The sequence below is a fragment of the Cetorhinus maximus genome, chromosome 4 (genome assembly GCF_964194155.1).
Source record: "Cetorhinus maximus chromosome 4, sCetMax3.hap1.1, whole genome shotgun sequence".
Taxonomy (NCBI): domain Eukaryota; kingdom Metazoa; phylum Chordata; class Chondrichthyes; order Lamniformes; family Cetorhinidae; genus Cetorhinus; species Cetorhinus maximus.
In genome coordinates this window covers 90,491,372-90,635,550 of record NC_135882.1, presented here as the reverse complement: position 1 = coordinate 90,635,550, position 144,179 = coordinate 90,491,372, and the positions used below count along the sequence as shown (strand labels likewise).

The 144,179-nt window shown below is 43.4% G+C and overlaps 2 protein-coding genes and 1 long non-coding RNA gene across 3 annotated transcripts; all 3 read right to left on the bottom strand.

Moving 5' to 3' along the window:
* Window positions 1-11,895: 11,895 nt before the first annotated feature.
* LOC144679396 (proenkephalin-A-like) lies at window positions 11,896-18,743 on the bottom strand. Its single transcript, XM_078539755.1, is given in 3 exon segments — window positions 11,896-12,228; window positions 12,231-12,612; window positions 18,720-18,743. Coding segments are annotated over 3 exon segments (681 nt in total). The 3' UTR covers window positions 11,896-11,953.
* An 11,189-nt stretch (window positions 18,744-29,932) lies between these two features.
* LOC144679752 (uncharacterized) lies at window positions 29,933-32,336 on the bottom strand. The gene is made up of 2 exons (XR_013576416.1): window positions 30,808-32,336; window positions 29,933-30,673 (listed from the first exon to the last, which is right to left on the bottom strand). It is a non-coding gene; the product is annotated as an uncharacterized LOC144679752 (long non-coding RNA).
* Window positions 32,337-39,936: 7,600 nt separating this feature from the next.
* On the bottom strand, window positions 39,937-74,733 carry LOC144679756 (epidermal retinol dehydrogenase 2-like). The gene is made up of 6 exons (XM_078540463.1): window positions 74,190-74,733; window positions 65,954-66,085; window positions 59,197-59,296; window positions 57,232-57,376; window positions 53,063-53,188; window positions 39,937-42,095 (listed from the first exon to the last, which is right to left on the bottom strand). Exons 1-6 carry the CDS (start codon window positions 74,508-74,510, stop codon window positions 42,002-42,004), a joined length of 918 nt encoding a protein of 305 aa, XP_078396589.1. The 5' UTR covers window positions 74,511-74,733; the 3' UTR covers window positions 39,937-42,001.
* Window positions 74,734-144,179: the final 69,446 nt, after the last annotated feature.

The following is a 144,179-nucleotide window of genomic DNA, read 5'->3' as shown; positions in this document are numbered from 1 at the left end:
GTGAAAAAGTTTTTTCTCACCTCACATTTGCTTCTTTCACAAAACACTTTAAGACTGGGCCCTCTGGTTCTCAATCCGTTTATGAGCGGGAACAGTTTCTCCCTATCTACTCTGCCCAGACCCCTCATTATTTTGAAAACTTCTATCAAGTCTCCTCTCAGCCTTCTCCTCTCTAAGGAAAACAGTCTCAACTTCTCCAATCTTTCCTCATAACTGAAGTGTCTCATCCCTGGATTCATTCTCGTAAACCTCTTCTGTGCTCACAATTCCTTACTATAGTGTGGCACTGGAATTGCACACAATACTCCAGCTGAGGTCTAACCAGCGTCTTATATAAGTTCATCATAACCTCCCTGCTCTTGTACTCTATGCTCCTATTATTGAAGCCTAGAATACTGCGTGCTTCGAAGCAGTTCTCTCGATCTGTTCTGTCACCTTTAATGACTTATATACATATACACCCACGTCTCTCTGCTCCTGCATATCCTTTAGAAAAGTATCCGTTATTTTGTACTGTCTCTCCATGTTCTTTGTACCAACGTGTATCACTTCACACTTCTCTGCATTGAACTTCACCTGCCACTTATCTGCTCACTCCACCAATGTGTCAATGTCCTTTTGAAGTTCTACACTGTCCTCCTTACAGTTTACAATTCTCCCAAATTTTGAGTCATCCGCAAACTTTGAAATTGTCCCCTTCACTCCAAGATCTAGATCATTTTTATATATCAGGAAGAACATGGGTCTCAATACCGGCCCCTGGGGAACTCCACTACAAACGTTCTTCCAGCCCGAAAATTACCATTACTCCCTGTTTCCTATACCTCAGCTAGTTTTGTATCTATGTTGCTTCTGCCCCTTTTATTCCGTGACCTGTAACTTTCCTCACAAGTCTGTTGTGTGGCACTGTACCGAACACCTTTTGGAAGTCCATATACACCACATCAATGGCCTTGCCCTCATCAACCATCTCTGTTACTTCTTCAAAAAACTCCAGCAAGTCAGTTAGACACAATTTTCCTTTAACAAATCCATGCTGACTCTTCTGAATCAATCCAAATTTTTCCATGTGACTATTAATTCTTTTCCAAATAATTGTTTCTAGAAGTTTCCCCACCACTGAAGTTAAACTGACTGGTCTATAATTGCAGGACAGATCTTTACAACATTTTTTGAACAACCTTTTTATGAAATCCACAGAGATCACCTCATTCTGTGAGAATCTCAGGGAGTGTACTGGAGGACACAAGCTGACCAGTCAAGGCACTTGAACCTCTTTGTCAGGAGACTGATGGCCAGCTTCATAATGACCCTTGTGCTCTGGTGGCATCGGTTGTAGCCTCAGTGGCAAGGTTACGCATCATGGCACCAGCCATCTTTTCACGAGATAAGCATTATCCACTAACAGCTATCCACGGATTTCTGATGGCCTCATGAAGAGATGCAGCACCTGCAATTGCCAGAGGATGAAGGCATCATGGCAAATTCCAGGAAAGATGCATATACTTACATAAAGCATTTGCTGTGGTCACATATCAGTTGAACATTTAGGCAGTGGTCTCCCTCCATGTTCAGGAATCTCCGTGGCTACTCAATTGGTGTCTTTATGGCCACATAGGTACAATCAATGATCCCCTGACTTTCACCTCCCAGTTGCAAGGTTTTGGGTTCAAGTCCCACTCCAAGGCTTGAATACAAATTTCAAGGCTGACACTCCAGTGAAACATTGCAGGAGTGCTGCACTGTTGAAGGTGCAGTCTTTCGGATGAAATGTTAAACCAAGGCCCTATCCGCCTGCTTGATGTGTGTAAAAGATCCCATGGCACTATTTTGAAGAAGAGCACAGGGGAGTTATCCTTGGTGTCCTGGCCAATATTTATCCCCCAATCATCATCACAAAAATAGATTATCTGGTCATTATCACATTGCTGTTTGTAGGGGTTTGCTCTGTGTGTGTTGGCTGCCCTGTTTCCTACATTACAACAGTAACTACAGTCCAAAAAGTACTTCATTGTACATAAAACACTGACACATGTGGTGTTTGTGAAAAGTATTACATAAATGCAGGTCTTCCTTTCTGAGGGAATCCAGTGAAGGAAGGAAATCACACTGCCCCTTGTGTTTCAGTGCCGCAATACACCTTGAATTCAGTGTGACCCCCTGCTGTATTGAACAGAACATCCATTCCCTCCATGATGCAATGATGTGCTGCTGCCTGTGAGACAGCAATGTCTGCTGCAACTGCTTGGAAAGAACATTGCAAAAGAAGTGCAAGGCCAGTATGCCATTTACAGACATGGATGACCATGGTGAATGTTCCTGCAAACTCTTGGATAACTATCAACAAAGGCACCAAGTTAGCAACCATATGGCTGGACTGGCGCAGTCTTCTGCAGCATTGACATTCTGACATGTCCAGGTAGCTTGTCCATTGGCAGGAGACCCTCTGCTGAGGGTATCATTTTCCTTACCTTTCTGCCCCTCATTCCTCACCCCTGTGCCTCTGATGTCCAGGGGTCTGCCTCGGCCCTTGAAAATGCTGCCCCTCATTGCTAGTCAATCTAGTCTAGAATAGCTTAATCTCATTTCCTTCTTTCCTTTCAATTGGAATGTAGAATCTTTCTAAACCTAACACCCTCCCACCTTTCATGAACCTGGTATGTAGACCACATCCCCCACCCATAAAATGCCCTTGTCCAGATTGAAGAGATTTTATAGAAAATTCTCCTGGTACTGTACAACCGATTGCCTGTGAATGAAGGCCTCCCCTGAGCCTCCCTCTTTAATAGTGTCTTTTCATCCTGAGCCACCATCCTGACTCACCCACTGCTGTGTTACTGCCTCCTCCTCCTTGTCATGGTTGACACCCTCCATGCCTTAATAAGAAAATTTAAAACTGGCACTTAACCTGCATGTTAAGAGCCTTAACTAGCCATTTATACATTTCAGCGGGGTTGTCTCTTTCCTTTCTCCTTGGAGCCTTTAAAACTTTCAGCATTTTGGCGTCATGTCAGGAAAGCAACAAACTGAACCAGGTTTAAGTAACTGCCCACTTCTATTCCTACCAAGGCATTCAAATAGAAATTCTGGCCAACATAGTTGTTCCTTGTCTTTTGCTTCTTGCAAATCCAATGTACCTTTTTGAGTCTATAAAATACATTGTTGTTATTTGTATGATATTTTTATGGACTGTTTTATGTCTTGAGTCTATGCGTTCACTAGTCCAGTAAACTCAAATTGCATGCCTTCATGTACACTTGTTAGTTGATGCTTACTATCAATAAAGAAAGACTGACGTAAGAACAAACTGTGATTGTTTTTTGCAACAGAGCACTAAATCCTTGCATGCTCCCACAACCACCTCCAACTCTAGACTTACAGTTAACCAGTAGCCCATGCTGTACAGTCAAAGGTCAGTACTTTCACATGGTTAGTCCACTTGCATTCCCTTAAAGTTACATGGTACTCCACTTTACCACAAACTGCTGCTTAAACATTTCAGTTAATCATTAGCTCACTAATATCACCATTAATTGAAAGACTGTTGCTGTTATTTACATAGTATTTTTCTGAACCACTATTTAAAATCCTTTGTTAGACAAGACCGCTAATATCACTAATACTAATATCCAGCCTTTGGCCTCAAAATGAATCAGTGTAGGGCGTAATCCCACACAGACCCGTCCAACCTGTGCCTTTACTACCCAGTTGTCTCCAGTCATTCATAAATAATGGGACTTATATGCACTTCCAAAACTCCCCCATTTCTCCATGGTGATTGCAATTGAGTCCTACATTTAGCCCGTTAAACAGCCTTGCACCTGTTTTAAATGTGAGTGCTGGGCACCCATTTGGAGGCCTGTCTGAAAATTAATTCAAATAGACAAATGGTTGTATGACATCCTCACCAGATATTCTCTGCTGGTTGCCTCTTTCTCGGGCAACAAACGGGTGCAAGTCAGTTAAAGAAAGAAGAAATAACTTGCATTTATATAGCACCTTACACAACCTTAGGGTGTTCCAATTTGCAGCCAATGACATACCTTTGCAAAGTAGAATAAAGGAAATATGGAATATAGAAATGCAGCAGCCAATTGTTGCTCAAAGTCCCATGAACAGCCATGAGATAAATTACCATATAATGTGTTGAAAATCTTTCCTGTATATGTGGGGATTAAGATATAATATTTGATGTTGAATCATATGGCTACAAAAGTTAATTTTATTTGCCAAAAAAAATAGTAACAATAAGCAAAATAATGCCAATATATTTTTATTCTCCATTGTCTTGTGGATGTGTCTTGAATTACTACAACTCCTGTTGTAATATCTTTGAAACATTGCAACTTCTCACATTATTAATTTTACTGGGATGAAAGCAAAATACAGAGGATGCTGGAAATCTGAAATAAAAACTCAACAGGTCTGACAGCATCTGTGGAGAGCATCTGTGGAGAAACAGAGTCAAAGTTTCGAGTCTGCATGAGAGGTAGAAATGTGGCCTTCTATCCAGCTTCACCTACTCTACCCGCCCCACAAGCAGTATAAATTTCATCACATTTCTACTTCTCTTTAGCTCTGAAGAAGGGTCATATGGACACGAAATGTTAACTCTGTTTCTCTCTCCATAAATACTGTCAGACCTGCTGAGTATTTCCAGCATTTTCTGTTCTTCTTATTATTTTTACTGGGCTGTTTTAGGGAGGATTTGCATGCTGAGACTAATCTGATTTTGTTTGTTGCTGTTTTACAGCCAGAAAGAAGTTTATTTAAATTGCTTGCATTCTTCTTGGCAGGAACTTCAAGTGTTCTGTTTAGCAGAAAGCTCTGAACTCATGCATGCTCTATCATAAGGTTGGACATTTCATTGTTTAGAGAGCTGGGAGAGGAGAATTCCTTTTGTCTATGCATTTAAATTAATATTGAGTTAGTTTGCAATGTCTTGGGGTTTAATCCTACATTTAGATTTACACTCCACCAATTATCAAACCCAAATGATTTGAGTGTACTCTCCACAGGAAATATCACTTCATTCCACTCCAAAAATAATTTGGATCCTTGCTTCAGATTTATAGGTTTTCAAAAATCAGCAGATAATTTGCACTGAAATGGAACAATCTCACATCACCAGAAAACTCAACATGCATATATTGTAAGGAATATATCTTTTTATTTCTGTTGGACTGTTCTAAAGAACATATATTTTTATTTTCTGTTGGACTGTGAATTAGAATTACAATGGCTGCAGTTTAAAGGGCATGTCCACTGGAATAGGATGAGAGATATATACAATGTTACAGTCCTGGAACAGAGTGTGCCATGAAAGACAGGATGGTGCCAGAAAGGAGTCCTGGACCACGGGACCTGTCTGACAAAAGCATTTTAATTGGCTCTTGACCAGGTGACCAGGGTTTTGAGTGGTAGCAATGCAGCAGAAAGTTCCTGGCCTGCAAAGAGAAAACATCTAAAATCTCTTTTCCTCATAACTCTATAACCTGCTCTCTCTCCCTCTCTCTGAGGAAACCCCTGTAAAAAGTAAAAGGGGAAAACCACTGTTAGAGACATTGAAAAGCTAGTTCTCAACCAGTGAACCAAATATTGAAAGTGCTGGAAGACCACCTCTTGCCATCAACAAGAAGTGAAAGAAATTTGGAAGACATCAGTCAAACTCAACCCATAAAATCCTGTATTCTGGATTGGTGCTATTGAACTGATTATCCCACCCTTAAAAAACATGTTTTGTGTGCCTTATGTGTCGTGTGTGTGTGTGTATGTGCATGTGTGTGTGTTTAGGAATTTAAGAAGAAGGTAGAGTTTAAATTATAGTGTTAGAAGTTAGCAGTTCACATTTCTTTCTTTTGCCACTGCTTAACAATAGTTTGTTCAATTAACAGTTATTTTCTTATTATATTTACAAACCTAGTGTTCATACTCTATTAGCCTAAATTAAACAGTTAGGTAGAATTGGGGCAATCTGGTGGTTTGATCAAACCTTTCACATTTGTCATGGCTCAGGGAACAGTGGGGCTTGATATTACAGTGCACTATCCCCAGTGAGTGGTGACAAAGTTTGGGGCTCGTCCAAGATATTTTGGAACAAAAGACAATGACGATTTGGTCCTAGATTTAGTAAGTAATAAAAGCTAAAAGGAAACACCAGGTTTGTACTGTCAAGAATAAGATGGCACTGGAAACTACCAAAACTTCCCTGCAAGTGAAAGAGATGCCCCTGACAATTTTACATTGGGTCCCAAAAGCCAGTTTAAGCCATTAGAGCAGGATTTCCTTCCAAAGCTAGGAAGGCAGAGGTAATCGAAGAGATTGCACAGCCTTTAAAACTGGAAGGAAAAGCCGAGAGATCAAGTTCTCAAAGGGGTGGTTCATTTGAATGGGCTCAAATTCAGTTGCAAATTAAAAAATTGGAACTAGAGGCAGCAAAAAGAGGGAGGGCATTTCAAAGGGCACAGGCAGAAAGGCAAGCGAAAGAAAGAAAACAAGAAAGGGAATTGGAAAAGAAGGGATGAGAAAAAGAAGAGAATTTCAGCTTAGACTGCTGGCAGTTAATAAAAAGAAACTAGTAGGTGAGACAGGACTTATTTCCAGATCAAATCCCAGTGGGGAGATGTTTAAATTTGTGCAAGCTCTTCCAAAATTTGAAAGGATGTTGAAATATTCTTTATTTCATTTGAGTAGATGGCTAAACAGATAAACTGGCCAAAGGAAAACTGGACATTGCCCATGCAGAGGAATTGACAGGTAGAGCACAGGAAATTTATGCTTCACTGTCAGAGGAGGTTTCTGGAGATTATGATGTGGTGAAAAAGGCCATTTTGAGTGCGTATGAGTTGGTTCCTGAAGCATACAGACAAAAGTTTCAAAATTTAGGGAAACAGTCTGAGCAAACTTACATTGAATTTGAAAGGATTAAGCAATGTATCTATGAAGTTCTCAGAGAGACCATTCTCTTGGAAGATTTTAAAAACTCCCTACCTTCTGTAATAAGAACCCATGTTGAAGGCCAAAGGGTTGCAACTGCTAGACAGGAAGCAGTAATGGCTGCCGATTATGAGCTGATCCATAAAACTAAACCCTTCTTCCATCACCCCCATATATATGACAAGGATAGAAAGTGGGAGAGTGAAAGGAAGGCAAGTAGCCAGAATAAAGAATGGATAGCTAGGAATAACTTGAAATACCCTCCCCAGTTCAGGAAGGAAGGTACTGAGGGTGGAGGTGAAACTTGAAGGCCTAAGTGTTTCCATTGTAATAAAGTGGGACACATTCATTCAGAATGCTGAAAGTTGCGAGGGAAGCCCATAGGACTTATTGGAGTTCGTAAGAGTGAATCCAAGAAGGGAACTCAAAAAGAAAATGTCATGGATCAAATTGTAGCTTTAACTACAAATAAGGGTCTGGAGGTAAACACTGCTGAGAATGCAGGTGAAGTGAACAAGGTAAATAAGAGATATAAAGGGTTTTAGTTTAAAGTAAAGATAACCCCTTTTTCATCAAATGATGCAGCTAAACCCATAACTATATTAAGGGACACAGGAGCTGCTCAAACTCTTTGGCTGGAGAAGTACCTGGTTTTCCTTCCAGAGAGTTCAATGAAAATTAAAGTATTGGTAAATGGGATAAGTGGAGAGTATATCCTGGTTCCATTTAACAAAGTGCAATTGGAGTTTGATTTGTTGTCTGCATCGGTGGTTGTAGGAGTGGTTAAGAAATTACCCATGGATGGAGTTGATTTACTCCTGGGGAATGATTTGGGAGGAGTGAATGTTATAGCTTCACCCATAATTATGGAAATTCCAAGAGAGGCTAAAGAGACAGAGCAGTTACAAGAACAGGTTCCTGGTATTTTTCCATTGTGTGTGGAGACCAGAGCAATGGCTAAATAAAGTTCATCACCAGACGTCAAAGTAATACCACGAGCAAATGTTAGCGTAGCCAAAACTTTCTTTAAGGATGAGGACAATTCAAAGGAAGTGTTTGGCAAGTCTTCATTAATTGAGGCTCTGAAAGCAGATCCAGAGTTAAACAAGTTAGCACAGTCAGCTCACACTGAAGCTAAGGCGGAATGAGTTCTGGAGTGCTATTACATTAAAAATGGAGTACTGATGAGAAAGTGGAGATGCCCTCACAGACCTGCAGATGAGGAATGGATGGTTGTTCATCAGATAGTTGTTCCGCCCAAATATCGTAAGGAGATATTGTGAGTAGTGCATGAAATCCCTATGGCAGGACATGTAGGAAAACCCAAGCATCGATAAACAGACATTTTACCTCACCAAGACTTCATAAGGATGTAGTGCAATTTTATAAAATGTGCCATACATGTCAGGTAGTGGGTAAACCTCAATGTGTAATCAAACCAGGGCCTTTAATACCCATACCAGTCTTAAAGAACCATTCAGTCAGGTATTAGTAGATTGTGTAGGAACATTACCCAAAAGAAAGCAGGCCATTAGCATATCAGGATATGACAACCCAATTTCCAGAAGCTATTCCTTTAAGGACAAATACAGCTAAGGTGGTAGTGGAAAAGTTAACTCAGTTTTTCACTTGTTATGGCCTACCAATGAAATACAATCTGACCAAGGTTATAATTTCATGTCTAAAATTTCCCAGGTCATAATCAGCAATTTGGATATGAAACAACTAAAGTCTACCGGCTATCACCCACAGACACACGGAGCTTCAGAGAGATGCCATCAGACTCTCAAAACCACGATTAAGACCTATCGCCATGAATATCCAAAGGATTAGATTTCTTACTATTTGCTGCCAGAGATTCTCCGAATGAATCTGCTGGGTTTAGTCCATTCGAATTGATCTATGGTCATGAAATAAGAGGTCCATTAACAGTGATTAAATAGAAGTTCCTAAAGCAGAAAGATGAATCTTCCAAGTTGGATTATGTATCCACGTTTCTGGAAAGACTCTCAGGAACATGTGAAGTAGCACAAGAGCACTTAAAAATTTCCCAAGCCAAAATGAAAGAATGGGCAGACAAACATGCGACAACTAGAACGTTCCAAGCAGGAGATGAAATATTGGAATTATTACCTTTGCAGGGTGAACCCCTGGAAGCAAAATTCAGTGGCCCCTACAAGATAGTTAAGAGAGTTAGTGAATTGACTTATCTCATAGGTACACCTGAGCATAGGAAGTAGAAACGTTCATGTCACTTAGACATGGTTTAGCAATATCATCACGGAGAAGATGACAAGACAGAGCAATCGTGCCAGGTGGTAGGAGTAGTGAAGGATGACAGAGACAGTAAGGGCAAGGTAGAAGGAGAAGTAGACAGTGCACAAAATGAACCTCCTACAATTTGATTAGCCAATACGAAACTACTGGGACAGTTAAAAACTGCGTTCTCATATCAGAGGAAGTATTCTACAGTAGAAAAAGCATTGTTGTTGTCTCTTTAACACTTTTAAGCTTATGTCCAACACGATAACAAAGAAACATTAATCTACACTGACCATAATCCACTGGCATTCATTGAAAAGTTTAAAACTCGAAATGCAAGACTGTTTAGATGGAGTCTATTGTTTCAACCATTCAATGTAAAGATTGTTCACATTGCCGGTAAAGCTAATGTGATTGCGGATACATTGTCCCGGGTGTAAAATATTAAAATAAGTTAAAGGGGTAAGAAATGCTGAAGATTGTATAAGGGGGAGGAAGGATGAATGAAAGTGAATCTCATGTTTTGTTGTCCATGTGTCACATACCTTGTGATGAAATGCATTTTTGAAATGGTGTTTCATCTCTTTTAAGGGTAGAGGCAGGTAAGGAATATATCTTTTTATTTCTGTTGGACTGTTCTAAAGAACATATATTTTTATTTTCTGTTGGACTGTGGATTAGAAGTACAATGGCTGCAGTTTAAAGGACATGTCCACTGGACAGGATGAGAGATATACACAATGTTGCAGTCCTGGAACAGAGAATGCCATGAAAGACAGGATGGTACTGGAAAGGAGTCATGGACCAAGGGTGCTGCCTGATAACAGCATTTTAATTAGCTCCTGACCAGGGTTTTGTATAGTAGCAATGCAGCAGAAAGCTCCTGACCTGCAAAGAGAAAACATTTAAAATCTCTTTTCCTCATATCTCTATAGCCTGCTCTCTCTCTATGAGGAAACCCCTGTAAAAAGGAAAAGGGGTAAAACACTGTTAGAGACATTGAAAAGCAAGTTCTCAACCAGTGAACTAGATACTGAAAGTGCTATAAGACCACCTCGTGTCATCAACAAGAACTGAAGGGAATTTGGAAGACATCAATCAAAATCAACCCATTGAATCCTATACTCCGGATTGGTGCTTTGAACTGTTTTACCCCACCCTCAAAGCTCATGTTTTGTGTGTCTTATGTGTTTTGTGTGTGTGTGTGTGTGTGTGTGCACACATAGGGATTTAAGAAGAGGGTAGAGTTTAAGTTATAGTGTTAGAAGTTAGCAGTTCATATTTCTTTCTTTTGCCACTAGTTAATGACAATTTGTTCAATAAACAGTTTTTACTTATTAAGTTTACAAACCTGGTGCCTGTATTCTGTTAACCTAAATTAAACAGCTAGGTAGAATTGGGGCAATCTGGTGGTTTGATCAAATTTTTCACATTTGTCGTGTCTCGGTGAACAGTGGGGCTTGATATTACAGTGCACTATCCCCAGTGAGTTGTGACAATATATAGTTTCTTACTTGAAGATGGTAAGTTTAAGGAATTGTATACTAATTATGGATTGCATTGGCAGCCATTCATCAATTGGCAGTTTTTTATTGAGCAACAAAATATTTATATGAATGATGCCCAACTGTGGGAAAAAAAATTGAAAAGTGGAACTAATTATGAGGTTTCATTGTTAAAAATATAGGGCTGGACTTTACAGGGCAGGAAGGAAAGTTGATCGGTAGCTGAGGAGCCAGAAAGAAGCCCGCCCTGGAGGCATAACTTGCTGCTGGTGGGCTAAAGTAGGTGAGAGTGAGACTTCTGCCCCTTAGTAGGAAGAAGTCCCACCCTCGAGAGCTGTTGGCCAATCTGACAGTGCCAGTGATCAATAGTGGGCACTGCCAGGACTGCAAGGAGGAAAAAGAGCATTGCCTGCTGGAGACAGGCAAGCCCTGGACCTTTAGAGCGGAGAGGGATCTGAAAGCCTGGGGTGAGATGGTTGGGAAGCCGGGTTTTGGTGGGCAGGTGGTGAGGAATGAAGGGTGGTGGGATGTGACATCTTAGGGGGCTTGCCCAGATGCATACGGGGCACCCCCTGAATGATGTACCCCCTTACATCCCACTGTTGTTCAACCTGGCCTCAAATGATGCACTGCCTGTTCTTGCCCACCTGCTCATGTCAACCGTATTAAGGCATAGGCAGCGTAATATCCTGGTCAACTGACCTTTTAACAATCTCGATTGACCTTTATTTATTTTTAAAAATATGGTGGGCAGGCTGCCGAATTCAGCACCTGTCCATCTAACATATTGTGGGGGTCTGGTTGGGAGTGGGGGAAGATGGTGGGTTGGGTACCCCTATTATTTTATGTGCCTCCCTCGCCAAAAAACGCACGGCAGGGTGCTGTAAAATCCAGCCCATACTTGGTAACTTGAATAAAAGAGCAAATATAAATAAAAACACAAGAGTTTAAATATTATTTTGCGGTTATATTTATTTGAATATGTACAACTAGGCAGTTGAGATCATTCTTTGTTTTACATTTAATGAAAATTAGACAACAGTTAACAGTTCGAGAAGAAAGTGCACAAAGAAGGCATACAATTAATTTTGACAATCTCATCTCGACTAAAGGCAACATAGATCTGCATGTAAAATGTAGGTTGCAGGTCGCCTATTCTTGTTGGACTAAACAGTAAAAAACACCTGTACGTTCGAAGCAACACAGTACGCTTAAATACGAGAACAGAGACAGTCTTTCTGATTGTATGTCTAAATTCTCATAAATCCACCATATCTCTTTTCAAGTTCAGGGACTTCTTTGGAATAAATTTCACCATCTTCATCAGAAGGAATGAGAGCGTCATTCCAACGTTTCATAAATCCACCATACCTTTTCTGGTAATCTGGTTTACCAAATCTTCTCATGAAGCCCCCATATCTTTTTTGCAATTCTGGCAAATCTTCTAATTCAGGGCTTCTCTTGAATCCGTTCATGAATCCTCCGTAGCGTTTCATGACCTCACTACGGTTTTCAGAATCGCTGTATCCAAGTAATGCTTCCGTTCATTGAGCTCATTTAAGTTTAGCAGCTGTCTCAGAATGTCAGCAGAATCTACTGTAGAAGGGCTTTCAATGTCCTTCTTCATAAACCCTCCATATCTTTTATTTAGTATCTCTCTTCCTTTATTTTCATCGTCAGCTTCGGAAATATATGTATCACCGCTGTCTGCTTTTTTCATGAAGCCTCCATAACGCTTCATGAAGCCGCCATACTTTTTGCTCAAAAGCAAGTATTGCTCTTCCTTTTCCCTGTCACTCTCAGGAGAAATTTTACTGTCATCATGGGGTTTGTTGACTTCCTCCAGCTCCTTACACATCCCCCATGTCTTTCCTGGTGGCAGCTTATCTTCACACTCTAATGTGCAACTCTGAAAGAAAATAACATTTATGGATCAAAGGATGGGCAATTTATACTGAGAAGCAGCATCACAGTCAAACAGGTGAAGGAGACATCAATGGTCCAACAGGTTCCTATATTTTAGTTATAACAGAACAGCAGGCCTGGCAGCGTCTGAGGAGAGAGAAACAGAGATAATGGGTGGAATTTTATGGCCCATCGCGGTGAGGGCAGGGCCAGAAAATACTGCGAGCCGTTCAAAGGTCCATTGATTTTGGCGGAACTGGAAAATCCCGCCGGCAGGAGGGGCCGTAAAATTCCGCCCTATGTTTTGAGTCAAATATGACTCTTCAGAACTGAAGGGAGATTGAAATGTGATGGATTTTATGCCTTTGAAAATGGGGGAAGGGGAGGGGGAACAAAATGGAAGGTCTGGGATAGAGCAGAGGGCAGGAGGGATCAAATGATGAAGCATTTATCCAGGATGATTGTGAATGGCAGAATATTGAACTGCTCCGTCCAAAAGCAAAAACATGAAAAACAAGCTTCAGACCGGCACATGGCAAAAAACCGATCAAATTTGAGGACAGAGTTCATGTCTGAAATGATTAAACTCAATGTTGAGTTGAGAAAGATGTAAAGTGCCTAATTGGAAGAGGAATTCGAGGAACAGCACCTCATCTTCCGATTAGGCACTTTACAGCCTTCTAGGCTCAAAACTGAGTTCAACATTTTCAGACCATGAAATCTGTTCCCTATTTTGAATCTGCTTTTTTTTGCCATGTGCCTGTCTGAATCTTGTTTCTCATGTTTTTGCTTTTGGATGGAGCTGTTCATTATTCTACTATTCACATCACTCTCAACAAATGTTTTGTTTCCTTACTACACCCATTACCACTCCCTTTGCCTTTTGTTCCATGTCATTTTTGTCATTGATTGGGAGATGGTGGCATAGTGTTAATGTCACTGGAGTAGTAACCCAGCGATCCAGCCTAATGCTCTGCAAATATAGGCTCAAATCCCACCACAGCAGGTGGTGGAATTTAAATTCAGTTAATAGATCAGGAATATAAATCTAGTCTCAGTGATAGTGACCATGAAACTATCATTGATTGTGGTATGGTTCATTAATGTCCTTTAAGGAAGGAAATCTGCTGTCCTTACCTAGCCTGGCCTACATACGGCCCCAGACCAGCAGCAATGCATTTGACTCTTAACTGTGCTCTGAAAGGACAATTAGGGATGGGAAACAAAAGCTGACCAGTGACACTCAAATCCCATGAAAGAATAAAGAAAATATTTAATTTCTCCCCTCCCTCTTTCAATAGCATACCTTCCTTCAGTTCTGAAGAAGAGTCATTCATGACTTGAAATGTTAGTTCTATTTCTCTCTCCACAGATGGTACCAGATCTGCTGAGCATTTCCAGCACTTTATGTTTTTAATTCCAGGTTTCCAGCATCCAGTATTTTGCTTTTATCCTATATTTTAGTCCTGTAAAATCCATTACAACTCCCTTGCCATATGTGATGGTGTGAGGAGGAATGGAATTTAGTTGTATATAATACATGCAATAGCAATTTTATTACATCGTTTTGTGATATAATTTGGGTAGTAAATGCAATCTTGCCAGTGTCACCTGGGAACAAAAGAAATTGCCATCAGAGTTTCGCTGGGACATTTTAGGATCATGCATAACCTGTGAAAGTAGTTGTAACTCTGATCATTTCTCTTTTATATTCTGGGCTAATTGAAATTTTTGTTTTCCCCTGGATAAAGTTATGCAAGAAGACAAACTTATAAGCTGATCCTGTAAAAGCAGGGCATAGTTGCCACCATCCAGTGATTTTGTTTAGCTAATCCAAATAGACCTATTTCCTTCTAAAACCACATTAACTTTTTTTTCTAGGTATCTAACTGCAGATTATGGCTCGATAAAATTCCATTGGTTGGGTGATGGCTATAAATTCCTTAGTAACAACTTCACCATTGTTTAACTGTATCCTGTCAATGTCCAATGTGGTACTGGGTGTTTAATAAAAAACAGGTATATACATTGAACTGAATAAGAAGGCTCATATTAAGTACAGGAAATGTGATAAGAGAAAATGAATACCCGTGAGTAATTTCACACTCTGTTGCCCTGGGATTCAGATGACTGCTCTCATCTGATGCTATCTGAAACTATCCAAATAACTGTTGTCCTAGATTCCATTAAATATCTGTTATTTTCAAATAATTTTTACATACACCACATTTTTTTGATTTTCTTTTAACTGGCCATGCAGTTGGCTAAATGTCCTGGGTTGGAATCCAGCCTACACTAATGGGATGAAAGTTTGCTGACTGTAAAAGTCTTCTGTAAAATGAGATTTGATCATTTAAATCTGGTTCCTAAGAAAATGACACACATTGACTCTAAATGACAATCTGACTCAGGACTCTGATAAGGATGGGAATGAAGTATTGCACTGGTTCAGCAGGAATATTTTCCTGTGGTTGGGGTTAAGACATGCTGGGGCATTATCTAACCCGTATTACCATAAGTACTGCAAAGTGTTTAATTTCCTAATACTAAATCCCTTCGCCCAGAAATTCACAAAATCTATGTTTAGAACAGGAGAAAGATAGTGAATATACATTTCTGGAATCTAGTTGTCCAGAGGTGCGGATACAACCCAGTTTCAACTATCGGCATCACACAATCGTGGCGTGGCATATATAACTTCGTTATATTTTGGAAAACTGCTTTCAGTCCTGCATTAAATATTGTTATTTTTCTTAAGTAAGTAAACAATTGCCCTTTAGTTAAAACAGTTGTGTGTTCTGAAAATGGGACAGAATTTCTGCCGGTTTTTCCCCCCCCAAGAAATTGACCACAAGGAAAGGCATTAAGGCCCAGTATAGAACTGCGGGCTAATGTTTATCTAGAAAACTGAAACTGAAATTGTAAAATAGTTATGCACAATCAGCCGACGCTGCTCGGACACCATCAGGACGAACAAGGCTTTTCTTCAATGCTCAGCATAAATCCTGGCTCTTCAATTCGGTCTTTTATCCATACAGCGGCGCAGTCGAATCCTTTACACGAAAAGCTCGCTTGTCACTGAAGTTGCGTAAATGCAAACATCAAACAGGTTGGTTTACCAGTAAAGATTAAGATCGTTGCTTCAACCCTTGATTAATTGTAATTTCCCCTTTATTTTTTTCAACTTATTAAACAGAAACGACTTTTGGAAAACTGTTAATGACTTCGTCCGTTTCAGGCACATTAATGTATGGATATAAAGTAAACAACCCTTTTTATCTGGTGAGGAATGTTTCCGTGCAATAAACACAAAACAATCCCAGACTCTGTCCGCGCTAACTCCACATTGTACACCTTTTACCATCCCGCTTTACTCCTATTCCAGAAATTATCCCACATTTCTGAGCCTGAATGTCGAGTACAGTGCCTATGAACATTGCTGTCATTCTTGGGGGGTGGTGGACTTGCCCCCCCTGGTATTGCTGGCATTTATTGCCCATCCCTAGAAAGTGGCAGTAGGCCTTTTAATTCTCATCACGTTAATTTATATGCAGGGAATTTAGAACTTAAAATAACAGTTTTCAATTGAAAAGATACAAGTCAGATGTAGAAAAATACGATTTCCAGACACCATTCTTCCTATGTTATTTCAATGTTGTGACACTGATACAATTGTATATGTGCGCCGACCACTCCACCGGTTTCTGCTACATTTCCATAACTAAGAAAAGTGTCGCAAAGTCAGCGAACAACATATCAGCACTGCAATCATCTCCTGGCTAGCTATTTGAGTCATTACCCCAGAAAATGATGATTTCCACTTTGATAACTGCAGCCAGATTGCCTTCCAACCTCACTTCTTGAACAATGTTATCTTTCAAGTACACATGGCCAGCGGAATATTGCCACAATTCCCATACTTTACCACCTACTCATATTGTTTGCACCCTGCTAGTGGATTACTCCAGACAGACTGGAATGTGGTGGAACAATTTCGCATCTGGCACCATATTCACTCGAACAAACGTTTCTAACAAATAATGCATTTCTTTTAATTAAAAAAACTAAATGGATAAAATATCAAGATCTCTTGTTTGTGTGTGCCCTCCACAGACAAATACAAGTACAAGTACAATCTGTGTACGCGGTGTTCCGCGTCTGCTGCTGAGCGGAAAAATGTACAGCAGTGAATATGGTGAGTATCACTAATGGATGCTGATTATTGGAATCCCTCTTCAAGGCCGAAGCTGGCAAAGTCCAAGCTCTTGAAACATAACTCCGGCCCTTTCACGGTCTCTTGGACCCAGTGTGCCCCTTTATGTCTATTAATTGCTATTTATTAGAAACATCTAGGTTTCATATCCGTCTTGTTTTTGCTGCAGACATGATGATGACAAACTGAACCGACAAAACTGATGACAAACATGTTTGCCGGTAATTGAAACCTATTGATAACGATAGCTCGAACATTGAATTTCAGTAGCATTTCTGTGTTGTAAAAGGATTAGGGAAGCTTCATAAGTTGGCACAAAAACTCTACAAATGCTGGAAATCTGAAAGGAAGAAAAAATTCTGGAAACTCACTTGGTCAGTCAGCATCTGTGGAGAGAAGGCAATTCAACGTTTTGCTGAAAGGTTTTCCTGAACTGCTTCAGGAAATATTGAAGCATCTCTTTTCTCCAAAGCCGCTGACTGATCTGCTGCGTGTTTCCAGGGTTTCCTGTTTTCCAGGCGACATGTACAAATATTCTCATCTTTATGTTAATAAATTCTGTGCACAATGTATAATTTTTCTGCATTTGTGGAGAGAAAGATATACTCTTGAATTAATTGATTTGCTGGTCCACCTCATCTTTAGGTGCCACGCGTCAACCATTCGTTGAGGGCAACCTTGCAACACTGTGAGACCAAAACAAAAAACTACTGCGGATGCTGGAAATCCAAAACAAAAACAAAAACAGAATTACCTGGAAAAACTCAGCAGGTCTGGCAGCATCGGTGGAGAAGAAAAGAGTTGACGTTTCTGTTGAAGGGTCATTGGACTCGAAACGTCAACTCTTTTCTTCTCCACCGATGCTGCCAGACCTGCTGAGTTTTTCCAGGTAATTCTGTTTTTGTTTTTGACTGTGAGACCAATGGTTGGTTCTGCTGCCTGGTCTTCGCTGGGCACCCCTTGTAGGATAGCCTAGCAAAATCATTCTGAAACTATCTTAGGGACAGTCTGCGGATGAGCACTCGGCCAAGCATCGAGCCTTTGGAGCAAACTGCGGCTCAGCACTCGAAACACAAGGGGGCCAAACGGCCGAATGCATCATCAACGCTTTTCCCACGATGACAGTATTGAATTTAAACCCCTATGACTGTCTTATTTAAAAATGCCCATTGTATTCCAGACTGAATACTGCTTTTCTCAAAACTGAGCCTGAAGCTAGTCGATCCTAGAGAGTTTGTGGCGAGGAATACAATGAAATTCCGCCCACTCTTCGAAACAACAACCTGAATCTGGAATTACTGGGAGACTGGAGTGGGAGAAGCGATTTATCCAAGAATTTGTAATATTTACTCCCTAGTATCTATGTACATGTCCGGGGAATCTACCTAAATCGATTCTCATGGGCTAATTGCCAGGTCCACTGTCCATCTTTATTCACTTCTAACGTTTAAGTGTGTTTTTAAAAAATTCTTGCGAGACAAGACTAATGATAATTAGAATGAGAAAGCCGGACTGCTACACTTGCCCGGAGTGCCTGCGCGGATTGTTGAACTGCGCGGCATTTACCGGAGCATTTAGTGCAGTTAGTCCCAGCCCGCGGCAGTTGGCGCCAGTGGCATTTTCGGAAGGATCCAGTTTTGCCTCAAGTGTTACTGGAGGTTTTTCTTTCTTTTGTCTCTGGCTTTAGGAACATCAAGGAACCGGCGGGATGGCGTTTAACAGATAACCGTGGCGTTGCAAGAGCGGAGGAAAAGCTTTGACCAGTAATCGCTGATTGTAGAACTGCGCGATGCTGTCTGTCCGCCTCAGTCTTATCTTTCAGTCGTGTCCTCTCTGTTTCTTTCCCGTCTCTTTCTCACTCCCCGTCCCAAGTTTTCTGGACCCCGCGCTCACTTTACCCAAATGCCGTTCATTCTCCCCATCGATGCCCCCTCACCCCTAACCCATGAACACAGCTGCTATACAAACGCCTGCAGTGTTCAGATTGGCCACACGGCTTTGCTTAAAACAAATTACACTTAAAACAAGTTAATATGAAAGTCAGCCATTGAATGCTTGACTTCCTAAGAACTCCCAACTACTTTAGAAGCCGGCTCTTTAATAGAAGCAAAACCATAAATAAGCGTTTTATTGAAGGAAGATCTAAATCGGGAAAGGTCCAGTTCATCGGCTAAACCAGCAAGTACCAGTACAGACTGGATTCAAAACAATTTTCCGGGGTCAGCCAATTATGTGTGGCTTTCATGGAACAAGAGACCGAGACGGCCATTCAGCAGTGACCGAATCTGTCAAATGTAAACTACTGTGCAAGACAAGAGATTAGTCAAGGATGAAAATGGATGTTGTCATTTCATTGTTTATCATCACCATCTCTCTCCGGAAGAAGGATTTATATATGACTTGCTTTTCACTCCAAACGTAGTACATTGACCACTACAAAAGGATCAAAGCTTGCGTAAAGTTATTTTAGTTTAAAATAAGCCCCGCTCGATACAGTTACAGAGTATTACAGTTTCAGTGAATTTTGGAAGTTCTACCTAATGTTCCTGCTCACAAGGTAGCAGCAATGCCAGATGCTGACTGCGTCTCAAAAGACTCAAAAAGTCTTGCCTTACCTTAGGAGCAGCCTTTCTGAAAGTGAAACTCGTCTGAAGCTGGACATAGATTTTCTGCCCCTTGCAGACTTCGGCTGGTATTTATAGAGGAATGCGCCGATCTCTGGAGATGACCTGGGAAATAGACAAATGCCCCGCAGTTACAGCAAGCAGTTTGCCAGTCTACTGATACCTAACTGTCTCGCTGCACGCCTTTAAGAAAGGGCGGGTCACTGTGGGTAACTGTCAATCCTTGTCCAAACTCAGATTGTTAACATTTACAGCGCTTGAGATGGAAGCAACGCTATATAAAGATCTCAAGTTCACGGCGCATGACACTTTTCCACCTACGGGACAACACGCTTCAGGGTGCAGTTGAAGAAAAAGAGGTGTGGATTTGTAAATGAGGGATGATCGATTGCCCCCAGTATTTTTTTAAACAAGCTGGGTAAGGTGAGCTGCAGGGAGCATTCACATTCCAATACCAAACTCCCACAGCCGCTACCCCAAGACCAACTTGGACAATTACAGCAAAGCAACAAGTGAGACGTGTCTCCTGTGAAGTGTTTTCTGAGGTTTAGCTTTCACTGGTAATACATGCCAGAACTAGGTGCGACTGAATGGGATCTTGGGTTCCTGAGTTGCATTTAGCAAATCGCAAAGGACAAGTTATAAAGTTAGAAATATATGTGAAATCCGATTAGTCACTTTGTTACTGAGTGACCTGGTAATATTTGGTAAAATCACAAACCTAGATTGCACCTAGATGGGCAGGTAATAGGCTACATCCGAAATATCACACATTTAGCGTGATGATCTGTAGAATAATGGCAAATGGACACATGTTGGATTAAGCTGATTTCATTTTATCTATTTAGAAATATGTATTTTTACCAATTGGGAGTTCGTTGGAGCTGGGCTCCATTCTAAAGCGCCAAACCAAATTGGCCTTACTCGCATTTTGACTGAATCTACCTGCTAACCAGCGACAATAGTAATCGTGGAATAATCGTCAAAATCAGTCCTGACGAAAAGCTTAAGTTACTTACAGAAGTACGTTTTCTGATACCAACTAATCTGTAGGAACTGAGCATTGGTTGGAAGACTCTCACTGATAACGCGAACTTCTTCAGCTCCCAATACGTGAGCTCAAGTGTTCAAGAGTTCTCAGTTCAGCAGGATTTGATTCTGCGTTTTTGTGGTTAAAATCCAAAGGGAAGCCGTGTCACTTAGCCATCGGGCCAGCCAGGCGCTAGAACTGCGAATATTGCCAGACTTCAGTCTATTAATGAAGTGTAAAGTAAACACACACACACCTACATATCCTTGACAAAACGGATGCTGATTCCATCGGTGTTTTGAGGATGGGGGTCAAAGCTACTGCTTTGAGATTGAGGACACAAGGGGGCTACTTTTTCGACTTTCTACAATGAAGAGTTAATAGCCCTCACTTTGTAGCAGTGAATGATATTTTACCGCACAGGTTTCATCGCCTTCATAACAGATCTTGTCAGTTAGAAAGTGTACGGGCCAATCAAATACTTCCCCAGCCGTTTCCCGGGGAGACCCACCCCGCCACAGTGCGCTCCCTGAAATCCCTCTTTGCGGAAGCAGCAAGCACATTGACACATACAGATCGGAGAATTTACACCGCTGTTTCCCAATTTCTCAAGCAATTTCATGTTCACCAGAAAAAAACTGTTCGAACGGTGTACGGAGAAAGATTTTGCAAAGCTCTCGTATAGTTGGTCTATTGGGGAGAAAGGAGGCGTCAAAGTCCTGGAGAGTTTAATGAAATATCCAATCTAAAGGATTAATAGCCTTGTTCCCCTCAATTCCTCTAAATGTGGACCCGTGCCAATCCCTGTTGTTAGCCTGGCTCCAAGCCGCTTCATTTCCACTCGCACATTAAAGAAATTACAGCTAACTTGTGAGATAGCGGGTGTGAACACGGACAAGGTGGCTCTATGTGGCCTGTGAGGACAGTAGTGTTGGTTTTATAATTTTATTAGATGAATGAAAACAAACGCCTAAAATGCTATAGCAGATGTCATAGGAACAATTCCATTCTCGCCCATGTAAGAAGATGCACTGTACAGTTCTTCAATTTTATGCAGTTTTGCAACCCACACTGATACCTATTAATACCCGTAGCTTAACCTATCTATCACTCCTGAGAGGACAGCCTGGCGTTTAGCCAGCCCCCTTATCCCATTTATTTTAAACAGAAGAATGGGCAGAGGAACAGTAGAAGATTGGCGCCACAATCAAAACGCTAAAATTATATCGTAAACTGTGAAAACAAAATGTGCGCAGTTGATAAATGGCAACCTAAACTTGAGATTAATGCTACTTTTAATTCTTTCATTTTCCATTCTTAAGCATAATACTAATTTTATTTTAGGGGGGGGTTGTAATTTTTTGTGATTACTGAACAAGTCCTTTGCTGTCAATGGAGTATTATATGACTTTATTTTGATCTTTTATGGCCAGTCAACAATGATAGAGAGGAAGGAATGGTTCTGATCAGTGACGATCTATCAGTAAATAGACAGTTGATAGTGTTGAAGGGGGAGAACTCCTTTGTAACCTTTAGATAGATGTGCATTTGAAGTCTAGCTGATGTAGTGGAGGTGAATGGGAAGAGGGAAAGTCAAACTCGTAGTGGTGTGTGCCTCAGTCCCTGTCAGTCTGATGGGGAAAAGGACTGCATCAACATGTCAGAACATTTAACGGAAGAGGGCAATCTAATAGTTGGCACATGCCAGTGAATGATGGGATATGCCAGTCATGGCAATCTACTGGTTGGTATACTTCACTTTAGTGAAGACCTAGCCCAATTTGGAAGCTGGTAAGTTTCATTTCACCCCTTCAAGTTTGGATTTGGAAGATCCTATTTCTGGATCCTTAGAATGTATAGGTGAAGGTCTTGTGATGCAGTGGGTAGCCTCCCCACCTCTGAGCCAGAAGCTCAGGGTTCAAGTCCCACTCCAGGTCTTGGTGGCTGGAGAAAGTACATTCATAACACAGCCAAACAGGTATCAACTTGTAAATCCTTCCAATTATCTTTTAATCTCTTCCAGGCACACAACCCTCTGCAATATCTGCATTCCTCCTGCTTTCCATTGTCAGGCAGTAAGAGCAGGAAAGATCCTTGTCAGCCATGTGATGGAAAGAAATTGGAGCCTCGACCATCACTATCCATAGCTCCGAGCTACAACATGCAGGTAAAAGTGTAGGTTGCCATAGCAACTTGGACTCATTGGTGGGGGAGGGGGGAAGCGGGGTGGGTGGTGCGTGGTTGTCTCAGTTGGCTGGATGGCTGGTGTGGATTCAAATGGTGCCAACAGCATGGGGTTTGCTAACTGTTCTGGCTGGGGTGGATTTGGGACCTGCCTCCTTGCTCTACCTGTGATGGAGATTGTGATGCTGTGGGTTCGATCTGCCTTCGGGCAGAGATCTGAAGAAGAAGAAGAAAAATGCATAGCACAAGCAACAACAACAACTCCTGATTATATAGTACTTTTAACGTAACAAAGCATACCAAGACACTTCACAGGGGCATTCTAAAGCAAAAATATGGCAGTGAGCAACATAAGGGAGATATGATGTCAAATGACCAAAAGCTTGGTCAAAGAGGTAAGTTTTAAGAAGTGCTTTAAAGGAGCAAAACGACATGGAGAGATGTAGCGAGGGAATTACAGAGCTTGGGGCCTAGGCAACAGAAGGCATGGTCACCAATGGTGGAGCAATTATACTTGGAAATGCACAAGAGACTAGAATTGGAGGAATGCAGATATTGCATAGGGCTGTAGGCCTGGAAGAGATTGAAAGATAGAGAGTGGCAAAGCCAAGAAGAAACTTGAAAACAAGGATGAGATTTCTAAAGTCAAGACCAGGGGCCAATGTAGGTCAGGAGGGGTGTTAGGGGAACAGGACCTGTTGTGATTTAGTACACGGGTAATAGAGCTTTGGATGAGCTTAAGTTTACAGAGGGTAGAATGTGGGAGACCCGCCAGGAGTGCATTGGAATAGTTGAATCTAGAGCTAATGAATGCATGAATGAGGGTTTCAGCAGCATATCCACTGGAGCAGGGGTGAAGTTGTGAAATGCTACAGAGTTGGAAATATGTGCATAAATGATGGCACAAATATAAGGCTGGAAGCTCATCTCAGGATAAAAAGTGACACCAAGGTTGTGAACTAACCAGCTTAATCTCATGATAAAATTCATGAGAGGTAAAGACCAAGTCAATAGTTAGGAAATCAGTTTGGAGTGGGGACCAAAAACAATGGCTTCAATCAGAATACCTCTCAACTACAACAAGGAGTTGCATTTATATGGCATCTTTAACATAATAATACCACAGAGTGTAATCAGACAAAAATTGACCTACTGAATATTCCGGATCAGACAAATTACTATGCCATAGGGCATAATTTCTTTTTAATTTTCATTCATACCAATGCAATGTTATCAATTATAATCAATTTCAGTTTATAATTTTTGCAGCCCCCTCCATATTTAAATAACTCATGAGTCAAATGTAATTTCTATTCATTTGAGTGTGTGATTTGCCAGTGAGAGTAAGGTTAGGTTAGGCCAGCAGTGGGGATTGGGTTATTGAGTGAGATGTAAACTAGCATCTCTTTAAATTCACCGTTGTTTTCTGCTAGTACTTTGTTCAAATTCCAATAATTGGTCATCTTTCTGATTACTAAATCATGGGCCTGAATATTTAGCTAACCTTCCTTTGTAAGCCTGATTCTATGCAAATTTAACTGGGCCTTAACTGCTCTTCATGGACATGGACATGGGAGAATCCTATTGAGACCCTATGGTAGAAACATGAGGAACATCTGCTTATCACTTACTAATGATTTCATTCACAATGCCCATTTCTTTACCAGAAAGGACATGATAATTTTGTTATCAATTGGCATCAACTCATAATGCATTTTCTGCAATTTTAATACAGGTTATTGGTGCAATCAGATTTGGTCTGAAAAATGTTCTTGGACATATATGTCAGCATTATTAAATCTAAGCTATATTATATTTGGATTTTATTGAATAACAAAGAAAGACTGGATCAGGTCAAAGTAGAATAGTAATGGATAAATATTTTACTGTGTCATTTCTGGCATACACCCTGTTGATGAATAAAAAAAGTACTCCCAGTGCATGTTTTTCTTTGTGGTGAATTTTCACTTGCTTCTCTTGGCGTTAATGGGGTGGTAACAGCCTCTGCCTCCTTTAACCATGATGAGAGGACAAGTTACATTTTGAAAGAAGTTTGCCACCAGGTACCCAAGGCAATTGTTAGTTTTAGGTGGTAAACCTCATTTAATATGGAAATCGACATCCTATGATATAAATAGGACACCAGTGCCAGTTAAGTTGGAAATGTTCAGGATGTGCTTATTGCAAGTTCTGATCAGTTCCATGGCCAAGCGAGGTGGAAAAGCTCAACAGACATGATTTTGGAATTATTTTTATGGGGCCTGGAGGATCAAGAATTTCCACTGAACCATAGAGTCATTGAGTCATTTATGGCACAGAAGGAGGTCATTCAGCCCATTGAGTCCATACTAGCTCTCCATGGAGTAATCCAGTCAGTCCCCTTCTGCTCTATCCCTGCACCCCTACAAGTTTGTTTCCTTCAAGTGCCCACCCAATTTCCTTTTGAAATCATTGATTGTCTCTGCTTCTGCCAATCTTGTGGGCAGCAAGTTCCAAGTCATTACCACTCGCTACGTAAAAAGGTTCTTCCTCACATTCCCCATTCCGAAACCTTAAATCTGTGTGCCCTGCAAAATATTATGGGTTTCTGCAGCCATCACTGGTCGCAACTCATCTCAAACTTACTGGTGACTTAATACTGGTAGGCCTCATGCTGGTGAGCTGCATCTAGATAACCATTTGATGCTCTGGAGCTGGCTGGCTTGATGGAAATGAGGGCAAGGCTTCAGAATGAAGGCAATGTCTTCACTTTGAGTGTGAGTGACCTGGGCTGGGAGGATGCAGTTTGTAACTTACACTCCCAGTGCATGCCAGAATGGGCACAGAGGAATTTTATATATTTTTACATTTACTAGGCAATATTGAAAACATTGAAAGATGTTGTTTTAGTTATGAAGTCAGAAAAGGAAAGAAACAGATAAAATAGTGTCGGAGGAACTAACAGCACAATAGATAGAAGTACCACATGTTATGGTACTGGGTAATTAAGGCACAGGTTCAAATCGTGATCTCTGCTGAAATAGTAGGTCTCAGAAGTGCATGTGTTGAATTGTTTTACTCAAGGGGGTTTTGCTGCCGGATTTGGAACTTCCTAGACAGCAGTCAAGTTGCCTATGTTTGGTGGTAGTTAAATTCACAGAAACACAGAATTGTTACAGAGCAGAAGGAGGCCATTTGGCCCATCGGGTCAGCAATGGCTCTCTGAATAAGCCATTCTCTCGACTTCTCCCTGTAACCCTGCACATTCTTCCTTTTCAGATAACAGTCTAATTCCCTTTTGAATGCTTCAACCAAACCTGCCTCCATCACATGCGCTTAGTGGATTCAAATTTCCTGTACTTTGGGAAGTTGCCTTCTCAGTCTGTGCAACAGCTTGGAACTTAGGAAACTTGAACCTATTAGTTAACATATTGCAAACCTGAACAAACAGGCTGGTGGCCAACAAGTCATAGTACCAATTATCCTGCCAAATGGAGAGGCAAGCAGCTTTTTTGGTTAAAGCAATGTGCCTGCACCAATCCTACTGCTATCTGGTGGGTTGCAAATGAGAGCGATACCCACTGGAAGGCAGCAATTTCCTTCTTTAAGTGTGCAGATCGGGCTCCAGTTTTGCCAGGTTTTGCTAGTGGCTTCCTGCTTATAGATGCAGTTTACTTCAAATGTTCAGCTTTGACTAATTTCAGTGATTCTGACTGCGGAACATTTTAATCCACTGCTTTTAGTGTGCAAATGTGCTGCTGGTGAACTAGAGCTGCTTGTTCACAGAATTATGTTTTTTTGTCCTCAATGCTCTGTGCATGTTGCTGGAAGGTTACAATTATCTTCAGTTTTCCTAGACTAGGAAAAGGAAAAATTAGCCAACATTCTTGGATTTGTTGCTACTCATTAACTTGTGATTTATATCAGAAAGTGAGAATGATGTGTGAGAGCAGGATCAGCTGCAAGTGTTCATTTGATGGGGGAAGATGGATTTAACATAGAAAAAAGAATTAATTCCTCTGGTTGTTACATGTATGACATTGTAGTCATAAAGGTGACATTTCCTCTGGTCACTGTTTTTGGAGAAATTGAGCATATTTATGATTTCTGTAAAAATACTGCCCAGACAAAATCCTCATAGATGCACTTATAATATTGCTGCACATTGCAATCAGAACAATTCTTTCTACTATGACTAAGCATAGCAAAAACCTTCAAAAAAGGAAATGGATAGTACAATTCATGTTTTTTGGAAAAGTGGCATTGTGCTAAATTTTGAATTTGTTTTCAATAATCGATATACATGCTGATTACTTTTTAAAACAAAATACTTTTCCACCATTCTTGATAAAATCCATTTTAGTTCAGTTAAATAAAATGGCCACTGGCTACAATATGGATCAGGCATCATTTTAGTGTTCAATTCACAGAGGAAGGGGAAACAGCACCCAGCTGCAGATTTACCAAGCATGCAGTTTGTATAATGCTACTGTAATGCATATTTCAAATGTAACAAGAAGAAAATATGGGCCAGGATTTTCGGCTCAGTGTGCGGGCACGCACCCGAGCGTGAAATAGTGCGCGATGATGTCAGGCGAGCATCCCAAGGTCATTGCGCACTCCTGTGATATTTCGTTTGGCGGTGCACGTGAGAGTTGGCAGCGCACCCGCCGAGAATTAAGAGGCCTAATAAGGCCATTAATCAATTCATTAACCTGTATTTTCAACAACTTCAGACCATGAACTCTCTCCTCCATCCCCACCCCTTTTTGATTCCCCCCCTTTTGTCTTATTCATTTCTATTTTTAAATTTTTATTTATTTATTTTCCCCCACTTGTTTTCGTTATTATTATTTATTTCCATTTTATTCATTGTTCGATCCCCAGCTTTTAGCCTTTTCCATCTTTTTTTCCCACCCCCGTCCCCTACCCCCACCCCACCCCCGCTAGGGCCAACTGTCACTTTCCAGAGTGCTTACTCTGGTTCTGCCATTATCACATCCTGCTTTCCACTCTTAATGTCACCACTAGCAACTACTTTAGCCAGCATCACCACTATTAACAACCCTTTGACCTTTTGTTTATGACATCTTTCGCAATCTCTCCTTTGCCTCCACCTATCACCGGCCTACTATCCAGCTTCACCTGTTCCATCCCTTAAAAAGTATATATTTCCCTACAATTCTACTTCCCTTTAGTTCTGAAGAAGAGTCATATTGACTCGAAACATTAACTGTCTTTCTCTCCACAGATGCTGTCAGACCTGCTGAGTTTTTCCAGCATTTTTTGTTTTTGTTTCCGATTTCCAGCATATGCAGTTTTTTGTCTTTATCATGCTGTTATCTTTCAAGACTAATGTATACCCAATTTAAAAGAAAACTTCTTTGAAAGGAAACCATGAACGATGTATTTGACTGCTTGCATTTAATACTTTCTCTCTCTAATTCATGCATACGGACAGATTCCTGATAGTGGCATTATCTTACTAAAATAAATACATATTAAATAAAATTTCAAGCCGCACCTTATTTCTCCGCAGTATCTAACAGAAGCACTACCACATATAAAACCCAATTTATTCTTATCATTTCTGACAGTCTTGCACTTGAGCAAAGAATTACTAAAAAGCTGAAAGCAAATTTAATGCTGAATGTAAATTAACATACAGAATCTATGCAATTTTGCTCTAGTGTTTTTATGGGAATGTTGCGTGAACTCTACTATAAGTCCTAATAATTTAATGTCTGTTCTGAGCATTAGATACCCTGTTCTTGTTGCACGTAATTCACATAATTACTATTGAAGGGAACAACCAGTGGATTGTTGAATTGGATAAAAAACAAGCCAATACACTCAGAAGCAACTTGGTTGGCATCCTTCCATCTATGAGGAATGATGGGAATGCAGTCTCAGAACTTTGGTGAAGTCAGATGAGATCATCTACTCCACTTCTTTTGATGGCTGAACAAGCCAATTTTGGAAAGGCAAAGTCTGCCACAAATGCCATGCATGAAGTTGTCCCTTGCCAGTGGCACTGGTTGGTTTCTGCTGCCACCTTGTTTGCAGAGCTGGTGTCTGCTTTGGAGCTTCTGAAACCACTTGTTATGGTGATGGGGAATTCCTGCCCACAGCTGGGGTTGCCTTTTGCATCGATCATTAACTAATGTTTCTCACATCACAGAATCACAGAATTATTACAGTGCAGAAGGAGACCATTTGGTCCATTTTGCCTGCACCAACTCTCTGAATGATCAAATGCCTTAGTGCCATTCTCCTGCCTTCTCCCTGCAACCTTGCACATTCTTACTCTTTAACTAACAATCTAATTCCTTTTTGAATGCTTTGATTGAATCTGCCCCCACCACACTCTCAGGCTGTGCATTCCAGACCTTAACCACCCGCTGTGTCATATCACCTTTGCCTCTTTTGCCAATTACTTTAAATCTGTGCCCTGTTGTTCTCAATCCTTTTGTGAGATAGAATAGTTTTTCCCTATGTACTCTCTTCAGACCCCTCATGATTTTGAATACCTCTATCAAATCTGCTCTCAGCCTTTTTTTCTCCAAGGAAAACAGTCCTAACTTCTCAAATCTATCTTCATAATGGAAGTTTCTTCTTCCTGGAGCTAACCTCATGAATCTTTTCTGCACTCTCTCCAATGCCTTCACATCTTTCCTAAAGTGCAGCACCCAAAACTGGATACAATACTCCAGCTGAGGCCAAACTAGTGTCTTATACAAGTTCATCATAACCTCCTTGCTCTTGCACGATATGCTTCTTTTAATAAAGCCCAGGATACTGTATGCTTTAATAACCTCTCTCTCAAGCTGTCCTGCCACCTTCCATGAATTGTGCTCATATATACCCAGGTCCCTCAGCTCCTGCACCCCCTTTAGAATACTCTTTATTTCACATTGTCCCTCCATATTCTTCTTACTAAAATGAATCACTGCACATTTCTCAACATTGAACTTCATCTGCCAGCTGTCTGCCCATTCCACCGACTTGTCTATATCCTTTTGTAGTTCTACGCTATCCTCCTCACAGTTCACAATGCTTTCAAGTTTTGTACCATCTGCAGACTTTGAAATTGTTCCCTGTACACCAAGGTCTAGGTCATTAATATATATCAGGAAAATCAAGGGTCCCACCCCTGGGGAACTCCACTTCAAATCTTCCTCCAGTCCAAAAAACTTCCATTAACCATTACTCTCTATTTCCTGTCACTCAACCAATTTTGTATCCATGTTGCTACTATCCCTTTTATTCCACAGGCTATGGCTTTGTTCACAAGTCTGTTGTGCAGCACTGTATCAAATGCCTTTTGGAAGTCCATGTGCACACATCAACAGCATTACCCTCATCAACCTTCTCTGTTACCTCATCAAAAATCTACAGCAGTTAAACATGATTTTCCCTTAAGAAATCCATGCTGGCTTTCCGTAATTAACCCGCGTTTGTCCATGTGACTATTAATTTTGTCCTAAATTATTGTTTCCAGAATTCTCCCATCACTGAAGTTAAACTGGCCTGTAGTTGCTGGGCTTATTTTTACACCCTTTTTTGAAAAGGGGTTTTAACATTTGCAAATCTCCAGTCCTCCACCCCTGAGTCGAAGGAAGACTGAAAAATTGTCAGTCCCTCTGCAATTTCCCCTCCAACTCCCCTTCATATCATTGGATGCATCTTGTCAGGTCCTAGTGCCTTAACTTTAAGTAAAAACAGCCTATCCAATACCTCATCCTTATCAATTTTAAACCCTTCTAGTGTCTGAATTACCTCTTCTTTCACCATTTCCTGGGTACCATCTTCTTCCTTGGTAAAGATAAATGCAAAATATCCATTTAATACCTCAGCTATACTCTCTGCTTCCATGCGTAAATCCTCTTTTTGATCCCTTATCGGGCCTACTCCCCCTTTTACCACCTTTTTACTATTTATATGCCTATAGAAGACTTTGGGACCCCTTTTATGTTGGCTAACAGTCTCTTTTCACATTCCCTCTTTGCTTCTCTTATTTACTTTTTCACCTCCCCTCTGACCTTTTATATTCAGCCTGGTTCTCAATTGTAGTTGCTACCTGACACTTGTCATAAGCACACCCTTTCTTCTTTATCTTGATTCCTATCACTTTTGTCATCCAGGGAGCTCTGGCTTTGTTTGTCCTACTTTTGCCTTTTGAACCGGGCCCTAACTATCTCTACTTTGAAGGTAGCCCATTGTTCAGTTACCATTTTTCCTGCCAGCATTTGACTCCAATTAATTCGACCCAGATCCATTCTTACCCCGTTGAAGTTGGCTTTCCTCAAGTTAATTATTCTTACTCTGGACTGTTCTTTGTCTTTTTTCATAGTCAGCCTAAGCCCTGTGATACAATGATCAGTGTCTCCAAGATGTTCTGCTAATGACGTTTGATCTGCTTGGCCTACCTCATTTCCAAGAACGAGATGTAGCAATGCTTCCTTCCTTATTGGACTGGAAGCATACGACTTAAAAAAAAGTCTAGAAAATCTTGCCCCTCTCTGCATTTTACACTACTACTATCCTAGTCTATATTTAGATAATTAGAGTCCCCCATTATAACTACTTTATAAATTTTGCACCCCTCTGTAATTTCCTTGAAAATTTGTTCCTCTACATCCTTCCCACTAGTTGATGGCCTATAGACTACACCAAGCAATGTAACTGCATCTTTTTTGTTCCTTAGTTCTAGTCAAATTGATCCTGTCCTTAATCCCTCTGGGACATCCTCTTTCTCCAGCTCTGCAATTCACTCCTCAATCTATACAGCCACCCCTCTCTATAACTCTGACCCCACCTATTAACTTACCCTCCCCCATTCTCTGCCAGGGGAGATGGTGGCATGGTGGTAGTGGTGGACCTGTAATCCAGAGGCCCAGGCTAATGCCCTGGTGATATAGGTTCAAATCCCACCACATTCAAAAATCTGAAATTGAAATCTAGTCTTAGCGCTGGTGACCATGAAGCTACTGTTGATTGTCATAAAACCCTATCTGGTTCACTAATGTCCCTTTAGGGTAAGAAATCTGCTGTCCTTAACTGGTCTGGTCTACATATGACTCCAGACCCACAGCTCAACTACTATCTGAAATGGCTTAGCAAGCCACTCAGTTCAGGGGTAATAAATGCTGGCCTTGCTGGTGACCCTCACATCCCATGAATAAAATTTATTGCTGTTTACTCTGGTCTGTGCACCACGGTATTCTCTGAAATTATTGCTAGGTTCCCACACCCCTGCCAATTTACTTTAAACCCTCCAACAGCAGCAGCAAAACACACTGCAAGGAACACAGTCCTGGCTCCATTTAGGTGCAACCTGTCTGACCTGTACAGGTCCCATCTCCCCAGAGACAGTCCCAACGTCCCAAGAATCTAAAGCCCTCCCTCCTGCACCATCCCTTCAGCCATGCATTCTCTGCTTTATCTGCCTATTTCTATACTCTCTGTGTGGTACTGGGAGTAGTCTGGAGATTAATATTTTTGAAGTCCTGCTTGCTAATTTCCCAGCTAGCATCCTAAATTCTGACTGCAAGACCATATCACTCTCTCCATTTATGTAATTTTTACCTATGGCTGCTTACCTTCCACAAACATTTTGCTCTGCAGCCGCACAGAGACATCCTTGGCCTTGGCACAAGGGAGGCTACATACAATCCTGGATTCATGTCTGTGGCTGCAGAAACATCTATCTATCCGCCTAACTATAGAATCACCTATCACTATTGCTCTTCCAGTCTTCCTTGTACCTGTACCTCCCCCACCCGACCACCACCCCTGGAGAGCTGAGCCACCTTTGGTGCCATGGACTTGGCTCTGGCTGCCCTCCCCAAATGCACTGCCACTCTCATCAGTACATAAGAACATATGAACATATGAAATAGGAGCAGAAGGAGGTCATTCGGCCCCTTGGGCCTGCTCCACCATTCAAAAAGATCATGGCTGACCTGTTTGTGTTTTGAATTCCACCTTCCCATCTACCCCCGATAACCTTTGATTCCCTTTTCTAACAAGAATCTATCCTCCTCCACCTTAAAAATATTCAATGACCTGCCTCTACCACCTTTGAAAGCAGAGAGTTCCAAAGTCGCACAACCCCCTGAGAGAAAAACATTCTCCTCATCTCCTCAACCCCACCTATGGCACCTCCCCATGCCCACACAGAAGATGCAATACCTGCCCCTTCACTTCCTCTCTCCTCACCATCCAAGGGCCCAAACATTCCTTTCAAGTGAAGCAGCATTTCACTTGCATTTCCCCTAACTTAGTCTACTGCATTCGTTGCTCCCAATGCGGTCTCCTCTACACTGGAGAGACCAAACGCAAACTGGGCGACCGCTTTGCAGAACACCTGCGGTCTCCGTGTTGCTTGCCATTTTAACACTCCACCCTGCTCTCTTGCCCACATGTCTGTCCTTGGCTTGCTGCATTGTTCCAGTGAAGCCCAACGCAAACTGGAGGAACAGCACCTCATCTTCCAACTAGGCACTTTATAGCCTTCCAGGCTGAATATTGAATTCAACAACTTTAGATATTAAACTCCCCCTCCCCCCATCCCCACCCCGTTTCCTCCCCCTTCCTTTTGTTTTTTTTTGTTTTCAATAATTTATATAGATTTTTCTTTTCCCACCTATTTCCATTATTTTTAAATCTACAAATAATACCTTGTCAATCTTTCCACCCTACCCCCACTAGAGCTGTACCTTGAGTGTCCTGCCATCCATTCTTAATTAGCACTTTTCTTAGATAATATCACCACCTTCAACACCTCTTTGATCCTTTTGTCTGTGACATCTTTTGATTATCTGCTCCTATCACTGCTTGCTTGTCCCTACAACCACCCCACCCTCAACTTCTCTCCCCCCGCCCCCCACCTTAAACCAGCTTATATTTCACCCCTCTCCTAACTATACTTCAGTTCTGTTGAAGGGTCGTGTGGACCCGAAACGTCAACTCTTTTCTTCTCCACCGATGCTGCCAGACCTGCTGAGTTTTTACAGGTAATTCTGTTTTTGTTTTGGAAACAAGCCCAGCCTGTCTAACCTTTCCTCATAAGACAACCACCTCAGGTATCAATCTAGTAACCCCACTTTGAACCGCCTCCAATGCATTAATATCCTTCCTTAGATAAGGAGACCAAAACTGCACACAATATTTGAGATGTGATCTCACCAATGCCCTGTATAACTGAAGCATAACATCCTTACTTTATGTTCAATTCCTCTTGCAATAAAGGATAGCATTCCGATAGCCTTCTTAATTTCTTGCTGTACCTGCATACTAACTTTTTGTGACTCACGCACTAGAACACCTGGATCCCTCTGCACCTCGGAATTCTGCAGCCATTCTCCATTCAAATCATACTTTGTTCTTTTCTTCTTCCTGCCAAAGCGAACAACTTTACATTTTCCCACATTATACTCCATCTGCCAGACCCTTGCCCCACTCACTCAACCTATCTATATCCGTCTGCAACCTCCTTATGTCCTCTTCACAACATGCTTTCCTACCTATCTTTGTATCATCTGCAAATTTAGCAGCCATACTTTCTTTCCCCTCATCTGAGTCAGTGATATAAATTGAAAAAAGTTGAGGCCCCAGCACAGAGCCCTGTGAGACTCCACTTTTCACACTCTGCCAATCAGAAAAAGACCCATTTATGCATACTCTCTGTTTTCTGCCAGTCGGCAATCTTCTACCCATGCTAATATGTTACCCCCTTTTATTTTCCACAATAACCTTTGATGTAGCACATCATCAAATGCCTTCTCAAAATCCAAGTACAGCATGTCTATAGGCCCCCCCTTTATCCACAGCGCATATTACTCCTTCAAAGAATGCCACTAAATTTGTTAAACATGGGGCTGAATTTACCCCCCATTAGGGGGGAAGATGATGAGTGGGCACGTGCAGGCGCACTTCTGATCGGCGCCCCCGATCGGAGGCGTGGCGCCATTTTACATGGGCGGGCCAATTAAGGCCCGCCCAGTGTGACATCCGCACGGAAGTGCCATGCGCTTCCTGTACGGGCGGTGGGGGGATGCCTAAAATCGAGAGTGCGCTCTTTCACGCATGCGCATGAAAGAGCGCACTCATCTCCCTGAGGCTAAGTGCTGCCTCAGGGAGATCGCCTCTACTTTCAAAAATATTAAAAATAGAGAAAAAAAAATTCCCTTACATGTCCCCTCATGTGAGAATGTCACATGAGTTGGGACATGTTCATCATTTCCAAAAAAGCTTTATTAAAATTTTTAAAACCCGACATGAAACCTCATCCTGCCCATGGATGAGGTTTCATGTTTTTTCTAATTCCTGCCGGGGCTCCTGGCCTGCCCGCCAATCTTAAGGTTGGACGGGCAGGTCCACTAATTACTTTAATTGATCTGTCAATGGCCTCAATAGACCATTGACAGGTTGGAGGTTGTGCATCTGATTTTGCTGCGCCCCTGCCTTCCTGAAAATTTAAATGGGGCGCGGTGATGTTGGGAGTTTTGCCCAACATCACCGCGCATCATTTTATGTGTCGGCGAGCGGGCCCCGCCCCCGCTCACCGACGGTAAATTCCTGCCCATGATTTCCTTTTCACAAAACTATGCTGACTCTTCCCGATTGCCCTAAGTTTCTAAAAATGCCCAGCTATAACCTCCTTTATAATTGATTCAAACACCTTCCCCACAACGGATGAGAAGCTAACTGGCCTATTGTTTCCTGCTTTCTGCTTCCCTCCCTTCTTGAATAAAGGGGTTATATTTGCTACCTTCCAATCTGATGGAACCTTTCCAGAATCTAGTGAAATTTGGAAAATTAATACCAACGCACTTACTACCTCATTAAGGACCTATTTTAAGACCCTAGGATGAAGTCCATGAGGACTTGGAGAGTTGTCAGCCCGCATCTCCATCAGTTTGCTCAGTACCGCTTCCCAATGATTGTAATTTCATGAAGTTCCCCTCTCCCTTCCACCTCCTGCTTTACAGCTATTACTGGAATGTTTTTTGTATGCTCTAGAGTGAAGACAGAAGCAAAATGTTTGTTCATTTCATCTGCCATTTCATTATTATCTACTATTAACTGCCCATTCTCACTCTCTAGAAGACCAACACTTGCTTTACTTACTCTTGTCCTTTTAAAATAGCTGTAGAAACTCTTGCTATCAGTATTTAGATTTATAGCTAGCCTCCTCTCGTACTCCAATTTCCATTCCCTGATTAATCTTTTAGCAATTCTCTACCGTTCCTTATATTCTGACCAATCATCTGACCAGCCACTCATCTTTGCAGAGTTGTATGCTTTTTCCTTAAGTTGGATGCTTTCCTTAACTTCTATAGTTAACCACAGATGGTGGGTCCTCCCCTTTGAATTTTTCTTTATTGTAGGAATATACTTATTCTGAGAATTTTGAAAAAACCCCTTAAATCTCTGGCACTGCTTCTCTATTGATCTATCCCCTAGTCTATCAGTTCACTTCAGCTAGCTCAGATTTCAAAGCCACATAGTTGCCCTTATTTAAGTTTAAAATACTAGTCTTAGACCCACTCTTCTCTCTTTCAAACTGGATGTAAAATTCAATAATTTTGCGGTTGCCGCTACATAGGGGTGCTTTCACTCTGAGGTCATTAATTAATCCTCTCACGTTATACAATACCAAGTCTAATACAACCTGCTCTCTGTTTCCAGAACTTGCTGCTCTACAAAACTATCTCAAACGCATTATATGAATTCTTCATCCAGGCTACTACTGCCAATCTGATTTTTCTAGTTCATATGTAGATTAAAATCACCCATGACTATTGCTGCCCCTTTATCACAAGCACCTAATATTTCTTCTTGTAAACTTTGCCCTACATTGTGGTTACTGTTAGGAGGCCTGTAGGCCACTCCCACTAGTGACTTTTTTCCCCTACTATTTCCAATCTCCAAACCGATTCTATATCCTGATCTCCAATACCACCCTTTACCTTGTTGCATATTCTTCATGAATATCATATACCCCTCAATATTCAGGACCTAATCCTTGTCATCCTGTAGCCATGTCTCCGTAATGGCTATCAGATTATATTTATTTATTTCAATGCGTGATATCAATTTGTTTACTTTGTTATGAATGCTACGTTGATAGGAAATAGAGATAGTTTAAGTTAGTTATATTTGTATTTGGATGTGTTAGGAATATGGTATATCTTTAAGTTTAAATTCAATTTTTTTTTCTATCTGTGGGTTACAAAGTGATTCCAGTGAATATAATCCTAATCGACTCAATCTCTCCTCATACGTCAGTCCCACCATCCCAGGAATCAGGCAGGTAAACCTTCGCTGCACTCCCTCTATAGCGAGTACATCCTTCCTCAGATAAGGAGACCAAAACTGCACACAATATTCCAGGTGTGGTCTCACCAAGGCCCTGTACAACTGCAGCAAGACGTCCCTGTTCCTGTACTCGAATCCTCTGGCTATGAAGGCCAACATACCATTTGTCTTCTTTACCGCCTGCTGCACCTGCATGCTTACCTTCAGCGACTGGTGTACAGGGACACCCAGGTCTCGTTGCACATTCCCCTCTTTCAATTTACAGCCATTGAGAAAATAATCTGCCTTCCTGTTATTGCTACCAAAATGGATAAACTCACATTTATCCACATTATACTGCATCTGCCATGCATTTGCCCACTCACTCAGCTTGTCCAAATCACACTGAAGCATCTCTGCATCCTCCTCACAGCTCACCCTCCCACCCAGCTTTGTGTCATCTGCAAATCTGGAGATATTACATTTAATTCCCTCATCTAAATCATTAATATATATTATGAATAACTGGGGTCCCAGCACCAATCCCTGCGGTACCCCACTAGTCACTGTCTGCCATTCAAAAAAGACCCGTTTATTCCCACTCTTTGTTTCCTGTCTGCCAACCAGTTTTCTATCCACCTCAAAACACTACCCCCAGTCCCATGCGCTTTAATTTTACACGCCAATCTCTTATGTGGGACTTTGTCGAAAGCCTTCTGAAAGTTCAAATAAACCACATCCACTGGCTTCCCCATATCAACTCTACTAGTTACATCCTCAAAAAATTCCAGTAGATTTGTCAAGCATGATTTCCTTTTCATAAATCCATACGGACTCTGTCCAATTCTGCCACTGTTTTCCATGTGCTCAGCTATTAAATCTTTTATAATGGACTCTAGAATTTTCCCCACTACCGATGTCAGGCTGACTGATCTATAATTCCCTGTTTTCTTTCTGCCTCCCTTTTTAAATAGTGGGGTTACATTAGCTATCCTTCAATCTGTAGGAACTGTTCCAGAGTCTATAGAATCTCAGAAGATGACCACCAATGCATCCACTATTTCTAGGGCCACTTCCTTAAGTACTCTGGGATGTAGATTATCAGGCCCCGGGGATTTATCAGCATTCAATCCCAACAATTTCCCCATTTCCCTGCGAATACTGATTTCTTTCAGTTCCTCCCTCTCACTAAACCCTGTGTTTCCCAACATTTCTAGCATGTTACTAGTGTCCTCCTTTGTGAAGACAGAACCAAAGTATGTATTTAATTGGTCAGGCATTTCTTTGTTCTCCATTATAAATTGCCCTGTTTCTGGCTGTAAGGGACCTACATTTGTCTTCACCAATCTTCTTCTCTTCACATACCTATAGAAACTTTTACAGTCAGTTTTTATGTTCCCTGCAAGCTTATTCTCATACTCTATTTTCCCCTTCTTAATCAATCCCTTGGTCCTCCTTTGTTGAATTCTAAACTGCTCCCAATCCTCAGGTTTGTTGTTTTTTCTGGCCAATTTGTATGTCTCTATTCCTTGCATCTAATACTACCTCTAACTTCCCTTGAAAGTCATAGTTTGGCCACCTTTCCTGTTTTACTTTTGCGCCAGACAGGAATAAACAATTGTTGTAGTTCATCCATGCGCTCTTTGAATGTTTGCCATTGCCTATCCACTGTCATCACTTTAAGTAACGTTTCCCAATCCATCATAGCCAACTCACGCCTCATACCATCGTAGTTTCCTTTATTAAGATTCAGGACCCAAGTCTCAGAATCAACTACGTCACTCTCCATCCTGATGAAGAATTCTATCATATTATGTTTGCTCATCCCCAAGGGGCCTCGCACAACTAGATTGCCAATTATTCCTTTCACAATACCCAGTCAAGGATGGCCTGTTCTCTTGTTGGTTCCTCAATGTATTGGTCCAGAAAAACATCCCGTATACACTCCAGGAATTCCTCCTCTACGGTATTGTTACTGATTTGATTTGCCCAATCTATATGCATATTAAAGTCACTCATAATTACAGATGTTCCTTTATTACATGCGTCTCTAATTTCCTGTTTAATGTCATTCCCAACATCACCACTACAGTTTGGGGGTCTATATACAACCCCACTAACGTTTTTTGCCCCTTCGTGTTTCTCAGCTCTACCCATACAGATTCCACATCGTCGGAGTTAATATCTTTCCTCACTATTGCATTAATTTCCTCTTTAATCAGCAATGCAACTCCACCACCTTTTCCTTTTTGTCTGTCCTTCCTAAATACTGAATACCCCTGGATGTTAAAGTTCCCATCCCTGGTCACCTTGCAGCTATATCTCTGCAATCCCAACTATATCATACCTGTTTACATCTATTTGCGGGGTTAATTCATCCACTTTATTGCGAATGCTCCTCGCGTTAAGGCACAAAGCCGTAAGGCTTGTCTTTTTAACATTACTTGTCCCATCCTCACTATTTTTCACCGAGGCCCTCTTTGATTCTTGCCCTTGATTTCTCTATCACTTTTCTTATTCCACTTTCTGTCTTTTGTTCTTCTTTGATTCCCCTTCCTCTGACTCCTTGCATAGGTTCCCATCCCCCTCTGCTGGGGATGGGGTGGTAATTGGCCAGGTTGGATTGGTGTACGGACATACCTGGGCCATTTTCCACATTGCCAGGTAGATGTCAGTATTGTAGCTGTACTGGAACAGCTTGGCTAGGGGCGCAGCAAGTTCTGGAGCATAAGTCTTCAGTACTATTGCCGGAATATTAAATTAATTACGGCCAAGTTACAGTTGCAGCCAAGGGAAAATGGGACAAGCCTCAACAGCATTCAGGTAGGGGGGAGAATTTTTTAAATTCTGAATGCTATCAGTGAACTCTTGCATGAAACTGCAAATAAGTTTGCATACCTGGCAAAACAGGGTCAGGCTTGACTTAACATTCTGCTGAAAGCACTGTGCAAGCTCATAGCTAAATAATTGCCACTTAGGTGATGCATTAGAGGGGAGCTGACATCCCTGCCGAAATGTTCATTTATTTGCATGAGTTACAGCCTTCAAGAGAGGATGACAGTAAGAAAAAACCAAAACTGAATTATACTTAATACTGATTAGATAACGTTACATTTCTTAAAGTGAAGGCTTATTTTGATTTGCCTGAATGTAAACAGTCTTTTGGTATTTGAATCTTCAGCTATTATTCAATTCTACATGTGGCTACAGCAGTCAATTTAGCAATTAACATTTTTATTATTCTTTAACCAGTTCAATGCCAATCTGGATTCAGCAAACAATGTGGAGCTTCAGAAGTGAAAATAAATGTTGGAAATACTTAGCAGGTCAGGCAACATCTGTGCACAGAGAGAAAGAGTTAACATTTCAGGGTGATGACCTTTCATCAGTTCTGAAACGTTAACTGTTTCTCTCTCCCTATATGCTTCATGACTTGCTGAGTATTTGCAGCAATTTGTTTATATTTCAGATTTCCACTGTCCACAGTACTTTGCCTTTGAGGTGGAGTTTTTGATTGCTTTAGAGCAAGGATTAAATTATGTATGGTCATACTAAAAAAACTGATACTGGCATTAATTCAGAGTCTATTGTGTTGAGACATCTGAAATCATTTTTTGAATGCAATAGGTAAACATAGAATGGAGTCTTGGAGGCTGCATTCTGCTTTTATCTTTCAACAAGCTGTTCTTATGTAGCACTTTGAATGTAACAAAACACCCCCAAGGCACTTCACAGAAAGGTTATATAAAGTAACATTTGACACCAAGCTAAATAAGGCAATATTAAGGCATATGATCAAAAGCTTGGCCAAAGAGATAGGCTTTAAGAAGCATGTTAAAATGGGGAAAGAAAGGCAGAGAGGTGGTGATGTTTTAGGGAGGAATTGCAGCGCCTAGGACATTGGCCGCTGAAGGCACAGCCACCAATGGCTGAAAAGGCCAGAATTAGATTAGCGCAGATATCTCAGAGGGTTGTGGAGCTAGAAGAGGTGACAGAGATAGAGGGGAGCAAGGCCTTGAAGAGATTTGAAAACAAGGATGAAAATTTTCAAACTGAGACATTGCTTAACTGGGAGCCATCTAGATCTGCAAGCAGAGGGATGATAGGTGAACAGGACTTGGTGAGAGTAAGGACATGGATAGCAGAGTTTTAAATGACTTCAGGTTTACTGAAGGTAGAATGTGGGAGGCCAGTGAGGAATGTGCTGAAATAGTCCAGTTCAGAGGTAACAGAGATGGATAACAGTTTCTACAGCAGATGATCTCAGGCAGGGACGGTTCAGGTGCTGTTAAGGAGATGGACATAGGCGGCCTTCGTGATGGTACAAATATGTGGTCAGTATCTTATCCTGGGTCAAATGTAATGCACTACATTTACTAACGCTGACTTTGCCAGTCATTTTAATCCTCTCCAGTGGTAAACTGTTGTATCTTTTTTCTCTGAAAACTCATTAAGAACAACAGCTGATTTAAAAAAAACAATTCTCACCACCTGCACACCCTTTGTTGGGATGGGCACGGAAAACAAGGCAACGCAGGAAAGCTGCTCGCAGTTTCAGCTTATCTCTCACTTTTCTGCTAACTTTTAACGTGCATCTCTGCCATCATCATCATTGAACAATGGAAAACCTCTCCACAGCGGTCTACTATTTGGCAGACTAGCCAATGAGTTACAGTTACAGCTACTCAACAGTTTATAGTCAAATTGTGAATTTTAGAAATGGTTTTCTAAACATGTCACTTATTTAAAATTCCTCACATTTTTATTTCATCAGTTTCCAAGATACTTAAAATGAGCGTGTCACGCGTTTGCTGCTGAGTTTAACATGCATCTCTGGCATTGTCACACCTTTTATTGCCTGAAATAGAAGCATTACATTTTTTGCAAGCTTGAAATTATCAATAGAAAGTAACTTCAGCATGTAAATAATATTGCAACCTGATACCGATGTCTTGATCATAGCAAGATAAAGTGGCACTGCATAATGTATTACATTGCATGTTATTTTTGTAAGAAAGTACATTTAAAACAGTTGTTTTTATTAACGCTGTAGATCATGTTAATCCTTTTTAACTCGGCCCTTGAAGTTTTCCATGAGGTTGAAAACACCGAAATAGTTTCCAAGAAGAAATCCAAGTTTCGTAGGAAGCAAACTATTAAAAGAAAAAGAAGACTGGTGACCATAATCAGATTTTGTTAGAGCAACAACTGACAAAGAAAAAGTAAAAAGGTTCATGACTAGCTTGCTATATATATTTACCAAAACTGTAAATAAAGCAGTACATAAATGATTGGATAGATTAATTTAGCAACATCTGTCATAAAAACATAGAAAATAGGAGGAGTAGGTCATTTGGCCCTTCGAGCTTGCTCCACTATTCAATATGGCCATGGCTGATCCTCTATTTTCAACACCATACTCCCACTCTCTCCTCATACCCCTTGATGACTTTAGAGTCCAGAAATCTATTTCCTTCTTAAATATATTCAGTGAGTTGGCTTCCACAGCCTTCTGTGGTAGAGAATTCCATAGGTTCACCACCCTCGGAGTGAAAAAGCTTCTCCTCATCTCAGTCCTAAATGGTCTATCCCTTATCCTGAGACCCCTTGTTCTAGACCACCCAGCCAGAGGAAACGTCATTCCTGCATCTAGTCTGTCCATCCCTGTCAGAATTTTATACGTTTCAATGAGATTCCCTCTCGCTCATCCAAACTCCAGTGAATACAGGCCTAGTCGGCCCAATCTCTCATCATATGACCATCCTGCCATCCCAGGTATCAGTCTGGTGAACCTTTGCTGCACTCTCCCTATGGCAAGTATATCTTTTCTTAGGTAAGGAGGCCACAATTGCACACAATACTCCAGTTGTAGTCTCAACAAGGCCCTGTACAGCTGCAGTATCTGTAGCTGCAGGAGCATCCATGCTCCTGTACTCAACCCCTCTCGCAATGAAGGCCAACACACCGTTTGCCTTCTTAACTGCTTGCTGCACCTGCCATGCTTGCTTTCAGTGATTGGTGTACAAGGGCACCCAGGTCCCTTTGTACATCAACATTTCCCAATCTATCACTATTTAAATACTACTCTGCCATTCTGTTTTTCCTACGGGTGGATAACTTCACACTTTCCAACGTTTTACTGTATCTGCCATGTATTTGCCGTCTCACTCAATCTGTCTCAATCACCTTGAAACCTCTTACACTCCTCACATTCCCACCAAGTTTCATGTTGTCAGCAAACTTGGGAATATTACATTTGGTTCCCTCATCCAAATCATTGATATATATTGTGAATAGCTGGGGCTCAAGCACTGGACCCTGCGGTACCCCACTAGTCACCACGTATCACTCTGAAAAATATCCGTTTATTCCTACTCTGTTTCCTGTCTGTTAACCAATTCTCAAACCATGCCAATATATTACCCCCAATCCCATGTGCTTTAATTTTACACACTAACCTCTAACATGGAACTTTATCAGAAGTTTTCTGAGAATCCAAATACACCACATTCACCGGTTCTCCCTGACCGATTCTGCGAGTTACATCCTCACAAAACTCCAGTAGGTTTGTGAAACATGATTTTCCTTTCATAAATCCATGTTGACTTTGTCTAATCCCGTTGTTGTTTTCTAAGTGTCCTGTTATCACATCCTTTATAATAGATTCGAGCACTTTCCCTACTACTGATGCTTGGCTATCTGGTCTGAAATTCTTTGTTTTCTCCCTCCCTCCTTTTTTAAATAGCAGGGTTACATTTGATACCCTCCAATCTACCAGGACTGTTCCAGAACCCTCATGTTTTAATAGCAGTCAGTCTTTAATTTAATCTTGAATTTGATTACTAACTATTTTGGAGTTGGGGCCTAACGATATTGGATTCTACTAGCTCTGGCTAGAGAGACACGTTTTTAATGGTTTTGGCGAAATATCAATGTTAGTTTCATTCAGTATGTGGCACTCTTTACAATCAAAAGGTTGCAACTCCATTTTGAATCTCTCCAATCAGATTTCTGACCCTGTCACAGTGCCGGAAAGACACTAATCAAGGTCACAAATGGCATCTTCTGTGACCACAGTACATTATTGTTCCCTGTCCGCTCTGCAGCCTTTGACATGGTCAACCACATTATTATACTTCAACGTCTCTCCTTCCTTGTATAGCTTGGTCGGTTCCACTCTTACCTATTCATTCTGGAGCATCATGAATATCTATCTTTAAATCCCTCCTCCTCTCCCTCGGTGACCTCTCCACCACCATTCTCAATACCTCCATTGCCTCTGTTATCACACTGCTTGCTTCATATCCATTCCTTAATGAGCTGTAATTTCCTCTAGTTAAGGATTGGAAGATCCATGCCATCATCTTTAGACATTGCTGCAAACTCCATACACTTGCTAACAATTGTATTGCCCTTCCTAGTGAAACAGACCATTCACAACTGTGACGTTGGATTCAAACCAGAGCTGAACTTCTGACTCCGCACCCTCTCCATCATAAGGATTTTCTGCTTCCACCATATAATAACCAGTCTCTGCTCCAATGTCCACTTAACGGTTTGTGAAACCTCATTCATGCCTTATTCATCTCTAGATTCAACTTTGTGAACACTGTCCATCCTGACCTCTTGCTCTCCAGCCTCTGTAGATTTTAGCTGATCCAAAACTCTACCACCCGTATCTTCCCCACACCAAGGGCTGAATTTTATTTGAATGGTGCAGGTTGCGGTGGTGGCACTGGAAGCAGGTGGCACTTCCACATAAATGACGTGTGATGGGCTGGCCAATTAGCAGCCTGGAGGACAGGGCCCTTCCAATTGTTGAGTGGGGGTGGGCAACAAGGCACCTATGGCGGCATCACCTGACTAAAAGGCAGGTGCTGGTGGCATCTTTAAAGGGCTGCCAGCCCTGTATACAGTGCTGCCTTGTTGCCAAGAATTAACTGAGCAGTGCTAAAGGCCCCTGTAGCTGAACTGTGGAATCTTCCACTCCTATTGCTCAAATGAAGACCCACGAAGCAGACTAGGAGACTACTGCCACCAAGGCAGAGGGAAGACAATGAGTGACCCCAAGGTTTAGCGATGTCTCCCTGCAGTTTCTCCTCCAGGCTGCAATGGCAAGGCAGGAGTCCCTCTTACCAAGAGATGGCAAGAAGAGACCCTCCCACCTGAACAAGCAACCCTGGATGAGGATTGCAGAGGAGGTCAGCAGCTGTGGGGTCACTCCCTGAACCTGGGTGCAGTGCCACAAACAGGTAAATGACCTCCTTTATTCATGCCAGGGTGAGTCCTCCTTACCACTCTCCTCTTTGGGGCTTGCACATGGCAACATGGGAGAGTGTGCTACATGGGAAGGGAGTAACAACCCAGGCAGTGGCAAGTGGCTGTGGCAGCAGCAAACCTTTTCAGTTGCATGGCTGCATCTCAGAGACAGCCAGCAGTCTGTCTTTGCTGACCCCCACCACATCCCGTAAGGAGATGGCATTCATGAGCCCTCATCATAGGCCAAAGGGCTGTGACCTGCATAAAATATCTGTGCTAATCTTTATGGGAAAACTAACAATGTTCCTCCTTCTGCTTGCAAGAGAAATAGGCCCACAATTAAAAAAAAAGTGGGTGAGGGTGGAGGCATCCAGACATTTGTGCTTTGACCCCAACAGAGGTGTTAGCCCTGGAGCTGGCTCACAGTCAGGGGGGTGGCAGTGCAATTGCCAATAGCAAAACAGGAGTGTCATCACAGAAAAATGATTTGCTTGAGTGCAAGACAAAAGAGTGAATCTGGACAACATGTGATAGATACAAAAATAGGTGGGAGGGCATGTTGCGATGAGGACCTAAGGAATCTGCAGGGGGATATAGATAGGTTGAGTGAGTGGGCAAAAACTTGGCAGATGGAGTTTAATGTAGGAAAGTGTGAGGTCATGCACTTAGGTAGGAAAAATCAAAAGGTACACTATTATTTACATGGACAGAGGCTCCAAAAAAGTGCAGCAAGCAGGTGCAGCAAGTAATTAAGAAGGCAAATGGAATTTTGGCCCATGTTGCCAGGGGGTTGGAGTTTAAAAATAGGGAAGTCTTGTTACAACTGTACAGGGTGTTGGTGAGGCCGCACCTGGAGTACTGTGTACAGTTTTGGTCCCCGTATTTAAGAAAGGATATACTGGCATTGGAGGCAGTTCAAAAGAGATTCACTAGGGTGATTGCTGGGATGAAGGGGTTGACTTATCAAGAACGGCTAAACTGGATAGGCCTTTACTCATTAAAGTTTAGAAGAATGAGGGTGATCTTATTGAAACATACAAGATTCTGAGGGGGCTTGACAGGGTAGACACTGAGAAGATGTTTCCACTAGTGGGGGATTCTTGAACTAGGGGACATAGTTACAGAATAAGGGGGCACTCATTTAAAACTGAGATGCAAAGGAATTTCTTCTCAGAATGTCTGGAATTCTCTACTCCAGAGAGAGTTGTGGAGGCTAGATCACTGAAAGTATTTAAAGAGGTAGATAGATTTTTGAAATATCGGGGAGTTGAGGGTTATGAGGAGCTGGCACGAAAGAGGAGTTGAGGCCTGGGGCAGATCAGCCATGACCTTATTGAATGGCAGGGCAGGCTCCAGGGACCTAATGGCCTACTCCTGTTCCTATTTCTTATGTTCTTATGACACATGAACACTGCATCTATATTATTGGACACGTGGAGTTCTAAATCAAGCATGTTTGGAATGAGGAGATGTGAAACCCTTAACTCCTAAATGTTTGTATTCTCTCATGGTCTCAGTATTCCTGAAGGACACTCAGCTGCAGAGAGCAGGGGCCTGCAGTCCACCTCTGAGGTGGAGGAGGGATCCTCAGAGTCATTGCCCCATACCCTCTCAGTGCAGATACTCTTGCATCAATGGGTAATTCTTGTGATTAGATTCAGGGTCACGACCTGGTGAGCACAGTAGACACACCCAAGCAGCTGATGAACAGTGTGACAGTCAAGGTCACTGACAGTTGGAGAACTATAAGAGGTCAGGCCCAAACTGAGCCCCAGGATGATGAACTGCCTCTGGACTCAGGAACACAGCACTTTCTGGACAGGAAGTGAGGTGAGGGAACATCTGGCAAGCTTCCAGAGGCTACTCACACCAATGCACAAACAAAGAAGTCCATCCAGGCCATGTGTGTGGCCATGTCTCAGATGTGAGAGTGCATGGCTTCCTCCATTGTGGGGTTGGCAACCTTTACGAGAACTCGATCCAACAGACCAGTCAGTGGAAATGCGTACAAAACTACAAGCTATTGTCTCATCCATGAGTTCTCTGCAGCCATGGCATGGCGAGAGGTGGATGATCCACCTGGAGTTTACACCAAATTTCTGTCCTTCTCAAGTCAGCAGGGAGGTACAAAGAGGTCTTTCAAGGGTGGAGAAGCAGCTGCTCCATCTCAAGGCCCTCCAAATATGTGCAGCAGTTTCTCAGCCACTTCAGTCAGTGACCCCAGCTCCAGTAGCCATGACAACAGAGGAGGGTCCTGCACCTGCACAGGAGACCCTCAGCATGCCAGAGCACTCCAGGCATCAAGCAGCCAGAGGACGGCTAAAGTCATCCCAGGACATGGGCAACAGGATCCGCCTGCCTCCACCTCAGCTGTAAGTTCAGGGGTTGCACCTCGTAGAAGCACACGTAAGCACTTAGACACACATGGGGCTCAGAGGTGTTTAAATTTTGCATATGTTAAGCCTTCTTACACTAGTGCCACTCAATAAATGTCACACTTGCTATAGTTAGCTATTTATGTATTTCTTGTTGCCTTGTTAGATGTTAAAACAACCTTTCACCCTCAATAGCCTGCTTGTATTAGGGTAGGTGGTTTTTGATCAGCACCTCAGCTTTATCAGTGCAGGGTGAGCTCGAGCACTGGGCTACGGGGTGCAGGATGAATGAGGTGACAGCTGGTCTGCATTAAAGTAGGTCTATATTGCACTGATAGTAAAAGGTTGAAAGGATCACAAGAAACTGGGTATATGAGATTGTCTGAGCCTCCCATGCGCATCTCTCAATTCCCTACCCCTCTAATGCAAGGGCTTCCTCCTCATCCTTTACTGCACGTTCAGCAGCCTCCTCCTCATGGATGAGGAGAGGCAATTGATGATGTCCTAATTATTCAAGGCCCCCCCCAATAGTGGTGGTCCGCTGTGTTCTGCACAAGCTGAGACCCCCTCTCTGGGGCATTGTGAAGGGCTCAACCAGGTCAGTTGAGGCATTCGATTCACAACTTTAGCATCCTGATGGCCTGCTCGGTGATCAGGCCCCTGGCAGGTATTGTACCTCTTCCATGCGAGTGTTCTTCACAGGCCTGAGTAACCATGTCTTCAATAGGTAGACCTAGTCCCAGAGGATCTCTCTGTGAAAACATGTTGGGGGAGGAGCAGGAAAGCTGTGGCACCTGGGACTGCCTTACTTTGTAGGCTTTGTAGCTGCTTCCTGGGAATACAGCACACCCCTGAAGCATCTGCTTTCAGTGGTTGCAGATCAGTTTGACATCGATGGAGCGGCAGCCCTTCCTGCTGAAGGCCACTGGCTGGTCCATGGAAGCTTTGATCACCACAGGATCACAGTTGATGACACCCTGCACCTGAGGGAACCAAGCGATGGCCCTGAAGCCAATGGACCTTTCCACCTGGCTACCTGAATCGGTGCTATAACACACTTAGGATAAAATTTTTCGCATGGAAGGCGGGTGCATGCCCGACCTGACAAACGTTAAATGACGCGCAATGACGTCAGGCAAGCGTCCTGACATTATGGCGTACTCGCACAATATTTCAGTTGGTGGTGCGCCTGCCGACAATTAAAAGGCCTATTAAGGCCATTAAAAAGTTAATTAAAATAAAAAGTTCCACTGCCCGTCCAATCTTACAGTTGGCAGGCAGGTGAAAATGCCAAGTGGCCTTTGCACTTTTTTGGAAACCTCACTTATGGGCGGGATGAGGTTTCCAAAAGCAAATAAAAATTAAATGAAAACTTTAATTTTTCATTAATAACATGCCCCTGTTCATGTGACAGAGTCACATGAGGGGACATGTTTCATTACTTTTTTTTTTCATATATCTCCATCTCCATGAGGCAGCTCTCTGCCTCAGAGAGATTACGTAGCGTGCGCTCGCCCAGCTCGCCCTCCTTCCCCCACCAACACAGGCAGCACTGAGTGCTGCCGCTTGTGTTTCATGCTGGGGGGGCCTTAATTGGCTTGCCAGTGTGAAACTGCTTTCTGGCTTCCCAACTGCCCCCAGCGCAGCACTGATGAGCCCGCACGCCAAGGGCAAAATTCTGCCCATAGTCTCCAGCCCTCTTTAACATGGCATTGGTCACCTCCTTGATGGGCCACAGCCTTGCAGGTGTCACATATATTGCCAGAGGATCCCTGAAAAGATTTGGATGGGTAGAATTTGAGAGCCATGGTGATTTTCAGGGCCACTGGCACTGTCTTCCACCGAACACCATGGGTCTCAATTTGTCCTGAAGCATGGTGCATAGATCAATGGCCGCCTTCCTGTAAAGCCTCAGTCTGCACTGACACTGCAGCTCTGACATTTGCAGTTAGCTGAGCAGTGTACAATAGAATCTCTCCTGCTGACAGGCCCTTTTGCACGTGGCCAGCTGCTGCCACTCCCCTGCCATGCGCATCCAGAGGCTGACCTTCAGTTGCTGCTGTGGAGCCACCAGTGCCTGGCCCTCTCTCCGTCTTCACTGCTCCTTCTTCTTACAAAGTGGTCTGGAAGACTGAGTGGATCAGTTCTATGTCAGGTGGTCTCTTCCCTCTCTTGCACTATCTTTGCAGCCTATCTCCACCCAGAACCTTCCCCTTGCTCCTCCTTTGGGAATAAGTGTCACCGACCCTTTGTGTCCATTGTAGAACAACACCCACCTGCTCCTGCTGGCATGACCCTGATCCATTGGTAATAGCACTCTTAGAGGCCCTTCACTGTTGTCTGGCAAAAGCCTCCGGAGTTTAGGACTAAGCAGCTGATGGCATAGTCATCAGCAGTGGATGGTGTACAAGTGGCCAGAAGTGGTGGAGCACTGATATCTCGGAGGCTAGGACTGTAGAGCTAGAAGTTACAGAAATAAGGAGGGTAAGGCCACATAGGGATTTGAAAATAAGGATACGCATTTTAAATATCTCAGTCAGACCAGGATGGAGGTTAGCAAGCTTTAGAGTGATAGGTGAACAGTTTTGATGTGAGTTAGGTCAAAAAGAATAAATCAGGTAACTTCTGATCAGTTAGCCTAATATTGATAATTGGTAAGCTTCACAAAATTATAATACAAAATAACAGAACTTGAGTATTGCTGAAAAGAGAGACATGTCTAAGCTTTTCATCTTGCACTCATCAGGGCACTTGTAAGAATACCAATATAAGTGGAAGACAACAATTTATACTGTATGTGAGGAGAATTGGCTGACAAGTGGTGTTGTGATGGAGAATGCACCATTGATGGTGACTGACAGTTAACTGCCAAGCATTGTTTGAAATTTAAACCAGGCAGCTTAACCCCTGTTGGCCAAGGCATTGCCCTGAGGCATTGTTGAACATTAGAAACCATTTCTGACTGTGTCGAGCCAAGCTCCACAGTGATTCTCCTGCCCCCAGCATGGCTACTAGCACATTAGAACATATAATGACTGTTTGAGAGAAGTACATAACTAGAAGTTGTAGCAGGGGCTGAATAAAGAGGGTTGAAGGCTGGGAGCAACAAGATATGTCTAGTCTTTATACAAAGCACTGATGTCCTACTAAACTGGCTTCAGACAGGAATTAATGTAAAAGCAAAATATACTTTTCACATTTTTAAAATCTACTGCAAACAACCTGCAGCAGCTGGCGGAGAATGCACAATGATGCACCTCCTACATGCGCAATTCATGGGAATTCAAAGAAGCAGAGTGAGTGCAAACATCAGTCAACTGAAGAGTACAACAAAATGAAATAGGTGTTGAACAACTTGCTCAAGAAGTATGTGACTGACGTCACTGAGACTATGGGTTCTCACTTACATAAATGTCACTGGAGTATTTGACAGGCTGGATATCAGTTGGAAAGTGCGTTAGTGAGAAAAGCTATACTGACAGCTCCTTTACAGATCATTAGTCAGCCAGCTGGGGCGAGTAGTGCCAGCAGGCGTCTCAAAGGAGTTGCTGGAGATGGCTCCAGCTGCTGCAGGAACATCTCATATGCCTTCCAGCTAGATGTCCAAGCCGACCATTATCCCAACAGCATCACACCACCCAGCACAACTTGCCCCCCATCATAGTTGTTTCTCCCACTCAAGGGCACTTTGACACAGCCTTAGATTACAGAGTAAAACAGGCATTCTTCACCAGAGGAAACACTGGTGTAGAGCTGAGAGCACACAATTAGTGCAAGCAACCCAAAACAAATATTGTTAACATTTCCAGTCCGTGCGACCTTTCTTCAGAACTGAAGAGAAGTGGAAATGTGATGAAATTGATACTGTATAAGGGGGGTGGGGTAGGTGGAGCTGGATAGAAGGCCAGCAATAGGTGGGGTCAAATGAGGGATCGATGAAGATGCCATGAAGCAAAGGACAAAGGGAGTGTTAATGGTATTGGTTAGTGCCAAAAACGATGCTGACAGCGGCATATAGGTAAGAAAGCAGTTTGTGATAATAGCAGAACAAGAGTAGCATTGTGTGAGAGAACAACATGGAACAAGTAACAGATGGCCCTGTAGGGGATGGGGTGAGGGGAGGGGGCGGTGGTAGGAGGAAAAAAAAGATAGAAAATGGGATAGAAGGGGGGGATAAGAAGGGGATGAAACCACTGGCCAAATGAATAAAGATAAAAATAAGTGGATAAAAAATAAAATGAATGTAGAAAAAAGGAGATTAATCAAAGGGGGTGAGGATGGAGGAGAGTATTCATCGTCTGAAGTTGTTGAATTCAATGTTAAGTCTAGAAGGCTGTAAAGTGCCTAATTGGAAGATGAGGTGCTGTTCCTCCAGTTTGCGTTGGACTTCACTGGAACATTGCAGCAGACCAAGGACGGACGTGTGGGCATGAGAGCAGGATGGGGTGTTGAAATGGCAAGTGACAGGAAGGTCTGGGTCATGCTTGCAGATAGATCGGAGGCGTTCCCCAAAGCGGTCACCCAGTCTGCATTCAGTCTCCCTGGTGTAGAGGGGACCACATTGAGAGCAAAAGATGCAGTAGGCTAAATTGAAGGAGGTGCAAGTGAAGTGCTGCTTCACCTGAAAGGAGTGTTTGGGCCCTTGGATGGTGAGGAGAGCAGGTGTTGTATCTTCTGTGATTACATGGGAAGGTGCTGTGGGAAGGAGATGAGTTGTTGGGGGTGATGGAGGAGTGGGTGTCCTGGAGGGAACAGCCCCTATGCAACGCTGACAGTGTGGGTGGGTGTGTGTGTGTGAGGGAAGATGTGTTTGGTGATGGCATCATGCTGGAGTTGGTGGAAATGGTGGAGGGTGATCCTTTGAATGCGGAGGCTGGTGGGGTGAAAAGTGAGGACAAGGGGGACCCTATCATGGTCTGGGAGGAAAGGGAAGGGGTAGACAGAGGTAGAGGTGGTGACAGGTCAGAAGTGGGAAGGCTTGTGTAGAGTTGGACAGTGTTCTGTCCCATTCACAACTTCTCAGATAATGAAGCCGTCCATGCCCGCATAGAGCAGGATCTGGGCAACGTTCAGGCTTGGGCTGACAAATGACAAGTAACATGCGTCATGCCACAGAAATACCAGACAGTGTCTTTCTACAACAAGAGTGTAACCACCTCCTCTCAATAGTATTAACATCACTAAATTCCCCCACCATCAACATCCATTCCACTTCATTCCATTTTCATTACTGTGTGCATCATGTTAGCAACTACAACATGGAGCTGTATCATATAATTGGTCATGTTTTGATTGTATTCAGTGGTGCACAAAGACAACATTCAATCATTAGTTCTTTACCATACAGGAATTTTCATGCAGAAAAATAATGTCATAAAAGAAAGTTGTTGTAATAGACATTTCTCATATTGAAGAATCAAGACTGCTTAAAAGACAATATAAAAATGAATTGTAGAACATCGTAGACCAAGATAAATTGTACTTACTTTTTCATAGCAAACAGAAAATACAGGCTTCGTGGCATTATAAGAAGAATTTGTTCCCGTAAAATGGCATCCATAATCTTTTTGGCAACATAATTTGGATCTAAAATGGGAAGAAGATGCGGCCACCTGTATAGAAATTGAGTATAAATTATAGGGTAAAAGCCTTAGTTTCATTGTTCACAATTTGTCAACAAAAAATTATGCAGGTTTTCATGAGTAAAATAAAGGTGGTTAACCACCCAAAAAATATATTTGTGAAATCCTGCTTTAAAAAAAACACACTAAAAAAGACAGGTTTTCTCCTACATTGTTCATCAGGATCTCCCTACAGTTAGAAGGTTTTTTTTGCCATCAGTTTAGCTAAGGAATAGCAATAAATTGGTGACAATTGCTGATAGAAGAGTCTCATTCAATGTAATAAAGGCATCTGAGTATTTGATGGGGCTTGGTGTCGGACATGGCTCAGTTGGTAGCACACACCTCTGAATCACAACGTTTGGGTTCAAGTCACATTCCAGGACTTGAGCACAAAAAAAAAACAAGGCTGATATTCCACTGCAGCACTGCACTTTGATGGAAGGTGCCGGCTTTTGATGAGTACTTTAAACCAAGGCCCTATCTGCCTGCTTGGCTGATGTGAAAGATCACATGTTACTATTTTGAAGAAGGACAGGGGAGTTATCCCCAGTGTTCTGTCCATCCCTCAATCAACGTATATATGAAAAAAAAAATCTGGTTATTATCATGTTTGCGGGAGTTTGCTCGGTGGAAATTAGCTGCCACATTTCCTACATTACAACAGGGGTTTTTAAACAGAAGTGAGAAATTTGGCAATACTAGCATGCCACCAGCAGAGGGAAGGAAGGCTCTTCCTGCAAGTCTTCAAGGGGAAGCTGGACTGGTTCTTGACTGATGCATAGATTGAAACACGATAAAGGTAAGTGGATTTACAGTGAACAAATACATTGTTAGTGAGATCTCCTGGACCGCCTTGATCACTTGAGGGAGTAGAGGGGGAATTTTACAGATTTTCTTTCCCTTATCGCTCCTGAGTTTTTCTGCCTTTTTTGCCTCTTGAGGGGTTAAGTGGGATCTAGTCATGCTGCCTCAGGCATTATGAGTGAGAAACAGTCTTGATGGATCAGTTGATCTTTTCCTGTCTGTAATTTTCATATGTTAACCGTGCATTCACATTTTAAATTTTTGAATGCATTTAATGCTGAAAAGTTTTAGAATATACTTTGTCTACTGCCTTTAGAGTCTTAAATAACTTAAGCTCACCTCAATGCCACACCTCACCTACCACCACCCGCCCCAACTTAACCAAGCATCCTACTGACCTGAAGCCCATTCACCAACACAGCTGATTTTCTCTGTGTTCCCTCAGGCCAAAATGTCCTTTTGTGACACAGTATGCAGAACTGCACACTGAAGCTGGCAGAGGGTCAATACTTTGTACAGACCATCACTGTGTACTATATTTTTCAAGCTAGATAATTGAAGATCCTACTTTCACCACAAAACATGGGGCCACTTTGCGATGGTGGGTTAGGTGTGTTTACCAAAAAAACTTCCATATCCTTTCCTGTATTCCCACTGTTTCTTTTTATTCCCCAGCCTCATGATTTTTTATTTTTGTACATGAAAAGATATCTTCCACATTTTGGCTGAAAGGATCCAGGGGATTTTTAAAAATTCTTTCACAGGGTGTGGGCATTGCTGGCTAGGCAGGCATTTATTGCCCATTCTCAACTCCCCTTCAGGGGGCCTAATGGCCGACACCCCAGGGTTCTAAAAGAGATAGCTGCAGAGATAGTGGACATGCTAGCTATGATTTTCCAAAATGCCTTAGATTTGGGAATCCTTAGATTAGATTGGAAGTTGGCAAATGTTACACTGCCTTTTAAGAAAGGAGGGAGAGAGAAAACTGTGAACCACAGGCCAGCTAGCCTAACGTAGTTATTGGGAAAATACTGGAATCTATTAAGGAAGTCTTAAGGAAAATCCTGTTTGACAAATTTATTTGAGTTTTTTGAGGATGTAACCAGTGGGGTAGATAAAGGAGAAAGCAGTGGATATAGTATACCTGGATTTCCAAAAGGCATTCAGTAAGGTGCCACATAAAAAGTTGATAGGCAAGATAAAGGCTCATGGAGTTGGGGGTGAATATTGGCATGGATAGAGGATTGGTTAGTGGATAGATTAACAGATAGAAAGCAGAGAATGGGTATAAACAGAGCTTTTTCAAGTTGGCAGGCAGTGAACAGTGGAGTGCTGCATGGATCAGTGCTGCAGTTCAGCTATTTACAATCTATATTAATGACTTAGAGGAAGAGGCAGGGAATAATGTATCTAAGTTTGCTGATGATACCAAGCTAGGTGGTAAAGTAAGGTGTGGGGAGGATACAGAGAAGCTGCAAAGAAATAGAGACAGGTTAAGTGAATGGGCAACAAGATGGCAGATGGAGTATAATGTAGAGAAGTGTGAAGTTATTCACTTTGGTCGTAAGAATTGAAAAACAGAATTTAAAAAAAACTTCTAAGTATTGATGTTCAAAAGAGACTAGGTTGTGCTCATACAAGGAACAAAGTTAACATGCAGGTGCAGCAAGCAATTAGGAAGGCAAATGGCATGTTGGCCTTTATTGCAAGGGGATTAGAGTACAAGTATAAAGAAGTTTCACTGCAATTCAATACAATTGACCTGCACATTTTAGAAAGAATACACTTACATTGGAAACAGTACAGCGAAGGTTCACTAAATTGGTCCCTGGGGTGAGGGAGTTGTCCTATGATGAGAGGGTGAGTAAATTGAGCTTGTATTCTCTGAGTTTAGAAGAATGAGAGGCGAGCTCATTGAACAAATTCTGAATGGGCTCGATGGAGTAGATGCTGAGAGATTGTTTCCATTGGTCAGGGAATCTAAATCACAAGGGCACAGTCTCAGGATAAGGATCTGAGATGAGGAGACATTGCTTCACTCAAAGGGTTGTGAATTTTTGGAATTTTTCACTGCAGATGTTTGTGGATACTCCATTGTTGAATACATTTAAGGCTGAGGTAGGCATATTTTTGCCTCTCAAGGAATTAATAGATATGGGGAGCAGGCAGGAAAATGGAGTTGAAGCCCAAGATCAGCCATAGTCGTATTGAATGGTGGAGCAGGCTTGATGGGCTGTGTGGTCTACTCCTGCTCCTATTTCTTATGTTCACCTGAAAAGAAGATCCAACAGAAGTCTAACAGCTACCAGTATAGCTCTTTATTCATGGGTATATTTGTAGAACCCTCATTTTAAAAAAACAAACAATTACTGCCATCCTTATCTCATGATCTTCACCCTCATAATCTATTTATTTTCTTCATTTTTTGCTGTACTCATTTTAGTGTTTTAATCATATATGTAATTTTAAACAATGCAACCTTTTTTATCATCCTTTATCACCTGTTTACTCCTTTTATTGCTGGCATTGGTTTTCCTACCTCTGCCACACTTTCCACTTAATGGAATGTTTTTATTTTGTCAACCCCTGGTTATGCCTGTTGCCTTGAGCATTTAGAATTACCCCATACATTGCCTGCCAGTATACTTTCACTTAACACAATTCAGATTCATCAGTTGGACTCATAAATATTCTTTTTTTTTATTCATTCATAAAATGTGGGCATCGCTGGCTAGGCCAGCATTTATTGCCCATCCCTAACTGCCCTTGTTCAGAGGGCATTTAAGAGTCAACCACATTGCTGTGGGTCTGGAGTCACATGCAGGCCAGACGAGGTAAGGATGGCAGATTTCCTTCCCTAAAGGACATTATTGAACCAGATGGGTTTTTACGACAATCGACAATGGTTTCACGGTCATCAGGCTTTTAATTCCAGATTTTTATTGAATTCAAATTTCAGCACCTGCGTGTTGGCATTTGAACTCGGGTCCTCAGAGCATTACCCTGGGTCTCTGGAATACTAGTCCAGTGACGACACCACTATGCCACCGCCTCCCCCTAATTTTGTAATTCATTACAAAATTGCTAGAAATTAATCAGAATGCCACAATACTAACATTTCAAGATTGTAAGTTTTAAGTAACACATTCTAGCAATACATTTTAAGCTTGAGTCAATAAAGTTGAAAGTAAAGATGACAAATTTAATGAATCAACATGACTACCTACTTGGTTTTACAGCCATCGACCATGCCGGTGCGTACAAAGAATGGGCAAACGATGGTAGTCTTGATACCATTTTTCCCTGCAACAAGCAATTCTAGTGCAACAGAATCAGCAAAGCCAACTGCTGCAAACTTGCTTGAACAATAATCTGTAAAAGATGAAAGACACCCGTTGCTCACCAAAAACATGTGGGAATCAGATCTACTAGGACAGAAGTCAGTTGTATGAGAATAAAAAGACAGTTTAAAAAAAATTATCATAGTTCTAATTATTGATAGCACATATAGCGGTGATATTCAATATTAGAACTATTAGATGCCAGATTATAGGAAATCTCCATTGACAAGCCTAAAGATCAATGGGCAGCTATCAATGAGGGTTTTTTTATTAATTTAGGGGCTGTGGGTGTCACTGGCTAGGCCAGCATTTGTTGCTCATCCCCAATTGCCCTCGAGAAGGTGATGGTGAGCTGCCTTCTTGAACTGCTGCAGTCACTGTGGTGTAATATACCCATAATGCTCTTAGGAAGGGAGTTTCAGGATTTTGACACAGTGACAGTGAAGGAACTGCGATATATTTCCAAGTCATGATGGCAAGTGACTTGGAGGGGAACTTCCAGGTGGTGGTGTTCCCATGTTTCCCCTGCCCTTGTTCTTCCAGATGGTAGTGGCAGTAGGTTTGGAAGGTGTTGCCTAAGGAGCCTTGGTGAGTTTCTGCAGTACATCTTGTAGATGGCACACACTGCTGCCTCTGTTCGTTGGTGGTGGAGGAAGTGAATGTTTATGGAAGGGGTGCTAGTTAAGCGGGCTGCTTTGTCCTGGATGGTGTGAAGCTTCTTGAGTGTTGTTGGAGCTGTATTCATTCAGGCAAGTGGAGGGTATTCTCACTCCCAACTTGTGCCTTGTAGATGGTGGATAGATTTTGGGGAGTCAGGAGGTGAGTTACTCGCCGCAGGATTCCTAGCCTATTCTTGTAGCCATGGTACTTATACGGCTAGTCCAGTTCAGTTTCTGGTTAATGGTAAGCTCCAGAATGTTGATAGTGGGGGATTCAACGATGGTGATGCCATTGAATGTCAAGGGGTGATGGTTAGATTCTCCCTTGTCGGAGGTGGTCATTACCTGGTCCTTGTGTGGCGCGAATGCTACTTTCCACTTGTCAGCCCAAGCCTGGATATTGGTCTTGCTGCATTTGGACATGGACTGCTACAGTATCCAAGTCGTCATGAATGGTGCTGTACATTGTGCAATCATCAGCGAACATCCCCACTTCTGACATTACGATGAAAGGAAGGTCATAAATGAAGCAGCTGGAGATGGTCGCACCTAAGACACTGCCCTGAAGATCTCCTGCAGTGATGTCTTGGAACTGAGATGACTGACCTCCAACAACCGCAACCATCTTCCTTTATGCTAGGTATGACGCTAACCAGTGGGGAGTTTGTCCCGATTCCCATTGACTCCAGTTTTGCTATGGATCCTTGATGCCACACTTGGTCAAATGCTGCCTTGATGTCAAGGGCAGTCACTTTCACGTCACCTCTGGAGTTCAGCTCTTTTGTCCATGTTTGAACCAAGGTCAGCAGCTGAGTGGCCCTGGCAGAACCCAAACTGAACGTCAGTAAGCAGGTTATTGCTAAGCAAGTGCTGCTTGATAGCAGTGTTGATGACCCCTTCCACCAATTTGATGAATACTGAATATCGATCTTTCCCTGTTGAGAGCAAAATCTGTGCCTTGTAAATTATATGGTATAATGCTTCTATAATGGTAAAAGTGTAATACCCACACATCTTTCAAGAAAAGTAATAGTTTAACTCATTGATATTAAACACTTGAAATATATGCACAAACTGAAATGTAGAAAACAACAGCAATTTAAAGCTGCATATATTCTGCCATATTGTACAACATTCTCAGTCTAAATATTATGAGCATAAAATCTCCAGAAGCCACAGAAGCTATTCTTACCTGCCAATCCATTGACTGGAAACAGTCCTGCTGAACTGGCAATACTAACCAGGTGGCCATGGTTGCTGGCAATCATTGCAGGCAGGAACGCTTTATAGGTCTAAAAACAGTTAACCATCAGAATTACTAAGTGGACTGTAACCGATGGCTTATTGTTTTTACTTAAAACTACAAGGATTACTAAATGAGGAAGAGAACATAAAAACATATTTGAAAACTGCATTGACAATTCATTTTTCCCCTAGTATAGCAGACTTAGCCAGATTATTTACATTAATCGCCGTTAAATGAAATAAACCAAAATCAGTAAATAAGACAGGAGAAAAAACAGTGAGAAGTAGAAAGTACAGAAAGCCACTAAAAACATGTACAAAACTGAAAATCAGCAATTATAACCCAAGGGTATCTTGTCTGAGTTTTTAATCGAACAAAAGAAGTCTCCAAAATGTACATGATTTTATCCTTTAATGCACTGCGGGCAAAACAATTTAATATAAAATTATTCACGTGCTAGTTTTATTGCCATTTTTGCACTGTCGCAAAGCAATTTAAGATGCACAATATTGTAGAAGTAATAGCATTACTCAGAATTCAGTCAATAATCTGAATGTTCAGAAGGCATTCGATAAGGTGGTACAAAAGATGTTGTTGAACATGGTTAGGGCTCACAGGATTGCAGGTGATATATTAGCATGAATTGAGGATTGGTTAACAAACAGAAAACAGAGAATAGGAATAAATGCATCATTTTCGGGTGCACGTTATAACCTAGTGGGGTGTTGCAAGGACAAGTGCTTGGGGCTCAGCTGTTTAAACCTATGACCTAGATACGGGGATTGGGTAATTATTTCCAATCTAGTTTTGTCTAAACTTGGATATGAACTGTGAGGTAGACGCTAAGAGGCTGCAAAGGAATAGAGACAGGTTAAGTGATTGGGAAGATGGTAGCAGATGGAGTATAATATTGAGAAATGTAAAATTATCCACTTTGGTAAAAATAGAAAATCAGAATATTTTTAAAAAGGCGAGACTCAAAAATTTGTTGGTATTCAGAGGGAATTGGGTGTTCTTGTACACGTATCACAGAAAGTTATCGTACAGGTATAGCAAGTAATTAGGCGGGCAAATGGCTCGTTGGCTTTCATTGCAAGGGGTTTAGAATGTAGGAGCAATGAAGTCACAACAATTATATAGGCCTTTGGAGAAACCACATTTGGAGTACTTTTGGAGTATGGTTTTGGTTTCCTTTCCTAAGGAAGGAAATACTTGCTTTGCAGTGAGTGCAACAATGGTTCGCTAGGCTGCTTCTTGGGAAGAAAAGGCTGTCTTATGAGATTTTATAGAATAGAATGGGCCGATATCATCTGGAGTTCAGAAGAATGAGAGGTGATCTCATTGCAAGATGTAAAATTCTTAGAGGGATTGACAGAACAGATGTTGAGAGACTGTTTCCCCTGGCTGGAGTGTTTAGAACTGGGGATCATAATCTTGGCATAAAGTATTAGCCTTTTAAGACTGAGGTGACAAGAAATTTCTTCATTCAGAGGGTTGGAAACCTTTAGAATTCTCTACCCTAGAAGACTGCAGATTCTTTGTTTATAATATTTAAGGCTAAAATCAATAAATCTTTGGGAACTAACTGATCAAGGGATATGAGGACAAAATGGGAAAGTGGAATTAATGAATCAACTGTGATTTTATTGAATGGCAGAGCAGGCTGAAGGGGCCATATTGCCTTCTCTTGCTCCTATTTCTTATGTTCTTACTTGGAAGAACTTATGTTCTTACTTTGCTAAAAGCAAAGCCACCTCCACAATGCTTTGAGCATTGCATCTTCAGCACAAGCCTACACAGAACCATCTTCAGAAACAAGGATGGATTTTCCTCTTTATTGTGTCTGGGGGATATTCTGGAGGTGCAATCAGAAAGTCTACCAACAGCTGAAATTTGTGTGTCAGAAGGTCAGAGGTTTAAGCACCATTTTAGTACCTCTGCACATAATCTAGAGCGGGGCCAAAATATAGCATTGTTGTTGCTTGAGTCTGCCACTTGTATTAACAGAAACCTACTAATGCGTAATGGGGACTCCTACACAAATTCAGACTGCATCTAAAGCTATCAGCAATCGTTCTGAGCCAAAATATGAACCTCAAGCCCAGGCTACGGAGAGGCGGAAAACTTCAAGAAAAATATTACTGAAGTTACATGGATGCAAACAAAAAAATTAAAGGCAATCATTTTATTGTGAAATACGTAATTCTATATTGCTAAACTTATTTTACATATTAGAAATTGAGAAAATAGGAGCTGAAAGGGTTTTGAAAAAGTAGCCTTTAAAAAAAAGAGCCACTGAGTTTGTGCCTCAAGCAAGCAGCAAGCCAACCTAGATTCCCACCCACCAAAGCCCCTCATCGCTGGTACTTTCTCCACTGATTTCCCATATTCTTATGCACATGTTATCATCATCATTGTGGTGGGGGAGAAATAAGCAAGGTTGAGGTGACCATAAATAAAAATAATTGAAACCTGGCGATACATGCTCCATGCTCAGAAGCTTCTAAGAATTAATACAAAGAAGCCAGCAGTCTGTGGCTTGAAACATGAAAGTCTTACACAGGCTGCAGAAGTCACTGAGCTGTAAATGGCAGACTTTGATTTAATCCATCAGGGTGTTGTGGGGGAGGGGTGGGTAACTTCCTACAATTACTGCACATTGAAAAAAAATCAATTGCCAAAAAAGTTAGCATGTTAATTGAAGAATTTAACTCTGATTAATTCATTGCCATTAAAGTTATGAAAAGTTTAGACAAATTGGAACCAAGTATGCCTTTCTGCTGTGTATAGAATTTAAGCATGTGGAACAGATTACTGGTTGTGGAACAAAAAACCTTAATGGATTTTAAGGCAGCACTTGACAGGATTGTCAAAAAATAGAATTTGGTGTTGTTGGAAATGTAGCAAGGAAATAAGTCATTCGCTGTTCTAATTGTGCTATGGCACTTCCTTACATATTACTAATTCTTTATTTGCTATTTAAAAATACAAACAGGAACCGATTTAGATATATTTGTGGATATATTTATTCTGCTGAGTTTCTGCACTCAACCATTCTGTGTAAAGAGAACAGAATGAAAACCAGACACCTCTCATAAAAAGAGGTAGGAGGAAGAAAACTAAACAGAGCTTTTCCATGGAGTTATTTTAGGATAATACATTCTAAGAAAATACATTTAAACTAAAGGAACACAGAAACACAGAATTTCATTTTCATTAAAAGTTATTTCATATTAAAGAAGTGATCCAAGTTAATCACATTTCTGAATTTTAAACTTACTATCAATCGCATTCTAAGGTTAAATATATTTTTTATAATATGCTGTCTCTCCCCAGGCTGTTCTTTTATACTTTTCACAAGTTGAAGGTGGAATCAGCAACCAGCACAACCCACATGGAAGATTGAACAAGGTTCAACAGACACCGGTGTTGTTTTTAAATTCGGTTCCAGGACACAACCTATAAAACATGCTAGTAACATGAAAGACGAATACTGAGGATGCTGGAAATTGGAGATAAAAACAGAAAATGCTGGAAATACTCAACAGGTCTGGAAGCATCAGTGAAGAGAGAAACAGTTACCATTTCACAGATGCTACCAAATATGAGAATAAGGTGACTACATATGTTACAACATCTACATTTCTCAAGTAATGTTTTTGATGTATTATCCTGCTTGTGGCAAATTCTAAGGAAATCATAGGCCATTCGTGATAAATGTTTAACATTATAGAAATTACAGTAATTGAACAACCATGGGTCACATTTTATGATAACCGAAGTGCCTTTTGCCACATTTCTATACAAATATAAAGAGGCATTTGTATTGTGGATTATCTTGGTTCCCACAATTGGGCTGTTTTTGTAGAATCAAAGGGCTATGGAATTTACTAACAGCTACAGCATACAGACATTAACACATTGGAGAGGGTGTTTGCATTCTGTTGTGCAGTAGCTATTACACTGGGATCTTGGGAAGTGGGCTAAGAAGCTTTATGTTGTTGCTTTCCATCTTTGTGTGGGGTTTGAAGGCAACTTTGGGACACTCAGGCTCAGCAGTCCAACATGAGTTTAAAAGCAGTTTGAAATGAGGTCAGAGTCAGCAGCATGCAGGAGCCCAGTGGTACATACTCTTTAGAGAGTGGGCACACTGCTGAGGGAAAGGGCTATTGTAGGAAGTGTTGCTAATATCTAGTTCATAATTCATAAGTTTTAAAATATAACTTATAGTTTTAGGAGTGTTAAACGTAAGATAAATGGAAAATCCTGACTGAGAAGTGAATGCAATTCACACAAGCGGGGAATTAATTACAGTTAAAAGCTGCCAATGTTTATTTTCCAAGGTCAGAGGGACAGCTATATACTTGAACAATGAATGATACATTTCTTGACCTCTTGGCCAGGATGCCTATTGTTATCTCTGTAAAAAAAGCTAAAAGCTGGCAATTTTGGGAGAGAGGTCATAAAACTCTATTAGAGATATAAACTATTCATATGTTTTCCTAGAATCAAGGAAAACTTTGGAATTTAAAGATAGTTAATTTACATTTCTACCTGGGGAACAGGCCGGTCAAATTGCCATGCAGATAGTGGTTTCTGGAGCCATGGTTATAAGGTACTTTTGCTTGTGTGCATTTGCTAACAGAAGCAGGCAGCTTAGCTCGGGAACAGACAGAAGCAGTTGCAGCTGTGTTTTGGTGAAGACGGCATCTCATCAAGTGAGTCCAATAGGATGTGATAGGCCTGCATTTCAAGCAGAGAAAATACTAGCTTCATCATTCGCTGCATGGAAGGTGGGTAGGGCTCTAACGCAGTTTGGATTTTGTGAGGGAAAAGCTGCTGGAAAATTTACTAGCTTTAAGCTAGAGGAAGAAATCTATAGTGGCCCTCACAGAGCCTTGTGGCAGAAAGCAGCCAGCAGAGTTAGCTTAGAAAGCTGTGGGAAGGCACTGGATATCTGTCGGCAACCAGAACAAGGAGCTGAGGGATCCATCATGTAAAGGATCGTGTAGCTAAAAGGTTAAGGGAAGGACGCTCATCAAATTTAAACCCAGAAGTAGCTGGAATACGAAGTAGAATTAAAGTAAATTCTGGAGGGCTGTGGCATAAATTCTGGTAGTCCCAGGAAAAGTGAATGCACCTTCAAGGTTTCATAAGATAAGGGAATTCTTGGGGGCGGGTGCAGGGAGTAAGAAGTAAAACTGAGTTCATAATAACACTAGTTTGCAACCATGTATAAGGTAATAATGATTACTTTGTTTAATTGTTTTTGATATATAATGATGTTTGTTTTTTTTTGTTGAAAACCATGAAATCTTGTGGTATAATCCAGTCAGTTAATTGATGCATTTTCAGATTTCTTTAAAACTTTAACGGTCCCTAACAGGATCATAACAGAAATGGGAAATACATGCCAACAATGTCCATACCTACAGAGAATCAGAACTACATGTATTGTTTAATTATTTTCCAGCAGATAAACTGTTTTGGTTCGTAGTTTTTTTTTTGAGGCATTGAATTTAGATAGCCTTCAGCTCAGTCATCTGTGGTTCTGTGCTGGTACTGAAAGGGAAGGCTACTGTAGGATTTGGCAGATCCAGATCTGAAAGCAGAGTGTAGGGGGAAGGTGAAATAAAAGGACCTCAAACTCCTATGACAAAGGTAATGTCTTGGCTGTGCCTCATTTAAGGGAGACATAAGAGATACAAAAATTAACCTTTCATTCAAACAAACCTGCATATGCTTTGGTGCAGCTGCTGCTGTCTATTACTATAACAGTACCAGGGTGGCCTTGTTAATACTAACAGGGGTAAAGGCAAAGCTGTGTGTTATGGTCCTTTTGTCTGACAAAATGATAGGAGGTTCAGAGATGATGTTACCAGTACTGCATTTCTTCCTGAAAATTTATACACTGGTAGAAAAGGAGAATAAAATTAATTGGAAATGAGTGTTTAGTAGGAAAAAAATAAAATTGCCAGTAATAGTTACTAAGACATTTTTGTTTAACTGACATCTTTGAAGTTGATCAATGTTACTAAATATATCATTATGATTGTCAGGTCTGATGAAATGGGATTTTCTCATATTGCAAGATATTTAATGTCAGAGATTGATGACATAAATTCAGAAGCTTTTCAAAGGAGGCTAGAGAGCTGAATATGTAAAGAACGTAAAGAGAAAGTTCTGGAAGTTAGAATGAAGTTTTCAGAAAGATTAAAGTTGGTTTAGATCCAAGTAGAGATCCAATTGTTCCAACATGGTATCAAGTCAGATTTTAGTGCTTAGGGAGTGTGGTGGCAGTGGAAACATGGATTTTCATACATAAACAACTAGCAACATAACTCAGATTTGAAGTGCAATATAACCAGAGCCTCAGCTGACATGGTCAGATGTGAAAAGGGCTGGTGCAAACTCAGAGTTCTTTGCGGCTTTCAGTGATGTCCCCTCCAATTCAACATCAATAAACTGAAAATCATGTGCAGGTGGTGGTCATATCCTTCCTCTTTAAAATTTAAGTTAGATCATGTTAGAAAAATTAAAAAACATTTTTAAAATCTTTATTATCAGGCCAAAGGTAAAATAAAATGCAAAGAATGCTTGTTCTGTAGCTTACATTTTATTGAAACTCATTAATAACAGGCTACACAAGATTGTCAACTTCCGATTCAAATCATCAACTAATTAACAGTACTGAATTGCTTACCCAAAAATGTGCAAGACTGTTCACTTCCATGGTTTTCTCTAGCAAGGCATCTGGTGAATCAATAAAGTTCTTTCCTGTGACAATACCTGCGTTGTTTATCAGAATGCTGACATCTCCAACCTCTCTTTTCACCTGTCAAAAAAATTTGTATAAACAGCAACACATACACCACTAAATAGCAACACATAATCCAAACTCTTTGCCTAAAGTCCATTTTCCTATATTTACTAGAGTTATTCCATTGTTTCTTTAACTCGTTTGTACTCTAGTTTATGAAGTGTTAAGTGCATTAATCATACTTCTATTTACATTATGTTGTTTACTAGAAATCAGAAACATAACATATAAAATCAAAACAAAGAACCCTTCCTCAACAGCCTATCTTGGATCCAGGGTATTGAACATATCATTAGAAGTCAGCAATAAGCTAAGCATTTGAATTAGACAAAATGAAACCTTTGGTTGCTAAAGTATGATTTAGAAACAAAGTAACGTAGGAATAGGAGAAGGCCATTCAACTCAAGATTGTTCTGCTGTTTAATGAAATCATGGCTTATCAGAGACCTAATTCCATATTACTCCTTAATACTTTTGGATAATAAATATATAAATATCTTTCATAGATTTAAAGCTTCCAATTGACCTAGTATCAATTGCCATTTGCGGAAGAGAATTCTGAAGTTCTATTACTGCGTGTGTATGTGTTTCCTAATTGGATTCCTGTAAATTTTGGCTCTAATTTTTGGATTCTCTTAAATATTCGTTCATGGGGTATGCTGCTTCTGGAACGCCCTCCTGGACTCTTCATTGAACCAGGGTTGATCCCCTGGCTTGATAGTAAGGGTAGAGCGGGGAATATGCCAGGCCATGAGGTTACAGATTGTGATCGAGTACAATACTGCTGCTGCTGATGGCCCAGTGTCTCATGGGTGCCCAGTCTTGAATTGCTAGATCTGTTTGAAACCTATCCCACTTAGCATGGTGGTAGTGCCACACAGCACAATGGAGGGTATCCTCAATGTGAAGATGGGGCTTCATCTCCACAAAGACTGTGCAGTGATCACTGCTACTGATGATGTCATGGACAGATGTTTCTGGTGCCGAGTGGTCTGTCTGGTTTTATTCTTTACAGAGTTCGTAGTGGTTTGATACAACTGAAATTGCCTACTAAGCCACTCAGAGGGCATGTAAGATTGAACCACATTGCTGTGGATCTGGAGTCACATGTAGGCCCGACCAGGCAAGGACAGCACACTTCCCTCCCTAAAGGACATTAGTGGCAAGCTATATTCACGCCACTAAAGTGCCGGACAATGACCATCTCCAACAAGAGAAAATCATTCTACGGCATTACCATCACTGAATCCCCCACTATCAACATCCTGGGGGGTTACCATTGACTAGAAACTGAACTGGACCAACCATTTAAATGCTGTGGCTACAAGAGCAGGTCAGAGGCTGGGAATTTTGCAGCGAGTAACTCACCTGCTGACTCCCCAAAGCCTGTCCACCATCTACAAGGTAGAAGTCTGGAATGTGATGGAATACTCCCCAGTGGCCTGGATGAGTGCAGCTCTGACAATACAGGAACCTCAACATCATCCAGGACAAAGCAGCCCACTGATTGGCACCCCATCCACAAATATTCACTCCCTCCATCACTAATGCACAGTGGCAGCAGTGAGTGCCATCTACAAGATGTACTGAAGCAACTCGCCAAGGCTCCTTTGACAGCACCTTCCAAACCCAAAATCTTTACCATCAAGAAGGTTAAGGGCAACAGATTCACGGAAACACCACCACCTGCAAATTCTCCTCCAAGCCACACACCATACTGATTTGGAACTATATTGATCTTCCTTCACTGACCCTGGGTCAAATTCCTGGAACAGCGGTTCAAGGTGGCTCAACATCACCTTCTCAAGGGAAATTAGGGATGGGCAATAAACACTGGCCTAGCCAGTGACACCTGCATCCTGTGAAAAAACAAAAAATAAAACAAAACTACAATTTTAGTTAACAATCTCTTATGAGGGACTTCATCAAAGTCGATATAAATAACATTCATAGCCGTTCCCCTGTCCACTACTTTAATCACCTCTTCAAAAAGTTCAATCAGGTTCATCAGGCATGACCCACCCTTTACAAATCCCTGCTGGTTTCCTTTCAATGAAAACCTTGAAAGTTTTTAGCTGACCACTCACCTTATCCTTAATTATGGACTCTAGCAATTTCCCAGCAACAAATGTTAGGTTCACTGGTCAATAATTCCCTAGTTTCCCTCTGTCACTCTTTTTTAACTCCGCAGTGACATGAGCAATTTTCCAATCTAAAAGAACGACTCCCAAGTCAAGAGAACTTTGGAGTCTTATAGCTAGGGCATGTCCCGTCCATGCTGATCAAAATGGTGATAGGAGAGAGAGAAGGTTACAGCAAAGAGGCTCACAATATTTAAAGTTGCCATTAATTTACCAATCTATTAACCAAAAGCAATCTTTGAGACAATGTTTCTCTCCAATTGAATGAAGCTGCTCAGAATCAGAGGCTCTGACAGGAGTGAGAGGTCAGAAAAATGTATAGCAACATCTAATAAACCACCAATGGTTCAATTTGAAACTAAAAGCAGGATTTGGAAAGTTAGAACAGTGTGGCAGAAGTTTCACTATTCACACATAAAGATCCACCTAACATACAGAACATAATTACATATACCAGGATCTGATAACAAAAACATAAATTAATATGAATGCAGGCATAATTTGTGATTTGATGAAGGGTGCCAGATTTTAAGTATTCTTACTTTGTGGATAGAGTGAAACGTTTCTTCCTCAAAAGACAAACCTGGACTGCATCAAAAGTAATACAAACAACACATTTTGCACCATCAACAACAGATACCAACAACATAGACTGTGGTGGACCAGCATTTCTTTACTCCACTACAACACGAGTGCTCATCTATTATAAAATGGACAGGAAAGGGAATTATACTAACTTGCTTTCGCACAGAATTTACTGAAGCTCTGCCTATGGAGAAGTAGCTAGGTTAAGGTACAAGTGCTATAGCATCATTTACAGCACAGGAAACGGCCATTTGGACCGAGTCCATGCCAGCTCCCTGCAGAGAAATCCAGTAAATCCCACTCCCCTGCTCAATCCCCGTAAACCTGCAAGTTTGTTTTCTACAAGTGGTCATCCAGTTTCCTTTGAAATCATTGATTGTTTCCACTTCCACCACTCTCATATACAACGAGTTCGTAGTCATTACCATTCTCCGCATACAAAAGTTCATCTTCACTTTCCGTCTGCAACTCTTGCCCAAAATGTTAAATCAATCACCTAGTCCATATACCATTAGTTAATAGGAACAGTTTTTCCTTTTTTACCTTATCTAAGATCATCATAATCTTGTATACCTCCAATAAAATCTCCCCTCTATCTCCTTTGCTCCAAGGAGAGCAACCCCAGCCTTTTCAACCTAACCTTGTAACTAATACCCTCCGACTCCCCGGAACCATTCTAATAAATCTCCTCTGCACCCTCTCAAAGACCGTCACATCTTTCCTAAAGCGTGGTGATCAGAACTGGATGGAATACTCTCGTTGGGGCCTAATCAGAGCTTTATAAAGATTTAGCATTATAAAGGTCATAGAGAACCACTTAGCTACAACCAGGAGCATAGTAAAGGTCTTAGTTCAGGTTGTATCAACTTTATGAACTTTGATTTTGTAGGAATCTGAGCTAATAAGGACTTTTTTTTGGTTGATTATATCCCTAATTTGTTAATTCCTTTGCAATTTTATTTGTATGTAACATAAATTTCTCAAAAATAGTATTCATTATGTATCTAATACAGGGCAAACTAGAAAATTAGCAAAAGCTGACCAATAGCTTTAAATGAAACTGGCACAGCTCCAAAAACTGACAATTTAAGTTTGGGCCCGACATGTGAAAACAATAGTTAAATGTGATCTGGTGCACTATTCCTTCATTTGGAGAAATAAAAACCCTAAAAGAAACCAGAATCAAATATAGAAGGCAGAAAATTGCAGGTGCATTTTTGGAAAGGGTGGGGATGAGGGGGGGTGGCAGGGGAAAACATCTGGGAGTGTGCTCCTAGTAGGATTTGAATTGTTACATTGATAATTATGATTAATTTAAGCACTTTTATACATTTTGCTTAAAAACAAAATTTAAAATATAAAGTGAAATTTAGATTTACCTCAACTGTCCTTCCATCTCCCACCACTACACCTATTGCTCCAGGCCCATTCACCGAAGCAGTGCAACCCATCCAAATCATTACCCTTCCATAGAGCCTAGTTTTTCTTCAAGCTGCCCAGATACTGGAACTTTTCTTCCTCTCCAACCCAATTAAACTGGTACCTGCTCTGCTTGAGAGTTCAGACCTCAATTTTCTGATATTTGACCACTCATGCTAGTATCAAAGGTAGGCACTGTGGCAAATTTAAAATACCACCTCAATATAATAATTCAAAACTTTATTGTACAAATAACTGATTTTGTTTAGAAAACTCACCATTTTAAACTTTCAAGAGCAATTTACTATGTCCAGATTCTGCACCTGTGTGTACTGCTCATCTGCTTTCCACAAAAGCTGCTATTTTACACCTTGTTGTCTCACTTGACTCATCATAGCCTAAGGAGACAGCTAGCTGTCACATGGCAACTAGCTAAACTGTGGACTTTTCACTTAAAGCACCCGGGGCTAAAAGTCCATAGTACTTCTAGCACAGTTCTGTGTTAAGTTCACTCAGTGTGGTGGGATCCAGCATCTGGAACCATAGTGTCCCAAATTTTCCCACCAGTTTCTGTCCACTACAAATATGGTTCTCTGTATCAAAAGGGGTGTGGCCAAACAGGATACAGCCAGTGCAGGAGTTTCCTTGTCCTCAGTCTGGGAATAGAATTGTGGGCCAGAATGATGAATGAGAGCAAGTGACCAGCTGGCTGAAAACCATCTTAGGGCCTTTGAAAGCCTTAAGTATTTGAGCCCAATTTTTCTTTAGAACATGGGAAATAGGAGGTGCAGGCCATTTAACCCCTTGAGCCTGCTCTTCCATTCAAGTAGATCATGGCTGATCTTCTACCTCAATGCCATTTCCCCACACTTCCTCATATCCCTTGATATCTTTCAATATCTAAAAATCTGCTGATCTCTGTCTTGAACATAGTGAATGAGACTCCGAAAATTTACCACCATTTGGGGAAGAAATTCCTCATCTCAGTCCTTGACAGCCTACTCCTTTATCCTGAGACTGTGTCCCTGTTTCTAGATGCCCCCCAACCAGGAGAAACATCCTTCCTGTATCTACCCTGTTGAACCCTGTAAGAATTTTTCTAAACTCTAGAGAATACAGGCCCATCTCCTCAATCTCTTCTCATAGGATAATCGCACCATCCCAGGAATCAGTCTGGTGAAACTTCACTGCACTCCCTCCATGGCAAGTATATCCTTCCTTAGGTAAGGGGGCCAAATCTATACACTATACTCCCATGTGCAGTCTCACCAATGCTCTATACAACTTCAGCAAGACTTCTTTACTCCTGTACTCAAATCCTCTTGTAATAAAGGCCAACATACCATTTTCCTTCCTGATGGCTTGCTGCACCCACATGTTAACTTTCAGCAACTCATGAACACCACCTAGGTCCCTTACCATTACTCTTACCATTTAAGAAATACTCTGCATTTCTGTTTTTCCTACCAAAGTGGATAACTTCACATTTTTCCATATTTTAATCCATCTGGCATGCTCTTGCCCAATCACTAAACCCATTTAGATCCCTTGAAACCTCTTTACATCCTCCTCACAACTCAGATTCCCACCTAGTTTTGTCTCATCAGCAAACTTGGAAATATTACAATTGATCGCATATCCAAATTGTGAATCGCTCGGGCCCAAGAACTGCTCCTTGCAGTGCCCCACTAGTCACACGCTGTGGACCTGAGAAGGACCCGTTTATTCCTACTCCCTGTTTTTTGTCCGTTAACTAATTCACAATCCACGTTAGTATGTTAGCCCCTATCCCATGTGCTCTAATTTTGCTTACTAACCTCTTGTATGGGGCTTTACTGAAAGCATTCTGAAAATCTAAAGACAACACATCCACTGGTTCCCCCTTATCTATTCTACTAGTTACATCCTCAAAAAACTCCAACTGGTTTGTCAAACATGATTTCCTTTTCAGAAATCCAGGCCGACTCTGCCTAATCCTACCAGTATTTTCTAAGTGTTCAGCTATCACATCCTTTAGAATACTTTCTAGCATTTTCCCTACTACAGATGCAAAGCTAACAGGTCTATGGGTCCCAGTTTTCTCTCTCCTTTCTAAAATAGTGGGGTTATATTTGCTATCTTCTAATCTGCAGGAACCATTCCAGAATCTATAAAATTTTGATGACCACCAATTCATCCACTATCTCTATAGCTGCCACTTTCAACACTCTGGGATACAGATTATCAGTTCCAGGGAATTTATTAACTTTCAGTCCTAATAATTTCTCTAGTACAACTTGTTTACTAACCTCTTTCAAACAGTTGTTTAATAGTACAGAACTTGAGTATTGCTGATTAAAAGAGGCATGCTAGCTAACCTTTACGTTTTGCACTCATCAGGAAAGCTCGCAAGAAATTACCAAGAGTAACAGGAATTGTTTTGCAAGCTATTCTGATAGGTGCAAGACGAAAAGCTTAGTTAGCATGTCTCTATTTTCAGCAATAATCTCTTTTAGTTCCTCATGCTCACTAGTCCCTTGGCTCTAGTATTTTTGGGACAACTTCTATATGTTCCTCTATGAAGACAGTCAACATTTTTGTTTCGTTTCTCTGCCACTTCCTTATTCCCCTTTATATATTCTCCTGTCTCTGTCTGTAGTGAGCCCACATTTGTTTTTGCTAATCTATTCCTTTTTACATACCTATAGAAGCTTTTACAGTCATTTTTTATGTCTCTCACTAGTTTACTCTCATTCTATTTTCTATTTCTTTATTAGTTTCTTGATCCACCTTTGTTGAATTCTTAAAAAGCTCCTAATTCTCAGGCTTACTACATTTTTGACAACTTTATAAGCCTCTTCCTTTGATCTGATGCAATCATTAACTTCTCATTAGCCACTTCACTTTTCCTGTGGATTTTTGTTCCTTATTAAATGAATGTATATCTGTTATAAATCCTGTATTAATTCCTTAAATGCTAGCCATTGCCGTCAAACCTTTTATTGTGGTTTCCCAATCTAGCACAGCCAACATGCCACTCAAACCTTTATCGTTTCCTTTGTTTAGATTTAAGATTCCAGTTTCAGATTGAACATCATCTCTTTCAAACTTAATACCAATTTCTATCATATTGTGGTCAATCTTCCCTAAAGGCTCCTTTACAAAAAGGCTATTGATCAACCCTTTCTCATGGCACAATACTAGATCTAAGATAGCCTGTTCCCTACTTAGTTCCTCAACATACTGTTCTAGAAAACCATCTTGTATACATACTAGGAATTCATCCTCCACAGCATTAGTGGACTCATCCCACTTGTATGTGCCCATTGCCAGCATTTAGAGGTTCTTTTCCTCTGGCTATTGGGGCAGGAAACTCTTTCAAGTTACCAACAGTCACAGACTGCAACTTCTTTGGAGTACAATCACAGTTCTTGGTTTTCCGGGAGTGGGACATGAATCCACAACCCTCTGATTCAAAGGCGAGGGTGCTATGGACTGAGCCACAGCTGACACCTTGAACCCTTGCAGGTCCTGGAATTTAACAACTTAGCTTTGGTATCCTGGATTAAGGATTGGAAAATTGACGAGGGTTCCTGCCACATGAGTCAAGCAGGCCATGTTTGTGTACGGGGGCAGGGGTGGGTTGGTGGATTCTAAACACCAATTTACCAAACAGTTCACTTGCACTCAAGTGCAATGCCTCACATGACCAGGTATTTGGGTGTTGACCAAAATAATTGGTGAGGAAAGTTCAGATTTACCATTGCCTTTAAGATTTCCATATTTTTTTCCTGGGGCGAGGGGGTGTGATAGTGGGAAGATTTCCAAACTAAAATCATAGAATGACACAAAAAAACCTGTGCTAGTGGGATTTATTTACTTGACAAAGAGAAAGTGATGATACAGCCTCTGCGTGTATTGTATTTAACCCCTCCTCCCCCTCCGGGAAGTAATGCAAGTCTTCGCTCGCAGTTTTCAGAATGTATTTTCTTTACCTTGTCGGCTACTTCGTAGACAGAAGTCCTCTTGCTGCAATCACACGTGTAGGTGTAGACCCGGGAAGCTCCGCTCTCTCGGGCCTGCCGGGCAGACTCCTTGTTGCCTTCCTCATTGATGTCCCAGAGCACGAGCGTGGCATGTCGGCGGGTGAACTCGAGCGCCACGAGCCGCCCGATGCCGCTGCCAGCCCCGGTCACCAGCACTATCTCCCCGCTCACATTCTTCCTCCGCACCGGCACTACCAGCAGCACCAGAGCTTCCAGAATGTAATAGAGCGACAGGAACAGTGTGAGAAGCGACTCCAGAAGGAAATTCATTTCTTTTTCCTTGTTTGCTGCCAACCTGTTGCGTTTGTGCGCAACAGCCGCAGAAAACCGACGACCTTTGCTCCAAACCGCTTCAGTCCAAAGCGGACATTGCAAATCAGCCTCTCCTGTGTTGCAATTCTCCGATCTTGGGCGTATAAGCTAAAGTTCGCATTCTTGTTTTGCTTGTAATTTCATTGATTATCAGTGTCCCAATATTGCCATCTACTGGTTTAGGAGCACTGAAATCACACATGGCTGCTTCGTGCTGCTGTGGTGATAAGTGTAAACAGCTTAACAGCTCCATTGGTTGGTGATATTTGTAATAGAGCAGTCTGTCACATATAGGGTTAGTTTGGCTGAGTACAGTACCATCCACACAGTGATGTAAAAGAACACTTGACCTGCACGCAGAGTCGGTCTAGTGCTGAACAGAGCTGTGGAGACAGCCCTAGTTTATACCCTTTAGGTATATTTGTAAATAGTTCTGAGTCAATAAAGATTTTTAGTTCTGATGAAGAGTCATTCAGACTCAAAACGTTAACTTTGTCTTCCTCTCCACAGATGCTGACAGACTTGCTGAGTTTTTCCAGCAATTTTTGTTTTTGTTAAAGATTTATAGTTAACCTACATATGACTATGAAGACTTCTTCAGGCCTACTGAACTGTAACCAGCACCCTACAACATGGTGTCAACTTGTGTAAGATCCCCAAACAGCACAGAAAGTGAGACTAGGATGCTTTTGTAAAAACTGTTTACTGCTTGCTACAAAGCTCATTTCTCAATTCAAACACGGTCTCACCCAGTGCTGGCCGACTCTTTATATACACATCTGAGTACAATTAACTAACTAATACCCAACACCGGTTCCCCTTATTACCTTAAACTACTGGGTATTTAACATCCATCAACAGACACCAATATTTACCTCAGTACTAAATGGTTTGTCCCTTATTCTGAGACTTCATCCCCTGGTTCTAGACTCCGTAGTCAAGGGAAACATCATTCCTGTATCTACCCCGTCGAACCCTATACAAATTTTCTATGTTTGAATGACATCACCTCTCATTCTACTAAACTCCAGAGAATAATGGCCCAGCCTGTTTAATCTTTCCTCATAGGACAATCCCTCCACCCCGGGAATGAATTTAGTGAACTTTTGTTGCACTCCCTCTATGGCAAGTATATCTTTCGTTAAGTAAGGAGATCAGAACGGCACACAGGTATGGTCTCACCAAGGCTCTATATAATTGCAGTAAGATATCTTTACACCTATACTCAAATCCTCTTGTAATAAAGGCCAACATGCCATTTGCCTTCTCACTTGCTTGCTGCACCTGCATGTTAGCTTTCAGTGACTCATGAACAAAGATAGCCAAGTCCCTTCCTATCTGATGAAATCTAAAATAAACAAACCATGTAAAAAGAAAATGAAATAACGTTGAAAAATGTTTGCATCAAATCTGAAGTGGAAGATTTGAACCACAAAATTTAAGCTGAGTATTTAGCTTTGAAAATGCAGGACAAAATAAAGTTTTCAATGAACCAAACTGTTTGAGATTTGAACAAACAAGTTTCTGAAGTGTCACAAAGACACCAGGAGGAAATAACAAGTATGAATTCCATTGTTGGCAAATTGAAGCGGGAGTTGGGAAAACTTAACCTGCTGTACAGCCAGGCACAACAGCAGGCACAAAATGCACTCAAAGAAATTGTGGCCTTGAAAGACTCCTCGAGGAACCAATATATGCCCCTGGGAAAACATGAGGAGTTAAAAAAAAAAGTTGAATACTACTTCAGAAAAAGCTTAATTGGAAGCATCAGTAGTAACAAAGCAATGCACTGAAGTACAGAGTGAGAAGGCAAGGGTTGAATGGGAAAGTAAACAATTGAAAGAACAGCTAACACTCCTTCAAGATCAGATTCAAAAACCGTACATAACACTTCAGCAGCATGAAGGAGTAAAGACCACCTTGAACAGCAGAATGGAGGGCCAGTAGAACAAACTTGATGGAACTCTGTTAAATTACAAGAAAACTCAAGACAAAGTAATTGCACTTTGCAAAGAAAAGGAAAACCTGCTAAAGGACCTTCACATGCTACAAGGATCCCTCAGGTCAAAGTCTGTTCCTCTGGAAAATTATGAAGTGAAGCAAGGGACTTGGTAAGTGCAGCTCCCACAACACTCAAGAAGTTTGACACTGTCCAGGACAAAGCAGCCTGCTTGATTGGCACCATACCCACAAATGTTCACTCCCTCCACCACTGATGCACAGTGGCAGCAGTGTGTACCATTTGCAAGGTGCACTACAGGAATTCACCAAGGCTCCTAAGACACTACCTACCAAACCCATGACCACTACGATCTAGAAGGACAAGGGCAGCAGATAGATGGGAACATCACCACCTGGAAGTTTCCCTCCAAGTCACTCACCACCCTGACTTGGAAATATATCACCGTTTCTTCACTGTGACTGGGTCAAAATTCTGGAACTTCCTTCTTAACAGCACTGTGGATGTGCCTACACCACATGGACTGCAGCGGTTCAAGAAGGCAGCTCACCACCACCTTATCAAGGGCAACTAGGGATGGGCAATGAATGCTGGCCCAGCCAGCAAAGCTCACATCCTGTGAATGAATTAAAAAAATCTTCTATGTTCCAGAAGAAAGTGAAGAGGTACAAGAAAGGGACTACAGAGCTGAAGAAAATGGTTGAACATTTGGAGAAAACTTGGGAAAAAGTTACATTTCCAAAGATGTATATGCAGAGATGAAAATTAAGAACCTAGAAAGGCAAGAACAAGCAGAAATTCTCACAAAAGACAGATGCTCTGTTCAGGCGTGCATCGACTTTCATCCACTACCACTGGTACGAGGCCAGCCAGACACAGCGAGCTAGAGGCTTCGCGGCCATTGCTGGCTTCCCCTGCATCCAGGGTGCATTAGACTGCACACATGTGGCCATCAAGGCGCCCATCAGATGAGACCGGTGCCTTCATCAACAGGAAGGGCTTCCACTCCATGAACATGCAGATAGTGTGTGATCACAGGATGCTGATTCTGCAAGTCTGTGCAAGGTACCCAGGCAGCTCCCATGACGCTTACATACTCAGACACTCCCAGGTGCCGAGGCTCTTCAGTGCTCCAGCCCGGCTGGATGATTGGCTGCTGGGTGACAAGGGCTATCCCCTCAGAAGGTGGCTCATGACGCCTCTCCGCCATCCAAGAACAGAGGCTGAGCAGTGCTACAATAGGAGTAACGCCTCCACAAGGGCTGTGGTGGAGAGAGCCATCGGTCTTCTCAAGCTGCACTTCAGGTGCCCTGGACCGCTCAGGGGGCGCACTCCAGTACACCCCAGATCATGTGTCGCTGATAGTGGTTGCATGCTGCACTCTCCACAATCTTGTGCTGGAAAGCGGATACGCAGTGAGTGAAGAAGATGTAGACGCAGTTGCTCTGGCTGCACACGATGAGTCCAGCAGTGAGTCCGAGGATGAGCAAGCACAGGAGAACGCTGAGGGGGTTTACGCTGACCTGGGCTTACTCCAGGGAGGCAGGGACATCTGGGAGGCTTTAATCCAAAGAACCTTCAGTTAGCCCACCACAGATGGACCTCCATCGCACGCCAGGGCTGCAGGCTCCATACTCGATACCTGGGTGCAAAATCTGCCTGGATAGGAACATTAACTAAGGCCCTTGTCAATAAAGCTCAATGTCAAACAATCACTCATAACATCATGGATTCCCATCCACCTGCAGAAGTAAGGAATCACCCTGAGCCATCACATATCAAAATTTAATGATATAACAAAATGAAATTCAGAAACCAAAAAAAAAGGAATTGCACATCACACCAAGTTATTGAACTAATAGTGGGGCAACACAAAAGCACCAGTGAGAAACCCATGGTGTGCCTAAGGTGCCTTAAATTTACACTTATGGATGCTACGTCTAGGTTCTGTCCCCTCGCTGGCACTGGCATCTGAGACAGCTGCTCACTGTGCTGTCCAAGGCCTCGATGACCTTGGCGGATGTCCTCTGGCCCGTGGAGCCTTTGATGGCCCAGCCTAGGAGGGAGCGGCCAGTTCCACAGCCTGCATCCCCCCAGTCGCCGCAGCCTCATCGGATGCCACGGTCACTGGCAGAGGAGCAGAGGAGCTGCTGCCCTCATCCGGAGCGCCCTGAGAGGAGCCCGCAGAGATGACAGGCAGCTGCTGCACCGATGTGAGGTTGCTTCAGACCTACCTGCTCACTGTAGATGGATGGGCACTGAGCTGGGATACTTGGTGCCCAAACCATCTCCCACACTGGCACTGACCAGTTGAGGTCAATGCCGCTGTGAGGCCTTGCAGGTCCGAGTGCATCCCCAGGACGCCCTGATTGGTCCCCTGGAGAAGCATCTCCACAAGGGTCGCCAGTCTCTCCATGGAGGAAGCATGGCGCTCGGCCATGAAGCTCATTGCATCGGTGATGCTCCGCGTGGACTCCTCTAGCATGGACACCATGCCATGCATTGCCTCATGTATCTCTGCCAGATCCTCCCGCATATCCTGCTGCACTTCCAGTGTTTGCTTCCTCACAGACGACTCCAGAGGCACATCATCAGCCACCGACCGAGCAGGTGCCTGGTCCCCAGCAGTCCTCCGACTGCCGGCGCCCTGTGCACTCTCTGTCTCCACCTGCACCTCAAGCAAGTGTGAAGTGCCCTCAACGCTGTGCCTTGGGACACAAGCCAAAGATCTAATTCCCACCGAGGTGCTAGTATCTGTGCTGGTGCCTGCCTGACAGAGATGGTGTGATGCTGCTGAATCAATACGCTCAGGGCCCTCAGGTGTGAGAGGTGACCCCATTGCCTCCTCCTCCTGGCCCTGCTCCAGTGATGCTGAAAGGAAGAAGAAGGATATTTGATTAGTTAACATGGATACAATGTCAATGTGCATGCCTGTCCCCCAGATCATTATGTGCTCATCCTTCCATAATCAATGGTCAACCTATGTTGTAAACTTCAATCACTGAGCATTCAGCAGTGCCAGGGCTTTTGGGACACACATGGGGACCTCGTGCTCGGCAAACGTACCTCCCTGTGGCAGCCCAGCCTCACCGACACCGGTGGACCTGAGCACATGGTGCCTCTCCAGATCCATGTTCTGCTGCGCAAGAGGTGTCAGGATGGCCAACTGAGCCTGGCCTCCGCCAGTCCGTTTGGCAGAATTGTGCACAGTCTTTTCTTGAAAAGGAGAGAAGAGCATTGATTAGACAAGCCTGTACTTGGATTCCCATCGCGTCCCTGCCAACCCAGCCAGAGTGGGACATCGCAGGGCTCTAGTTCTTTGTCACCCCGCAGCCGCCGCACACTTACAGGGCAGACCCCCCACTTGCCCAAATGCTGCCTCCATCACATTTGGCAGCACATGGTCTAACCTTGCAAAGCAAGGAGGCACAAACACGTGGATTGCAAAGACAGCAGATGGATTGGTGCCCCGCCACCTGGAAGCTCCCCTTCCAGCATGTTAGCACCCTGACTATGACATGCTTCCCAGTTCCAGTACTCTGCCTAGGTGTAGATCCTTGAGTTGGCCTCCGAATCTATACTCTGGGTGTCAGTGTCACACATGCTGCGGGTGCAGAACCCCTCTCAGCACTACCCTCTCAGGGCCAACTAGGCATGGGCAATATCTGCTGGCCCACCTAGAGAGGGAAAGATGCCGTGAAGGATTCAATGCTGTAACTGCACTCAGAGTTGTTGGGGGGGTGGGAGGGGGGGCGCATTGTGGGGAAAGGCTGACGGCTGCATTAAGTGACCTCAACCAACGTGGTGCTCACCCTTCCTGAGCGCAGTAGGTCGTTGGATCTCTTGTGGCACTGAACCCATGTGCTTCGCACCACATCATGGGAGCTCACATTCTCAGCCATCTCCTCCAGGCACATTTGGTCAGATGGGGGGGGGTTCCGCCTCCTGTCCCTCGGAAGCAGGACCTCCCACTATGCTGCCACCTCCTCCAGGAGGGCAGCTAGGCACTCATCTGAAAAACGAGGGACGCACTGCCCTGCTGCCCTACCCCCCAGCCTGGCCTGTCCCGCTGCCCTACTCTCCGGCTAGGCCTGCTCTGCTGGTCTACGCTCCAGACTTGCCTGCTCACCAGAAACCCGCTGAAGAGCCCTTCTACCTACCATTGTGAGCAGCCTTGCAAAGGCTGCCAACACTTCATTTAAACAGGCTGCCGGGTCGTCATTGGACCCGGCGGTCAGTGCACTCCCGCTGCCGCCTGCCCACTCCCGCTATCCTCGGGAGTCGAGAAATATGCTGAGCGGCCCTTAATTGGCCCCCCGCATAAAATAGCAGCACTGATCTGATCGTGGGCAGTGATCAGGTCTGCGCCCACTCCCGCTCGGCCTGCCCAACATGGGGAAAATTCTCCCCAATGACTTGAAGGGGGAGATGTGGTAATGACAATGTAAAACTTTTTATTCTTTCATGGGATTTGGGTGTTGCTGGAAAAGCCAGTATTTGTTTGCTCATCCCTAATTGTCCTTGCTAGGTAATTTCAGAGGGCAGTTAAGAGTCAATGACATTGCTGTGGGTCTTGAGTGACATGTAGGCCACACCATGTAAGGATGGCAGATTTCGTTCCCTAAATGATATTAGTGAACCAGATGGATTTTTGTGACTATCCAAGATAGTTTCACGGTCACTATCACTGAGACTAGCTTTGTATTCCAGATTTATTAACTGAATTCAAATTCTACCAGCTGCCATGATGGGATTTGAATCCATGCCCCCAAAACATTAACCTGGGTCTCTGGATTACTAGTCCAGTGACATTATCACTATGTCACCGTCTCCCCTATGTATGATAGTAATAACAGTGTAAGACATAAGGTAACCTATAGTTACTTAAATAATTGGAGAAAGACTTGTGTGTGGTGTAGTATAAGGGTCTGTCACAAATAGGTTTAATGTACGACTGAGTATACTACTGCCCACACAGTGATGTAAGAGAGCACATGACCCTGCACCAAGAATCAGTTGAGGGTTGGACAGATCCATTGGTACCAACAAGCATGGCGACAGCTCTTAGCTTGTACCCTGTAGTGTATACTTGTAAATAGTCCTAAGAGTCAATAAAGACTTACAGTTAACCTATGTAAGACTATGAAGACTTCTTCAGACCTACTGAACTGTAACCAACACTCCACAACAATGTGGTTGCTTGATTTTAGTCTTCAGATCAGTAGATGTGACAGAAAGACTAAAACAATACATTGCCCATTTTTACATGGATAATAGTTGTTTTGGACCCAGTGCCTATTTGTCAGCATTTGCTACAAAAATTCAACACAGATTTCAGAGATGGAACCAATATGAAGAAGTGGTAGGGATGTACTAGATGGTGATAGATCAGGCGAGATGTTCCCAGAGATGTTGGCTGCTCCCAGAGATGTTGGCTGCCTGGATGACCTAATGTTACTAGGGAGGAAAGTGAGCACATCATCGAAAGGTACATAGGGTTGTAGAGATGGACGATCACTACATGGATCCCTTGTGATGGCCGTGTAAATCCATCATGAGGATCGACAGCTGTACCTGGCTTCCTTTCTCCTTAAAGATCTTGAGGAACTTCAAGAATACAGCAACGTTTATAAAAGGCTCATCTCAGTTCTCTGGGACTTCATCCCAGTTGACACCTGCAGCCTATTTTTTTTCCCATTTTTAAAGGGCTGGGGGTGTAAATAACTTCACATTATGACAGTTATACTGACCTTATCCACCCTTCAGGAGCGTTTACATCTACCCCGTAAATTCATGATTCCACACTGCAGGTTAAGGTCCTTGAACTCAGCACTGAGTTTAAATGGCTTGCTGGGTTCTGGATTCCCTTGTGTGAATTATGTGCTGCCCCCTTTCCCTGACTGGCAAAAATTGGATCTGTTGAAAATGGGGGCAGGCCTTCAGCATCTGGGTCCTGCCCACCAATTTGAAAGCTCCGTGGAGTCTCCACTACCCGTGAAAATTCGGGTGAAAATCTCCCCCGGTGACTGAAATACTAACTGTGTACTTAAGCTTAATTTTCACAGATAATCTTGATAGTGGTAATGAAAGGACACAGAGAACAAGATGGGACACATAGGAAGGATAACTATAGCTAAAGAAGTAAAATAATTTTTTAAAATGATACAACTCAATGGAAAAGGCATGGTTCTTTATGGCATTCATTTTAAAATGCTAAGGAAAGTCAGTACAAACAGTGATAATATTTTTTTCAAATATTCTTGGACATGAAATTTGTACCAGAGGGCTCAAGGATTGCAGATATAGTAACCATTTTCATTTGCATATGAACCTTTAATATAGTAAAATGTCCCAAGTTGCTTCATAGTAGTGTTAGCAAACAAAATTTAACACCAGGCTGCATTAGTAGATATTAGGACCGGTGACCAAAAGATTGATCGAAGAGTTAAGTCTTAAGAAGCATCTTAAAGAAGGGGAGAGCAGCCAAGAGGTAAGTGAATCCAATGTTTAGGACTTAAGCATCTTGTTATGGATGGGGAGAGATGTGGGATAATTACCCCCCTTTTCTCACCTCTAAACTGACTGGAACAAGATATATTTTTTGAGAAGGATTGTCTTTCCCTTTTTTAGTGCTATGATTTTAAAGAACGGGCACAAAACAAGATTTCCTGTAAGTTTAATCAAAAGAAAGAATAAACGCTTATTTCTCACAACACCTGACATTTAATTGCAACAACACTCACTCCTCACACATATTAGATGCACACACAAAAACGGATGTAACATACACTTAATTTACTTAAAGGTTTTAAAAAAAGGTCACTTTAAATCAGTCCCCAAGATTGTAGTTGAAACGTTGCAGGGCTAAAGGATTCCCTCTAGATGCAGTGAAGAAAAATGGAGGTCAGAGGTTTCTGGTGATGAATTCACACTGGTATGCTGTGAATAACAGAAAGCCCTATAATGTAGGTTCACTTGACTTCCAAAAAGTATTACATGACAAATTAATGGGGATGGATAAGAAATTTGTTGAAAAGTAAGAAACAATACTTTCTTTTAGACAAGTTATGTGGTTTGGGAAAGGCTTAGTGGGCCACCAAGGGCTCTCTGTTGAGACCCTAATTTGTATTAATCACTTGGATTCACGACTTTGATCAAATCTGCAACTAACATTAAGTTAAGGGAGACAATTGAGTGTGAAACAGCAGATTGAGAACTGCAAAATGATTTCAACAAATTAGCATCATGGGCACAATCATGGAAAATGAAATTTATAGGTGCCATAAGTAATCCAAAATTTGTGTTAAAATAGCTAACAATGAAGTGGAAAGAGATCTGGAGGGCAGCTACAAAAACAGGTGATTATGAATCAGCAGTTTATTTTAGTAAAACAGGCTGAGGATGAGCTATCATCCATTTTGCACTATCACCAAAGTCAAGTTTCACCCTCATAGGGTTTAACTACACTTGATACACAATTATTTTTTTATTCATTCATGGGATGTGGGCTTCACTGGCTGGGCCAGCATTTATTGCCCATCCCTAGTTGCCCTTGAGAAGTTGGGAGTGAGCTGCTTTCTTGAACTGCTGCAGTCCATGTGGTGTAGGTACACCCACAGTGCTGTTAGGAGGGGAGTTCCAGGATTTTGACCCAGCGACAAGTGAAGGATTGGCAATATATTTCCAAGTCAGGATGGTGAGTGACTTGGAGGGAAATTTCCAGGTGGTGGTGTTCCCATCTATCTGCTGCCCTTGTCCTTGTAGTTGAGAAATCAACAAAGCAAAGAGAATTTGAGCTATATAGTTGAAAGCGATGGTTCAAACTTTGTGGTCAGCAGCAAAGGAACAGCGCTCGTTCATGACACTGATAGCTACCCACAGAATTTATATAGGCTTTTGAGTGGATGTCTGATCCAGCATTCCCTGCGTGGAATCTGTGATGTTTGCGAGCAGAGCAAGAAACAGCGAGGCCTTTCATTTCACCAGATTGAAGAATCCTCATTGAGATGTGCAGAATATAAAACAGATTTAAAATATATACAGAGAATAGAATAAAAAATGAACAACAAAGATGGGATGAAGAGAGATAAAAGAGATAAAAAGTAAAAATAAATATTTTAAAATCATCAATACTAATGACATTGGGAAGCAATGAGGCTCCCCAACTGTAAATTTTAATTTTCAGTGCTAGCAAGGTTGTTTGGCAATAAATATCACTTATCATACCACTAAACTTTCACATACTCTTGGATGCACCATCCTAAACTTTTTCTTATTTGTTCAGTGGCAAGTACTGTAATTTCATTCTATGACATTGATTGGCAAGGACTATAAGCACTGTGATGGAATCTGTGCTTTCAAGGCTTGTATTTTTTTTGAGGCAGACCCTAACTGAAAATGGAAACTGAAAAAAGAAACAGAAAAGGGAAACCAAAAAAGGAAATAGAGAAAAGAAACTTATCCTTCCAGTTTCTGAGGGAATAAACTGAAACTGTGATTAGAAACAAAAACTTCCAGGCAGACTGAAACTGATTGAGGCTATATAAAGGATGTAGAGCCATCCAAGCTCAGTAGTTGTAGTTGATGACTCCAGTGGTTCAGTACAGGTAATCTGACAAAGAAAGAGGCTAGATCCAGAAATTGAGAATAAGTTGCTGCAGCTGTTTCTGTTACTTGAAGACAATATTGGTAGATCTACACATCCATACTGAGTTGAGGAGCTCCTGCAGGTGTGTGCCATTTCTGGTGAAGACTGTGCTCATAGACCTCAAGTTGATTGTGCACTGCTGTCAGCTGGAGGTCAGACTACCTCTTAAAAGAAGAGGAGCTGAAATTCTTCATGAAGAGATATAAGCCAGAATTTTTGACTCATCGGGGGGGCATGCGCCCAACCTGAATGAGCGTAAAATGACGCGCGATGACGTCAGGCGAGCACTGGCGCACTATTTCGATCGGCGAGCGCATGCAGGAGTTGGCAGCAGGCCCACCAACAATTAAAAGGCCTATTAAGGCCATTAAAGTACTAATTAAGTTCAATTTTTCACTGCCTTTCCAAACTTACGGTTGGCAGGCAGGCGATAAGGCCAAGTGGGCTTTGGATTTTTTAGGAAACCTCATCCACAGGTGGGATGAGGTTTCCAACAGCAAATAAAAATGTTTAAATTGAATTAATAACATGTCCCTGCTCATGACAGAGGCACATGAGGGGACATGTTTTTTTAACATTTTTAAATTCTTTATTTTTATTTTAAAAATTTTCGGCTCCCTAAGGCAGCTGTGTGTCTCAGGGAGCTTTTCCTGCGCACAACTGCGCCCATGTGCAGTTTTAGGAAATCACCCCCCCACCCCGCTTGCCTTCCTCCACCTGCCCCCCCCACACATGCAGTGCTGAGCACTGCAGCATGTGTTTCATGCTGGACGGGCCTTAATTGGCCTGCCAGTGTGAAATTGCAGTCATGGCCCAATTATGGGTGGCGGTTGGCTTTCTGACCACTCCCGCTCGCCCAGTCTGCCTGACGACAGCAAAGTTCTGCCATAGTTTTGAAGGACCCTTTGTGACTGAGTTTGATGACCTAAATGCTGTGTAGACTGATCAGCCAATTCATAAGATATGTCTAAATTGTATCTGGCATCTAATGTGTAATTTATGATTTATAATCAACTGCAATTTGCCTGTTTATTCATATTGAACTTGTATTGATTCTAGATGTTAGAGTATACGAAAGTATCTAAAATAGAATTTAGTGTTTGCTTTCTTTGACTCTTGGAAAGTGAAAATTCTTCAGTTTTATACCATGGAATCTTGTGGATTCATTCTTTTAGTAAATAACGGGGACTTTGGTTTCTTTTTTTAAAAAAAAAAACTAGTGGTCTCTCCCGAGATCATAACAGAGCATAGCCTGTGGAAGAACATTGTATCTCTGACAGCAACCTAGGAAGTATAGGAACTGTGATAGACCATTTAGCCTCTCAATCTTGTTTCATCATGCAGTGAGATTATGGCTAATCTGTGGCCTAACTCCAAATCGCCATTTTTGCCCTATTCATATCTTTAGTTAACATAAATCTATCAATCTCAGATTTAAAATTAACAATTGACCAAGCATCAACTGCTGTTTGCCGAAAGGCATTCCAAACTTCCATCCATTCAGCGTAGAAGTGCTTCCTAACTTCATTCCTGAAAGTCAGACTCTAATTTTTAGGCCATATTCTCTTGTTCTAGATTCCCTAACCAACATAAATAGTTTCGCTCTGTTCATCCCATTTATTCCCCTTAATATCTGGACAGCTTCAATCAAATCAGACCATAATATTCTAAATTTCCATGAATGCTTCCCAAATTTAATACCTTCTTGTAATTTACCCTTTGGAGTCCAGGTATCATTCTGGTAAATCTACACTGCACTCTCTCCAAGGCCAATATATCCTTCCTAAAATATGGTGTTGAAAATTAACCACATTACTCCAGGGTAGTGCTTTCTATAGCTGTAGCATGACACTTAATCCTTTGTATTCTAGCCTTCCGAATGTACAGGCCAGAATTCCATTAACTTTATTGATTATTTTTTGTATCAGTCCATGGTATTTTTATGATCTATGCACATGGACCCCAATTCTCTTTGGAGCGCCATTGTTTCTTCCATTAGTTTCTTCCTCTAATGTAAATACTGGCACAAAGTAACTATTGAACATATCTTCCATTTCCTTATTTTCATTTGTTATATAGGAACATAGGAATAGAATAGGTCATTTAGCCTATTTCACCATTTAATAAGGTCATGATTGATCTCCAACTGAACTCTATGGGAAGAATTTTCCCCCCATTGGGAGGGAAGTGCAGGAGCGGGCACGTGCAGCTGTGCCTCCGATTGGCACCCCCAATCAGGGGTGCACCGCCATTTTACTTGGGCGGGCCAATTAAGGCCTGCCCAGTATAACGTCCACCAGGAAGCGCTATGCGCTCCCTGTGCGGGCGGAGGGGGGGTGATTTCCTAAACCAGGAGTGCGCATGCACACGAAAGCACGCACTCATCTCCCTGGGGCTAAGTGCTGCCTCAGGGAGATCGGCACCAAATTTAAAAATGGTCACTGGACAAAAATAAAATTTCCCTGACATGTCCCCTCATGTGACACTGTCACATGAGCTGGGAAATGTCCATCACTTTTATTCAAACTTTCATTAAATTTTTAAAAACCTTCACAAAACCTCATCCTGCCCGTGGATGAGGTTTCATGCTTTTTCTGAAGTCCGGCAGGACTCCCGGCCTGCCCGCCAACCTTAAGGCTGGGTGGGCAGGTCCATTAACTACTTGAATTAGTTTTTAAATGGCCTCAATTGGCCGGTGACAGGTTGACGGGTGCACAGCTGGCTCGGCTGCGCCCCCACCGACCTGAAAATTGAAATGATGCGGGGCAATGTCGGGAGTTCCGCCCAACATCATCCCACATCATTTTATGCATTGGCGAGCGGGCCCCACCCCCTCCCCTGCTCGCTGACCTCAATATCCTGGCCTATATACCCGTCTTTTCCCCATATTCCTTAATACCTTTGGTTAACAATGATCTATTAATCTCAGTTTTTAAATTAACAATTAATCTAGCATCAATTACCATTTGCTTAAGTGCGTTCCAAACCTCTATCACCCCTTAAATAAAGGAGTGTTTTCTAATTTTTAAAAAATTCATTCCTGAAAGGTCTGGTTCTAATATTAAACTATGCTCCTTAGCTATAGACACCCCACCAGCAGACAGAATTTTTTAACATTATTTTTTCCATGGGATTTGAGCATCGCTGGCAAGGTCAATATTTATTGCCCATGCTTAATTGCCCTTGAGAATATGGTGGTGAACTTACTTCTTGATCCACTACAGTCCATGTGGTTGGAGTCCCGCCGTTTTAACCCAGTGGCAGTGAAGGAATGGCAATATAGATCCATGTCAAGATGGTGTAGTGCTTGGAGGTTAACTTGCAGGTGGTGGTATTCCCAAGCATCTGTCGCCATTGTCAGTGGTAGATTTTGCAGGTTTGGAAGGTTCTGTTGAAGGAGGCTTGGCAAGTTGCTGCAGTGCAACTGCATTGGAGATGGTACACACTGTTGTTACTGTGTTCCAATGGTGGAGGGGAGTGACGGGTAAGAATGGAAGATTTTCCTTCCCTAAAGGACATTTGTGAACCAGATGGGATTTTATAACTCTCCAGTATATTTTTATTTCAGATTTATTAATTCAATTTCAATTCTACCAGCTATCATGGTGGGATTTGAACTTGTGTCTCCAGATCATTAGTTGGCCCTCTGGCTGACTAGTCCATTAGCATTACAACTATGCTACCATTCCTGTAGTGAGAAATGATCTTGGTGTGGAGCATCAGAATGTAGAATTAGATTGGGTGGAGGTAAAGAAACAACAAAGGAAAGATGTCACTGCTGGGTGTGGTTTATGGGCCCCCTGACAGTAGTTATGATGTAGGACAGCGTATAAATCAATAAATAATGGGAGGTTGTAAGAAAGGTACTGCAAAAATCATGGGAGATTTTAATCTTCATGGAGATTGGATGAATCAAATTGGCAAAAGTAGCCTGGAGGATCACTTCACAGAGCATATTTGGGATAGTTTTTTAGAACGATACATTCTGGAACTAACCAGGGAACAGGCTTTTTTACAATTGGTAATGTGTAATGAGAGAGGATTAATTAATGGCCTCATAGTAAAGGATTGTCTAGGTAAGATTAACTAATTGGCCAATTAACGGCCAGCCAGTGTGAATTGTGCGCTGCAACACTGAGCGCTGCTGGGGTGGGGGCGGGAGGAGGGCGAGCGTGGAAGTTTGTTGGTTGGATGGGCAGAGAAAAATTGCATTTAATTATTGTGTTAATGGCGTTAATAGGCCTGTTTATTGTCGGCGGGCGTGCTGCCAACTCCAGCACGCACCTGCCGACCGAATTATGATGCTGACATTGGGACATTCGCCCAACCATAGTGGGAAGGTGGTGAGTTGGGTCCAATATTGACTCAGTGACAGGAAATAAAGGGTAATGATCAATGGATGTTTCTGTGAGTGGAAAGTGGTTTCCAGTGGCATCTCTCAGGGCTCAGTGTTGGGGCCCTTGCTGTTTGCTGTATATATTAATGATTTGGACTTAAATGTGGGAGGCCTGATTGGGAAATTTGCCGATGGCACAAAAGTTGGCCACGTAGTTGATAGTGAAGAAGATAACTGTCTCCAGAATGATATCAATGATTTGGTTGAGTGGGTGGAAAAGTAGCAAATGGAATTCAATCCAGAGAAGTGAGGTTATGCATTAAGGGAGGGCAAACAAAGCAAGGGAATACTCAATAAATGGGAGGATATTGAGAGGGGTTGAGGAAGTGAGAGACCATGGAGTGCATGTCCACGGGTCCCTGAAGGTGGCAGGACAAGTGGATAAGGTGATAAAGAAAGCATATAGAATGTTTTCCTTTATTGGATGAGGTATTGATTACAAAAGCAGGGATGTAATGTTGGAACTGTATAAAACGCTGGTTAGGCCACAGCTGGAATTTCGTGTACAGTTCTCATTACCACATTACAGGAAGGACATAATTGCTCTGGAGAGAGTACAGAGGAAATTTACAAGAATATTGCCAGAGCTTGAAAATTGCAGCTATAAGAAAAAACTGGCTAAGTTAGCGTCATTTTCCTTAGAACAGAGGAGGCTGAGGGGTGACCTAACTGATTTGTACAAAATTGAGGAGCCTAGATAGGGTTGACAGAAAAGACCTATTTCCCCTAGCTGAAGGGTCAATTACCAGGGGGCATAGATTTAAGGTGATTGGTAGAAGGATTAGAGGGGACACGAGGAAAACATTTTTCACCCAGACGGTGGTGGGTGTCTGGAATTCACTGTCTAAATCTGTGGTTGAGGCTGAAACGCTCAACTCATTTAAAAGGTACCTGGATCTGTACCTGCAGAGCTGTAACCTGCAAGGCTATGGACCTGGTGCTGGGAAGTGGGATTTATGGGTGTAGTCATGATGGGCTGAACGGTCTCTTTCAACCTTTCTATGGTTCTATCAACCTAGTTTGTAAAACAGTCTTTTTTTTTTGCTGAACACTCATCCGTTGAAGTGACAGGTGAATCCATGATCTCTTTGTAATATTATTTTTCCATCTACACTGTTTACAATGCCACCTATCTTTGCTACATCAGCAAATTTGAATACATGGCCTTCTATCCGACCACCTAAGTTTTTAATAAATATGGTGAACAGTTGAGTCCTCAACACAGATTGTTGTAGAACACTTATGGTGTATTCTGTCAATTGGAGTTCCTGCCCATTATCCCAACTGTCTCCTGTCATGCAGCCAATTTTTGTAACCAGGAGGAGAATTTTCTGATGTTGGGCGAGCCGGTCGGGAGCTGGCACGGAGCTGATCGCTGCCCACAATTGGCTCTGCGCCACCAATTCAGGCCCGCCCAGCGTGACGCATGGCCGGTAGCGCTCTACCTGTGCAGGCAGGGGAAAGGGGAAGAGTCGGAGCCTGCGCTCTTTCGCGCATGCATCGGGCCTGCCCCTGCACGCCAACGTCAAAATTCTGGCCCAGGTCAATAATTTGCCTTTAATTCCAATAATTCAGTCACCGCTTCAAAAGAGTCAACCAAAAGTATAGAATGCAAAATTAAAAAATTATCCATTTTTAAGCGGCCAACATTGCTCTTAATTACCTGCTTTATCCTAATATAATTGTAAAAGTTCTTTTTGTCTTGTTTTCAAATTCCATTTCAAGTTTATTTTCACAACTTCCTTTCTGTAGCTTTTACTAACTGTTTTGTGACCCTTTGCTGTCCTATGAATTAATTTATTGTCACAACAGTGGATTACAGCCCCAAATTACTTATGGACATGTTGAATTTTTAAGGAAGCCATGTGTTTTTAAAAAAAAGATATACAAGCAAAGACACTGAACAAAATATGGCTGAGAATGTAAAGTAACCACTTTCTGGAAAATTCCAAAATCGATTATACTTGATCGACTAATCCAGAGAGAGCATGGAAAGTCACACCTAAAAAGGTGCCAAGGCCTACTTCAGGCAGAGACAAGGAAGAGATGAAATGGAAAAGACTGAACTTTAATCTAGTGTGGTTGCAGAGGCAATGGAGACTGATTGATGCACCTCAGCAAAACATCCAAAACCATCTCCTGTTGAGTTATATCTCAGAATGTAGAAATGATCTGAGTTGCAAGAAAATGGATTGTGGGTGAAAGACATGTTTATTTGTTTCCCTTCCAGGAATACACAAGATAAGGGGTTAAAAAGCTAGCTGCAGACCTGATCTGTGTTATAGTTCTGGTGTGCTAATGAGAGTCACAGCAGAAGAAGATCGACTAGGCACCACTGTGTAGCATGTAGGCTAAGGCTCCCTCCTCCCTCTTTGTTGCTGGGGGCAAGTCAGCAAAGCCACAATCATAAAACTAAATCGGATAGATTCTTCAGCTAACCTGCAGAACCCAGTGTCTCCAAACCAATTGCTAAACTGCCAAAGTCAGCTGTACCGGAATCGCCCAACTTAATGGCCACAACATTTCACCATCTACACCTCACAGACAAGCCAATGACTGATTTTGTATATCTTTTTTAATTTTTGTTTTTGGACTCAACTTATCATTTCTGATCTGTGTGTATGTGTATTACATTTTATTTTTTTTCCTTGGGTTTTTAGTAACTAATAAACTTACACATTCTTTGACTCGAGAAAGCCTGGTTAAATTGGCTCCTTCTAAAACATAAATACATTTGGACTAGGAAAAAGTATCCACAAGGGAAGGAATCCCTTTTAAATTAAACCATATTGTTACCGACCAAGGGGATTGAATAACAAAGGGGAGCCAGCTAACTCCTCCTCACCCTGGAGCATATCAAAATTGGGGTCCCATTCAAGAAGTTAACAATTTGGGGTGTCTCGTCCGGAATCGTAACAAATTGGGGACCTTGCTCGGGGACCGATCGTAACATTAATGGTGCAATTGTCTCTGATTTTTCGTGGCCCATCCAACCTTACGGTTGGTGGACAAGTGAATTGGCCAGGCGGACTTTGGATTTTTCATGAAACCTCATCCAAGGACAGGATGAGATTTCCATTATGAAATAAAAATCTTTGGGCAGCATTTTTATCATCTGTATGTTCAGGTGCCTGATTGTGATGCTTGGACATTTTATTTTCCTGATTTTCAAAACTTTACTTCAATGGTTTTCAGGTCTGCAGCTCCCTGAGGCAGCTCTCTGCCTTCTGGGAGCTTTCTCTCAGCGCTCACCCACAGCTGTGGAAATGTCATCTCTCACTCCCACCCCAGCTTTTCAGTGCACATTTCACATTGACTGGCCATTAATCGGCCAGCCAGCGTGAAATCACGGTCGGGGGCCGACCGGGCCCGGGCTTGCCGATCACTCCCACTCGCCGAGCTGAAAATTGAGGCCATTATGTACATGTCAGCAATAGCTCAGCTGGAAATACTCTTGCCTCTAAGTCATAAGGCTTTGGGTACAAGTCCCACTCCAGGACCTGAGCACAGAAACCAAAGTTGATACTTCAGTGGAGTACTGAGGGTGTATTCTTTTCTGAGCATCTTCTGTCATCTTAAACAAAACCAGATTTGCCCAGTTTATTGTGGGGAGTTTTTGCCACATCCATTTGCAGTCCGTCTTACCTAAATCTAGAATCTTGGTAGCTGTTTTGTATTTCTCACGTTAGAAGACAACATTGAACTGGATAATATTATGGATGCTACTCGATAAATGGTCATTATCAGCACCTTAGGCTGTTAAATCAATATGACTCAATACTCATTATTAAATCTAATAGGGCCTGTTGGTTCTAGGACATAAAAGGGCTGCACTTTCCCAGCCCCATGGAAACACAGCTGGAGGCAAGGGAACCAGAAAAATGGGGAAGCCATGTCAGGACTGCTTGTTGACATATTCTCATGAGGCAGGCAGCCAAAGATGTCATTTAAGAGCCAAAATAGTGGCCATTTTCTGATGGAGATGGAAACTTCCCAACTAACAGCCCTGTCCATTGTGTACGGAGTCCGACAGCTCTCTGGATGTAGCTTCCTGACAACAAGCTGGGGGAGCCATCAACTCCTCCTTTAAATCTTCCTCAGTGATCATTGGGCTACGGCTGTGACCACAGGCCTTTCTGTGCAAGGCAGTCCCCTCTACAATGATGGGCTGGCAACTGTGGCCACACTTACTTTTAACAATTTTCGAAGTCTTCAGGAGCCCGTCTCTATCTTGAGGTACCCTTGCAATCCTCCACCCACATTGGAAGTGCCGACCTTTTTCAATGGGACTTCCAGCTGACCACAGCCTCGGGAACTCCAATTGGCTCCCCCACCACCAACCCCACCGCACCCCCCACACCAAACAGCCCCTGCTGCTGTCCCTGCCCGTACCTTTGCTCCCAGCTTCCTGTCGGTAATTGGACGAGGGTCCATGAGGCAGCCTGTTAATAGGCCATCTCCTGGATGATTGCACACTTGGGCGGGACTTCGACACCATTTAGATTGGGACTTGCGTATGGTCTCAATGTTGGGGTCCTGATGCCCGTCGGAAAATTCTGTCCAATGTCGCAGAAATCTATCCTGAAAACACTTGAGAAATTTTCTATTTTTCTGACATGAGCTTGTGTGCTTATTCCAATCTACATGGAAGTTAAAAACCCCCCATTAAAATCACTTTGCCTTTACGACATGTAACATCTGGATTTCCGTATTTAAATGTGCATGTGCAGACGGTGGAAGTTGCTATCTGACTTACTCCATATTAAGGGCGAGCACTGTTAGCCTCACTGTTATTATCATTCAAAATCCAGGCCAATAGAATAGAAGTCAAAGGAAGTCATATTCAAATTATATTATGCTCTGGTCAGACTGCATCTTGAGAACATAATGCAGATTGTGTTGTCAAAACACCTGGGCCAGAGTCTTTGGGTCGACGAATGGGGTCCGCTCACCAATGCGTAAAATGACGCGCCGTGACATCGGGCGTGCGTCCCGACGTCACTGCGCATCATTCAGACCTTGGGTTTGGCGGGCGCACACCGGAGTCGGCTGAATGCCCGCCAAACTGTCAAAGGCCTATTAAGGCCATTTAAATAGCAATTAAACTAATTAATTGAGCTGCCCGTTCAACCTTAAGGTTGGCAGGGAGGCGAAGAGCCCAGGCGGCCTTCGCATTTATCATGAAACCTTATCTACGGGTGGGATGAAGTTTCATGAAGGTTTTTGAAGCTTAGTAAAAATTTTTAATAAAATTCATTGACCTGTCCCAGTTCATGTCACACTGTCACATGAGGGGACATGTCTTAAAATTTTTTTCTTTTCTTTATTAAAATTTTCAAAAATCCAAATAATCCCCCTGAGGCAGCTCTGTGCCTCAGAGAGATTTCTGCGCTCTTTCATGCACATGCGTGCGAAAGAGCACAGGCCTTGACTCAGCATCCTCCCCTCGCTCGCACAGGGAGTGCACAGCGCTTCCAGGTGTGTGTCATGCTGGGCGGGCCTTAATTGACCCACCAACGTAAAATGGCAGCACACAGCCAATCGCGGGCGGTTATCGGCTACGCGCCTGCCTGCACCTGCTCCCGTCCAACCCTCCCGACGGGGAAAAAATTCTCCCCCTGGTGGTCACGGAGAGAAAGACAAGATGCTGATTCCTACCATCAGACAACTGAGCTATGCAAAGACAAAGAACTTGGGCTTTTCATCTTTGAAAGTAGGTAACTGAGAGGGGATTTTATAGAGGCATGTTAAATAGTGAATTGATTAGAAAAGGTAGATCAATAATACTACGCCCATATTTGGATATGCGGAAACAACAGTTGTATTTATATGGCACTTTGAGCATAGTAAAATGTCCCAAAAAGGTACTTCAAAGGGACATTCTCAAATAGAATGACACCTAGCCACATAAGGAAGTATTAGGACAGATAACAAAAACTTGGAAAAAGAGGTACATTTTATGGACCATGTTAAAGGAGCAGAGAGACGTGGAGGGAGCTAATTTCAGAATTTAGGGCCAAAGCAGATGGAAGCCGGACCACCAAGGGTGATACGATTAAAATGGGATCAAAAATGGAGGAGCACAGAGATCTGAGAGGATTGTAGGGCTGAATTAGTTACAGCGTTAGGAAGGGACAAGGCCTTGGAGGGATTTGAAAACAAGGACAGGAGATTTAAATTTGGAGCATTGCTGACCTGTGAATCAATGCAGGTCAGTGAGCACAGAGTGATGGGTAAATAGGAGTCAATGCCAGTTATGATAGCAGCAGCTGAGTTTTGGCTGAGCTCAAATTAATGGAGGGTGCACAATATAAGGCCCATTAAGAGAGCACTGGAATAGTCAAGCCTAGGTGTAACAAAGGCATTGATGAAGATTTCAGCAGCAGACGAACTGAGGCAGGGGCAGAGTTGGGTGTTGTTATGCAAATGGAAGCAGGCCTTCGTGATTGCGAAAATATGTGTTCGGAAACTTAGGGTCAAGGCAACACCAAGGTCAAACTATTTATTTTAGACTCAAACTAATTTTAGACTCTTTCATATAAAAGGTAACCAACAGATAGTCTGGATTTAAGGGTAAACTGCTAGAGACAAATCTGTGGAATAATTTAAGACATTGGTAGTTGCTGTAATGTTGGATTTAAGGTCTTTCTGGATAGATGGGCTAATAATGGTCTAAATCTACTGTATCTGGTGACACGGTTTATGAAAAAATATGAAAATTCAAAAGGTGAATATTTGTTTACATTTATAGTATTTGCAATTTATGTATTATCCATTTGCAGCTGACCCAACGAAAATGCAACCATCATTGAAAGAAAAGTTGCAAGGCACTGTTTTCTATTATATTCATGAGTTAAGCCACCGAGTTACAACTGCAGCTAAAAGAGCCCCAAAGTAGCAGCCACGGCACTAAACAAAATACTCGAGTGACTTGAGTTGCATATGTGCAAGGATATAGACATAAGGAAATCAATCAGCCAGCCACTGAATTATTTTTTTGCACCTTTGATCTAGCACGGACTACAATTCTTCAGATTATCCACAATTAAATCCATGATGCAACTCTCTGCTATAAGATACCACTGTGGTAAAAGCAAAAGAGAATACTGGCCAAACTGAATGAATATTAAATAAAGTTCACCATTAATATTCTTGAGTACACTAGCATAACAATTTCAGAAACATATTAAACTCTTTGTGTTCTTGTGAATACTTTTGATGTTGAATGAAACATTTTTAAATACGGAATTGAGGTGACTGACAATGATAGATGTACGCTATTCAACATTGCCCACATATATAATGAGTTGGCACAAAACAAGGTGTACGGATACAAAGGATAAGAAAGGGTTATTGTGATCCATCTGCCAATCCCAAAATTCAAAGTACAATACTACATAATATATGCCAAGGCATGCTGAACAATTGGAGCTAAACATAAATGTATTTGCAATTCCAACTTGCCTGCCAATTCCAGGTCTGATAAGGTCTTTGAGATTCTCAACATAATTTGTCTTAGTTTAAACTTTTGTTGGCTTGCTTAAATGTGTTTGAGTGTTTGGCTGTTAGAAATGTGTAGTTAACTTTGTTATTACTGCAGTATTACTACTTTTTGTGTACAGTGTGATGCTGAACTGTTTTTATTATGTTTTCAGAATTGCTTCAGAAGTAAATATTTTAAATATATAAATTTACTGTTGGAATTGTTCTTGAGACATATATATATATAAAATAAAAACTTTGAACTTGGTCAATTTCTGGCTCTTAATACATGTTTGACTTGTTAGAAATAGAGACAGTTTAAGTAAATTATATTTGTATTTGTGGGTGTTAGGAATGAGTTTTAGCTTTAAAGTTTAAGTTTGATTTGTATTTCTGTATTTGTGTGTTAAGAAAAGGTCAAGTTGAGTTTTTGTTTCACTTTGTAAGGTGAAACCTAGGATCCAGTTTCATCTTTGAGGGAGACAGCAGGTCTAAAGCTCTGTTTGTATACCTGCATTTCTAATGAGTTTTATGACTCCTGAAGAGAAGTTAAAGCAAACACAAGAGTAGAAAAACTGTGCTGTTGCCTAGCAACAAGGGTCCAGAGATGGAGACCCACCCACCCACGCAGAACAGAAGAAGCAGTTTACGTTCAGTTGGAAGCAGTTGCCAGCAGAAGCAGGTTTCCCCAAAGAAATTAAAGAATAACGTCCCCAATCCCAGGGGAGTGGAACAGGAGAAAGTCCCAAGAAGACCTTCTAGTCCAAGGAAGGACAGGAACCTGGAAAAGATCCTGTTAAGTGAAGTTAAGAGTAAGGAGCAGGGTTAGGCTCCAGGCTTCAAGCTTAAAGGGTAAAAGCTGCAGGAAGCAGATTTAAAGTGATATAAAGGCTTGTGAGAAGTCAGGAGGTCCAAAGAGAAGGTCTGTAACTCTTTGCTATGGACATGTGAAGCAGTAGTGTACTGTTGATGACTGAGTCATTGAGGGAGAGAGAGAGTGCTTGGAAGAAACCTTGAATGCACGTTGTGACCCAAGGGAGAGGAACATTGCAAGGAGAGTTCAAAACCCTGGAGGTGGAACCTGGCGGAGGCGTCTGAGAGAAAGCATTGGTTTGGGAGAATATTCCAAAGCGGCTTCTTGGAGAGTGGAAATTGGAAACCCTTGTGTGGAAAACAGAGTTTAATGAGACTGGTTGGCTCACAGTGTGACAAGTGTAAGGGGAGAACTCCATAGCATCTGTCTGGGGTAGCATCTGTCACTTGGTTCCAGAGTGTGGTGTGTCTGACCAAAGGTCACCTATTGGTTTACATGGACTGTGTACTTAATGTAAACATTAGAGTATAAGATAGCTATTCTAACTTCTGTTATCCTTACAAATCTGTATATATCTGTAAAGGTATAGTTGTGGGTGAAGGAGTAGTGTAATATAGCTTCATTTTTTCATGTTAAATAAATGTTTTATTATTTTAAGTTCTTAAAATTTCATCAGCTGACTCCTGTGACTCTGTTCAGTAGCTACTCTCCATGTATCTAAACAAACAAAGAAAAGTTAGGATCTATCAAGCCAGGTTCCACCCTGGGATCAGGCTTGACCAGTAGTAACATCAGCTGGGAGCATAACAAACTGAAGGTTTGTACCATTTCCCATTACTTTACATTGAACTAAGATTCCTTCTATGAATATTTGAGCATCAGATTCCTGTTTAAATCAGTTGTTTATCTAATTTTCAAAGGCAACATTATTCAGCTTGAATTAAGAATTAGGCAGAAGGTTTGTCAATGAATGGTTCTACTCAGACCTAAAATTAATCTTATTTTTCTAAAACCTACCTTCATATGGTGTTAAAATTATATTTACTTCTGAAGAAATTCCATTAATTAGTTGGTACAATATTTTCATTACTGTGTAAGATGTGGGAAAGGAGTGCTTGAGAAGGATGTAGAAGAGCCATGATTTTTTTTTATTGATTCAAGGGATGTGCAGTTCACTGGCTAGGCCAGCATTTACTGCCCATCCCTAAATGCCCTTGAGAAGGTAGCGGTGAGCGACCTTCTTGAACTGCTGCAGTCCATGTGGTGTCGATACACCCACAGTGCTATTAGGGAGGGAGTTCCAGAATTTTAACCCAGCGGCAGAGAAGCAATGGCAATATATTTCCAAGTCAGGACGTGAGTGGCTTGGAGTGGACCTTTCAGTTGGTGGTGTTCCCATGCATCTGCTGCCCTTGTCCTTCTAGATGGTAGTAGTCATGGGTTTGGAAGGTGCTGTCTAAGGAGTCTTGGTGAGTTTCTGCAGCGCTTCTTGTAGATGGTACACACTGGCACTACTGTGCGTCGGTGGTGGATGGAGTGAATGTTTGTGCCAATCAAGTGGGCTGCTTTGTCCTGGATGGTCTCAAGCTTCTTGAGTGTTGTTGGAGCTGCACTCATCCTGGCAAGGGGAGAGTATTCCATCTCATTCCTGACTTGTGCCTTGTAGATTATGGGCAGGCTTTGAGGGGTCAGGAGGTGAGTTACTCTCCATATGATTTCTAGCCTCTGACCCGCTTTGGTAGCCACAATATTCACATGGCTGGTCCAGTTCAGTTTCTGGTCAATGGTAACCCCCAGGATGTTGATAGCGGGGGATTCAGTGATGGTAATGACATTTAATGTCAAGGGTCGATGGTTCGATTATCTCTTGTTGGAGATGGTCATTGCCTGGAACTTGTGTGGCGTGAATGTTAATTGACACTTGTCAGCCCAAGTCTGGATGTTGTCCAGGTCTTGCTGCATTTGGACATGGACTGCTTCAGTACCTGAGGAGTTGCAGAGGGTGCTGAACATTGTGCAATCATCAGCGAACATCCCCACTTCTGACCTTATAATGGAAGGAAGGTCATTAATGAAGCAGCTGAAGATGGTTGGGCCTAGGACACAATCCTGAAGAACTTATTCAGTGATGTCCTGGAGCTGAGATGACTGATATCCAACAACTATAACAATCTTCCTTTGGGTTAGGAATGATTCCAACCAGCGGAAAGTTTTCCTCCTAATTCCCATTGACTCCAGTTTTGCTGGGGCTCTTTGATGCCACACTTGGTCAAATGCAGCCTTGATGTCAAAGACAGTCACTCTCACCTCACCTCTGGGGTTCAGCTCCTTTGTCCATGTTTGAACCAAGGCTGTAATGAGGTCAGGAGCTGAGTGGCCCTGGCAGAGCCCAAACTGAGCATCAATAAGCTGATGCTAAGCAAGTGGCTTTTGATAGCACTGTTGATGGCCCCTTCCATCACTTTATTGATGATCGAGAGTAGACTAATGGGGCGGTAATTGGCCAGTTGGATTTTTGGGTACAGGACATACCTGGGCGATTTTCCACATATCCGAGTAGATCCCAGTGTTTTAGCTGTACTGGAACAGATTGGTTAGAGGTGTGGCAAGTTCTGGAGCACAAGACTTCAGTACTCTTGCTGGAATATTATTAGGGCCCATAGCCTTTGCAGTATCCAGTGCCTTCAGTTGTTTCTTGATATCACGCGGAGTGAATCAAATTGGCTGAAAACAAGCATCTGCATTGCTGGGGACCTCTGAAGGAGGCCAAGATGAATCATCCACTCGGCATTTCTGGCTGAAAATTGTAGCAAATACTTCAGCCTTATCTTTTGCACTGACGTGCTAGGCTCCCCTATCATTGAGGATGGGGATATTTGTGGAGCCTTCTCCTCCAGTGAGTTGTTTAATTGTCCACCATCATTCACATTTGGATGTGGCAAGACTGCAGAGCTTAGATCTGGTCTGTTGGTTTTAGAATCGCATTGCCCTGTCTATCACTTTCTGCTTATGCTGTTTGGCACACAAGTAGTCCTGTGCTGTAGCTTCACCAGGTTGACGCCTCATTTTTAGGTATGCCTGGTGCTGCTCCTGGCATGCCCTCCTGCATGCTTCATTGAACCAGGGTTGATCCCCTGGCTTGGTGATAATGGTAGAGTGGGGGATATGCCGGGCCATGAGGTTACAGATTGTGGTTGAGTACAACTCTGCTGCAGCTGGTAGCCCACATCATCTCATAGTTGCCCAGTCTTCAGTTGCTAGATCTGTTCAAAATCTATCCTATTTGGCACGGTGGTAGTGCCACACAGCACGATGGAGGGTATCCTCAATGTGAAGACGGGACTTCGTCTCCCCAAGGACTGTGCGTTGGTCACTCCTACCGATACTGTCATGGACAGATGCATCTGCAGCAAGTAGGATGAGGTCAAGTATGTTTTTTGCTCTTGTTGTTTCCCTCACCACCTGCTGCAGACCCAATCTAGCAGCTTTGTCACTTAAGGCTCAGCCAGCTCAGTCAGTAGTGGTGCTACCGAGCCATTCTTGGTGATGGAAATTGAAGATCCAACCCAGAGTACATTCTGTGCCCTTGCCACCCTCAGTGCTTCCTCCAAGTGGTGTTCAACATGGAGGAATACTGATTCAGCAGTGGTGCCCGTGTTTGATCTGATGCCACAAAACTTCATGGGGTCTGGGTTTGATGTTGAGGACTCCCCGGACAACTCCCTCTCGACTGCATACCACTGTGCCGCCAACTCTGCTGGATCCGTCCTGCCGGTGGAACGGTACATACACAGGGATGGTGATGGTGGTATCTGAGATATGATCTGTAAGATATGATTCTGTTAGTATGACCATGTCAGGCTGTTGCTTGACTAACCTGTGCCAGAACTAACCCCCAGATTTTAGTAAGGAAGACATTGCAAGGTTGACAGGGCTGAGTTTGCCGTTGTTATTTCCAGTGCCTAGGTCGATGCTGGATGTTCTGCCTGGTTCCATTCCTTTGAGGCTTTTTAGTGGTTTGATACAACTGCATGGCCATTTCAGAGGGTGTTTGAAAGTTTAAGAATTGCTGTGGGCCTGGAGTCACATGTAGGCCAGACCAGGTGAGGACAGCAGATTTCTTTCCCTAAAGGGCATCAGTGAACCAGATGAACTTTTATGACAATTGATTCATGGGATTTGAACCCGGGTCCCCAGAGCATTGCCCTGGGTCTCTGGATTACTGGTCTAGTGACAATACCACTATGCCATTGCCTGGAGATAAATAATCTAAAGAAAACTTATATTAATGTTGAATAAAAGGGAAAGGTTAATAGAGTGAAAATCACCTGATCTAAATGTTCTCCACACCAGAATGCTGACAGAATTTGAACTGGAGCTGGATAAAATAATAACCCTAATTTTACATAAAATGAATTGGAAGGTGTTAAAAGTTGCACCTAAGTCATAACATAAAATTAATTATTATATATCATATTTTTTCTAAAAATATTTTTAATTATTGAGTGAAAGAGCCCTTGAAAATGTAATTGCAAGATTCCCTTCTGTTAGCTTTGCATGATGGTATAGAGCAAGAAAGAAAGACTTGCATTTATACAACATCTTTCATAACCTCAGGATGTACCAAAGTACTTTATAGCCAATGAAGTACTTTTGAAGCATCATCAGTCTTGCAATGTAAGAAACGTGGCAGTCAATTTCCACATACAACAAAGTGATCAATTTGATAACAACCAGATAAGATCAGATTATTTAGTATTGTCTGTTGAAGGTTAGTATTGTCCATTATATCAGGAGAATTCCCCTGCTCTTTGAATAGTGTAAGGAACATATCTTTTTATTTCTGTTGAACTGTGGTAAAATTAGAATGGCTACAGTCGAAAGACATGTCCACTGGAACAGGATGAGAGATATATACAATGTTGCAGCCCTGGAACAGGACGTGCCACGAAATACAGGATGGTGCCAGAAAGGGTTGCTGGACCAAGGGAGCTGCCTGACAACAGCATTTTAATTGGCTCCTGACCAGGTGACCAAGATTTTGTGTGAGAGCAGTGAGCAGAATAGCTCCTAGCCTGAAAGGAAAAAGACCTAAAACCTCTTTCTCCTGAGTGCGGAAGATTCCGGTAATTCCACAGCAGCAGGAAGCTCCTGACCTGCAAAGAGAAAACGTCTAAAACCTCTCTTCTCATATCTTTATAATCTGCTTTCTCTCTGAGGAAACGCCTATAAAAAGGAAAAGGGGAAACCCACTGTCAGAGACATTGAAAAGCAAGTTCTCAACCAGTAAGCTAAATACTGGAAGTGCTGCAAGACCACCTTGTGTCATCAACATGAACTGAAAGCAATTTGGAAGACATCAATCAAAATCAACCCATCGAATCCTGTACTCTGGAATTGGTGCTATTGAACTGTTTTATCCCACCCTCAAAATCCATGTTTTTGTGTGTCTTATGTGCCTGGTATGTGTATGTATAGGGATTTAAGAAGGGGGTAGAGTTTAAGTTATACTGTGAGAAATTAGCAGTTCATATTTCTTTCTTTTGCCACTAAGTAAAGACAATTTGTTCAATAAGCATTATTTACTTATTAAATTTATAAACCTGGTGCTCTTATTCTGTTAACCTAAATTAAACAGTTAGGTAGAATTGGGGCAATCTGGTGGTTTGATCAAACTTTTCACATTTGTTGCGGCTTGGGGAGCAGTGGGGCTTGATATTACATCACACTATCCCCAGTGAGTTATGACAATAGTGCCTTGGGGTCTTTGCGTCCATCTAAGAGGCCAAATGGGGCCTCAATTTAACATTTCACCCTAAAGATGCCACCTTTAACAGTGCAGCACTCTCTGAGCACGGCATTGAAATGACAGCCTGGCTTATCTGTTCAAATTTCTGAAGTGGGACTTGAACCCATAACCTTCTGACTCAGAGGCACAATGCTACCACTGATCATGTCAATTGTTAAGAGAATTCTTTATACTGTCTGAGAATATTACAATATTGTAAATTTTCATAGAAACAACAATTTTCAGCATCACAGCACATCTGATGAATTTTAACCTGGGCTTCAATAAGAAACATGAATTATTTAAAAAAAATTCATTCAGTGTTTTCCAATTCCTTCCATCACTTTTGTCTGTCTTGACTAGAACGGTGACTAATGAACGTAATAATCAGCGTATTGGGTCTCAAAAACTGAGTATTTATTAATTTGGGTACAAAATTATAGTGTTTATTTGAACTTTACGTGATTATTTAACAACGCAACACCAGCATATATAAATTATGATGTATATACCACAGACAACCCCTCTTCAAAGGCTTTATAGCAGTTGTTTTATTGAAGCCTGTGTATAGTAGTTAGAACTCAAAATGAGAAGGGAATAGAAATGACACTGAGAATCACAAATTGCTAGATAACTTCAAAATTTTACAAGAACACTATTTCAATCCATAGAATTTTGCAGCCTGGAAGGTGACCATTTGCCTATTGTACACATATCATCTACTCTGGAAGAGCAATCTACTTTGTTCTATTCCCCTATCATTCGCTCAAACTCTTTTATGTATAGTAATAAGCACAAAGCCTTAAGAGTTGGAAATTACTTTGAAAGAAAATTTGCAGCAAATATTTACCAGGACACTATCTTCATATAAAAATGTTTGCTAAATATTTTTTTGTTTGGAGAAAGAGAAGGGCATGAAAACCATAGATCGTTTTTTATGGTGATGTTGGATAATTCTGGCAAGTTAGCACTCCTGATGCATAACCTAGTCAATTAAGGGCAGATTGGACAATCAGGCACTGAAACCAGGATGATTAGTTTGATTTTTAAAAATTCATTCATGCGATTTGGGCATCACTGGCTAAGCCAGCATTTATTGCCCATCCCTAATCGTCCTTGAGAAGGTGGTGGTGAGCTTTCTTGAACTGCTGCAGTCCATGTGGAGTCGGCAGGTGAGTTACTCACTGCAGGGTTCCTAGCCTCTGACCTGCTCTTATAGCCACAGTATTAATATGGCTAGTCCAGTTCCTGGTTTCTGGTTTCTGGTCATTGGTAACTCCCATAATGTTGATAGTGGGCGATTCAGTGATGGTAATACCATTGAATGTCAAGGGGCAATGGTTGGTTTGTGTCCCCTTAATTTTCCGAATGACCAATAAATTGTGGCAAGAAGATAAATGAAAATCAAGTGCACTGTCCGCTGTGTCTTATTTTAGAACCTTCATTCCAGGAACCTGATCCCAATGCCAGATTTAATTCTGGATTTGGAACCTGGGATCCTAGAGGACATTTTTGAGAAAGCAGCCAATTAAGCGACCATCTTCAGGAGCCTGGTCAACTAAGGATGTCAGGCAGACTCCACAGCCATGGAGGGGCCAATGGGAGTGCCCAAGGCCCTGGGCAGTCAGCAGCGCCACTGGGAGAGATGGATGCTGCTGCTGTAGGTGGGAGACAGTGAGGGCCCCTCATGATCGAGATACCTTCTGAAATCTTGTAAATGATACACAATACAGTGTCATCACAGCTGCCAGGCAATCATAGCCAATTCGGTTCAATATGTCCTTGGAGATGATTGTTTTCTAATGGAGGGTTTGTATGGAATCAAGAACCAGGAATGCAATGCTTCAGCTGATTATAACCATTTTTGGAATCCCAGGAGAAAAATACTTACTTGAAATCATCAATTAAATGTCTTTCTACCTACCTATCTACTTACCTACCTCCCTCCCTGCCTGCTTACCTTGAAATACATAATGCAATAACTAATGTATAAACACTTAACAGATTCATTCGAAGTTCACTTTTCCAATATTTTAGCATAGCTGTTAAGCCTTTAATTTTAAAAAGATTAATTTCCCTAATAACAATGAATGTGGAGAGGAATTTCAGGTGATGTGTTAAGAATGTATTCCTTATATCCCATGTTATTTCGGGGGACATTTTATTTTATGTTGAGGTTTTATTCAGTATCAATCAAGTCTGTGTTATTAATATAATAATGACATTCACCCTGCAGTTTAATAATTGTGGTATTGTCGCAATGTTATAAAGAAGCAATCTGTGATTAATACATGGAGGCTATATCTTTAGCAGTTTTACATAGCCAGTAGTTTGATTCAACCAGCCCTCATGAGTTATGCAGTGAAAAAGCAGCTGAATCCAATAGTTGTTTTCATGCAAAACAATGCCGCTGAAGGGACAATATGTTGTTTTTCTGCTGTTGTTTCAAGCATGTGCAATATAGGCACAAAAACAGTGAAGATTCTTGTAAGCTGGTCATTTTAAATTAAAATTTATGAGATCTGTCTATTCTGGTTGGGGCCCATTCAAGGTTGAAATGAAAAATCACACTGAAAACTTTGGAGAAAAATTTCCCGCATATCGCAGGTAAACATTTTAAGTGGGTTGGGAGATGGAAAATCTGGAGGCAAGGTGGAGGGGTGGAGTGTCTGTCACCTTCCTGATGCTGTGCAATTCTCTCAGCGGCGGGGTAGGTCAAGGATGGTTTTCCTGCCCAGAGGCCAATTGAGGTCCTTGAGTGCCCAATTGAGGACCATTTAAGGGCTTCTTCCTCAAGCCGTAGGCACTTAATCAACTGGGGTGGGGGGATGAGGTGGAAGGATCCTCCACAGCCTAGGGAGGTCGCCAAACAAAGTCTGGTGGCCTCCCTGGTGGCTCAGGGGTTGACCTTCCTGATAGGGACCCTGTGGCCTATGGAGGGCACCCTGGCAGCATGGACAGAGCCTATGGAAACAACACCCTGTCCTCCCTAACAACACCCATTCTCCCATCACTGGGACTTGCCTGACTGGCCCCAGTGACACCAATCTCAACTTCTTGGTCCCAGGGTGGAACCCATGATTCTGGCCTGGGCCAGGTGCAGTTCCAGCAGTGGCCACTATTTCCATTAGCGCTGCTGAGACCTAAGGGCTGCCGGCCTTCCGATTGGCTGGCAGCTCTTGGAGTCAGGATATCATCTCCGAAAGGGAAAGGAACCCTGTTGTCAGGCAGTTAATTGCCTGATTGCCAAATACTTGGGTCGGGGCTCCTGGAAACCACTGATCTCCCAGAAGGAAAAAAACAGTTCGGACCATTACTCTTATTTCCCAGTTTTACTGGTGTTCCATTTTTAGGTATGCAAGACCAGTTCAGACCAGTATTCTCATTTCCCAGTTTTTACTGTTTTTTTCTTGTGGGGGGGCAGGGTTACCTTTAACTTTCTGGCCCACCACTGGGGCCTCCATTGCCCTGACAAAATTCTCTGCTCTAAGGAGAAGAATCCCAGCTTTTCCAATTTCTGGTGCAATTCTCGTCAACCTCCCCTGTCTGCACCTCAAGACCTTGATACCCTTCCTAAAGCTTAGTGCCTGGAATTGTATATGTTACACCTGCTGAGGCCTATTCAGTGATTTGTAAAGTTTTAGCATGGCATCCTTATTTTTGTAATCAATGCCCCTATTTACATGAAGCCTCTACACTTTCCTAGCTGCCTTATCAATTTACCTGTCACCTTCAAGGATTTGTGAATATACATCCCCAGGTTCCTTTATTCTTGTATTCCCTCAAAAGAATACCATTTAGACTAGGCTTGTCTGACCTTTTCATGTTGGGGGTGAGGGGTCAGGGGGCACATTTCAATTTTTTTCTCACTCAAAGGGCCTATAAGCAAGTGTAGGAAAGATAAGTTTTGACACAACATTAAACATGATTTTTTTTTAAAAAGCTGACGGATGAAAATAAACAACTTGCTGAGCAAAAGAAATGTCAAAACAATAAACTGATAATTTTAAAAAATGAGTAATAAATACAAATGACCATTAGAGCGTGAAAGGGTGAGAGTGTGTGTCTGGCTCACTCCCAGTCTCAGGGTACTCACTCACTCATTCTCATCCACTGTGAGAGTGGGTGCGAGTATGTGTTGGTGTGTAGGGGTGAGGGTGAATGAGAATCCTGAGACTGGGAGTGGGCCAGACACACACTCTCCCCTCCCACTCACCACTCTGTCACTCACACACACACACACTCACCTCCCTCTCATACACACGCTCACCTCTCTCTCACACACACATACACCCCTCTCTTACACACAGACATACTCACCCTTCTCTCTCTCACACACACACACACTCAACCCTCTCTCACACACTCACCACATACATTCCCCTCTCTCCCACACTCACCCTTCTCTCTCACTCACCCTTCTCTCTCACACACACCCGTCTCTCTCTCTCTCACACACACTCAACCCTCTCTCTCACACACACGCACTCACCCTCTCTCACATACATTCACCCCTCTCTCTCACAACACACACACACTTACCCCTCTCTCTCTCACACACATTCACACCTCTGTCACACACACACTCACCCCTCTTAGTTGAAAATCCATTTATTGCATGGTACAGGAATACGGTCTGTGTGTAAACCATCTACCCTCACCCAGCCACCCTCCCTTGCTCACCCACCCATCCTCACTCCCTCCTTCACCAGCCCTCACTCCCTCCTTCACCAGCCCTCACTCCCTCCCTAACCCACTCTCACTCCCTCCCTAACCCACCCTCACTCCCTCCCTAACCCATCCTCACTCGCTCCATAACCGACCCTCACTCCCTCCTCACCTATCCACCCTTCCTCACCCACTCTCCCTCACTCTCATCCACTATCACTCACTCAGCCACCCTCTCTCACCTACCCTCACTCACTCAGAATGGCAGGGGGCGGTTGGTGGGGGAAGGGGGGGGGGGATGCGATGAGGGGGAGAGAGGGAAGCCTGGAGCGAGGCCTGAGGTCTCACAATGCCCAAATGCAGGTATGCGCCGAGAGCTGGACGAAAATCTTGGCAACTGCGAGAAAGTGGCGGGAGGCGGGGAAGTGGCGGGAGCCTATCAACAACAAAAGCTGGAGAGGATCAACCTGTGATTGGAGGAGCAACCTCTTCCAAAAATCTTCAATTTCACTGACCAGCATTTTGAACAGTGGCTTCACGGGGCGCAGGTTGGACAAATCTGATTTAGACCAAACTGTCTCTCCATTTGTTGGTGCGATCATAAACTTTGACTGATCGCACTGTAATTGCAAGTGAATTTTCAAGCTGACGGATCATTTTAGCTGCCGTATTCTGAGGAATGTCTGATACCTGAGATCGCTGCTGATCAGTTGAGAAGATTTTTTTGTTTAAACGAAATAACATTTTGACATTGCAACACTAGAACCTCAAATAGAGCACCAAATCTAGAGTGCTTAAATATTAGGAGAACGCGGTATCTTACATTATTTCCTGCTGATTTAACTCTGGCTTTGATGGAAAAGTATTCACAATGTATGGGGAACGCTGAAAAGGTTTATCTTTGGGTAGTGATAATAGTGGTGTAGGGAGAAACTTCAGGATTCTTTCCTTGGGAGATTAATCGGATTGAGTAGAGCTCCCAATAAAGGAAATTGAACAATCTGTGGACAGGAGAAGCTTTATCAGCTGAATGGCATTTTCTCATTTTATACTTTCTTATGTTCTTACATTGAAATTGGGAGCAATTCCTACAACAATGCATAATTGTTGCAACTTATATCAGGCTGATATCACTTTGTGTTTCTATTTAAATTAAATGCTACTACAAAATATTGATTTAAATTTTATAATTGTAAACACATAGTATCAAATGACAATCAAACAATTCCACACTAGTTGTTCACTGAAACTCAAATCCACAGTGTTGTTGGACTTTGGAGACCACTTCTCTATTGAAGAGGCAGGTTGTCCATTTCAACATCATTTGGCAGTTTCCTTTTTAGTAAACATCATCATTATTACTGACCAACCCATGGGACAGGATTTTGAGGTCCTTGGGCGGGCGCGGCAGGTGGGTCCAGGAGTGGCCGCAAAGCGGCCAATTAGGGCCCGCCCAGCATGAAACGCGGCTTCGCGCTGGTCGGGAAGGGGCGGACAGGGGTGGGGACCTGTCAGCCACCGCGTCACCATTGGACACGGCAGCTGGTTTAAAAGCGGCCCAGGCAGCCCCTGGAAGGCTACCACAAAGGACATGTGTTCAACGTTCCCAATGGAGTCGAGTGCAGCTGGAGAGGACAGGTGGGAGGGTGGGAGGTCGGGTGGGCACTCAGCCCCTTGCTTTTCTGATGAGTGCCTTGCCATCCTCCTGGAGGAGGTGGCTGCCTGGAGGGGCACCATTGTCCCCAGGGATGGGAGAAGCAGACCACTGCACCTCACCAAGGGGGCATGGGAGGAGGTGGCAGCAATAGTGAGCAGCCGTGACGTGGTGTGGCGCATGTTGGTGCCGTGCCAGAAGATCTTCAATGTTCTGCTGCGCTCAGGAGCTCCATGTTGGCATGGGTCCGTGTGCAGAAGTGTTAAGGTGTGGCCGTCCCCTGGTGGACCTCAGCGGTGCTGGAGTCTGAGTGCCAAATGTCAATGACGCTGGAGCTGGCCAAGCGGGTGAGCCCTGGCTGCTTGGACTTGCGGCTTGAGGGCCATGACTCTGATGTGCCCTGTGACGTGTTCCTCAGCTGGGGTTGGCCAGGCTGCAATGGCACCTGCGTCACACCTGCTCTCTGAAGCAGGCACCAGCATGTTGGTGAGCATTAGTTAGGTGGCTAGTATCTTGGTGCACATTGGTGAGGGCACTTCACACTCACCTGAGGTGCAGGCAGAGGCAGATAGTGCCCGGGGCACCGGAGGTCAGAAGACTGCTGGGGACCAGGATGATGTTCAGTTGAAGGCTGATGATGAGCCTTTGGAGTCATCCATTAGGTGGCAGATGCTGGATGTCCAGCGAGATGTGCAGGTGAATCTGGCGGAGATCCATGAGGGTATGCATGCCATGGTCTCCATCGTGGAGGAGTCCATGTGGAGCATGAGCACTGCGTTGACCTCATGGCCGAGCGCACTGCCTCCTCCATTGAAAGAGTGGTGACTCTCATGTAGAGGCAGCTCCAGGGACAGAATGAGGGGTTCCTGGGGTTGCGTTCGGACCTGCAAGCCCTCACACGGGCAATGGCCTCAGGTATTCAGTGCCAGTGTGGGAGATGGTTGAGGCATCAGGTACGCCAGCTAGGTACCCGTCCATCAATGGCGAGCAGGGAGGTCCAGAGTGATCTCACATTGGTGCACAAGCTGCTTGTCGTCTCTGCGCGTTCCTCTCAGGGCGCTCTGAATGACGGCAGCAGCTCCTCCACCCCTCTGCTAGTGACCATCGCATCTGTTGAGGCTGTGATGGCTGCTCCCTCCCAGGCGGGGCCAGCACAGGCTCCACTGGCCAGAGGATGACCACCAAGGCCATCAAGGCCAACAAGACAGCGCAGTCAGCAGGCGGTCTCCAATGCCGCTGGCAGCAAGGAGTGGGGCACCAAGATGTAGCATTCGCAAATGTAAGTTAAAGGCACATGGAGGGACATGAGGGACCACAAGAGGGACAGGTGACGGGTGATTTTATGTTAATTTATGTTTATGTAATCTATATTGTTCTGGGAATGAAGACCGAGAAGTTTATGTAAATAGTTTGGAATTGTCAAAATGAGATAAGTTTTGTTTTTGTCATCATGGCCTGAGTATGCTTCAGCTTTTTATTTTATTGGTGCAGGGTATGCCAGTATGTAATGCTGGATGTAAGTGGCTCTGAACTTTATTGCACAGGGACTGAGTGTTCTCTGTGTTCAAATGAAAGGGGCATTTCAGACACCCCGGCCATCCTGGCATGTGGTTGAAGCTGATCTTTGGTGGCCTAGCTGAAGGAGCGCTGGATCAAGGTGTCCCTGGTGTCCCTGTCTCCCTGGAGATTACCGAGGTCTGCCTCCATGCCTTCAGCATTCTCCTCACCGTGCTCGTCTTCTGACTCACTACTGGACTCATCATCTGTGGCCTGTGCAGCTGCATCACAATCCTCTTCCTCCAGTGGGTCCCCCCTTGCCGAGTGCCAAATCATGGAGAGCGCAGAATGCAACGATGATCAGTGACGCTCTGGGGGGTATTGCATCACATCCTCTAAATGGTCCTGGCATCAGAAGTGCATCTTGAGAAGACCTCTCTACCACCGCTTTTGTGGAGGCATGACTCGTATTGTAATGCTTCTCTGCCTCTGTTCTTGGGTGGCGGAGAAGCATCATGAAGTACCTCTTCAACTGGATAGAACCTTGTCACCCAGCAGCCATCCATCCAATTGGGCTGGAGCACTGAAGAGCCTCGACACCTGGCAGTGTCTCAGGATGTATATGTCACGGGAGCTGCCTGGGTACCTTGCACAGACTTGTGGAATCTGCATTCTGTGGTCATGCACTAGGTGCATGTTCATGGAGTGGAAGCCCTTCATGTTGACAAAGGCACCCCGCTGACCCGCTGGCGCCATGATGGCCACATGTGTGCAGTCGTTGGCACCCTAGAAGCGGGGGAACCCAGCAATCACCGCAAAGCCTCCGGCTCACTCAACCTGGCTGAGTTGGAGCACTGAAGAGCCTCGACACCTGGCTGTCAGCTGATTGGGCCTGGGATCAGTTGGAGCTCATTTCAGGCCCAATCATCTGACAAATGGAGTTCATGGTCTCCCTTTAGAGGCGGAGCCTCCTTTGGCATTACACCTCAGACATATTGAGGTAGCTGCATCGCCACATGTAAACCCTGGCAGCAGGATACCTGCGTTTTCTGCGGCCCCTTCTGCCTTGGACTACCTGCTGGCCCTGCCTCCCTTGTGCTTGCACCTCTCCTCCCACAGGTCGTTCCCCTGGAGGCTTCATTTGGACACCTGACCTCCTCTCCCTTCGGCCTCTCTCTTCCTCCTCAGAGGATGTGCCACCAGCAGAGACCATAATCCACATTACCAGGGTAATGTGGATTATCCTGCTCCTATTTTCTATGTTTCTATGTAAGGGAAGGCTGTCTAATACCTGGAAGTGTCCACATAGTCCACCGGTAGCCTTGCAGACGCCGATGAATCCTGAAATGAAGCCTAGAAATGCTAAGAATGAAGCCCTGAACTGAGATGAAGCTGCCAAGCACCAGTAAGTTACCAGCAGCAAACTACCTACCAAATTCCTCACTACTCACACTGGTAATGCTGCTGACCCTTCTTATCCCACACTTGGATGAGGTTTTTGAAAATGTCGGCTGGCTGCCTGCCCGCTTTGCCCGTGTGACGAGTGCAAAATCGCATGAGCAATGAAAAATCGCTGTCAATTGGACTGTTAATGGCCTTAAGCGGCCTATTAATTAATGGCCGGCGCAGCTCCGGCACCTGCTTACGCCTGCCGAGCGAAATATTGCGTGAGTGCCCGATAGCATTGGGACACTCGCCTGACATCATCGTGCGCTATTTTACGCCCGATCGGGTCAGGCACGCGACCACCCGTGGGATGTAAAATTCTGCCCATGTAATTAACCTTTTTTTATCAACACACACCTTTAACAATTATGCATATAACAAATTAGTAAACATTTTCATTTAGTTTGACCTTTTTAAAAAATTACTTTGTATGGTCTTGCTAAAAGTTGGGCTGTTAAATACATTTTCAAAGATCTGATAAATTATTATAAATTTTATACAAATGGTCCAATATATCACAATACACTTATTTAGTAATTGTAGTTTTGCATACTAATTGTAATATTGTAGTAGTTCTGCTGGCAAGAGTAATCTTTATAATGTCCAAGAATAACATAATTCAATCAACATTCTTTAGATGTAACCAATTTTGCTAATCAAGGCAGCACATCTGTCGACCTTAAGCCACAGCTTTAATGATAACCATAACCTTTTACACACAGATTTCCTCTTGCTAGTCAAAGCTATATTATTCGTCTGATTTTGAATAGCACCCTTAATGTTCTCAATAGTGAAAACTTTCTGTTGCATGTAAAGTCAAGAATAAATTTCCATCAAATACATAAAGCTAATAACGTTTCACGCAATTTAAAAGCAATCAGGAAAATCGCAACCTTGTAATTTCCTCATATCTTTTCAGCATTCTGTTAGAGTTGTACCTCTGAAACTAATACAGGCATCGATAAATAGAAGCACTGTACAGTCTAAGAAAAAGCAAAGATGGGAAAAATTAATAACGTTTGTAAGAAGTGTTCAAAATAGTTTTTCTTTGGTTGGTCTCCACAAGCTGTACACGGTTTCCAGCCTAGTCAATCTATAACTGGCCACTGGGAGTGAAGCTACTATTGCCTTACTTTATTTCCTTTCTAATTTCCCATCCTTTCTAATCAAAATGATTTTCCAATGTTCACATACCTGTATGGCAAATCAGGGGTCGAAACTCGTATCAGTCTGTGGCACAGTGATAGAGCTCCAATATGCTGTATCACACCGCCACCCATGGGATTATTACAGAAGGCTAATACCTGACACACTTCCAGAGAATGTTCTTGTCTTTTGTCAAATTATTGATTTCATTTCCTATTTCTTGCTTAGTTTTAAAAAAAAAACTACATTAAGATTCTGCAAATCCTTTCCAAAGCCTCGGTCAAAGGACAAAGGGGTCATTCATATAGCCGATACAGAGTACCTTATTACAAAAGGGCAAATTGTTGATTCAAGATTATTAAGACAAAAATTCAAGGCAGCTGATATTGAAATACAGAAATGACAGCATTGTGTTATTGAAATGAGGTGGCTGTACCCACCAAGTTCTGTCATGCAGATCAAAACATCATCCATATTAATGGATGGTGGTCTTGAATCTTTATCTATCACCATGGTGTTTGTCCCAGTACCATTGTCATCAAGAATTGACCTTCTACAAAAAGTTTGAATGCCTATTATTTGTGGGGATCTGAGTTGCACTCAATATCAAATAGCTAAAATTGCTGGCACAACTGGAAGACAACATAAACAGTCTGTGGACAATAAAAATCTGTATCCAATTAAGTATTGCGCAGTTTTGTTATTGCAAACTGAGCGTAAGGTGGTGGGTCAATTCAGGTGTATTCCATCTAAGAGAAATGATGTAACAAAATGTATTGTAAAGCGGCTAAAATCAATTTCATGCTAATTAACTGAACTATAGAGCACTTTAATGCTAGTATCCAATAAGCTCTGGGTACCAAATATACATACAAAAAGCTTTTGATATCAGCTCAGTTATACTGGCAGTTTACAAAAAAAATCCTCAAATAATTTTAAGATTTTGATGTTTAAAATCACAAAATTTATTATAAACAGTTGGATAAATTATTTCAAACATTTCATTTTCTTAATAATATTGGCTCCTATATTAGAAGGTATTAAGTTACTAGGCAATGTTGCATAAAAAATGTTAAAATCCTGTAAAAGCCATTGTACAAAAGGAAGGGTGTTCTCATTGTATTCCATCTTTTACTATTACATAGAACCTTTTGACCTAGTATCACAGTACTATTGATAAAACAAGACTAGGAATCGGCCTAGATTTGCACTAAGTGTGGTAGTGGGAGGGAAAAAGGATAGCTGAAGGGGTCAACAACCCAGGGCCTCCAATCAAGCCCTGAAGAATCCTCTGAAAAGGAATCTGAAGGCACCCTCTTTGAAGTCCTGTCACAGCGTTCTCCCACACCCTCCACCAGCACAGAGACACACATCTCGGTGGGACCTAGCTTTAGAGTAGCCTCGGGGTCATAGTCTGGTGAGCACATCGCACTTCCTGATCTTCAGCAGGCGGAGACAGGGACTTCCCAGGTGTCCGGCACTTGGAGGACTGCCGGAGGCCAGAAATTTGCTGAGTCTGAGTCAGATGACGAGCCTCTGGACTCGGTGATACCTCAGTTGCTGGAGCTGCAAAAGCAATGTCGGGAACATCAGGAACGGATGTCTGCTGCACTCCTCAGATTGCAAGGCACAATGGAGGATTCCACCCGCCTTCAGGCTGAGGTGATAGCGCCGGCATGCCAATGCACCGAGGTCAAGACTGGTAGGATGGTGGCCATCGTGGAGACCTCGGTCCAGGAAATTGCTCCTGCACTGCTGCACGGGCTCAACTCCATCGCTGATGCCATAGATGGCTTCCAATAGTGTGTACGCAAGAGGGGTGCTGGGCAGCTCAATCTCACTCCAGCTGCCCCTTCTCCTCAAGGAGTCAGCCAGTGGCATTTGGGCACCCATAGGGAGGAGAACCAGCAGATGCACACCCCTGGGCCATCCACCCAGGTGACTCCAGAAGTATCCGGCCCTTCCAAATCTCCTCTTCCTGTGACCCCAGCAGCTCCAGCTCCACAGGTCGAGGAGGTGCCACTGCCACACAGCAGAACCCCAAAAGCAGGCCGGGTCCCTCCAGGTCTTGGCCCTCCAGAGGTGCCTGCTAAGGTCATCACAGACAGAGAGTAGCAGTCAGCAGGCTGCCTCGACTTCTGCTCTGGATGTCTGGGGAGCACCAAGACGTAGTGGTAGGATTAGGAAGGTTAAGAAGATGTAGTTGCACAGCCTGGGCACAGGTGTTAATCCCATACATAATGTTCACTATTATAAATAAACTCCCAAGAATGTCTTCTTGCCTATGGCTCCTTCCTCTGATGAGCAGTGTTTGTATCTTTCAGATGTGAAACCTTGGTTCCTGCACAAGATAAAGGCAGATGTCTCAGACCAGGGCCTCTTCTCTGTGCTTTGTGCAGCCTTCAGACCAAAGTGATGGTCCGGCCTCACACTCACTGGACACATTACTGATGCTTGCACTTCGACGGTGCTTGTCATTGCTGCCAGAATGTCACAGGCAGGCATCACAGAGTTCCTTCATTCTCTCTGTGTGCTCTCAGCACCTTTAACGTGGGACTGGCCCCCATCTCTTCAGCATCTGTGACCAGTGAGTCTGTGCTCCTGAAGGCGTCAAGTGCTGAAGGCTGCCTAAGGATCAGGTCCTTTTAAAGTTTCATGGCTACATCTCCATGATATGATCCTGATCACAGAGCGCAAGCTGCCTTCAGCCAAACAGGAGTCGGACACTCACAGAGCCTATGTGAAGATCTGTGGAGTGTCCTCATTGCATGTCATCATCATCCAGTGACTATTAGGGCCTCCGCTGTGTCTCCACATATGAGCCTTATCACAGAGGGTATGTGCACTGCCGTCAGCCAGACTGGAGCCAAACGTTCATAGATGCAAAGTGAGGATCTATGGTGTCTCCTCACTTGCGTGTCATCATCATCCTCCATGAACCTAGCAGCTATGAAGACCTCCTGAGCATGCCTGCCTCATCTGGCCAGTGCAATGGCCTCATCGCCGGTATCCTCAGCTTCGAGGACCTCCTCACCCTCATCCCCGTCGACGTCCTCCTCATCGGAGGAGAGGTCCAGCTCCTCCATCTCCTCCTGAGCCAGCTGCTCTCACTGTTGCAGCGCCAGGTTGTAAAGGGCGCTTCAGGCGACCATTATGTGTGACACCGTCTATGGACTGTAATTCAGGGCTTCACCAGGCCGGCCCAGCATCCCAATGGCTTGCTCCATCAAGTTGTGAGTTGCAGCATGAGCCTGGTTATACTGCTCTGCTGCAGTCTGAGGCCGCCACACGGGTGTCATCAGCCACGGCCTCTGCGGGTAGCCCTTGTCCCCAAGTAGTCATCCCTGCAGCCTCTGTGGACCCTGGAAGACATCAGGGTCCTGTGACCGACTGAGAATGTAGGAGTCGTGGATGCTTCCTGGAAACTGTACGCAGACCTGCAGGATGCGTTTGTGGTGGTCGCACACCAGCTACACATTCAGCAAATGGAAGCCCTTGCGGTTGACATAGTTGACCGCTTGTTGCGATGATGATCCGAGTGCCGCATGAGCGCTGTTGATAGCACCCTGCAATCTGGGCAAATCCAATTGCCCTTGCATCCTGGTCCCAGGCGAAATGCACAAAGTTGTGTGCCCTCTCGAAGGTGGTCCCCTTGACCTCATGGACGTATTTGTGGGCCTAGGCTTGCGATATCCCACAAGTCACCTGTAGAGTCCTGAAATGAGCTGCTGGCGTAAAAATTGAGGACCGTGGTCACTTTCATGGCCACTGGCAGTGGATGCCCTCCATGTCCCTGTGGCACCAAATCCTGCAGTAGCTGGCAGACTTATTCCCTAGACATACACACTCTTCGGCAAAACTGGTTCTCGGTCATCTGCAGGAATGAAAGGCGACATCTATAGACCCTGGGTCTAGCTAGGCACCAACCAGTGACAGCTCTCTGTGGCTTTTCAGTGGTGTGTGTGGGAACCCCAGCTGCCCCTTCTTCCTGAGGGTGCTGCTCATCCCTTTGCGCAGCCAGACACCTCCATCTCCCTCTTCTCCTTTGTCTCCACTCTCTGTACGCCACAAGGCACACAGCTAGTTCACTAGGCTCCATGCTCCTGAAGTTGTACTCCTGCAGGATGAAAGAGAGATACGTGGGTTAGCTTGGGTGTATTAAGAACCTCTCCTGATTAAGTCTGAAGGGCCCTTAATGCATCCCAGAGAGTTTAGACTAATATTTGGATGGCCAGAGTTTAGTCCACCAAAGACTCCACCCAACTCTGCCCACTCCACCTGACCGATTGGCGGCAGCTTTGCCCATCGGACTGCATGCTGTGCTCTCAGCTGAGGTGCAGGCATTCTCCTAACCCGCACAGCAAGGCTGCACTGTTAGCTTGAACCATGGAGGAAACTGGTCCAAACCTGAATAATGACATTGCAAGGGGCTGTAAGGGCCTCCACCAGTGACTGCTCCATGGCCAGATTTCGCAAGGAGATTGTACAATGCGCCCAGTCGTCCAACTGTTCTGCAGTCCACTAAAACGCTCATTAATTTGCAGTCTGTGCCCGAGGGGTGAAAATCTCTGGAGGACTTGGTGGCACTTTCATGTCTCTGCGTTGCTTGACTGAGCAGATAAGCTACAGACCTGACTCCACGCATGTCAATGTGGCTGCACCTGAACTATCTCAGCTGCAGAGGAATGGTCACTTTATACAAGGTTTCCCTAGTGCGTGGACTCTTCCCAACCCCCAATCCCGCACATGCTTGTGCACAACCATCAACTGCAGTACAGCCCTTGCACCCCACCCCCAAAAGTCTCCTCAACCTTGAAATTCAACAGGCGGCCCTCGTAAGCGCTGCGCAACGTTACTGTGCACTCACCTCCGAGTTCCCCTCAAAGTGCAGCCTGCCAAGTGTACAACTTATTCTTCCTTAACCAAGGTTTTCCATCCACGGTCGTTGACAGGGCCCTCAACCGTGTCCGGCCCATATCCCGCGCATCCTCCCTCACGCCTTCTCCTCCTTCCCAGAAACATGATAGGGTCCGCCTTGTCCTCACTTATCACCCCACCAGCCTCCGCATTCAAAGGATCATCCTCCGCCATTTCCGCCAACTCCAGCATGATGCCACCACCAAACACATCTTCCCTTCATCCCCCTTGACGGCATTCCGTAGGGATCGTTCCCTCCGGGACACCCTGGTCCACTCCTCCATCACCCCCTACTCCTCAACCCCCACTTATGGCACCTCCCCATGCCCACGCAGAAGATGCAACACCTGCCCCTTCACTTCCTCTCTCCTCACCGTCCAAGGGCCCAAACACTCCTTTCAAGTGAAGCAGCATTTCACTTGCATTTCCCCTAACTTAGTCTACTGCATTCGTTGCTCCCAATGCGGTCTCCTCTACATTGGAGAGACCAAACGCAAACTGGGCGACCGTTTTGCGGAACACCTGCGGTCTGTCCGCAAGAAAGACCCAAACCTCCCTGTCGCTTGCCATTTTAACACTCCACCCTGTTCTCTTGCCCACATGTCTGTCCTTGGCTTGCTGCATTGTTCCAGTGAAGCCCAACGCAAACTGGAGGAACAGCACCTCATCTTCCGACTAGGCACTTTACAGCCTTCTGGGCTGAATATTGAATTCAACAACTTTAGATCTTAAACTCCCCCTCCCCCCATCCCCACCCCGTTTCTTCCCCCCCCCCACCCGCCTTTTTTTTAATAATTTATATAGATTCTTCTTTCCCCACCTATTTCCATTATTTTTAAATCTAAAACTAAAACCTTTAGTCTTTCCACCCCACCCCCACTAGAGCTGTACTTTGAATATCCTGTTTTCCATTCTTAATTAGCACTTTTCTCAGACAAAGACCACCACCTTCAACACCTCTTTGACCCTTTTGTCTCTGACATCTTTTGATTATCTGCTCACACCACACCCTCAATGTGTGTCTTCCCCCCCACCCACCTTAAACCAATTTATATTTCTCCCTTGTTGAAACTATGCTTCAGTTCTGCCGAAGAGCCATGAGGGCTCGAAACGTTGACTGATTTCTTCTCCGCCGATGCTGCCAGACTTGCTGAGTTTTTCCAGGTAATTCTGTTTTTATTTTGTTTTGGATTTCCAGCATCCGCAGTAGCTTTTAGCTTTTTGTTTTCACCTTATATATGCTGTTGTGAAACACACCAGTGTGCAATCACGTCTATGTGGGCGGATGATCCAGTAGGGGGGATGATTCCAGTGGGCTAGCCTTATAATGATATGTAGATTTATTACAATGAGGTTCCCGAAGTCCGATGCTGGGAAATGCGGCCCGCCATTGATGGGCTGAGCAGGCTAACTGATCAAATGTCCTTATTATTCCTTTCAGCATCAGCGGTGCAGGGCTGGGACCCAGAGCAGCAGAGCCCTCTCTGACACCTGAGGGCCATGAAGTTGCACCATCATAAGCATCGCACCATCTCTGCCAGGCAGGCACCAGCGCAGATACTGGCACCTCTGTGGGCATCAGATCTTCGGCTAGTGTCCCAGGTCACAGCGGTGAGGGCACTTCACAGTCGCTGGAGGAGCTGGTGGAGACAGAGAGTGCCAATGGCGCCCACAGTCGGAGGACTGCAGAGGCCCAGGCATATGCTCAGTCTGTGGCTGATGATGAGCCTCTGGAGTCACCGGCGATGCAGCCAACTGATGACATGCGGCCAGGTGTGCGGGACCACCTGGTGGAGATACGTGAGGCTCTGCTTGGCGTGGTGTCAGTGGTGGAGGAGTCTATGCGGACCGTAGCTGATGCATTGAGCCTCATGGCTGAGCGCCGAGCTTCCTCCATGGAGAGAGTGACGACTTTCATGGAGAGGCAGCTTCAGGGACAGGATTAGGGGTTCCTGGCGTTGCACACAGACCTGCAATCCCTCACAGGGGCATTGACCACATCTCGCCCGGTTTAGACACCAGGTATCTCACCTCGGTGACCATCCATCTATGGTGTGTAGGGAGGGCCGAATGGACCTCATGTCGGCAGAGCAGCTGCCTGTCATCTCTGCTGGCGCCTCTCAGGGTGCTCTGGATGAGGGCGGCAGCTCCTCCACCCTCTGCCAATGACAGTGGCACACAATGAGGCTGTGACGACTGGGGAGATGCCAGCTGCAGATCTGGCAGCTCCCTCCCAGGTGGGTCCATCACAGGCTTGACGGGCCAGAGGACGTCTGCCAAGGTCATCGAGACCAACAGGATAACAGAGAGAGCAGGCTGTCTCAGATGCCAGTGCCAGCGAGGGGGCCCCACAAAGACGTAGCACCCGCAAATGTAAAATGAAGGCACCTTAGGCAAACCCCGGGTTCATCACTGGTGGTTTTTTGTTGGCCCCCCTATGAGTTCCTTCTGATTGTGTGTGAAGTGCAACACCATTTTATTTCCGTTATGTCAAGAGACTTTTGTTACAAAATTAAATTTATGTTGTCAAAAATGGCTGGGGGTGCCTCTTTTCTTGGGCAGGTGCATGGATTCCTGATATTTAATGAGTGATTTGTGTGTCATTTCCATTTATTGACTGGGCCCATCGTCAATGCTCCTATCCAGACGGATTTTGCACTAAGGAATCCAGGATGGAGGCTATAGGCCAGGCTTGTATTGGAGATCTATATGTGCTGTGCTAGGTAAAGGTTCCTTGGATTAGAGCGTCCCGGGTGTCCCTGCCTCCCTGGAGTATGCTCGGGTCAGCTTGTGCCCCCTCATCATTTCTCTGTGTGTGCTCACCCTCAGACTCACTGCTGGACTCATCGTGTTCAGCCGCAGCCACTCCGTCTACGTCTTCTTTGTCCACTGCCTCCCCCCTTTGCAGGCAAGATTGTGGAGAGTGCAGCATGCAACTACTATCAGGGACACTCGATCTGGGGGGTACTGGATGTGCCCCCGGAATGGCCCAGGCATCTGAAGCGCATATTGAGAAGACCGATGGCTCCCTCCACCACAGCCCTTGTGGAGGCATGGCTCCGATTATACCGCTGCTCAGCTTCTGTTCTTGGATGGCGGAGAGGTGTCATGAGCCACCTTCTGAGGGGATAGCCCTTGTCACCCAGCAGCCATCCATCCAGATGGGCTGGAGCACTGAAGGACTCCAGCACCTGGGAGTGTCTGAGGATGTAGGCATCATGGGAGCTGCCTGGGTACCTTGCACAAACTTGTAAAATCGGCATCTTGTGATCACACAGTATCTGCACGTTCATGGAGTGGAAGCCCTTCCTGTTGACGAAGGCTCCGGGCTCACCTGCTGGCACGTTGCTGGCCACATGTGTTGCACCCTGGACAAAGGGGAAGCCAGCTATGGCTGCAAAGCCACTGTCTCGCTCTGTCTGTCTGGCCTCGTCCCAGCGATAGTGGAGGAAGGTCAATGCATGCCTGAACAGAGTGTTTGTGACCTGCTTGACACAAGTGTGGACAGCTGATTGGGAGACACCGCCAAAGATCACCCACCGACCATTGGAAAGAGCCGGAGGCATAGAAGTTGAGGTCAGCTGTGACCTTTAGAGCCATGGGCATGGGGTGTCCGCCCACACAGTTAGCTGAGATCTCTGGAACAATCATCTGACAGATACTGTTGACTGTCTCTCTTGAGAGACGGGGCCTCCTTTGGCACTGCACCTCAGGCATATTGAGGTAGGTGCTTCACTTTCTGTATACCCTGGCAGCAGGATAGTAGCATCTTCTGCGGCCCCTTCTGCCTTGGACTACCTCTTGGCCCTGCACCCCTTGTGTCTGCGCCTGTCCTCCCAAAGGTGGCTCCCCTGCAGGCTGAATGTGCACTCCTGGCCTCTTACCCCTTCTAGCCCTTCCTTCCTCCTCAGATGAGGTGCCTCCAGTGGAGAGATCACCTCCCATTCCCAGGCTCAGGGAGGCTTCCTGAAACCTACATGCCCCAAAACAAATCCTCACTGAAAAGTGCTGACCTGAAGGTTATGAGTCCAGTCCAAGCAGCTGCTATGGGTTTACAACTTTTCCACCTCACACAGGCAAGTTTCACTAATTTCTGAGCAGTAACTTTTAAATGTTTGGATTCGCGAACCCACTAAGCCCTCTTCTCCCGCCCATGGATGAGCTTCATGCAAATTTCTGATACCTGCCTGCCCGTTGCGCCTGTGCGACGAGCTGAAGATCGCACGGGCGCCTTAAAATCCAGGTCAGCTGGAGCCTCAAGGGCCTTAAGTGGCCCGTTAATTAATGGCGGTCGCACAATGGACATCGTCACGCGCCCGCCCATGGAAATATCGCGATGGCGCGCGGTGATGTCGGTACGCAGGACCCACACGCCAACAGAAAAATTCTGCCCTAAGTGTACTGCCAATTGACTTGTATGGCTCGTACTGCTGGTTGGAGTATTGAGCCTTAGAGTTCAGACAGATTCAGGTTCAATTCCTTGCCTGAGCTGAATTAGCAGAACTCAACAATGGGAGTTAGGGGGTTCCCATTGCACTCAAAGCCTCCAGTCTACAGAAACCGGCATGCACTTCTGAAGATAGTCCAGAAGAATAAAAAACGGATCTTTACCAACACATGAACACTGCTCTGCTGTTGTTTCCGATAGGTTGGTTTAAAATATCCAAAACTACACATCCAGTTATTGCTCACTAACAAATATGTGTTATAAGCAGTTACTTTGATGTAACCATTTTTCATTTCTCAAAAACATAACGTACTTGTAATATAGTTATTCATTTTTGTGTTGAAATTCTGAGACTATGCTCAGAACCTGATGCAAGCAGCAATCCAGAGAATCCAATGCAGAGGACAGTACACCCAATACATAGTGCTCCCAATTCTACAGCTCTTGATATTAATTGTTAGGCACAGCAAACGTTAGGCACAGCAAACAGTGGGCGTGCTGACCTTTGTGCCAAGTTGTCCATTTGGCAACCCCAGCAGACTCCATATTAGACACAGACTTATAAAATTTTGGGGTTTATATGAGTATTTGTTTTACAGATTTAGAATGGTTTTCAATGATGGATACCTTGGTGCTGTAACTCAACTGTTCTTTAACGGTCATTTAATGCATTTGTTTTGCTCTAGATAGGATGAGGAAGAGATAATAATGGAGGGATCAATGTAGCACAAATGAGGATGGGTTATTAATGGGAAATGAATTTATTACTTCAGGCCACATATAGAATATTGTGGCAGTTTTATGATATATGTAATATGACAAGGAAAAGGTTTGGAACAGTGGCAAAAATGACTGAGAATGAGACCACTAAATTCTAATGAAAGAGGAGAATAAAACCTTTTCACTGTATCCCTTGATGCCAACGTGAAGTTTTTTTTATTCATTCGTGGGATGTGGTCTAGCCATCGCTGGCTGGGCCAGCATTTATTGCCCATCCCTAATTGCCCTTGAGAAGGTGGTGGTGAGCTGCCTTCTTGAACTGCTGCAGTCCATGTGGTGTAGGTACACCCACAGTGGTGTTACGGAGGGAGTTCCAGGATTTTGACTCAGCGACATTGAAGGAACGGCGATATATTTCCAAAACATGTTGGTGAGTGGCTTGGAGGGGAATTTCCAGGTGGTGGTGTTCCCATGTGTCTGCTGCCCTTGTTCTTCTAGATAGTAGTAGTCGTGAGTTTGGAAGGTACTGTCTGAGGAGCCTTGGTGAATTCCTGCAGTGCATTTTGTAGATGGTACACACTGGTGCCACTGTGCATTGGTGTTGGAGGGAGTGTCACCTCCCTGGAGGTGACTTGGATGGTGTCAATCTTCTTGAGTATCGTTGGAGCTGCTCTCATCCAGGCAAGTGGGGAGTATTCCATCACACTCCTGACTTGTGCCTTGTAGATGGTGGACAGGCTTTGGCGAGTCAGGAGGTGAGCTACGCGCCGCAAAATTCCCAGCCTCTGACCTGCTCTTGTAGCCACAGTATTTATATGGCTAGTCCAGTTCAGTTTCTGGTCAATGGTAACCCCCGGGATGTTGATAGTGGGGGATTCAGTGATGGTAATGCCATTGATTGTCAAGGAGTGATGGTTAAGTTCTCTCTTGTTGGGGATGGTCATTGCCTGACACTTGTGTAACGTGAATGATACTTGCCACTTGTCAGCCCAAGCCTGGATATTGTTCAGCTCTTGCTGCATTTGGACATGGACTGTTTCAGTATCTGAGGAGTCGCTAATGGTGCTGAACATTGTGCAATTATCGGCGAACATCCCCACTTCTGACCTTCTGATGGAAGGAAGGTCATTGATGAAGCAGCTGAAGATGGTTGGACCTCAGACACTACCCTGAGGAACTCCTGTAGTGATGTCCTGGAGCTGAGGTGACTGACCTCCAACAACTACCATCTTCTTTTGCGCTAAGTATGACTACAACCAGCAGAGAGTTTTTTCCCTGATTCCCATTGACTCCAGTTTTGCTAGGGCTCCTTGATGCCACACTCAGTCTAATTCTGCCTTGATGTCAAATGCAGACACTCTCACCTCACCTCGGGAGTTCAGCTCTTTTGTCCATGTTTGAACCAAGGTTGCGATGAGGTCAGGAGCTGAGTGGCCCTGGCAGAACCCAAACTGAGCATCAGTGAGCAGGTTATTGCTAAGGAAGTGCTGCTTGATAGCACTGTTGATGACCCCTTCCATCACTTTACTGATGATGGAGAGTAGACTGACGGGGCGGTATTTGTCTGAGATGGATTTGTCCTGCTTTTTGTGTACAGGACATACCTGGGCAATTTTCCACATAGCCGGGTAGATGCCAGTGTTGTAGCTGTACTGAAACAGCTTGTCTTGGGGGGCAGCAAGCTGTGGATCCCAAGTCTTCAGTGCTATTGCTGGAATATTATCAGGGCCCTTAGCCTTTGCAGTATCCAGTGCCTTCAGCCATTTCATGATATCATGTGGAGTGAATTGAATTGGCTGAAGACTGGCAACTGTGATGCTGGGGAGCTCCAGAGAAGGCTGAGATGGATCATTCACTCGGCACTTCTGGCTGAAATTCATTGCAAATTCTTCAGCCTTGTCCTTTGCTGGGCTCCTCCATCATTGAGGATGGGGATTTTTGTGAAGCTTCCTCCTCCAGTGAGTTGTTTAATCGTCCACTAATATTCACAACTGGATGTGGCAGGACTCCAGAGCTTAGATCTGGTCTGTTGGTTGCGGAATTGCTTAGCTCTGTCTTTGGCATGGAAGTAGTCCTGTGTTATAGCTTCTCCATGTTGACACCTCATTTTTAGGTATGCTTGGTGCTGCTCCTGGCATGCCCTCATGCACTCTTCATTGAACCAGGGCTGACACCCTGGCTTGGTGGTAATGCTAGCGTTGGTAATATCCAGGCCATGAGGTTACGGATTGTGGTTGAGTACAATTCTGCAGCTGCTGATGGCCCGTGGTGCCTCATGGTTTCCCAGTCTCAAGTTACTAGATCTGTTCGAAATCTATCCCATTTAGCACAGTGGTAATGTCACACAACACAATGGAGGTTATTCTGGTGGGCTGATGGCGGATTGGGTTTCTTGCTGATCTATGTTGGGAACACCTTTTGCATGCATTGCCATGTCATGAATACTCATGAAAAACACTGCTCACTGGAATCACGCTCTCCCTCCCAATTACTTGCTGTGCCACGGGAAAATTAGACTGGTCTGAATCATGACCGATTATAAATGATGTGCAGCTGTCCACTCTCACTTTGCTCGTGTCTTCGAGGTAAGCGCAACATTCAAAGCCTACCTGCAACAGCGCTGCTCCAGTTTCTCAGCAATGCCAGTGTTACGCCACACTGGAGGGGGTGTAGGGTTGCTCTGCTCATTTTGCGTGCCTCTGTACACTGGGAGGACAGCATTCAGTGTGTGCTGTGGGTCTCAGACAGGGCTGCACTCTGAAACAGAGACCAGCATTGCGACCGGGGTGTCGTGGTGGGGGAGAGTGGGGAGAAAGGATGGCAGAGACACGGAGGTCAATGGGTATGATGGGGTTGGAGAGGAGTGAGGGAAGAATGACAGAGACATAGGGGTCAATGGGATATGGTGGGGTTGGAGAGGACCAAGGGAAGAATGGCAGAGACATTAGGGACAATGGGGTATGGTAGGGTTGGAGAGGGTGGAGGGGGAGGTTCGACGGCAGGCAGAGGAGAGACCGAGGGTGGGGAATCTGGAGCCCAACATGGAAGACTAGAAGGCAGACACAGAAGGGGGTGGATGGGAATTGAACTGTGTAAATGGGAAGGGATGCACGCAGAATGGGAGGGTGGAAGGGTTGTCTTAATGTGGCACAAGAGGGATGGGTTGCACAGAGATTCAGGGAGTGGGGTGGCAGGAGGGTGTTGTGCAAGGGAGACTGTGTTGTGATCAGTCATGAAGGAATGGGAGAGCTCATTGAAAGACAGTCATAGATCTTGGTCTGAGGCCAAGAGGCTGGAGTGAGACATTAAAGGCAGTTATGGGGCTGTGCTCCTCATAGTCAGGGTGAGAGATTAAAGGCAGTCATGGGGCTTTGCAGGCCTTGCTACAGGGCTATGAATGGCAAACACAGCATAGTCCCACTCCAGGGAGGGGCGAGGGCCTGTGTGCTCAATTGAGGTAAGGCAACAATTTGTTGTGCAGGGCAGGTTCATTGTCTTGTAGTCGGTGGCAATGAGGTTTTCTGGCTCGGTACTTGGATGGGATGCAGATGGGATGGTCATGGTTAGGGGAGGCATCTACAGCCTGTAAATGGGGAAAAAGTATTAAAATGGGGGGCTTGAACCTCTCCTGGGGGGTTATCCTCTGTATGTCATCATGCGCACAGCCTCAAGGGGAGGGTGAGGTCCACATGGGGCATAAGGACATCAACGGTGATGGATTCAGGGGGAGGGCTGGAATGTTGACCACAATGACAAAGGGATCCAGGATTATGGGAGGAGGCTGGAGAATAACCAGAGGGTGGTCTATCTGCACATCGTGAGGTTCCAGGAAAATTGGAGGGACCCAAGAACTGACAGGAGGATGGTTGAAGCTGGTCTAGATGTAGAAATGCAGCACCATCATCTTGAAACCCCAAAGTTTTGGCCAGTTTCAACTCAAAACTGGAAAAGAATCTGCACGGGAGGGGTCTGAGATAGTGTGAGAGGAGTCCATGGCTGGACTAAGGAGCCCTTTCAGGGGGCACCCTCAAACTGCTTAGAGTCACAACATTGAAGTAGGGTCAGAGCTGAGAGAAAAGAGGAAGACTCTCTTGGGAAGGTACAATTGGAGTCACTGTCTTTTGGCGCACTTTAACAAGAAACATCAGGATTCATTAGCTTCACAATAGCTCCATTTGAGCTTTAACAGAGAGGAATGTGAGAATGGAAAATGCAGGCAACTGTTATGTAAGTACAGCTGCTGCATATCTGCTAGATCATCAATGAAAGCCTCTAATGTGCTCTCTCCAATTGGGATGGATAACGGGCCAAAGGGCATCCAATCATTGCTGAAGTGCGGTTTGAGCTTGATCAGAATACCAGATCAGAGATTGCAGGAGTGCCTTTGGTAAAGTGGCACGTTTCATGAATGTGTCCAAACCTCTTCCAACCTCTGCGGGATTGAGATGTCAAGTATCAGGGTTGGCATCTTGGTGTCCTAGACCTGTGAGTTTGCACCTCAGTTACGAGGCTGTATCAGCGAACAGCTCGTAGGGCAGATGCAGCTCTAGGGCATGATAGTGGCTTTCTGTTTGCGAGAGGGAGGTCTACTATATTTGCCCAGTATTCATTAATATGTTGCATCTACCAGTCCATAGGGGGAAGGAGGATTGAATAATGGAGCCTGCATTCAATACTGCATTCTCGATGGCAGAGATCCAATTGAAGAGGAGAAGAATGGCCCGGCACTGTCAGCTTTGAGAGGAGGCCTGGCCTCAGGCTCATGGTTCAGCGGAGCCCCAGCAACACCCAGAGGATGAGGCAATCAGACCCATCCCATGGAAGCAACTCTCATGAACAAGGGTCTACCAAAGAAGACTTTCCTATCTGGAGATGAGTGACAATGTTGCCCATGTCTGCGTTTACCAAGAGATGTGGTGGATCGTATGTGCCACATTCTGCAGGAGGATTTAATGCCCCATGGACTGGGAGGACTTGCCCCCCACTGCCAGTGCCCCCTGAAGGTCACTGCTGTACTCAATTTTTTTGCCTGCAGATCATTCCAGGGATCCACAGGGGCCCTATGCAGCATCTCACAGTCCTCAGCACATAAATGTATCAAGGAGGCAACAGATGCCCTCTACAGTAAGACTCATCATTATGTGAAGTGCACACTCGACGAAGCCAGCCCGGCTGCTAGATTTCTGGGGTTTGCAGCTATCTCAGGCTTCCCTACAACACAGGGTACAATCGATTGCACGCATGACTTTGAGAGCTCCATGGCAACAGCCCTGGTTTTCATTAACAGGAAAGGGTTCCACTCCCTGAATGTTCAATGGGTGTGTAATCATCAGAAGTACATCATACACGATTGTGCCAGGTACCCTGGGAGTTCCCATGACTCATACATCCTGACTCACTCCCAGGTGCCTCACATATTCAAAGGGCCTCAGCGATTACAGGACTGGCTGCTTGAGGATAGGGGGTACCCTCTCAAACAATGGCTCATGACACCTGTGCGTTGTACTCAGAGTACCTGGGAAGAGAGATACAATGTGGAGCATAGCTCGACATGATCCATCATTGAGCAGACCATTGCATTCTGAAGATGCACTTCAGATGTTTAGACCGCTCAGTTGGGGCCCTGTAGCACTTTACACAGAGGGTGTCCCGCGTAATTGTGGTCTGTTGCACTTCAAAGGGAGGATCCCTTGCCAGAGGGAGACATGAAGGAGGCAGAGAGCTCCTCGGATAATGAACAGCAGGAAGGGCAGGAACCTGAAGAGAGAAGTGAGGGTCAGCTTCCAAATGAGGATGGAATCGAAGAAGCACGATGTGTAAGATGTGCCCGTGTCACACTGATAGCCACAAGATGTCAAGACGAATAAGGTGCAGGCAACAGAAAACAGCCACATTCCTTCTGTCCCCATGTCAATGCACTGAAAGGCCTTTACAACCAGAAACATTGAGAGCAAGTTCAGCTTTTGGATTTGCACCTTCAACCCTCCTGATTCACCAGGCCCTAATCTTTGGAAATGTCAGTGGTGAACCTTTCTATTCATGTGCTCCGGGAAGTGAAAGTTGGCACAACAGCGCAAACGCTGCATGAAAGGACTTTGCACAGTCGTCTCCGCCTTAATGGAACCTTTAGCGGATACTGAGATGCGCGTATGGTTGGAGAGAACATCATGGCTGCAGATTGTGCTTTGGCACTACCAATGAAGACAGCTTTCTCATTTTGAGAAACAATTACAGCTAATGCTCCAAGGCTGGTGAGCACGCCTAACTCCATGTTGATTTGTGAGGAATAGAGGTTACTAACGCATTTTGCAAACACTTCCAGTAAAGAGTTTGACACATCTCCCTGACATAACACAAGGATAGAGTGGCTATCATGAGTCAGCTGGACACCGCATGAATGTAAGGCTCACAAAGGGAGGTGATCACTGAGTGGGAGTATGGCTTACCCTCGCAATAAGAGGGCACTTAGATGCATATTTACGCCGCTTTCACATGATGAGACCATGCTCATGAACAGCAAACGTATTTATGAAGGTGCATGATATATACACTGTTTGAACACCCGTGACCCAGAAGTGATGTCAAAATTTCCTAGTTTTTCTAACCCTATCCTATGTCTTGGTGCATCCCCAACATCTGCAACAGAGGTGGAGGTAGCCTGCTGATCTGCTACAGTGTGTTGTCTTTGATGACTTTGGCGGGCGTCATCTAAAGGGCCAAGACCTTGAGGGTCCTGACCTGCTTTGTGTCTCCTGTGGGTGCACCCTCCCCTGCCTGTACAGCTAGAGGTGATGGGGTCACAGACAGAGGGGATTGGCATTGGCTGGATGAAGTCTCTTGGGTGGATGGCCCTGGAGTCTCTAACTGCTGGTCCTTCTCCCTATGAGTGTCCGAGGGCCCCCGCCTCACTTCCTGAGGAGAAGGGGCTCCTGGAGGGAGGTCAAGGTGCCCTGCCTTCCTCTCGCCTAGCCACTGATGGACCCCAACAATGCCAATAGCGACGGAGTGTAGGTCCGAGCACAAATCCGGCGGGATCTGCTGGACCAAGATCTCCAAGACAGCCACCACCCCTCTCATGGAGACCTCGAGGTGCTTGCATGTCGGAGCCAAGATATCAGACAGAACTTTCTCTCTGACACAAAAACAGAAAATGCTGGAAAAACTCAGCAGATCTATCAGCATCTGTGGAGAGAAGGACAAAGTTAACGTTTTGAGTCCATATGATTCTTCTTCAGCTCTAAAGAGAAGTAAAAATGTGATTAAATTTATACAGTTTAGGGGGGGGTGGGGGGTGGAACCGGTGAAGCTGGTTAGAAGACCAAAAATAGGTGGAGTTAAAGGAGAGATTGACAAAGATGTCATGAACAAAAGGACAAAGGGGTGTTAATGGTAGTGGTACAGGCTAAAGGAGGTGCTGATGGTGGCATTAAGGTCAGAAAGCAGAATGTGGTAATAGCAGGACAAGGGTAAGCACTCTGGAAAGAGTTTCTGTTGACTGCCTGTCGCAACTCCACCTGATTTTCCACCACCTGACATGGCATCTCCAGCATGTTTGTGACGGCTGTTTCATCTGACACAGAATCAGTGGGTGTCTGCTCTCCAACCGTCCTTCGAGTGACAGAAACCTGGGCTGTCACTGCCTCTGACTGCTCTGGAGATGTGTCAGTGAGGTGTTTCCCAGAAAAAGACCCTGAGCCTAATCTAGATCAATGACCCACCGGGGGTGTGTGTCTCTGCACCGATGGACGGTGCAGGTGAACGCAGTCACAGGTCTTCATCTGATGCATTCTCAGCTTCCTCATCTGAGGTGGCCTGGAGACTGGGGCTTATGGTTGGTCTGGAGATCTGTCTGGGCCTGCTTATACCTGCAAAAGAGAGAAGGTAGATCTACTTCATAAACATGTAGAATGCAACATTGCATGTCATTCACTGTGATTATCAGGATATTATCAACTCATGGAGGGCTCATCTGTTCAGACTTGCTGGAAGAGGCCGATCTCGCCTTGCTCACAGGAGCAATCATTGTCTTCGCCTGCCAGCTCGGCGGCATCCTCCTCAAACTGGGACAGCTCCTGGACGTCTGCTGTCCCTCCTCCTGGCTGGGACATCACTCTCCAGTTGCGGGCGAGACTGGCCTGCATAAAGATAAATGGAATGGAACCTGATGAGAAGAGATGGAGGAGAGGTTGTGAAGCATTCAGCCTGCGCTGTGTGTGCTGAGCCCTCCCCCGGTAAGGGCTGAGGATGGAGTTTGTGCAGACTGATAGACGAGATGCTGGTGATGTTAAAGTGTCCGTGAGACAATCAGTGCTGATGTCTCCCCCACTAATGTGTGAGATCGCTGAGCAGTGTAACCCTTTGAGTGCATGATGCCATTATGAGAGTGTGAGATTGGAGTGAGCTGAAGGTTGATTTACCCTGGTGAAGCGGATGAAATCATTCATCCTTTTCCAGCACTGGATGGCGTTTCTTGAGCGGATGCCTGACGAACTGACCTCCCTTACAACCGCCTCCCAGGCCGACAAGTGAGGCTGGTGGGCCTCCTGGAGCCATCCCTTGGGTAAAGGACACCCTGGTGCTGGCGGACTCCACGGATGAGGGTCTCAAGGGAGTCATTGCTGAACCAGGGCGCAGCTTTTTCCTTCGGTGGAGCCATAAGAAGAAGTTTCCTGCACACAGCTGGCGCGCTGAGTGTAATGTGTGTGCTCGGTTGGCGTTTAAATATGGTGCCCGGACCTTCAATCCCATTAGGTAATGGTGGGGCAGACGAATCAGTGCCCACCCTACCATGTGATTTGAAGAGCTGCTTGCCGATGCATGAGCTTCTGATCATGAAATCATGTGCGATTTCCTGTCCTGCCGCCCAGTGGGTAACGTGCTGCGAAACCCGCCCAACACTGCACTTAGTCTTCAGAACGGAACATTCCGCCCAAAGTTTTTAAATTGTAGGGTGGAATGGATTGCCTGGTACAAGTAAATCATTTAACTTCAGCTGGAAGGATAAAACTGATAGACACAAATACAAGATTTACACGCTTCAAATAAGACTTGAGATTAAAAGGAATTTTCTTTCCCAGAGAGTAGCAGATATATGGAGCAAAATCTCAGCCAAAGCAATTAATCCTGTGCTGGTTAACACCTTTAAAGTCAGAATTAATGACTATTTATATCAAGTTATGAGTTGGACATAAGGACAAGAGCAGAGGCAGATCATTGAATATTATGTGGAATATTAAGCTTCCTGAGTTGTTGCGGTCATGGAAGTGTAATAACAGGGAAGGTGGTTAAGAATCAAAAATACAGATGTTTTGGCAATTTACTCAATTTGCCTTTTGGGTTGGTGACTGTAGGTGAAAACTTACAGAACCTTTCCCAAGCAGCTGAAGTTAGTCTGTCATTGGTTATTAATTAAGGGTATAGTGGCAATTTGAGAAGTGGCTAAACAGAACATCAATTCTACGTCCCCATTTCCACCACCACCCTGGCAGCTCTGTGTGGAAAATCAACATGAGATATGTGCCCACATGTCAGAGTTATCTGGTGCATTACAGAGTCATGGGATCAGAATGGAGGAGTCTATTCATCTCATGTACTTAATGTTCATGTTCTCAGTACTTTGAGCGCATGATCTCCTCCATTGAGAGACTGGCCAACATCATGGAGAGCCATATGCAACATCACTCAGGAACAGCGCACTGACCTGTATAGAATGCAGGCCACAGACTGTAACATTGACTGGTCAGTGGCACAAATGGCACAATGAAGCATGGAGTGGATGCCAGCTGTGCCCCAGCTGGTGGTTCCCTCTCGTGATCAAGGACACCATGAAAGGGCTGAGGTGGCAACAAGTAGTGATGAGGGGGCTAGCACTCAAGGGACTCCATTATTCTCATCCACATCCAAGGGCTGCCTGATGAATGAAGCATCTGTAGAGTTATGCCCTGAGACAGAGGCTGCCTCTGCATTGGTGCTGGTGTAGCAGCCTTTGGAGGCTTCCCCTCAGCATCTCCACGATGAATTAGATGGCCACAACATCTCAGCCCCAGAGAAGCACTGATGAGCAGTTTGCCTCCACTTCATCCACAGCCGCTGTGGGAGCAACTTGTGGGGATGGCTGTGAGTGGAGGCTATCATGTCGATGATGCAACTTTGTGGGTCACTTGGGTATTTCTATTGTAAGTGATGTCAAACTGTTATGCAATAAGTGATTGGGCATGTTGTTGTGCTGATTTTATTTTCCCATTTCATCATAGCGAACGGCAGGAGGATGGAAAATAAGAGTGAGTAAAACAAAAGAGTGTGTTGGGGAAGACTGTCTCAGGTGGAGACTCTGGAGCCATGCAATGTTTGTACTGTTGGAAGGTTGCAGACTTTTGTTCTTAACAGATGCCTGCTCTCACTCAGATGAAGAATCTCCACTTCAAATGTCTTCAGACTGAGTCTCACTCAGGTGAAACATGTCTGGACCAGTGGCCTTGGCATTCCTGCCATCCCAATAAGCACTCTGCCTCTTGAGCTCACCACAGTGACACACCTACAAAGCATGGGGATCATTCTCAAGTTTTCCTTTAGCCTCCTTCTCCTTGTTTTCCTCTTCTTTTTCCTCTGAAGAGTTGTACTGTTCCAGTGTTTCTGTCTCTTTCATCCACACTTCTCTGGAGGGCTGTGTTATCGCAGACAGAATCACAGAATTATTACGGTGTACAAGGAGGTCGTTCGGCCCACCGTGTCTGCACCGGCTTTCTGAGCTTTTTAACTTAGTGCCAATCTCCTGCCCTTTCCCTGTAACTCTGCACATTGTTTCCATTTAGATAATCATCCAATGCCCTCTTGAATGCCTTGATTGAACCTGCCTCCACTACATTTCTAGGCAGTGCATTACAAACCCTAACTACTCGCTGTGTGAAAAAGTTTTTTCTCACCTCACATTTGCTTCTTTCACAAAACACTTTAAGACTGGGCCCTCTGGTTCTCAATCCGTTTATGAGCGGGAACAGTTTCTCCCTATCTACTCTGCCCAGACCCCTCATTATTTTGAAAACTTCTATCAAGTCTCCTCTCAGCCTTCTCCTCTCTAAGGAAAACAGTCTCAACTTCTCCAATCTTTCCTCATAACTGAAGTGTCTCATCCCTGGATTCATTCTCGTAAACCTCTTCTGTGCTCACAATTCCTTACTATAGTGTGGCACTGGAATTGCACACAATACTCCAGCTGAGGTCTAACCAGCGTCTTATATAAGTTCATCATAACCTCCCTGCTCTTGTACTCTATGCTCCTATTATTGAAGCCTAGAATACTGCGTGCTTCGAAGCAGTTCTCTCGATCTGTTCTGTCACCTTTAATGACTTATATACATATACACCCACGTCTCTCTGCTCCTGCATATCCTTTAGAAAAGTATCCGTTATTTTGTACTGTCTCTCCATGTTCTTTGTACCAACGTGTATCACTTCACACTTCTCTGCATTGAACTTCACCTGCCACTTATCTGCTCACTCCACCAATGTGTCAATGTCCTTTTGAAGTTCTACACTGTCCTCCTTACAGTTTACAATTCTCCCAAATTTTGAGTCATCCGCAAACTTTGAAATTGTCCCCTTCACTCCAAGATCTAGATCATTTTTATATATCAGGAAGAACATGGGTCTCAATACCGGCCCCTGGGGAACTCCACTACAAACGTTCTTCCAGCCCGAAAATTACCATTACTCCCTGTTTCCTATACCTCAGCTAGTTTTGTATCTATGTTGCTTCTGCCCCTTTTATTCTGTGACCTGTAACTTTCCTCACAAGTCTGTTGTGTGGCACTGTACCGAACACCTTTTGGAAGTCTATATACACCACATCAATGGCCTTGCCCTCATCAACCATCTCTGTTACTTCTTCAAAAAACTCCAGCAAGTCAGTTAGACACAATTTTCCTTTAACAAATCCATGCTGACTCTTCTGAATCAATCCAAATTTTTCCATGTGACTATTAATTCTTTTCCAAATAATTGTTTCTAGAAGTTTCCCCACCACTGAAGTTAAACTGACTGGTCTATAATTGCAGGACAGATCTTCACAACATTTTTTGAACAACCTTTTTATGAAATCCACAGAGATCACCTCATTCTGCGAGAATCTCAGGGAGTGTACTGGAGGACACAAGCTGACCAGTCAATGCACTTGAACCTCTTCTTCAGGAGACTGATGGCCAGCTTCATAATGACCCTTGTGCTCTGGTGGCATCGGTTGTAGCCTCAGTGGCAAGGTTACGCATCGTGGCATCAGCCATCTTTTCACGAGATAAGCATTATCCGCTAACAGCTATCCACGGATTTCTGATGGCCTCATGAAGAGATGCAGCACCTGCAATTGCCAGAGGATGAAGGCATCATGGCAAATTCCAGGAAAGATGCATATACTTTCATAAAGCATTTGGTGTGGTCACATATCAGTTGAACATTTAGGCAGTGGTCTCCCTTCATGTTCAGGAATCTCCATGGCTACTCAATTGGTGCCTTTATGGCCACATAGGTACAATCAATGATCCCCTGACTTTCACCTCCCAGTTGCAAGGTTTTGGGTTCAAGTCCCACGCCAAGGCTTGAATACAAATTTCAAGGCTGACACTCCAGTGAAACATTGCAGGAGTGCTGCACTGTTCAAGGTGCAGTCTTTCAGATGAAATGTTAAACCAAGGCCCTATCCGCCTGCTTGATGTGTGTAAAAGATCCCATGGCACTATTTTGAAGAAGAGCACAGGGGAGTTATCCTTGGTGTCCTGGCCAATATTTATCCCCCAATCATCATCACAAAAATAGATTATCTGGTCATTATCACATTGCTGTTTGTAGGGGTTTGCTCTGTGTGTGTTGGCTGCCCTGTTTCCTACATTACAACAGTAACTACAGTCCAAAAAGTACTTCATTGTACATAAAACACTTTGACACATGTGGTGTTTGTGAAAAGTATTACATAAATGCAGGTCTTCCTTTCTGAGGGAATCCAGTGAAGGAAGGAAATCACACTGCTCCTTGTGCTTCAGTGCCGCAATACACCTTGAATTCAGTGTGACCCCCTGCTGTATTGAACAGAACATCTATTCCCTCCATGATGCAATGATATGCTGCTGCCTGTGAGACAGCAATGTCTGCTGCAACTGCTTGGAAAGAACATTGCAAAAGAAGTGCAAGGCCAGTATGCCATTTACAGACATGGATGACCATGGTGAATGTTCCTGCAAACTCTTGGATAACTATCAACGAAGGCACCAAGTTAGCAACCATATGGCTGGACTGGCGCAGTCTTCTGCAGCATTGACATTCTGACATGTCCAGGTAGCTTGTCCATTGGCAGGAGACCGTCTGCTGAGGGTATCATTTTCCTTACCTTTCTGCCCCTCATTCCTCACCCCTGTGCCTCTGATGTCCAGGGGTCTGCCTCGGCCCTTGAAAATGCTGCCCCTCATTGCTAGTCAATCTAGTCTAGAATAGCTTAATCTCATTTCCTTCTTTCCTTTCAATTGGAATGTAGAATCTTTCTAAACCTAACACCCTCCCACCTTTCATGAACCTGGTATGTAGAAGGAGTTGTCCACCACCCAGAGACCACATCCCCCACCCATAAAATGCCCTTGTCCAGATTGAAGAGATTTTATAGAAAATTCCCCTGGTACTGTACAACCGATTGCCTGTGAATGAAGGCCTCCCCTGAGCCTCCCTCTTTAATGGTGTCTTTTCATCCTGAGCCACCATCCTGACTCACCCACTGCTGTGTTACTGCCTCCTCCTCCTTGTCATGGTTGACACCCTCCATGCCGTAATAAGAAAATTTAAAACTGGCCCTTAACCTGCATGTTAAGAGCCTTAACTAGCCATTTATACATTTCAGCGGGGTTGTCTCTTTCCTTTCTCCTTGGAGCCTTTAAAACTTTCAGCATTTTGGCGTCATGTCAGGAAAGCAACAAACTGAACCAGGTTTAAGTAACTGCCCACTTCTATTCCTACCAAGGCATTCAAATAGAAATTCTGGCCAACATAGTTGTTCCTTGTCTTTTGCTTCTTGCAAATCCAATGTACCTTTTTGAGTCTATAAAATACATTGTTGTTATTTGTATGATATTTTTATGGACTGTTTTATGTCTTGAGTCTATGCGTTCACTAGTCCAGTAAACTCAAATTGCATGCCTTCATGTACACTTGTTAGTTGATGCTTACTATCAATAAAGAAAGACTGACGTAAGAACAAACTGTGATTGTTTTTTGCAACAGAGCACTAAATCCTTGCATGCTCCCACAACCACCTCCAACTCTAGACTTACAGTTAACCAGTAGCCCATGCTGTACAGTCAAAGGTCAGTACTTTCACATGGTTAGTCCACTTGCATTCCCTTAAAGTTACATGGTACTCCACTTTACCACAAACTGCTGCTTAAACATTTCAGTTAATCATTAGCTCACTAATATCACCATTAATTGAAAGACTGTTGCTGTTATTTACATAGTATTTTTCTGAACCACTATTTAAAATCCTTTGTTAGACAAGACCGCTAATATCACTAATACTAATATCCAGCCTTTGGCCTCAAAATGAATCAGTGTAGGGCGTAATCCCACACAGACCCGTCCAACCTGTGCCTTTACTACCCAGTTGTCTCCAGTCATTCATAAATAATGGGACTTATATGCACTTCCAAAACTCCCCCATTTCTCCATGGTGATTGCAATTGAGTCCTACATTTAGCCCGTTAAACAGCCTTGCACCTGTTTTAAATGTGAGTGCTGGGCACCCATTTGGAGGCCTGTCTGAAAATTAATTCAAATAGACAAATGGTTGTATGACATCCTCACCAGATATTCTCTGCTGGTTGCCTCTTTCTCGGGCAACAAACGGGTGCAAGTCAGTTAAAGAAAGAAGAAATAACTTGCATTTATATAGCACCTTACACAACCTTAGGGTGTTCCAATTTGCAGCCAATGACATACCTTTGCAAAGTAGAATAAAGGAAATATGGAATATAGAAATGCAGCAGCCAATTGTTGCTCAAAGTCCCATGAACAGCCATGAGATAAATTACCATATAATGTGTTGAAAATCTTTCCTGTATATGTGGGGATTAAGATATAATATTTGATGTTGAATCATATGGCTACAAAAGTTAATTTTATTTGCCAAAAAAAATAGTAACAATAAGCAAAATAATGCCAATATATTTTTATTCTCCATTGTCTTGTGGATGTGTCTTGAATTACTACAACTCCTGTTGTAATATCTTTGAAACATTGCAACTTCTCACATTATTAATTTTACTGGGATGAAAGCAAAATACAGAGGATGCTGGAAATCTGAAATAAAAACTCAACAGGTCTGACAGCATCTGTGGAGAGCATCTGTGGAGAAACAGAGTTAAAGTTTCGAGTCTGCATGAGAGGTAGAAATGTGGCTTTCTATCCAGCTTCACCTACTCCACCCGCCCCCACAAGCAGTATAAATTTCATCACATTTCTACTTCTATTTAGCTCTGAAGAAGGGTCATATGGACACGAAATGTTAACTCTGTTTATCTCTCCACAGATACTGTCAGACCTGCTGAGTATTTCCAGCATTTTCTGTTCTTCTTATTATTTTTACTGGGCTGTTTTAGGGAGCATTTGCATGCTGAGACTAATCTGATTTTGTTTGTTGCTGTTTTACAGCCAGGAAGAAGTTTATTTAAATTACTTGCATTCTTCTTGGCAGGAACTTCAAGTGTTCTGTTTAGCAGAAAGCTCTGAACACATGCATGCTCTATCATAAGGTTGGACATTTCATTGTTTAGAGAGCTGGGAGAGGAGAATTCCTTTTGTCTATGCATTTAAATTAATATTGAGTTAGTTTGCAATGTCTTGGGGTTTAATCCTACATTTAGATTTACACTCCACCAATTGTCAAACCCAAATGATTTGAGTGTACTCTCCACAGGAAATATCATTTCATTCCGCTCCAAAAATAATTTGGATCCTTGCTTCAGATTTATAGGTTTTCAAAAATCAGCAGATAATTTGCACTGAAATGGAGCAATCTCACATCACCAGAAAACTCAACATGCATATATTGTAAGGAATATATCTTTTTATTTCTGTTGGAATGTTCTAAAGAACATATATTTTTATTTTCTGTTGGACTGTGAATTAGAATTACAATGGCTGCAGTTTAAAGGGCATGTCCACTGGAACAGGATGAGAGATATATACAATGTTACAGTCCTGGAACAGAGTGTGCCATGAAAGACAGGATGGTGCCAGAAAGGAGTCCTGGACCTGTCTGACAACAGCATTTTAATTGGCTCTTGACCAGGTGACCAGGGTTTTGAGTGGTAGCAATGCAGCAGAAAGTTCCTGGCCTGCAAAGTGAAAACATCTAAAATCTCTTTTCCTCATAACTCTATAACCTGCTCTCTCTCCCTCTCTCTGAGGAAACCCCTGTAAAAAGTAAAAGGGGAAAACCACTGTTAGAGACATTGAAAAGCAAGTTCTCAACCAGTGAACCAAATACTGAAAGTGCTGGAAGACCACCTCTTGCCATCAACAAGAAGTGAAAGAAATTTGGAAGACATCAGTCAAACTCAACCCATAAAATCCTGTATTCTGGATTGGTGTTATTGAACTGATTATCCCACCCTTAAAAAACATGTTTTGTGTGCCTTATGTGTCATGTGTGTGTGTATGTGTGTGTGTGTTTAGGAATTTAAGAAGAAGGTAGAGTTTAAATTATAGTGTTAGAAGTTAGCAGTTCACATTTCTTTCTTTTGCCACTGCTTAACAATAGTTTGTTCAATAAACAGTTATTTACTTATTATATTTACAAACCTAGTGTTCGTACTCTATTAGCCTAAGTTAAACAGTTAGGTAGAATTGGGGCAATCTGGTGGTTTGATCAAACCTTTCACATTTGTCATGGCTCAGGGAACAGTGGGGCTTGATATTACAGTGCACTATCCCCAGTGAGTGGTGACAAAGTTTGGGGCTCGTCCGAGATATTTTGGAACAAAAGACAATGACGATTTGGGCCTAGATTTAGTAAGTAATAAAAGCTAAAAGGAAACACCAGGTTTGTACTGTGAAGAATAAGATGGCACTGGAAACTACTAAAACTTCCATGCAAGTGAAAGAGATGCCCCTGACAATTTTACATTGGGTCCCAAAAGCCAGTTTAAGCCATTAGAGCAGGATTTCCTTCCAAAGCTAGGAAGGCAGAGGTAATCGAAGAGATTGCACAGCCTTTAAAACTGGAAGGAAAAGCCGAGAGATCAAGTTCTCAAAGGGGTGGTGCGTTTGAATGGGCTCAAATTCAGTTGCAGATTAAAAAATTGGAACTAGAGGCAGCAAAAAGAGGGAGGGCATTTCAAAGGGCACAGGCAGAAAGGCAAGCGAAAGAAAGAAAACAAGAAAGGGAATTGGAAAAGAAGGGATGAGAAAAAGAAGAGAATTTCAGCTTAGACTGCTGGCAGTTAATAAAAAGAAACTAGTAGGTGAGACAGGACTTATTTCCAGATCAGATCCCAGTGGGGAGATGTTTAAATTTGTGCAAGCTCTTCCAAAATTTGAAAGGATGTTGAAATATTCTTTATTTCATTTGAGTAGATGGCTAAACAGATAAACTGGCCAAAGGAAAACTGGACATTGCCCATGCAGAGGAATTGACAGGTAGAGCACAGGAAATTTATGCTTCACTGTCAGAGGAGGTTTCTGGAGATTATGATGTGGTGAAAAAGGCCATTTTGAGTGCGTATGAGTTGGTTCCTGAAGCATACAGACAAAAGTTTCAAAATTTAGGGAAACACCCTGAGCAAACTTACATTGAATTTGAAAGGATTAAGCAATGTATCTATGAAGTTCTCAGAAAGACCATTCTCTTGGAAGATTTTAAAAAACTCCCTACCTTCTGTAATAAGAACCCATGTTGAAGGCCAAAGGGTTGCAACTGCTAGACAGGAAGCAGTAATGGCTGCCGATTATGAGCTGATCCATAAAACTAAACCCTTCTTCCATCACCCCCATAAATTTGACAAGGATAGAAAGTGGGAGAGTGAAAGGAAGGCAAGTAGCCAGGATAAAGAATGGATAGCTAGGAATAGCTTGAAATACCCTCCCCAGATCAGGAAGGAAGGTACTGAGGGTGGAGGTGAAACTTGAAGGCCTAAGTGTTTCCATTGTAATAAAGTGGGACACATTCATTCAGAATGCTGGAAGTTGCGAGGGAAGCCCATAGGACCTATTGGAGTTCGTAAGAGTGAATCCAAGAAGGGAACTCAAAAAGAAAATGTCATGGATCAAATTGTAGCTTTAACTACAAATAAGGGTCTGGAGGTAAACACTGCTGTGAATGCAGGTGAAGTGAATAAGGTAAATAAGAGATATAAAGGGTTTTAGTTTAAAGGAAAGATAACCCCTTTTTCATCAAATGATGCAGCTAAACCCATAACTATATTAAGCTATATTAAGGGACACAGGAGCTGCTCAAACTCTTTGGCTGGAGAAGTACCTGGTTTTCCTTCCAGAGAGTTCAATGAAAATTAAAGTATTGGTAAATGGGATAAGTGGAGAGTATATCCTGGTTCCATTTAACAAAGTGCAATTGGAGTGTGATTTGTTGTCTGCATCGGTGGTTGTAGGAGTGGTTAAGAAATTACCCATAGATGGAGTTAATTTACTCCTGGGGAATGATTTGGGAGGAGTGAATGTTATAGCTTCATCCATAATTATGGAAATTCCGAGAGAGGCTAAAGAGACAGAGCAGTTACAAGAACAGGTTCCTGGTATTTTTCCATTGTGTGTGGAGACCAGAGCAATGGCTAAATAAAGTTCATCACCAGACGTCAAAGTAATACCACGAGCAAATGTTAGCGTAGCCAAAACTTTCTTTAAGGATGAGGACAATTCAAAGGAAGTGTTTGGCAAGTCTTCATTAATTGAGGCTCTGAAAGCAGATCCAGAGTTAAACAAGTTAGCACAGTCAGCTCACACTGAAGCTAAGGCGGAAGGAGTTCTGGAGTGCTATTACATTAAAAATGGAGTACTGATGAGAAAGTGGAGATGCCCTCACAGACCTGCAGATGAGGAATGGATGGTTGTTCATCAGATAATGGTACCGCCCAAATATCGTAAGGAGATATTGTGAGTAGTGCATGAAATCCCTATGGCAGGACATGTAGGAAAACCCAAGCATCGATAAACAGACATTTTACCTCACTAAGACTTCATAAGGATGTAGTGCAATTTTATAAAATGTGCCATACATGTCAGGTAGTGGGTAAACCTCAATGTGTAATCAAACCAGGGCCTTTAATACCCATACCAGTCTTAAAGAATCATTCAGTCAGGTATTAGTAGATTGTGTAGGAACATTACCCAAAAGAAAGCAGGCCATCAGCATATCAGGATATGACAACCCAATTTCCAGAAGCTATTCCTTTAAGGACAAATACAGCTAAGGTGGTAGTGGAAAAGTTAACTCAGTTTTTCACTTGTTAAGGCCTATCAATTGAAATACAATCTGACCAAGGTTATAATTTCATGTCTAAAATCTCCCAGGTCATAATCAGCAATTTGGATATGAAACAACTAAAGTCTACCGCTATCACCCACAGACACACGGAGCTTCAGAGAGATGCCATCAGACTCTCAAAACCACGATTAAGACCTATTGCCATGAATATCCAAAGGATTAGATTTCTTACTATTTGCTGCCAGAGATTCTCCGAATGAATCTGCTGGGTTTAGTCCATTTGAATTGATCTGTGGTCATGAAATAAGAGGTCCATTGAAAGTGATTAAATAAAAGTTCCTAAAGCAGAAAGATGAATCTTCCAAGTTGGATTATGTGTCCACGTTTCTAGAAAGACTCTCAGGAACATGTGAAGTTGCACAAGAGCACTTAAAAATTTCCCAAGCCAAAATGAAAGAATGGGCAGACAAACATGCTACAACTAGAACGTTCCAAGCAGGAGATGAAATATTGGAATTATTACCTTTGCAGGGTGAACCCCTGGAAGCAAAATTCAGTGGCCCCTACAAGATAG

What these genes read in the sequence shown, in the direction of transcription:
- LOC144679756 (XM_078540463.1), bottom strand. Translation starts at nt 74,510, where the DNA reads ATGAATTTCCTTCTGGAGTCGCTTCTCACACTGTTCCTGTCGCTCTAT. An exon ending in TCTACGAAGTAGCCGACAAG is followed by an intron (nt 66,086 to 74,189) that starts GTAAAGAAAATA and finishes TTTTTTTGACAG; the next exon opens with GTGAAAAGAGAGGTTGGAGA. An exon ending in TCCAGTCAATGGATTGGCAG is followed by an intron (nt 57,377 to 59,196) that starts GTAAGAATAGCT and finishes CATCTTTTACAG; the next exon opens with ATTATTGTTCAAGCAAGTTT.